Source organism: Eurosta solidaginis, chromosome 3 (assembly GCF_040869045.1).
Source record: "Eurosta solidaginis isolate ZX-2024a chromosome 3, ASM4086904v1, whole genome shotgun sequence".
In the NCBI taxonomy this organism is placed as follows: Eukaryota; Metazoa; Arthropoda; class Insecta; order Diptera; family Tephritidae; genus Eurosta; species Eurosta solidaginis.
In genome coordinates, this window is record NC_090321.1 from 87,806,410 (window position 1) to 87,924,772 (window position 118,363).

The 118,363-nt window shown below is 38.7% G+C and overlaps 4 protein-coding genes across 16 annotated transcripts; 3 read left to right on the forward strand and 1 right to left on the reverse strand.

The window, feature by feature from the left end:
* The first annotated feature begins 1,015 nt into the window (after positions 1 to 1,015).
* On the forward strand, positions 1,016 to 14,700 carry LOC137244106 (fructose-bisphosphate aldolase). Of its 4 annotated transcripts, XM_067772660.1 has the most exons (6): positions 1,016 to 1,695; positions 2,050 to 2,296; positions 13,612 to 13,794; positions 13,862 to 14,009; positions 14,072 to 14,383; positions 14,443 to 14,700. In XM_067772660.1, the coding sequence occupies exons 1-6, from the start codon at positions 1,612 to 1,614 to the stop codon at positions 14,564 to 14,566; spliced, it is 1,098 nt and encodes a 365-aa protein (XP_067628761.1). In that variant the 5' UTR covers positions 1,016 to 1,611; the 3' UTR covers positions 14,567 to 14,700. The 4 variants fall into 4 exon arrangements, with proteins under 4 accessions (XP_067628761.1, XP_067628759.1, XP_067628758.1 ...); XM_067772658.1 differs by lacking the exons at positions 13,612 to 13,794; positions 13,862 to 14,009; positions 14,072 to 14,383; positions 14,443 to 14,700 and adding exons at positions 8,413 to 9,285; positions 9,346 to 10,019 and having other exon boundaries at positions 2,033 to 2,296; XM_067772657.1 differs by lacking the exons at positions 13,612 to 13,794; positions 13,862 to 14,009; positions 14,072 to 14,383; positions 14,443 to 14,700 and adding exons at positions 8,413 to 9,285; positions 9,346 to 10,016.
* A 6,552-nt stretch (positions 14,701 to 21,252) lies between these two features.
* On the forward strand, positions 21,253 to 50,558 carry LOC137244111 (alpha-amylase 4N-like). 7 transcript variants are annotated; one of them, XM_067772669.1, is made up of 5 exons: positions 21,287 to 21,412; positions 42,572 to 42,836; positions 46,329 to 46,683; positions 49,146 to 49,616; positions 49,672 to 50,558. In XM_067772669.1, exons 3-5 carry the CDS (start codon positions 46,489 to 46,491, stop codon positions 50,509 to 50,511), a joined length of 1,506 nt encoding a protein of 501 aa, XP_067628770.1. In that variant the 5' UTR covers positions 21,287 to 21,412; positions 42,572 to 42,836; positions 46,329 to 46,488; the 3' UTR covers positions 50,512 to 50,558. The 7 variants fall into 7 exon arrangements, with proteins under 7 accessions (XP_067628772.1, XP_067628768.1, XP_067628775.1 ...); XM_067772670.1 differs by having other exon boundaries at positions 21,287 to 21,359; XM_067772673.1 differs by lacking the exon at positions 42,572 to 42,836 and adding an exon at positions 46,111 to 46,261 and having other exon boundaries at positions 21,297 to 21,412.
* Positions 21,297 to 92,535, forward strand: Efhc1.2 (EF-hand domain containing 1.2). Of its 4 annotated transcripts, none has more exons than XM_067772662.1 (7): positions 21,297 to 21,412; positions 76,665 to 76,782; positions 76,843 to 77,390; positions 77,450 to 77,720; positions 81,230 to 81,463; positions 81,534 to 82,049; positions 90,613 to 92,535. In XM_067772662.1, exons 2-7 carry the CDS (start codon positions 76,732 to 76,734, stop codon positions 91,267 to 91,269), a joined length of 2,277 nt encoding a protein of 758 aa, XP_067628763.1. In that variant the 5' UTR covers positions 21,297 to 21,412; positions 76,665 to 76,731; the 3' UTR covers positions 91,270 to 92,535. The 4 variants fall into 4 exon arrangements, with proteins under 4 accessions (XP_067628763.1, XP_067628765.1, XP_067628764.1 ...); XM_067772664.1 differs by having other exon boundaries at positions 21,299 to 21,412; positions 76,726 to 76,782; XM_067772663.1 differs by having other exon boundaries at positions 21,338 to 21,355.
* On the reverse strand, positions 91,325 to 118,060 carry Hacl (2-hydroxyacyl-CoA lyase). Its single transcript, XM_067772665.1, has 5 exons — positions 117,889 to 118,060; positions 94,222 to 94,417; positions 93,522 to 94,153; positions 92,851 to 93,458; positions 91,325 to 92,766 (listed from the first exon to the last, which is right to left on the reverse strand). Exons 1-5 carry the CDS (start codon positions 117,937 to 117,939, stop codon positions 92,547 to 92,549), a joined length of 1,707 nt encoding a protein of 568 aa, XP_067628766.1. The 5' UTR covers positions 117,940 to 118,060; the 3' UTR covers positions 91,325 to 92,546.
* Between the last annotated feature and the right edge of the window lie 303 nt (positions 118,061 to 118,363).

The window sequence follows — 118,363 nt, forward strand, 5'->3', positions numbered from 1 at the left end:
AAGCGAATTTTTCACTTATTTCATAAGCATTTTATTTTTTTTTTTTTGCATAAAAAAAATGAAAAAGCCAAGCAACAATTTTTTTCGTTTACTTTGGTTTGGCATTTCCACAAAGTTTAAGAGAGTGATTTCAAAATTTTTAAAAATCAAAAAACCATTATGGCCGCCAAGAAGAGTAAATGGTCTTACCTGGTAATATTTATACCATGCCTGAAACTATTTAAACCAATCTCAAAAACTGTTCGAAAAAATCCGAAAATAACTCACAGAAATTCAAAAACGTTTCAGGTAAAAAATTTTTAAAACAAAATTGAGCTACAAAACTGCATAGCCAAAAAAAATTCAGAGAAATCCTAATAAAAAGTGCGAAATTTTCGTAAAACTTCCTCGAATTTCCATTTTTTTCGCAAACGTTTTTGATATTGATTTGCAAAGTTTCAGTTACAAAATTCATAGTTTTTTCTTAAAATATCGAAAATGAAAAAGAAGAATTTAATTGAGGAAATTTGATAAAAATTGCAATTCTACAATTTTTCTGTTCGCTGCTCCATGTCCAGGTGTATATGTATGTACACGAGGGAAACCACTATGCCTACGTAAATAATTTGAAAATTTAAAAATTGGCAATGGACCTTTCATGACATTTTCTTTTTTTTTTTTTTTGTCGTTTTTGTATTGCCAATTCTTTTTCCAAAAAAGTGCCTTTGTTTATTGTTGGTCGTTTAACAGAACTTTTAGATTTCCAATATACTCAGTAAATTTTCAAAATAATCAGAAATTTTCTCAGTGGGTGTACTTATAAAAAATTTACAAATGTTTGCCAAATTATATTTTCGGACATACTTAAAAACAAAAAAAAAAAAAAAAACACTTTTAATGCAAAAAAATGACGTATGAATGAAAAATAAAAACATAATTTACAAAAATACGGTGTTTTTGCAAAAACAAATCTCAAAGAGTATTTTTTCTGGGTTCATTGGTAGAAATTTCAAAATCTTTGGCATTTTAGTTTTCGTTTGTTGTTCATGACCGATTAACTTATTTCACGCATAAATAAATCATTTCTTCGTTTAATTAGTGCCACCGCTACTAATACAGATCGCTCTTCAAGTGCCCGCATAGCGTTTTGAATTTAATTGCATGCGGTGTCATACATTTTCTGTTTTTTGTTTTAATTTTTCGTATAATCATTGGCCAACACGAAAAATTGACTGTGATATAATTAAGAAAATTATATTTATAGTGAAGCTTTAATTATTATAAATAAGATTTAAATATACTGTGTAACTTGCCACTACGGAGTTTTATAAATATTTTTAGTGTAACAAAAGTTTTAAATTAAAAATAAAATAAAAAATACAAAAAATAAAAGCACAAAAGACAGCCAATTATTGAGTAACCAGTGACACTCTTTGTAGTTGTGATCTCGGATTCAAAGCAACATAAAGTTTCTTAACAAACGTGTTCATTCAGTCCAAGTGGTCGTCTACGGCTTAGCTATTATTAGATAAATTTTTCCGTTAATCGTTAGCGCCTCGTAGCGCCATTAAAACTACGAAAATTGCTGAACAAAAAACGTGCTTACCCTTTCCGATACCCCGCTACGGCACAATGAATAAAACGACACTGCATTGGAGTTACCTTAATTTCAAGGATGTACCCATGGACTTATATCTTTACGAAGATCTCGAAGAGGTAAATATAATAATGCTGTGAAATTTTTGGGTCAGCTGAGTGAGGGATCACCGTTTGTCGTTTGCAGATTCAAGAACTCCCCATTTCAGTATTTGTTTAAAGAACACACTATCTAGAATATTCTTCGAAAACAACCTATTTTAAAATCTATTAAAGACCGCCTTATCACAGGGCGTCAACATAAAAAGCTTGTTTCTTCAACCAAAAACGTAATTGAATTTATATTGATATATGTAGGTCGTTTTTCCAACTGATCCTGAGATAAGGCATTCTTTAAACGAATTCTGAGATAAAGTCGTTTGAATAATTCTAAAATTAATCAGTATTTTAATTCTAGAATAATTCCATTCATAGGTTTACCTGAAGGAGAATTTCATCACAACCATTCCCAAATGGTTGCTAAACGTTACAACCTTAAAGTTCATACACTTGGCTGGAAATAATCTTAATGCGATTCCTGAAGAAATGTATTTGTTAGAGAATCTGGAATTTCTCGATGTGTCTAATAATCAATTACGTGAACTTCCGAAGACTATTGGCTATATGGACCGTTTACAACGTCTCAATGTGAGTGGAAACGAACTGACAGAGCTGCCAGCTGGTGAGTACCTATAATAATAAGGCATACAACATTAGATGTAACTTGACTCAAATACCAGCGTCTCTTTCTTCTTTCTCTTGTAACGATAAGGAGACTCTCCGAACAAATTAAGGAAAAACTAAAGCAATCAAAAATTCGTAGTTAATGAATATCAAAACTTGCTTCAAAACATTCTGCCAAGTAAACTGAGCTCAACTACAATTGCAGTTGAAAATTTACGCATGCCCGTCGGTTATTGAGTGGACTTGAATGGAAGGAACGTGGTTAAAATGATTTTTTCGCTCACGGTAGATGAATGGAACTGCCTTGGATTACCTCTTTGTATTTCCAACAAGCTCCTATTTTAAACGAGATGGAGAAGAAAAAAAAGAACTAGAGATAAAAAAACGAAAGAGAAAGAGACTGAGAAAGAGATAGAGTTAGACGAAGATGGAGATATAGGGATCAATGGAGCGGGGAAGGGAGAAGGAGAGAAAGCTGGAGGGAAAAAATGGGATGGAAAAAGCGGTGAGGTTGAAAGAGACGAAGAAAGGAGTGAATAATGGGATAAAAAAGGGGAAAAGAGAGGGAAAAAGAGTTAGAGGTAAAAACGTATTAAAAGTTGTGCAGCTAGACAAAAGCAGAACAACTTAGTATTATGAAAAAGAACATTGTTTCACGAAGACCTACTAGCGCGGGGTTGTAGATCATTCCCGAGAGGGTCGGGCTTGTATTTTAACGGTGCTTCTTACCGGAACGTACCGGATTTATATCTGGCAAAGGGCCATCAACATCGATAACACTCCCCAAATTCTTCGGGGAGTGTCTTTATCGCTACAACAACAAGGAGTTATAGATTTTTTCACCGGATTTGTAGATATCGTGAATGCATGGCGATGTTGATTTGAAAACAATTCAGCGAATTTAAGATAGTTTAGCCGTTTAATGGTCATGATTTTCAAGCCATCAAAGCTAGAGGTTACGATATGTAAAAGACAAAATCACGTTGAGACTTTCTTGCCTTGAAGCTAAAGTGAAGCGTATGAAGTCTTTGAGCAATGCGCTATGTTGGATATTTTTAAAGCTTAAAAGCAAGGACTTGGTCTGCTTTGTGATATCTAACTGGTGTCGTTTATTTCAAAGAAAGTATGCCTGTAATTTTTTTAGTCTAGGTTCTTTTTGAAAGCAAACGACGAACTGTTGGCTGTCAATTAAGAATAAAGTGATGGCGTCCCATCAGCTGAATGCTTGCTCTTGCGATCTTCCTGACAAAAATTTGGGACAGCAGCTTAGGTTAAGTTGAACTGGCCGGTCCATGAGGAACTCACATAACCTGAGTGAGTCCGTTGCTGCTTCTAGATCTGACAGCTGAATCACTCCTAATAGCTGGAGTCTTAGCCTGGCAAGCGCAGGGCACGGGCACAGAATTTGCTCGACCGTTTCCTCCTCCAACTCGCACTTCCTACATCTGCTATCACCTACCAATCCTAAATTAAAGGCATGTGACGCCAGAGGGCAGTTTCCAGTCATAATACCGGTCATGAGTCTACAGCGCTCTCTTTTTAATGGTAGAAGAAACTTTTTTAGTCTAAGGTTGTAATACCTACACATAATCTTCGACACTTTATAGCCCCGCGCTTGAACTCACGCCTTTCCCGCTTGGTCGATCATGTGCTCCTCTCGCCTTCGCTTAATCTCGCCCAGTCTAATTGAGACGTCTACGGAGCAAGCTTCAAGGGATGCGCCCTTTTAGCTAGTTCATCTGCTTTTTCATTCCCATCTATTCCCATACGCCCAGGAACCCAATATAGATGCATGCCTCTCCATGTCCTGATTCTCTCCAGAGGCTGCTTACACTCTAACACGCATTTAGACGTTGTGCTATGCGAGATTAATGCCTTAATTGCTGCTTGACTGTCAATATAAAAGTTAACTCGGTTGCAGATTAAGCTATTCTCTTCCAGTGTTTCTACTGCTTTGGTTACGGCTAATATTTCCGCTTGGAAAACGCCACAGTAATCCGGAAGCCTGTAGGATCTGCTTATTTCCGGATCAGCACAGTATACCGCAGACCCTACTCCTTCCACTACTTTGGAACCATCTGTGTGCACATGTATCGCCTCGTTCGCCATTTGAGCACCCTTACGGCAACCGTACACCTCTATTGCGGCCTTAATATCTCCCTCGAAGCGCAGATAGGGAATCAGGTATTCTGTTGTGATGACGCTATATTACTATGGCCGTATGGTCGGCGCTCAAGCTGCCCCGAGGCACCGGGCCTGGTTGCAGTTGTTAACGCTATGTTCTTTGCTACCAGGTCTACAGGTGGAATGTGCAGAATGGCATACAGTGCAGCCATCGAGGTTGCTGCGGCGTGCCCTGTCCACTGATTTGGTGGCCTTATAAAATCCCCATTGTGATGTAATCTTCCTGCAATTTAACATGCAGCCGGTCCATCTGGGTAAGGCTGGATGTAATTTAATGTAATTAAGACCATCCATAATCGCCCATTTAGAAACGTTGTTGAAAGCCCCGTGAATGCCTAAGAAGACTCCTAGAGCATATTCCTTATATTCCAGGGCTTTCTCTATGTTTATTACCACCCTATGCAATGCGGTGTTTTACGACTTGCCTTTGATGTACGCATGTTGTTTTGTGGAGAGCAGCTTTTCATCCACGTTGGACTTTATGTACACATCTATCAGCCTCTCAATGGTTTTGAGCAGAAATGATGTTAGGCTAATGTGTCTATAGTCTTTGGAATACACGTGACCGATCATCGCCGCCTTTGGTAAGAAAGTTACACGAAAAGTTCTCCAAGAGTGCGGTACATGATTCAGTCGTATGCACCCATCGAATATTATTTTAAGCCATTCCACGAGCGCCCTACTTGAAAATTGTAGCACGGCCGAGAATATACAATCTGGGCCCGGCGATTTAAACTTAGAAAACGTCTTGATGGCCCATTCGATCTTGGTATCGGTCACCAAGCCCCGCACTACCCGCTCCGTGATCGAAGTGTGAGTGCTATCTGCTGGCTCTTCTAAACCATCTCCCGATGGGAAATGTGTATCGAAAAGCACCTCAAGGAATTTCTCACTATTACGTGACCATTTCCCGTTCTCTTTCTTAATTAATCCCTGGACTATGTTTCCCCTTGCTAGTACTTTTTTCAACCGCGCTGTTTCGCTGGAGCACTCTATGTCCGTACAGAAACTTTTCCATGAGATTCTCTTCACCCTGGAAATTTCACGCTTGTAGATCCTCAGCAGATCCCTGTACTCGTCCCGACACGCTTCGCTTTCAGCGGTCTTTGCTAGCTTAGACATTTCTTTTATCTGTCTTCTTAGAAGAATCAGCTCATTGCTCCACCATGGCGGCTTTGCTTTTCCTATTAATCTTCTTAGAGGGCAAGCTTTGTTATACGCAGGTTTCTAAAGGTTCCTCCCTTCTCTACCCTCTTTAGGGGGGCGCTGAAGCTGATATACGTATGGTCGGAGAAGGATGGTCTGTCAAGAACCATACAATCACACCTTAATATATAACGTTCGGAGCTCAATGTATTATCAAGAAGATGATGTTGGACAATGTGCATATGTAGGGACACTGGCTATCCACAAATTGGTTTGCAGGATATACAAAATAGAGATTCGCCTCTCTCATTCGTATCTCCTCCTCCCCACGTATTGTGGTGCGCATTTGTATCTGCGCTTCTGACCAACCGCCCTTTGCGCCCTTCGTCGTGTCCCAACCTCTTGCACTGCATCGGTGGAAACTCCGCAGCATGGGCCATATAGCAGGATGCCAGGATAAATGCCTGCTTATTCTTTTGCTGAACGGCCACCACTACGAGGTCCTCAGTAGTGTAATTAGGCAGCATATATGAATGCAGCTGTTTCCTTATCATGAATACAGCTGACACCCGTTCTTTCTTTTGCGCGTAGTAAACGTCAAATCCGAGAGCGCTGAGTCCCGAAGCCTTTCCTCTGATCAGAGCCACGGCTTCCGGATCAGCGCCACGTCAAACGAACCATCCTCAAGGGTTAGGAGGAGTTCGCTCGACGCCACTTCACTGTGTTGGAGGTTTATCTGTAAGACTCGCAGCACCATTGCGCTGTTTTATCCCCCTCCAGCACCATCGTCGTGACGTCGTCGTCCTCCTCTTTCCCTTTTGGTTTAGAGTATTCGAGGCTCCCTTCAGCCTCTCGTAGATGCTGTGCAGGGTGTTCCTCTGTGCTACTCGCAGCACCACTTGACTGTTGGTCCTGTTCTAATACCTTCGTGGTGACGTCGGCTACCTCCATCTGTCCTTTTTCTCTTAGGCTTTTGTGGTCTTTTCGACTTCGCCCACTTCTAGCGTGTTAGGATTTTTATCCTCGTTACTTCTTTTCCTGAGTTGCATGTAAGTTTTGCCTGTACCAAAGGACATTTTTCCAAGTTGCGTGTACAATATATCCCCCGTCTGCTTGTTTATTTGGAAGTTGTAGAACTTACCTTCCTCCGTAGGCCACGATACAGTAAGTACCTTCCAATCCTGTGTCGATATGTTCGGATACTGATTCTGCAGAAGTTGCAGTGTATCCCCCGACTTCATCACGTATGGTATCCATACCTAAACTTTGGGTACCGTTGGGATTTGCGCTTTATCCACCACCTCGAACCGCGCGTTCGTGCCGTGCCTTTGGAGGTTTGGAATCACTTCCTCCAGCCATAGGAAGCTTGCGATGTTGTCGCACGCTATCATCTTCACACTATTGTACCCCCCCCCCCCCCCCCCCCCCCCCCCCAGAATCAAAGGTTGGAAGGGGCTTACTTGGTTGTTCCCGCATCATGTGAAGCACTAAGCTAATAAGCTTCCTTTCTACAGATCCCCAACTTTCAGTAGTCATCTGTCCGAAAGGACTGCTACGATCAACCAGCACCACAGTCAGTGACTGCTTTGCCACATCACTCATCTTTTCGGGAAAAACCGGAGTCTTAGTGTTATCTCCTTTTGGCATCTCCGAGAAAGGCGGAGTCTTAACGTTAACTCCTTTTAGCACCTCCGCGAAAGCCGGAGTCTTAGCGTTATCTCCCTTTGAGTTATCTCCTACTTCCGTAGTTGGAACTTCCCTCTGGCTCGCAGCTTTCGTCGTAGTTGCTACGTCGCTATTGGGGCCATCTGTCTTACAGCTTTGCACCTACTTGTCTTGTTTATGCGACTGCCCTGCGTCGCGGCTCTGGGACTGGGTCCTTTCTGTCTCTTGAAAGCAGGCTTGTCGCCTTCCGCTAAACGTTGCCTCTTTATTCTGCCATTCTGCGCTTCTTCCTTCTCTTACCGGTTGCAGAAGTGAGGGTTTCTCGCTGCAAACCTTTTGAACTGCAGCAGAATTTTAGTAAATCAATATCAACGTTAATTTTTATTTTTATTTCACATCAAGGCGAATTTATACAAGTTCATGGCAAAGCGAATTCAACGAATTCGCCTTGCAGAAGAATGTCAATTCAAAAGAAAATTTGCATTGAATTCAATTAACTGACATATTGTTGTAAAAGGTGTTGTATGGAAAATAATCCAGAAGAGGCAATCAGCCAAGAATTCAGTACCAGGTGTTGTTATCCCAAGAGCTGATTGCTTCTTCTTGATTATGTTCCATACATCGCCTTGTACAACAATATGTCCGTTAATCTAAATCAATGCAAGTTTTCTTTTAACTTTACATTCTTCTGCACGGTGAATTTGTTGAATTCGCTTTGCTACCACCTGGTTCGAATTCGGCTTGCTCTTGGTCGTCACCTTGTATAGATTCGCCTTGCAACAAGGCGAATCCATACCAGGTGGTGGCAAAGCGAATTCAACCAATTCGCCGTACAGAAGAATCTCAAGTCAAAAGAAAATTTTCATTAATTTCTATTAATTGACATGTTGCAGTACAAGGCGTTGTATGGAAAATTATCAATAAGAAGCAATCAGCTGTTGGGATAACACCACCTGGTACTGATTTCGCCTTGCCTTGCAATCAACTGCAACACCAAATTCACCTTGCTGTTAACGCTTTCTAGAGTGAGAGAATACACTTATTATTAGTAAAAGAAATACTAAATTTGAAATAACAATCTGTCAATAAAAAATTAAAATTGTTTACTTTCGGTACAAGTTTTTCAAAATTTTGCGCTGAGATTTTTATTGCAAATTGGCAAGCAGTTCAGGGCCAGCTGCCTCAAATTCAATATGGCCACATATTATACTTATCCTTCGCGCAGCCTAGTAGACGAAATGCACCAAATTGCAAAAGAACTAACAGCACCTGCTCATGGGATTCTCATAACAGACGACGCCCCAAGTCAGTTGGATAAACAAATGGAAATGTTTGGCTTGGAATGCTGTGAAGGGATGCGTATTGCATACCGTAGCATGTTATTCTCCACTAAAGATACACTTAAGGAATATGTTTCTGGTGTAGCAGTGCATCCAGAAGTTTTAGATCAGACAACACCTAACGGTTGTGCGCTGCACTGTCAATTACGTAGAAAAGATATACTGGTAGGCGTAACAGTCGATAAGGGTCTAGTTCCCCTGCTGTGTACCTACGGAGAGTACACCACTCAAGGACTGGATGAATTGGCTGGACGTTGCGAAATGTATAAAGATTGTGGTTGTGATTACACCATGTGGAGAGCGCAGTATAATGTTAGCGAGTTTACGCCATCCTATTTAGCCATACTTGAAAATGCAAACACATTAGCTAAATTTGCGGCCATCTCACAATCTAAACGCATGCTGCCCGTTATAGAGGTAGATATAATACCGGAAGAGGATAGCGATTTGGAACGTTTAGAGAAAGTGACTGAAACAGTCTTAGTGTCGGTTTATAAAGCACTTTTCGATCATCATGTTAGTTTGGAAGCGACGATGTTAAAAGTACCCGCGCTACGTCCGGGACCAAAGTGCGAGAAACGCAATTCGCCTGGGCAGATTTCTAGAACCACCTTACGCTTATTAAGGCATGCTGTGCCTCTTTCTGTTGCTGGTGAGTTAATATTAATTTTACCACTTCTAATTCTCATTTATTTTGTTTGCTCTCTTTAAGGCATAATTTTGCATGTGGATGGCAAAACCCAAGATAAAAGTTTATGTCAATTAAATGCTTTAGCTAATGATCCATCACCAAAGCCGTGGCCCTTAACATTTTGTATCGATAGCTTAATGCAAGCTTCGTTAATTATGACATGGGCGGGGCAGGATAAAAATGTGGAAAAAACCCAAGAAGATCTTTTGAAGTTATTTCATGCTTTCTCACAAGCTTCTCAAGGGTCATATATCCCAGGCTCAATGAAATCACTAGTCGATCAATGTTACTGCAAAAAGGCTTTGAAAAATTTAAAATTAACACCGCCACCTCTACCAAATGATTGCATGAAATACTATGAAATTTGTCGCCTGCCTACTGCATTGGCTATGGCGTCGAAAACTGATAAAAACATTGAGTCATCGACACCCGCATCTGCGGTTGATGAGTTATCAGAACCCACCGCTGAGGTAAAGGTCGAAGATCCATCAACATCCATAGCTGAGGCAGAAGTTAAAGAAGAAGAACAATCTTCCACGCCAGTAGAAGACTCTGGTGCAAATGAAGCCTCACCAAATGACTCAGCTCAAAAGTCGGAATCGTAGTTCAAATATTACAGCACTTTAAATAAAAGAATAATAAATAATAATAAATAAAATAAACTAATGAAAATGTAACTCCATTAGCAAATTAAAATAAAATGTTCATATAATTATTTCTCAACGAGATAAGTCTTTAGAAATTACTGTTTTGTTGCCAGTACGAGACCAAGGTCATAAGTAAAGAGTCCTAAGTTCAGATGAAATCGCGCATTCCAACTAATGACAATCATTTCAGCGTAACTCTGTTCATTCTTCCAACGTCGCAGTCGAAATAGTCTTGTTCGAATTTATATCTCTTAATGTGCAGGAGTTTAGTCGGTCTGATAGTGTGAGTCAGGCCTATGCGGCTCAGTATGTCTTCAAAGGAACTCTAGGCAAAAATTTGGGGCTGAGGCCAAAACTTACAGGATGAAGTAGGTCTAGCTAAATATCTGGGGCCTGATAATATATATACCGCAAAACTAAAAGTAGCTAATGGAGTCCGCTGTTCCATATCAACTTCCAAAAAGATGGACCGATGCAAAGATGGAATTCATATTCAGGACAACCTTTGCACAAAACTCCCATCGACTTCAAGTCATTCGACCTAAAAACTCTGGAAAGACTGGTGTATAAGCACGTTAGGAATGGTCCATACAAAACTTTCTATTTCTCCCAAGCTTACTCCTTAGGCAGGGATTGAGAAAGTGATTGTCTTAAAAAATGTTGGATGACATTGATGGACGTTTATCAAGTTCTCTCTGCAAGCCGTAATCGAGTCCTTACCTACTGGAATAAGATCAGCCACTTGAGAAATTCGTGAGGCAACACGTTATACATCCAGAGGCACTCCCCACTTATACGCTCTTCCATGGAACCTAACAGTGGGCACAATACCTATGAAACTAAAAATGACTGGTTTCCAAGCCATCACATAAGCTGATGACATAGTTTTAACGACAACCGGAAAACATCCTTAACTTCTAGGCGAGCAGCTACAGGCCGCATTAATTCTCGTAGGGGACTTGGCCCGTGTAAGCGGCTTCAAAGTGAACCCTGCGAAGATCCAAATGGTTATATTTTCCATACGGAACACAATACCATTTTTTAAAAAACCGCAATTAGAGATAATAGTAATCGAATTTCGAACCGGTTGTTAAATATCTCGTAGTTATTAAGACTGCAAATTAAATGGAAACAAACATGTCGAGGGTAGATCCAAAAAGACTCCAGCTGCACTATACGTCTCTCTAGCAGTCGTTGGTGCACGCCCCTGTTTTTTTATTGGGTTAACAGTTAGGGGCACACTCATCCATGACCACAACAGCGCGGAAGGTTATGCTCAACCTTCTTCGGATAGACCAGTATGATATGACCTGCATGTATTGCAGTTAGACTGAAATCAGTCCTTCCCTGAAGCAGCATCACATTAGGCCATACAAATTTTCTGGGGACCATTCCCGAAAACTTACGTGAACAAAATTATGCCACTCCAACGCTCTCCCCATCAGAATCCCAGATCAACACGAATGAAATGATTTTTAAACTTTAGATGTCTTCACGGATTGTTCTAAGCCTAATGGATATGGTATTTACTTTGAAAAGGTATTCAAGGGTAGTCTGCTTTGAAGTACTACAGGCCTGCCAAAATGCTGACTCAGAACTACCACGGGATGTCTTCTTATGACCCCTAATCATCATATTCAAAGTGGAGCAAGAGACCTCAAGTATTTTGAAAGGCTGAACAAAAACTGTTTGCTAAATTTGTACAAACCAGGTCATCCCAGCAAACAACTGTTTGATCTAGTACCGCCTTCAAGAGAGATAAGAAAACATTTTGTAAACACATCGTAAGCACTATGAGATACTGCCCATGCCCACGCAGCTTTTTGATCCAGCATAAGGAGGCCCTAAGCCTAATCCACACAGAATCGCACCCGGTGGATCGCGTTATAAATATACACTATCCCATCTTTGCAGAAGAAGAGAGCATACTACCAAGCGAGAGACGAGTTACTGAGACCCTTCGTTCTGGCTAAAGTAACTTCTTACTTGAACAGAATCAACCCCGTTATACGTAACTGGCAGACCCTGCAGACGTTGTTCTGCCGTAAATTTGGTTTATCTGCATACATTTTAATAAGCTTTTTCCGTCCCCTCTTCACTTTTTCCTAATCCTTTTATTCACTCCTTCCTCCGTCTTTTTCGCTTCATCTATCTCCATCTTTGTCTCATTCTATCTCTTTCCCAGTCTCCTTCTCTCTTTTCTTTTCTCTCAAGTTCTCATTCTTCTTCATCCCTTATTGCCTGTCCCATAGGGTGGTATGTATTTTGTTCCAGTCCCACTCCGAGTCTCAGTCCTAGTCCTAGTCTTAATCCCAGTCCCAGTCCGCCTCTGGTCTACTTCCCGGAAAAAAGGATCGTAAATATTAATATAGGCAAATTTATATACCAACAATAATACCGTGATGTGATGGTAGCGTGCTCCGCCTACCACACCCGATGCCCTGGGTTCAAACCACGGACAAAGCAACATCAAAAATTTTAGAAATAAGGTTTTTTAATTAGAAGAAAATTTCCTAAGCGGGGTCGCCCCTCGGCAGTGTTTTTCTGCCATGAAAAGATCTCAGTGAAAACTCATCTGCCTTGCAGATGCCGTTCGGAGTCGGCATAAAATCATGTAGGTCCCGTCCGGCCAATTTGTAGGGAAAATCAAGAGGAGCACGACGCAAATTGGAAGAGAAGCTAGGCCTTAAATCTCTTCGGAGGTTATCGCGCCTTACATTTTTTTTTTTTATTTATATACCAAATTTCAGTCAAATCGAATAGGACGTATGTATGTAAATAGGTATGTGGGTATTATTTATTCATGTCTTTATTTCGGCTTTGCATGCATATTTAGCAGTTTTTGATGCGACTAAATCGAAGTTCACAACGAAAATTACTTTAAAGCTCTCAGCATTAGCTTTCATTTGATATCCATAACACATACACATTCTAGAGGTATCCGGGTCCACGTTTTCGCCTATATCTCGAGACCCTAGTCACCCAGCGGTATAAAACTAAACGGTACTAAAGCACACATCACCAGCTTCAATTTGATCCCCATAATGTAAAAACACATGCTAGTGTTACCCTGATCCACGTTTTGATCTACATCTCGGGACCCTAGTCACCAATAGGTATGAAAACTACCCTGTACTAAAGCACTCATCAACAGCTTTCATTTGATATCCATATTATATAACCACATTCTAGGGGTACCCGGGGCCGAGTTTTGACCTATATCACGAGACCCTATGCATCGATCGCAACCAAACCTATGTAATAACCACCGCGCAATTGACCGACGCATCTCTTCAAACACCGGCGACCAACACACATTTTAGCTTTACTTTTTATATATATAGATGCATATACATATGTCCTCACTAACACAACAGCTTAATTGAAATTAACAATACCGTTAGCTGAAAACTTTCACACCTCGAACTCAACTGAAGCTTCGCCGTGATAGTTTTTTTAGTTTGGCTTCAATACTCTAGTATAGCACAGTTTTTAAAAACTCGTTTACAGTCCATTATCAGATTCACGGTTTATGAGGAATCGTCTAGAGACAAGCTGGGTAGAATCAAGAAATACAATATCGTTTAATTTCACTGGTTCTTTATTATATTTTTTTTACAATTTTTCATTTCCATTGCAGAAATAGGTGCTTTAAAACAATTAGAAGAACTTAATATTTCCAAAAATCATCTGCAGCGCCTACCCATACAGCTTAGTGAGTGCCAACGTCTCCGAGAACTCAATCTCAGTGACAATGCTAATATCTGGCATATACCGGAACGCATCGCAAACTTGCAATCGCTACAATCGCTATCGGCAGATCGTAAGTTAACCTTAGACTCAAAAATATGTAACTTTTACACTTTCTTACTCTATCATTTCATCTATAGGTTGCGCTTTAATTTATCTGCCAGTGGCCCTTTCAAAGTTCACAGATCACGTTCGCATATTTCACAACACATCTATGACACATGTACCAATGATTTATGAAAAGTTCTTCCAAACCTTCTATGATAATCGCTCGAAGGCAACACCAATGTAAATATACCCAAAATAAACTGCAGACTAGAGTGTGTATTTAAACCGTCTTTCATTCCCAGGTCAGTATCCAATGAGAGTTTCTTTTGGGTGTTGGAAAAGGAGACCAATTCTAAGCTGTTATTACCCATCGGAACGCGCCGTATCTTCAGCGTACCTTCACTGGACAATCAGGTTCCACTCTACGATGACTGTTTACGTGCGGTGCAATATTTGAACCGTTATATGCCTTTATGGGAAAATGTGGCATTAAAGCAGATGCTGCCAGAAAAATTCATTTATGATCACATCGTCAATGGTCCAATTGCGCGTTGTACGCTCTTCAATTGTTCCAATCCATTATATACTTGCTATTACTTTATGGCTGTTAAAAGGTGAGTTCTTCGCAGTCGAATATTGATAATAGCAAATTTTACTGTTATTTACTGTTTAGACGAGGCAGTAAATCAAAACAAATTTTCACCTGCTTCTTCTGTTCAAATCACTGCGCGAATTTGTGGCTAATAGAGGGCAATAAAAAGTATTATCAGTTGGAGTGGGAGGTTTGTGAAGATTGAACTGCTAATTTTTAATATATATATATATATATATAGTAAAATGAAAATATGGATACATATAAACTTTAGCTTATTATATAACGTGTAGGAAATATAAATTTAAGTAAAATAAATTTTTACATTATATAAACCAAGAGTATCTTTTTATAAAGCATGGTTTTGTTTTTGCATAAACATGTACATATGAACATTTCGTAGGAATCAATTTTCTTTGGCCCAAACTATCTGCCTTATTTTAAAAACTCTTTAACATTTCGAAAAATAGCGGAATGGTATGGTTATGACTATGACGTTATTGTTCGGCATCATTGGCCAATTACATCGATTTACATAAGGTTGGCTGGATTAGTCGTTTTGTGTGGACAAAAATTCTCCAATTAGTTAAAAATTCAACCACCACATACAAGATTAACGTAAGAGTTTTGACCCCTTCTACATATTCCACGGCTCTGGTTTCGGCTTTAGATTCCTTAGTCAGATCTACAGATTTTTTGTTTTTAGTCACTCTTTCGAATTTTCACATATCCTCTTTTTCGCTTTTTATTTTTTTGTTTGTCCCTTTGCATTCGTCTCTTCTTTATTCCATTGCTTTCCCTTCATTTCCTTTTCCTTACTTAGCTTTCCTTTTCTTTCTCTTCTTTTGTTGGTAAATAGATTGTTCTTATTTTCTTTCCTTTTATTTTCCTAATTTTTATTATATTATATATACAGTACTTTATGCTGTTTTATCTTATTTTGTTTTATTGTATTTTATTTGTTTTAGTTTAGTTTATCATATTGTGACGAATATTAGTGACACTAAGTGATACTCACATCACTAGTTTAATGCTAAGAAAATGTAGCCACAACAACAATAAACTAAGCAGTGACTCGTATGCACATCAACAAATCACAATCAAACACATGCATATATCTGAGATACTCCCAAAAGTATGCAATCAATTGTGCAAGTATCACTCACATATACACGCGCATGGGCTATGGGAGAAGCTATAAAATCGTGCATCTGTAGTTATAGCTGAGAAATTTATAGCTGATGACTAACTAGTAAATTCTAGAAATAGAAGCGCCTAGAAATATGTCAACGTGGAAACCAGACAGTATAAAAGGCGGCAACAGTTGAGGCACGACAATCAGTTTGATTTAAGTAAGCTATCAGTTGCGAAGTATAAGTGTTATTGTGAAGCACTTTAATAAAGGCCATTTTGCATTATTGAATAGTGGAGTTATTTATTCAACAGTTTAGTGATTCGAACGTTAGTAGAAGGTTGCAAATCAGAGGAATTGCACTAAATTCGTTACAATTGGTGTCAGAAGTGGGATTTTTGAATAAATTCCGCAGATTTTGAATACAACAAGGGTAACATCCAAGATGGAAGCACAGGAGGCACGCATTTCAGAAATGTCGTTGCAAATGTCATCTCAACTGGAAGAACAGAAGACATATATGGCATCTCAACTGGAAGAACCGAAGACATATATGACATCTCAGTTGGCTGAGCAGTTGAAAGCACAGGAAGCCCTCATATCGTCGCAGCTGGAGGCGCAGCAGATAAGGGTATCATCGAAGCTGGAGGCCCAGGATACGAAAATTTTACAGTTTGAGGACAAAATCGAGGCCCAGGTGGGTGCTTTGAGAGAACATATCGAGTAGTTACAACTAAATCGTCCAGCAGTTTCAGCGAGTAATCCAAAGGTAAAAACACCATCCTTTGACGGCTCTATTCCTTTCCAGGTCTTTAAGTTGCAGTTTGAGAAGACCGCAGCAGTGAACAACTGGAATGCTGAAGATAAAGTTGCTGCACTGTTCATGGCATTGAAAGGGCCTGCAGCTGAGATTTTACTAACCATTCCAGAGGGCGAACGGAACTGTTATGAAGCATTGATGGGCGCTCTAGATAGACGATACGGAACTGAGCATAGGAGACAGATATAACAAATTGAGTTACTGAACCGCTTCCAGAGGCCTGGTGAAACATTGCAAGAGTTTGCGTCGGATGTTGAAAGGCTGGCACATTTAGCGGACGCACCCGTGGAATACACTGTAAGGGTAAAGATACAGAGCTTTATAAATGGCATACGGGACGTCGACACAAAGCGAGCTACATACGCAAACCCAAAACCAAAATTCGCAGAAACAGTATCACATGTTCTGATTCAGGAAACAGCGTCGTTTCTGTGTAAGTCAGTTTTCAAAGCACGCGGTGCGGAAGTAGAAAGGCCAGAGTGGGAAGACGCAATTTTAGAAGCTTTAAAAGGAACGCAACAGAAGAAGAATGGTGCAATCAAATGTTTCAAGTGCGGTAACCCAGGTCACATTGCTCGTCATTGCAGCACCGGTCCTGGTAGTTCCAACTTGGGTGGCCGTAAACGCAAAGCTGGAGGAGATAAGCAAAAGCGAGTCAAATGTAAAGATCGAAACCTTGCCCCAGCTATTGAATGTCCTGTGATATCTGTGTCGCAAATTGGAAGGAAATCAAGCAGTCTTACCGTCAGAGTCAATGTCGATGGCAAAGAACGTGTACTGACTGTAGATACGGGCGCATCTCATTCCTTGATTCGAACTGATTTGGTCAACAGGAGAGTAAAGCCATTACCTGGAGCAAGGTTGCGTACGGCCACTGGCGAGTATAACCAAGTCCGGGGAAAAGTGATCTGTGAAGTCTTAATTGGGAAGGTCATGGTTCTACACAAATCCGTTGTGGCGGAGATTGTTGATGAAGTCATATTGGGAGTGGATTTCTTGGTTGACCATGACATCAAGGTCGATATTCAGAGAAGGGTGATGCGTTATAAGAACCAGGATGTGTCATTTAACTTCAGTTTGGAGAAAGGGTTCAGCAGTAAGCGAGTGCTGGTGGAGGAGATTCGACAGAGACCACAAAAGCCAAGGAAAATAGATCGGGCAAAGGTTGATGGAACGATTGGCCAAACAAATCAAAACCGAAGGTACCTGCGAGAGAAACACTGGCATTGAAAATCCTAATGGACGCACAAAAACGAACGAAAGAATTTCTCAGAAAGAATGCAAGGGTGGTTTCAAGCCTACTGTTGTGAAACGTCAAGACGATACTGATGATGCAAAGTCAATCCGTCAAGTTCAAGCTCTGCGAAATATTTCTTCATTGGGCAAAGAACAGAGTGCGAGGAAACGGCCCAGGGTAATGAGTAGTAAGATGAAACACAGGTACGACAAGAACAATAATTCGGAAGGTTACTTGGAGGGAGATTTGGTACTGTTATACAACCCTCACCGGCGGATAGGTATTCCATCCAAATTTCGGTGCAGTTGGGAAGGCCCGCACAAAGTTGTGAAGAAGATCAGTCATACCATCTACCGCATACAAACCATTGGGAAACCACGAAATAGAAGAGTGGTACATTTGGAGATACTAGCGGCGGTTAGATCAGGAGATTTGTCTGATCGGGACGATCAGTGTGACAAATATTGGTGACACTAAGTGATACTCACATCTTTAGTTTGATGCTAAGCAAATGAACAACAATAATCTAAGCAGTGACTCATCTTTTTTAATTCTATTTGATTTGACTTCATTTTATTTCATTGTTTTGCTTTATTTTGTTAAGCCTTTATGAAATTTAAATTATTTAAATTTAGATAATTTCGTTTAATTAAATTTGTTTTGTTTTGTTTAATTTATTTTATTTTATTTTGTTTTGTTTTATTTTATTTATTTTCTTTTATTTTATTTTATTTTATTTTATTTTATTTTATTTTATTTTATTTTATCTTGTTTTATGTCATCATATTTTATTTTATTTAAATTTATTTTTTTTTTCTATTTTCTTTTATTTTATTTTTTTATTTTATTTTAAATTATTTTATTTTATTTTATTTTACTTTATTTTATTTTATTTTATACATACTTAGTTTTTTATGTTAGTTTACTTTTTTTCCTTTCCTTCTTTTCTTTTATTTATTTTTTTTTTTTAATTTCCTTTTGTTCCATTTCATTATGTTGACGTACTTTGTACACACTCTTCATCGCATTTGATCTGAGTGATAAGGTGGCGTTGTACCATCCGCTCATGAGATCAAGTGTAAGTGCTCATTTTGTTTACATTAACTGTTCTCAGCACAACAAAGCAAAGCAAACGCATTTGGATTTGCGTGTCAAGAGAGTCTCATAGTAGTGATGTCATACTTAATTTGATACCTTAGCGCTATACATAACTTTTCTGAATTTTTTATAAAACCTATCTATACAATGTATAGTATACATACTCTTATAATTGTTTATTCCTAAGGCTTAGGGGGCTCAAAAGCTTTCAACTTCGCTACTTATATGTATACTAGCCTTTACCCGCTGCCCCGTCCGCAAGGAGAAAATCAAATATATGGGCTATTCACGTTAGCCTGCTTATCAAGTTATCTCTTTAAAAATTATTTCTGTATAATGTATTTTTTTTTTTTTTTTTTTGTAATAGAGTAAATGTAAAGTAGATAAAGTTATGATCCCGAAATTATCCAGAAAACGCCACGAAATATTCCGGACGGATGCCGAAAACCATCCAGAAATGCTCCTGGATATCTCACTTCGTAAGCCATCGACTTATTTCACCTCTTGAGTTTGTAATATTGGTGAAGGTCAGTATAGTTAAAGTTATGACGTGTAAAAACCTAATTGTTCGAAGGGGTCGGGACCTCCCCCTTTCCATTTTAGAAAAATTTTCAACGAGTACACTATTTTCTTTAAATTTCATCAAATTCTCTAGAGCCGTTCTGGCGTGATTCAGTCACAAAGAGCAAAAAATGTTTTGACTGATAAATTGCTACTTCTATTCCCCTTTACCAACTACCAACTATATCTAATCAGCGTTGCGCCATCTGTTGCAAATAACTGATAATATTGGATTTTTGCTTATTGTAAATTACTTTTATCGACATCCATGTGGTTTTGGTTTATTAACAATTGTTTTTATTTTTATCGGCCTATATAATAAAGGATTCAAGGTGCGATTGTTTTTTTTTTTTTTTTCATTTAAAAAATATTTTTTTTTATTTGTGGAATAGTAGGTAGAAAATTTTTCAGACAACCTGTCATAGCTGTGCAGATAGGTCAATTTCCATTCTATAGTGCTGGACGTCTATGCATGTGAAACGCGAAGGCAATATCTGAAGGGCGATTCACTGTATTGTAGAAGTGATTTGTTTAAGTATGACCTTCTGCAACTTTCGTGCCGTGAAGTGCTGCATAAGGACCTGCTTGGATCGAAGGCACCCTGTGTGATACCCTGCAAGGCACTAAATTGGTACAGGTTTGCAGTAGATAAACAACTTTTCCTTGAATTCATTTAAGGTATAGGATTTGAGATCGGGAGGAAGCTCGTTATAACATTTTAAACCTTTATAATATACCTAAATTACAGTTATCTTCTCTTGTTTTGTACGCAGGCAGCGTGAAGTCATTTTCGTATCGAGTGTTTACGGAATGCAAATTTCTTACATATTTAATGTTTTTTTTTCAATTAATTTGGTAAATTGGTTTAAATTACATTTTTAATAAACTTCATAGTATAAAAGAAGAGCTGTTGTTGTACACTCAGCCCATTTAGAGAAGCGACCATATCTCTAACAGCTATGTCATAACGTTTTTTTTTATAATAAATCTCATAGCCCTTTTCTGCTGCTTTATAAAAAAGATTTATAAATGTAAGGCGCGATAACCTCCAAAGAGATTTTAGGCCGAGCTTCTCCTCCAATTTGCCTCATGCTCCTTTATAGTTTTCATACAAATTGGCGGGACGTGACCTACTTGTTTTATGCCGACTCCGAACGGCATCTGCAAGCCAGATGAGTTTTCACAACTCATCAAATGTGCTATGTTTAAATCAAATTGAACCATCAAGTAGCTTCTTGTCTTTTATAGAATTTTAAAACATTGGTTCTAGAAACTTTCAATTTCACCCCTCTTCATCTTCATTCAAATTAACTAAAAAACTTCCGGATGAATAAGAAAATTATTATAACCCGAAGTTCGAATATATACAAGTGCCAAATTACAAGATGCTCTTTCAAAATTTGCTTCAAGATAGTTCTGAAATTAATATGTACAGTATCCGGATCGATAAATTTATTTATTTTATGAATTTTAATTAGCGAGCCAAGGTCATATAACTTCATAGAATTATTTATCTCTGATATCAAAAACAAAAACATTTGTATAAAACAATATGGCCTGTCGCTAATTAATGTACGTATAAATAATATTGATATAATAGTGAGCAGCAGTGGCAATGCATGGCAGAAATACATTCGGAGTGCTTGCCAAACACTGCTGAGGGTCGACCCCGCTTAGACAAATTTTCTTCTAATTGAAAAACCTTATTTCTAAAATTTTGATGTTGCTTTGTCCGGGGTGTGAACCCAGGGCATTCGGTGTGGTAGGCGGAGCACGCTGCCATCACACCACGGTGGCCGCCATTTTTATTTTACATACCATATATTCTGTAAAATTATGAAGTAGTTACAACTCATAAATGAAAGAGAAATTCTTAAAAAAATATCGAAATTGAAAAATTTACCAAGTTAACGTTTATTAAATGTGAAATCGAATATTAATACAGAATATTCGCAACATCCCTAATTTGTGTGTATGTATGTCTACATAATTTTTTTACATTTTCTTCTGTTGTTTGTGTGTACAAATTCATGTCAATAATGAGTACAAACGCCAATTTAAAATCAGTTGTGCCCTATTGATGGCTACACACATATCATTTATTGTTTTTAGTGGCAAAATAAGTTCGCATAAAGCGTATGATAAAGTAGGTAATTAAACATAAAAATAAACCGCAATAATTTTTAATTTTCTTGGTCATCAGGTAAGTATTCATATTTGTGTGTCCTATATGTAATATTAGTGGTACCGTTATTTGTTTTTCGTATTTTCATTTTGCAAACCCCTTAGATTTATTCCAAGTTAGAAAAAAAAAATATATAAAAAATTTTAGATCGGTTTCATAATTATTGGGCGTGCCTTGATCCCACAAAGTTAGCTAAAAATACTCTCTTTCTCACTATGGCTCGCTTTAATTGTTCTTAATTTCAATAATATTTATTTTATAGAAAAACTTTATTCACAAATATTCTAGGGACATATCTGATGAACAATGTTGCTCTGTATTTTTTCTTTAGCATTAATATTTAATCCAGAAAAAACCAAATTAAAAAATAACAACGAAATTTTCAGATATCTTCGCATTCTTTGTCTGATGAATATTTTTTTTATTAAATTGTGTAATTATAAAAAGTTGTGTAATAAAATCTCCTTCGTGCTCATAGGAAATTGTGTTTGATAGTTTTTGTCTACTTGCAATATACATATATTGTTTTTTGTTCCTCATCTTTTGTGAGCATTGGAGTGTATGTAGTCTTGCATCAATTTCACCGCTCGTTCAGCTGTATCGCTTGCCACGTGAATGTCATTAACAATTTGAAGAGCAGTTTTAAAATTACTATCGGCAGGCCATCAACTTCGATAATTTTTCAAAAATGCTGTATTGATTTTAAAGCGAAGAAAAAAATTGTTTGTCTCAGAAGAAATTAACTGATCCATTCCGCCTCCAATAGCTTGCATTACATTTAAATTTTAAATTGAGACGCGTTTTACGTCCTCATCTAAAATCTCACGACTCAATGCCTTCACCATCTCTTTTTTGACTCAACAGAAACACTTTTATCAAAAAATTCTAAAGCTACACATTCAGGACTCAAGTACCATAAGTGGTTTTTAAATTTGTGTAATGCAACTTGAGATATATCAGCATCAATTTTTTTAAAAGAATCCAGTTTTTTTCAAAAGCTGGAAATCTTTGTATGGTGGTTGTGCAGCAGAAGGGGCAGCGAACCAGATCTCAACATATCTTGAAAAAATAAAAGTACATATATTACGTAAAGCTTTCCTATCTTTTACTGCCAAATCAAATTCACGTCGAAATAAAAATATTTTTAAGCAGTATATAGCTTTTGCCATCCATCTCGCGTGGTGGACAGTCCCAGGGGCGCGAAAAACTGCATCGCGAATACGTGGAATCTCGCCAAGAGATATTAGTGTTAGCTCAAGAAACTCCCTGTAATCATCTCCTGGCTGTTTAGTATTCATCGCATCGTTCACAAATTCAATTATTTTATCTTTATCTACTGTTAAATATTTTTTGACATCATTATCTTCCATTCCAGACTGATAATTATTTTGGTGAATATTTCCCCATGTATTTTTAAATTGCTCAAATATTTTTACATTTGTGCTTTCGGTTTTGCTCATCTTAATTTCAAAGGCACTTTTTAATACGACTTCCAAAATGTGGTGACGGCAAGGTAGCCAAAGAAGCTGCTTTTGAACACTGTGTTCAATAGTCGTACAGGTTCCATTAAAACGGCTGTATTTACGGCAGTTCTGTCTAACACTAAGGCTTTTATATGATCTTGAAGTCCCCATTCAAATATAGCTCTACAAACAGCACTTCAGCGGGCACTTCAAGTAGTTGCTCCGTACGCCCGCATGAAGTTATGATTGGCAGTCTGTCAACTTTTTGATTCAAAGTAGGTAGGTAGGTCCGTGAGGACCTCACATAGACTGATTGAGTCCGTAGTGTTACCAGAAGTTTGTTTTAACGACAAAACTGAAAAACCCTATAAAAAACAAGGACATAAGTTATAAAATAACTCCGTCCTCTTGGCAAATACTAGAAGCTTCCTAGGACTTAAGCCACTTGCTGCTTCTAGATCTGACAGCTGTATCACTCCTAATAGCTGGATTCTTAGCCTGGCAAGTGCAGGGCACGAGCACAGAACGTGCTCGATCGTTTCCTCCTCCAACCCGCACTTCCTACATCTGCTATCACTGACCAAGCCTAGTTTAAAGGCATGTGACGCCAGCAGGTGTCCAGTCAGAATACCCGTCATGAGTCTACAGTCGTCTCTTTTTAATGATAGGAGCAACTGTGTTAGTCTAAGGTTGTAAGAGCTACACATAATCTTCGACACTTTACAGCCCCGCGCTTGAACCCACGCCTTTCCCGCTTGGTCGATCATGTGCACCTCTCGACTTCGCTTAATCTCGCCCAATCTAATTGGGACATCTACGGAGCAAGCTTCAAGGGATGCGCCCTTTTTAGCTAGTTCTTCCGCTTTTTCATTCCCATCTATTCCCATATGCCCTGGGACCCAATATAGATGTATGCTTCTTCCTGTCCCGATTCTCTCCAGACTGCTTACACTCTAACACGCATTTAGATGCTGTGCTATGCGAGATTATTGCCTTAATTGCTGCTTGACTGTCAATATAAAAGTTAACACGGTTGCAGCTTAAGCTATTCTCTTCCAGGGTTTCTACTGCTTTGGTTACGGCTAATATTTCCGCTTGGAAAACGCTACAGTAATCCGGCAGCCTGTAGGATCTGCTTATTTCCGGATCAGCGCAGTATACCGCAGACCCTACTCCTTCCACTACTTTGGAACCATCGGTGTACACATGTATCGCCTCGTCCGCCATTTGCGCACCCTTGCGCCAACCGTCCACCTCTATTGTGGCCTTAAGATCTCCCTCGAAGCGCAGATAGGGAATCATGTAGTCTGTTCGTCTTGTGATTGATGACGCTATACTACTATGGCCATATGGTCGGCGCTCAAGCTGCCCTGAAGCACCAAGCCCGGTTGCGGTCGTTAACGCTTTGTTCTTTGCTACCAGGTCTACAGGTGGGATGTGCAAAATGGCATACAGTGCAGCCGTCGGGGTTGTTTTCAGGGCTCCCGTAATGCTAAGCATCGATAGTCTGCATACCCCCTCTAATTTTTTGAGGTATGTTGTTTTTTGTGTGGCTTTCCACCAAACAAGAACTCCATAGTATAGAATAGGGCTTACAATCGCTGTAAAAACCCAATGAGAAAGAGAGGGCGATAGGCCCCACGTACACCCCAGCATTCTTTTACTTGCATAGAGTGCCGTGGAGGCCTTCTTGACCCTCTCCTCCACGTTGAGCTTCCATGACAGCTTACTGTCTAGGATGATTCCTAAATATTTTGTGCAAGGTTTCTCCTGTAAGGTCACCCCTCCTAACTTAGGCCTGGTCCAATTTGGGACCTTGTACCTCTTTGTAAACAAGACCATATCCGTCTTCTCCGCATTGACTTTCAATCCGACATTAGATGCCCAGGTATGAATATCGCGAAGCGCCCGATCCATCAAAGAACTAATCGTTGGAAGGCACTTTCCACTTATGACAATTGCAACGTCATTTGCGTAAGCCGTAAGTTTTACGGGTCCCCGGCAATGTCCAAGAAGACTCCTAGAGCATACTCCTTATATTCCAGGGATTTCTCTATGGTTATTACCACCCTATGCAATGCGGTGTCTACCGACTTGCCTTTGGTGTACGCGTGCTGTGTTGTGGAGAGCAGCTTTTCATCCAAGTTGGACTTTATGTACACATCTATCAGCCTCTCAAAGGTTTTGAGCAGAAATTATGTTAAGCTAATGGGTCTATAGTCTTTGGGATACACGTGACCGATCTTCTCCGCCTTTGGTAGAAAAGCTACACGAGCTGTTCTCCAAGAGTGCGGTACATGATTCAGTCGTATGCACCCATCGAATATTATTTTAAGCCATTCCACGACCGCCCTACTTGAGACTTGTAGCATGGCCGGGAATATACCATCTGGGCCCGGCGATTTAAACTTAGAAAACGTCTTCAGATCGAGTGGGCAATCTTGGTATCGATCACCAAGCCCGGCACTACTAGCTCCGTGATCGAAGTGTGAGTGATGTCTGCTGGCTCCTCTAAACCGTCTCCCGATGGGAAATGTGTGTCGAGAAGCACCTCAAGGGATTCCTCACTATTACGTGACCATTCCCCGTTCTCTTTCTTTATTAGTCCCTGGACTATGTTTCCCTTTGCTAGGACTTTTTTCAACCGTGCTGTTTCGCTGGAGCACTCTATGTCCGTACAGAAACTTTTCCATGAGTTTCTCTTCGCCCTGGTAATTTCACGCTTGTAGATCCTCAGTAGATCCCTGTACTCGTCCCGACACGCTTCGCTTTCCGCGGTCTTTGCGAGCTTAAACATTTCTTTTTTCTTGGAAGACTCAGCTCATTGCTCCACCATGGCGGCTTTGCTTTTCCTCTGAATCTTCTTAGAGGGCAAGCTTTGTTATACGCAGTCATAAGCGTCCTTGTTAGGAATTCATTCGACTACTCCAGTTCCTCTACATTAGCAACCTCTTTGGGTTGTCCCAGTTTTGTTTGCAACAAAATACAAAAATAAAAGAAAATTTCAAAATGGGCGTGGCTCCACCCTTTTTCATTTAATTCGTCTAGAATACTTTTAATGCCATAGGTTAGGTTAGGTTGGGTGGTAGCTTCCCTGATAGAGGAAGCTCACTTGGACAACATGACGGTCCGTTGTGATACCACATATAATAAACTAAACTAACGGTGACGTAGATATAACTACTTAGAGAATCGTTGGGTAGCAACGATAAAGTTCCGAATGATCCCGATCTCAACCTTGGATAGCTCCTCGGGAGATCCAAGTGAGTCACGACCGAAATACTTTCGCCTAGTTCTGGCAAAAGCTGGGCAGTCAAGCATAAAGTGATTTGGTGATTCCACCTCATCATCCTCCATACAGCTGCAGCAGGATGGAGTTTCCAATATATTGAGACGTACCGCATGGATACCCATGGGACAGTGCCCTGTCAAAACCCCAATGACCATTGATAGGTGAGCCTTAGTGAACCCAATTATTTCAGCAGACCTCCTGCCATCCACTTTCGGCCAGAAAGATCTTGATATCCTACAAGACGTAGTGTCCGCCCAACGTTTGCTGAGCTGACTCGAGGCCCAGCTATGGAAGAGCAATCCACAGGTGGCTAGCGGAAACCCGAAATCCCTACATCCATCTTCATCCGGTTCAGTTGTACCGATTCGGGCTAAGAGATCCGCTTGAAAGTTACCCGGAATATCACTATGGCCCGGGACCCAGATAATCTTAATTGTAAAATAATTCGATGCAATCGCAAGTGAGGTCAGGCACTCCCAGACCACCCTCGATCGCACTGTAGTTGAGCTCAAGGCCTTTATAGCCGCTTGGCTATCAGAGTAGATGTTAAATTCCCTAACCGTAGTAGCGCTGGATAGCATTTCATCCACCGCATCCTTAATCGCAGCAACTTCCGCTTGGAATACACTGCAGTGATCAGCCAACTTAAACTTGCGGCTTACATTTAGCTCTTGACAAAAGACCCCCCGCCAACCTTTCCGACCAACTTCGACCCATCCGTGAACAAGTTAACCGGTCCCATGCCCCAGATAATTCCTCTTCTCCACTCCTCCCTCGGGGGAATGACTGGGGTGAAGGTTGTATAGGGAGCGGCCACCGGCATGCAATAGTCCGTCCTGTCCGGGATAAAGTCGAAACTAGTAAGAAGGCTAGAGTGTCCGAAATCAGAAAGCATATAACCCATATCACGAAGACTGACCAACGACCGGGCCGCGGCTGCCTTTCCCGCAATATCTACTGGATGTATATTCAGCATGACATTCAGTGCCAAGGTAGGTGTTGTTCTCATAGCGCCATAAGTCGAACAAAAATTTACCAATCCTTGTGAAATTTGGTTGGGGCATAGATTCTATGACGATAACTGTTTTCTGTGAAAATGGGCGAAATAGGTTGAAGCCACACCCAGTTTTTATTCACAGTCGACCGCCTGTCCTTCCGCTTGGCCGTTAACATGATAACTTGAGCAAAAATCGATATATCTTTACTAAACTTAGTTCACGTATTTATCTGAACTCACTTTATCTTGGTATAAAAAATGGCCGAAATCGGACTATAACTACGTCCCCTTTTTCGATATCGAAAATTACGAAAAATGAAAAATTGTCATAATTCTATATCAAATATGAAACATAGTAATTGGTTTAAAATGTAAGACGCGATAACCTCCGAAGAGATCTAAGACCGAGCTTCTCTTCCAATTTGCGTCGTGCTTCTATTGATTTTCCCTACAAATTGGCCGGACGGGACCTACATGTTTTATACCGACTCCGAACGGCATCTCCAAGGCAGATGAGTTTTCACTGAGAGCTTTTCATGGCAGAAATACACCCGGAGCGCTTGCCAAACACTGCCGAGGGGCGACCCCGCTTAGAAAAATTTTCTTCTAATTTAAAAACCTTATTTCTAAAATTTTGATGTTGCTTTGTCCGGGGTGCGAACCCAGGGCATACGGTGTGGTAGGCGGAGCACGCTACCATCACACCACGGTGGTTGGTTTATTGAAGCAAAATATTACTTTAGAAAAAACTTTGTAAAATGGGTGTGACACCTACCATATTAAGTAGAAGATCATGAAAAAGTTATGCAGGGTGAAATCAAAAGCCCTTGGAAATTTGGCAGGAACAGTATCGTGGTATTACATATATAAGTAATTAGCGGTACCCGACAGATGATGCTCTGGGTCACCCTGGTCCACATTTTGGTCGATATCTCGAAAACGCTTTCACATATACAACTCGGGGCCACTCCCTTTTAGAAACCTCATTTATACCTTTAATTTGATACTGTGAACTCTTGTGTTACCCCAAGCCGGCAAATTGATGGCAGCCAGATATCGACGTGGAGGGCGCCGCCTCCATATATGTGCCTTCTTCTTCACAATTCCCGTAATGGTTGTTTTACAGGTTTCTAATCGCTTATCGACCCGAATTAAAGGGAATTAAAAACACTTTAGTTATTTTGAATAAAAAGTACAATTTTCTTTTGTTAAAATCGGTGGTTGCACTCCAAAAGATGTCTACGCTCGTTGCTGCCGAAAATTATCTTCTTTTCATGATGGCCGCCTTTTCTTCTTTTTTCGACCTCCCCGTTTCCGACTTGTTTCAACACCTGTTGTCTATTCACAATAGACAACAGGGTTGCACCAAGTGGGAAACAGGGTGAGATCATAAGGCTGCTGTTACACCATCCCCCTTTTCGAAAAAAAGGTTGAAGTCGACAAGTTGATCAAGTTTGTCGGCTTCAACTTTTTTTGGTGGTATGGGTTTCAAATACCCTCCGAATAGCAAATTTAACAAATTGAGAAAAAAAATTGGACTTTTGTGGCAGATATAGTTAAGTTACTCTAGTTAATCTAATTAATTACATTTATTTGTACTTATATGTGTTATGCCTAGTTTTTCATTTATTGTAAGCCTACATATTTACATATATGAATATTAATAGTTTATTTATTATTCTCTTTTTTCTGTAATTGCTTATTTTATTTAATTAATTACATTTATCTGTGCTTTAAGCCTACATATTTACATATATGAATATTAATAGTTTTTATACATTTTTGTTTGTTTTCTTTGTACTTCAAAATTTCATTTACATCGGTTTTGTATAGTAACTTATACATACATTTTCTATTTGTTTATTTTACTTACAATACGTATTGTTTTCATCGTTTGACATATTTTTATTTAAATTTGCTTTTACTTAAATTAAGTGTGGTTTTAAAGTGTGATAAATTTTGATTTAAATTTGCTTTATTAGCGAAATGAAATAAAAAAAAAATTTTTGACTATCTCAAAATGAAATTGGGTACATCCGATTTTATTTATCTAGGTACTCCTCTTATGTGGTTTTTATGTACCGTTTTGTATTTTTTGTTTTCATTATCAAAAATGGTTACATTTACACCGTCTATATTTGTTGCTAAATATGGACCCTGATATATGTTTTTATGTTTTTCCCGTGGTTCTTTTTGAACTTAAACCATATCGTTTATGTTTACTACTATTGTTTGTGCATTTTTGTCATATGCATCTTTATTTCTTACTTTGTGTTTTTCTACTAACTCTTTAGCCAAGGCGTGGATTTTTGCATTCGGTACTTTACTTCTTTTAAATAATTTTCGATACTATAAATTGGTTCAATTCTTTCGTCCTTCAGCTCAGATGGCACAATGGCCTTTTTACCAGAAATTAGTTAGAAAGGAGTAAGTTTATTATCGAATACCGTATTTGGCGTTGTGTTATGCCAAAACGTAAAATATCTCAAATATGTATCCCAATCATCAAAGGAATCATCTAAGTACGCACGTAGGTACTCGTTAAAAACTCTATGGTTTCTTTCGACAGTTCCTACGGTTTCATGATGATATGGTGTAGAAAAGTTGTGATGAATATTTAATAGACTGGTTAAATTTGCAAAAATTTCATTTTTGAATTCAGTGTCTAAATCTGATTTAATGGATTTCATAGCCCCGTATATTAAAATAAAGCCTTCGAATAGTGCTGACGCGATGGTTTTTGCACTTTTATCAGTTATTGATATTGTAACTAAGTATTTTGTCAGATCGCAGATTATGGTAAGCGAACTTATTACCATATCTCGATTCTGGCAATGGGCCTATGGTATCAATTACGACAATGTCAAAATGTTTATTAGGAGTAGGAGTTAGAACGAGTTCTTCTTTATTTCCTATTTTGACTTTATTCAGAAGACATTTTTCGCATTTCCTAACATAACTAGCTATGTCTTTTGTCATGTTTTTCCAGTAAAATTTGTTTCGTAATTTGGCGTATAATTTTTTCGTTCCACAGTGACCTCCAGTGATGGGATCATTGTGATATATTACTAATAATTTGGATCCATTAAAATAATTTTTAAAAGTTGTAAAAGCTTATTTCCTCTTTCTTTAAAATTTGTAATTGTAATGTATTTGAAAATTAAATCGTTTTTTGGCCATTTTATTTCCTTAATATTAAGTTTTCCGGCTTATTTTTCTAGCCTCGAAAGTAAAGTATCGAAATTCTTTATTTCGTTAGAAAATTCAAAATCAAGTAAAATTGTTCTTTTATGCTTTATATGCGCGCATATTCTTAAAAATTGTTTATTGTTTTTATCATGAAATATTTCTGATCTAATACGAGGAATTTTTTTTGAAAAGTTATGAGTGAATTTATCATAAACGTTTAATGTTTGTATATTTTCACATAAGTCTATATTTTCGATAGAACTACATTTATCCTTTTCCTTACTCATAGCCCTAGTCTGAACTGTTAGTATATTTTTGGTTGACTGTTTTATTTCGCCAATGGTTATACGAGAAAGTGCATCAGCTCCTACATTTGATTTTCGCTATATGTACTCTATTGTGAAATTGTATTCTGCCAACTCAAGTCTAATTCTAGAAAGTTTTGAAGATGGGTCTTTCATAGTGAATAAATAGACTAAAGGCCTGTGATCTGATTTTACAATAAAGTGATTTCCATAAACGTAGGGTCTGAATTGTTGGCAAAATAAATGGCTAATAGTTCTAACTCAATGATGGCTTTTTTTGTTCTGCCTCATTAAAATATTTTGACGCATAACATATGGGTAAATCGCTGCCTTGATGTTCTTGGCTGAGTATTGCTCCACATCCCGTCTTAGAAGCGTCTACTGTAATGGTAAACTGTTTGGAAAAATCCGGGTATTGTAATATCTTTGGTGACATTAGGGATGCTCTTAGTGCATCAAAGGCTTTATCGCATGATTCGTCCCAGTTAAATTCTACTCTTTTTCTATTCAGTCTATTCAGAGGTGCTGCCAGAGATGCAAAGTTTGGAATAAAGCGTCTGTAGTAGTTGGCAAAAGCTACAAACCGTCTTACAGCGTCCTTGTCTGTTGGCTTAGTATAGTTACGAATTGCGTCTATTTTAGATTCGTCTGTTGACAGACCTTCAGCTGAGCATTTGTGTCCTAGGAATGTTACTTCTGGTCTTAGAAAATTACATTTACTTGGATTGAGTTTAAGGTTGAATGATCTACAAGTATTGAATACTTTAGACAAATTTTTAATGTGATGGGATTCGCTACAGCCGATGACTATAATGTCATCTACATAAAGAAAAGATACATTAGGTGGTATTCCTGAAAATGCGATGGTCATCATCCTAGAAAACGAATTTGGTGCAATGTTCAACCCAAATGGGAATACCTTCCATCGATACGCTCCGCGATCAGTAGAAAATGAGGTTACATCGCGTGAATCTACGTGTAATGGTATTTGGTGAAATCCAGAAAAAAGGTCTAAGGTTGAGAAAAATTTGGCTCTGCCAAGATTATCTAAAATATCATCGATTCGTGCTAATGGAAATTTATCTGCTATTAGCTTCTTGTTAACTGCGCGAAAGTCAACACATATTCGGTATGCTTTTTTGCCATTTATTTTCTTTTTAAGAGATAGGATAAGAGGACTGTTGTAGTTAGAATAGCTTTCTTCTATTAAATCATTTTCTAATAATTTTGTAACTTGTCTGGTAATTTCTTCCCGCTTCGAATAGGGTAGACGATAATTCTTCATATATACTGGTTCGTTGTCAGTTAACCGCAACTTCTGCTCATAAAAATTATTTAACGTCATCTTATCGTTGTCAAGCGCGAATATGTCAGCATATTGTATGCATAGATCTAAAAGTTCAGATGGTGCATCTTTTGGAATTTGATCTTTTAAGATCGAAGTTATTTCGTTAATTCGCTTCTCATCTGACTTAGTTTTGTCGATTACGTAGACGTGATAATTAGATAAGTTTTCTGCTTTAATAGAATTTTTGTGTACGAATTGTACCTCAGTTGTGGTATTGATTAATCTTATGATTGGATTATTGGAATTTGTAGTACATCTTGCGGTAAATACGCCTTTTTGTATTTCTTGAGATTCAACGAAAAGTGGAGTTGTTGAGTGACCTAAGTCGAAAATTCGAAAAACTTCGCATCTTGGTGGTATAATACACATATCTCTTTCTGTTCCGTGTAGGATTGGCATAATGACTTTTTCTTTATTTGCCCAGAATGCGATGCTACTATTTATATAATTTATTACACATATGTTATGATGAAGAAAGTCTTTACCCAGTATACCATCTGATGGGATATTGAAGTCATCGTTTACCACGTGTAAGCTATGTTCGACTAGATTATTAGAAAAATTTAGGTCTATGTTCATTTTACCTATGGTAGGAACAGAATTTGGTGTAACGCCTGTGATATTAACTATATCGTCAGAATTAATTGGAATTTGCTTATTTAAGCTTGAAATCAGAGAAATATCAGCTTGTGTATCTAGTAAAAATGTACACAATTTTTTAGATCCGGTTATATAAATTTCGATATAATCTGAGTAATTTAGGTTTAGACAAAAAATATTTTTAATATTTATTCGTTTATCTCCTCGTCCCTCAGTGTTCGCTGCTGAGGGGCGTCCAAGTTTAAAGAGCGAATGTTTGCATTATTTCGCGTATTTGAACTTCCGGCGTTAGTATTGGTTCTGTTTTCTAGCCTATTTTGACTGTTGCTAGTGTTACGCGAGTTACTATTGTTTGGATTGTCGTTGTTTTGCCTATAGTTGTTGTTTTGCCTATTTTGATTGTTATTATTGTATCTACCGTTATTATTGTTGTTGTACCTATTGAAATTATTATTGTTATTGAACCTGTTGAAATTACTATTGTTGTTGTATCTATTATTGTTGTTGTAGTAGTTATTGCCTCTATTGTTATTGCGAAAGTTGGTTTGATTGTTAAACCTTGATCGAAAAGCTAATACCTGTCTTTCTGTAGCCTGATTGTTTTGTTCGACTTTAATTTTTGCTACGACGTCTTTTGCGTCACTAAAGGAGGTTGATGCGAGAATTGATTTGACTAAGTCTGAGCGCGTATTTAGCCTACAAACATTTACTGACTGTTCGACTGCCATCTCGTGCGCTTTGGCTTTTGATATTCCCTCGATAATTAGAGACCTCTCTAAAGCATCAGATAATTCCTCTACTCGTTTAGCAAACTCGGTTAAATTATTGTTCGTAACTTTTGGTGAAGCTATTTTCCCTGCAACGACTTTTGGATTGTCTGGTTTTATTCGACTTTTAAGCGCATCTTTAATTACTTGAATAGATGTTATATTTATCGGAATAGCTTCCCTTGCTTTCCCTTCGAGCTTCGATTTAACGAGTGAAATGAAATTTGGCATAAGATCTGGATCTATACAGCCTTCTACTAGTTCAATTTTATCTATGAAGGAGTCTAGCGCTAAGGGGTCACCGTTATAGTTTTCCCTAAATAAGGGCGACCACGACCCAATAAATTGTCTCTTTTGCCCTGGTGTAGCCGTTTTTGTTGGTTCTAGAAAATTAGCACGAGATTGGTTGGAATTTGAGAAAGTTGTTAAAAGCCCTAAAGAATTGTTTGATGTAACGACTGGGTTATCGAAACCACAGAAGTTTTCTTGCAATGAAATATTTTCGGTATGAAATAAAGAACATCTTTGTTCACCGATACGCCTGTCGAGTGTTTCCGACTTTGCTGAGTCAGAGAATTCTTCCTAAAAATCGATTTTGTATGCGTCGAAGGATTCTTTTTCTTTCCGATCAGTATTTGATATAAAAATGTTATCTTGGACTAAGTCGCTGTAGTTCGTTGGTACTTTAACTGTGCAATTGAGTTTTGTAAAACATTTAATTAATTCTTCCCTACAACGTGATAAACTTTTATTCACAGCAACTGGCCTAGGTCGGTTTTCAAAATGACCATTTACTTCTAGTAAAATGTTATTATATGCCTCAATTAAAGAATTTTTATATTCATCTAACTTCTCTTGCCTTGTCGGTAAAGAACAACGACCTGTATGTAAAACGCGTTTTTTAATTTTAAAGAAATTTTCTCAATTCTTTGAATTTTGTTTCGAAATTTGGCATTAGCAGAAGAGAGACTCTTACACTTGCAGCTTTGTATGCTTGGATATTAAGATTTTTGAATGAAAAAGAAGGTTGAAATGATTTTATAATCTAAATCGAATTGTGAAAAAGTTGCAAGTTTGAGGTTTGAATATGAACGAATTTGAATGAAAAAAAAGTTTTAGAACTTTAAATTGTTTGAGTTGTGACTAAGAAAAAATTTGAATGGAAGAGAGATTTGAAATGGTTTTGTAACCTAAATTGTATTAACCTAAATTGAATTGTTGCTGCAGATTTGAGACATGAATGTGAACAAATTTGAATTGAAAGGGAATATGAAATGGTTTTATCACCTAAGTTGAATTAATAAAAGTGGCAAGTTTGTGTTATGAATGTCAATTTTAATTGAAAAGAAATTTAAAATGATTTTATAATCTAATTTGAAACCGCTTTACTTGAACTGTGTATTGAATTTTAGCATACATTTGTTAGGGTTATTTGGAGATAGAATTGCTTGAAAGTGGATTGAATTGTATTCCAGATGAACCGTCAATTAAGTTTTGGCTTTGAGAAATTTTGTTTTGTATCGGGTGTGCTACCATATATGGCCTACAATGGAAGACCGATCTATTTTTTCAATTTTCGCAAGACGATACTATTTTTAAACGGGATATGTTTATTGCAATTTAGTATTTATTACAATATTATTTAACGTGACGGCCACACCGTTGCACAAAAAAAATCATTAAATTTTACGTGACGGCCGCACCGTTGCAATAAAAAGCATTAATTATTTCAGAATTTTTACGAACGGACCGTTTTCATCAAAAATATATTCATTGTTTAACGTGACGGCCGCACCGTTTCACAGCAAAATGTTCAGTAAATGAAAAAATGTATTGCATTTTCATTATTTAATGTGTCGGCCGCACCGTTTCACAGCAAAATGTTTCTTTTTATTGTATTAAAAAAAATTTTTTGTATTAAATTTTATTTTGTTATATCTTTTTTTGTTTTTTTTTTTTTTTTTGTATTTCCAACGTATAGGATATATTACGAATTTAATAGTTTTTACTGTAGTAAATTTTTAAGGTGTTTTAAAAGTATTGAATGTGTTGGAAAGTAATTAAATTTTCACAAAGCGTGTCAATGTATATGCATACGTCATTTTAAAATGCACTAAGTATATTCTCTTTTAGCCACGATTTATATGCAGATACATACACACCTTATAAAAATTTCTACCAAATATAGATTTGCATTACTTGTGTATCGCCAATTTCAATTTTTGTGTCAAAAAATTTTTTGTGTTTGTAAATTTTATTATTAGTTGTTTGATGCAATTTTTTTTTTTTTTTTTTTTTTGATTCAAATTTATATAATGTTTAAAGTTTTGCGGACGCACCGCGTTTAATCAAAAAAATTTTAAAGTGTAAGTAGTGAATACATAAATATATACTAATGTGTTTGCCGCTTCATCTGCTACCTGCGTCGCTGCTGGTTTTGGCCAAAAAACTTTTTAATATAAAGATATTGCATGCGCGAACTTCGGTGGAAAGCAGCGGAGCGTAACAAAATTCTAGTAGGTCACTTTCACCACACCAAAAACTTTAACACAATTTTTAACATAATTTAAGCACAGAAATACACTGATTGGAGTTTTAGTGAGTAAAAGTTAAAATTCTGAACACATTAGCTGAATAAAAAGTGTACAAATAATTATTAAATAACAAATACAGACAGTGGTAGTTTAACAAATTCTCCTGTGGTAAGTGGTGAATGTGACCTACTAGAATTTTGTGAAGCTTTCCTCACACGATTTTTCGTCTATGCAGTGTCTCTATATTATATCGTTTCTGTTTTGGCGCTGCTGCTGCTGCTGGTGTTCGCTGGTGGTGGTGCTGCTGACGTTCGCTGGTGGTGGTGGTGTATTAAAAATGACGAATACTCTGCCGTTATATAGTGGCGTGGGTTTTTATGCCGTTATGCAATTCCGTAAAGTCTCTATTTTTCGACCTTAGATTATCTCTGATTTCCCTTATATTTTTCTATTATTTCATAGATTTTGTGTTATCTCTGTTTAAATTAATCGTCGTATTAGTTTCTTTTATTAAACAATTTTCTTTTCTCCAAGTATTTAGGTTAGGGTTATTTCCGATATATTTAGTTGTAGTTTTTAGATATTTCTATTATTTAAGCGATTATTGTATTATCTCTGCTGTAATTACATTTTTTAGTTTAATTTTATTAGAATTTTCCCTTTTCACGCACTGCCACTTTTCATATCTTCGAGAAAAAATGTTCCCACACCACCACCTACCTTGATCACGGTCGCCATGTGAACTCCTGTGTTACCCCAAACCGGCAAATTGATGGCAGCCAGATATCGACGTGCAGGGCGCCGCCTCATATATGTGCCTTCTTCTTCACAATTCCCGTAATGGTTGTTTTACAGGTTTCTAATCGCTTACCGACCCGAATTAAAGGGAATTAAAAACACTTTAGTTATTTTGAATAAAAAGTACAATTTTCTTTTATTAAAATCGGTGGTTGCACTCCAAAAGATGTCTACGCTCGTTGCTGCCGAAAATTATCTTCTTTTCATGATGGCCGCCTTTTCTTCTTTTTTCGATCTCCCCGTTTCCAACTTGTTTCAACACCTGTTGTCTATTCACAATAGACAACATGGTTGCACCAAGTGGGAAACAGGGTGAGATCATAAGGCTGCTCTTACAATACCCATAACGTACAAACACATTCTAGAGTCACCCCTGGTCCACCTTTATGGCGATATCCCGAAATGGCGTCCACCTATAGAACTATGGCCCACTCCCTTTTAAAATGCTCCTTTAAAACCTTCCATTTGATACCCATGTCATACAAACACATTCCAGGGTTATCCTAGGCTCATTTTCCTAAATGGTGATTTTCCCTTATTTTGTCTCCAAAGCTCTCAGCTGAGTATGTAATGTTCGGTTACACTCGATCTTAGCCTTCCTTACTTGTGTTTTCTGGAGAAATATTAATGTCAAAGAAAACTAATACAGAGCAACATTGTTCGTCAGATATGTCCCTAGAATATTTGTGAATAAAGTTTTTAAATATTACTGAAGTTAAGAACAATTAAAGCGAGCCATAGTGAGAAAAATAGCATTTTTATCAAACTTTGCGGGCTCAAGGCACGCCCAATAATTATGCAAATGATCTAATATTTTTTATATATAATTTTTTTCTAATTTAGAATAAATCTAAAGGGTTTGCCAATTGAAAAAACGAAAAAAAATTGTCCATATAACTTGCGGTCACACTAATGTAATTATGGCCCAAATCAAGGACTGTTACGTTACATATTCATACGTGCCTGTTGATATAAAAGGTCTCATAATGCCTAGAGTATGATATATCGATTAATTTGAATGAAGTATTTCAAAAGTGAATACCTTAATTGACATATTTCACTTTCGAAGTTACTTAGATTTGAACAATAACTGTTACGTTACATGAATTTGGAAGTAGGTTTTGTAGTTGCCTCACGTCTGTAAAAACTCTGCTCTATGAGCAAGTTATCGACAGAGTCAAATATATTTTCTGCAAATTTTAGGAAGTAAGAAATTCATAAAATATCAAACACAATGAAACAAATTTTTTTTTTCTTCAGTAGCATAAACATATAATAAGATAAAATGCATAAATAACACTCAGTAGTACATATTTATATGTCGCTCGATACTATGGAATATGTTGGACCACAAAATGAGCAAGAACACACGAAATTCGATTTTTTTTTAATATGACTGCAAACAAAAAAATATGACAACAAAATGTATGTTGCGTTGCACATTGTTTATTACATAAAACTAAGGTTACTTATAATGAAAACAGGTATTCTCGAAAATGTGACCAAAAATACTAAAAAAAAAAAAGGTATTTTCCGTAAATTTAGTTAAAATTCTTTTCGAATTTTTGACTGTTACTTTAAAAGTTAAAAATCTGTCGATTTGTTTTTTGTTTAAAATGCTACTAAGCTTTTTTTTCTCAAAAATTTCGTACACCCCCTTTACACAAGCCTCATTTTATCGAAATTCACTAAATAAAAAAAGTAAGAAAATGCAAGGTGTGATAACCTCCGAAGAAATTTTAGGCTTCTCTTCCAATTTGCGTCTTGCTCCCCTGAACCTACACGTTTTATGCCGACTCCGAACGGCATCTGCAAGGGAGATGAATTTTCATTGATAAGCTTTTCACTAAATAGCTGCAATTAAATAGCAATATTTCAATAACTTGAGGCATTTATCCATGTTGGTGTTTAAAAAAGTAACAGTAAAACAGACCTCAGCTCTTGAGGGATGGATTATGTATAAAAAAATAATAAAAAAAAATATATTCATTTATTAATCATTTTTTTGTTCTACCTATAGTAAAATAATGAGAATATAAAAATATTTGTTTAGAACGCATTATGTTCCGTCAAACTAATAATACGAAACGTATTGAAATGTACGGGTTGAAGCTTGAGATGTTTTCAAAAAAAGAGGTTTTTGCAACCATTGGACGCATTTTATACTAAAAGGCCTTCTCAGGTATCTTTATGGCCCATAAATTGTCTTTCGAGAAGCACCAGCAGACAAGGTTGTAAGGATGTAAAAACCTGGAGCATCGGAACGCTTTTAGAAAATTGTGTCTTATTTATTTCTACCTAACTTTATCTGGAACAGAGTTTCTCATATCTGAGTAGTGAAGTTGAAAAATTTATTTTGCAAAATTTAATGCGCTTTTCGGCATAATTTTACACATTTACAATAAAATATGAACATGTCATTTGTTATTTGCATTTCAAATATAGGGATTACTACGAAAAAAAGAGCAACAACAAACATCGCTGTAGCGATAAAAGTTATTCGGTTATAATCAGTGTTGGCATTTAAGGTTTTTTCAAGCCAGATTTAGCTTTTTTTTCTCCGTTTAGCTTGAAAAATCGAAATTTAGACTAAAGCTTTTTTTTAATTTTGCAAAATTTTTGAAAATCTAGATAAACAGTTTGGTGTAGATTCAATTGTAAGAACACTGAATTCATTTCAGCTGGATGGTAAAAATTTGAGGGGCCTAAAAAAAAATAACGCTAGCGTTATGGTAGGCAGAAATCGAGGCGTAGTAACTTTATTAAAGAAACATCAGCCTAAAATTATTTTCGCTCCGGGTGTATGCCATTCGATTCGATTGGGCTTCGGCCTATTTCCGAGCAAAATTGAATGTGAGAAATATAAATACATGTTCCATAGTTGAATTTTGGATACAGTTTTCGATTTCTCAAAACACGTTTGGGAAATTCATTTGCCAGTCTATCCAGGTTTGTTTTCGCAGATTTAGTTTTGACAGTATAGGAGCAAATTTTAAGTACTGTGAATAACTTAATACAAAGTAGCGAAATAAAATTCATTTAAAAATGTTAAATTCAATTTTGTATGTATCTAAGGTACAGCTAAAGAAGAAAATAAATCACGACTTTTTAATAACAAACGATCCCATTGAGCTAATGAACAATTCAAATATTTATTCTCATTCAGTGTGATGTCGAAATATTTTAAGACTTATTTATGTATATCCCAGAGAAGGCAGAATTCACAACGCGTTATATATTATCAATATTACAAGCATACACCAGTAATTGTAAACTCGGAGTTAGTGGAGTTGCTCAACGTCATTTGAAACTTTGCATGGAACTTAAATTCAGACAAGGCAGCCTAGAAGTAGCATTTTTTAGCGCTGTTAAATGCTGATTTGAAGTTAACGAAAACCGGGTGAGTGTCGGTTTTCTTATCCTGAGTATTCTCGAGGATCTGGCGTATCGTGAAGATTTGGTCGATAGTAGATTTACTCACCTGAAATCGCACTGATAAGGTCCAATCAGTTTGTTGACTATAGGCTTCAGTCTTTCGCCAAGTACGCTAGATAGAACCTTATACGCGATATTAAGCAGGCTGATTCCGCGGATTGGATTGGGCAGAGTACACTTAAGTTCTACTTGGAGAATGTTTGGGCATAAAATTCGAGCGCTAGACGTTTACTGCTTGAAGTAAAAGCTAAAAAAAAACGAAATCGGACGATAACCATACCTACTTTTTCGATATCGAAAATTTCGAAAAACCGAAAAAGTGAGATAATTCATTACGAAAGACGGATAAAGCGATGAAACATGGTAGGTGGGTTGTCCTTATGACGCAGAATAGAAAATTAATGAAATTTTGGGAAATGGGCGTGGCATCGCCTACTTTTAAAAGAAGGTAATTTAAAAGTTTTGCAAGCTGTAATTTGGCAGTCTTTGAAGATATCATGATGAAATTTGACAAGAATGTTACTCCTATTACTATATGTATGCTTAATAAATTAGCAAAATCGGATGCAGAGCACGCCCACTTTTTAAAAATATAAGTAAATTATGTCAACATTCAACTCCAGTAATGATATGGTGCAACAAAATACAAAAATAAAAGAAAAATTCAAAATGGGCGTGGCACCGCCCTTTTTCATTTAATTCGTCTAGAATACTTTTCATGCCATAAGTCGAACAAAAATTTACCAATCCTTGTGAAGTTTGGTACAGGCATAGATTCTATGACGATAACTGAAAATGGACCAAATCGGTTGAAGCCACGCCCAGTTTTTATACACCGTTTACCGTCCGTCTTTCCGCTAGGCTGTTAAAACGATAACTGGAGCAAAAATCGATATATCTTTACTAAACTTAGTTCACGTACTTATCTGAGCTCACTTTATCTTGGTATTAAAAATGGGCGAAATCCGACTATGACACGCCCACTTTTTCGATATCGAATATTTCGAAAAATGAAAAAAATGCCATAGTTCTATGCCAAATACGAAAAAAGGTATGAAACATGGTGATTGGATTGGGTTTTTGACGCCAAATATAACTTTGGAAAAAACTTTGTAAAATGGGTGTCACACCTGCCATATTAAGTAGAAGAAAATGAAAAAGTTCTGCAGGGCGAAATTGAAAGACCTTGGAATCATGGCAGGAATACTGTTTGTGGTATTACATATAAATAAATTAGTGGTACCCGACAGATGATGTTCTGGGTCACCCTGCCCCACATTTTGGTCGATATCTCGAAAACGCCTTCACATATACGACTATATAAGGCCACTCCCTTTTAAACCTCTCATTAATACCTTTAATTTGATACCCATATCGTACAAACACATTCTAGGGTCACCCCTGGTCCACCTTTAAAGCGATATCTCGAAAAGGCGTCCACCTATAGAACTATGGCCCACTCCCTTCTAAAATACTCTTTAATACCTTCCATTTGATACCCATGTTACAAACACATTCCAGGGTTAGCCTAGGTTCATTTTCTCACATGGTTATTTTCCCTTATTTTGTCTCCAAAGCTCTCAGCTGAGTATGTAATGTTCGGTTACACCCGAACTTAGCCTTCCTTACTTGTTTTTTTTTTTTAATGTTTTGCAAAGCGAATCTAAACAAGGTGATGGCAAAGCGAGTTCAACCCGACTCGCCTAGTAGAAGAATGTCAAGTCAAAAGGAAAATATCACTGATTTCGATTAATTGACATATTGTTGTACCAAGGTGTTGTATGGAATATAAAGAAGAAGAAGCGATCCGCTCACGGGATAACAACATCGGATACTGTATTCGCCTTGGTTGTTAAAAAAATACGATAAAGCAATAAATTCTATGGGTCAATTCACAAGAGTATCGTATTAATGTAAAATTTTAAAAATTAAGTTGTTTCCATGGTCTACAACATAAAATTTGATTAAAGCATAGGACGGCGAATAAAAGACCTTGCGAATTGCAAATTTTTATTGGCTGCTCAAGTTATTCAAATGCTCGAGCAAATATTTGAGCGATTGAGCAACGAGATAATTGGCAATCATGCGACCAACGTTGGGAGTCACTAAGATATTGACGACAGTTTCCTACGAGTAGATGTGTATACTAAACCGGAGGGCGTACTTCAACAACAATGCCAACAAAACAAATGTCTCCAGATGGATAGCAGATGTGTATACTTGATGTGATATTATTTTACGACTACATGATTCCCTCTTATGTTATAAACCTTCGGTACATACCACACTTTCAACAACTGTAACGCATCCTTAGACCTACTTTACATGTAACGAGATTATCTTCTTAACTTCTAATCGTTAATTAAATAACTTGATTTCCCATACAAATTGTCCCTTCGATTTTCGTTTATAATAAACAAATTGTAGAAATGCCGATATTTTTTTATAGACAAAGAACCATCTGTAGGATCTCATCTATAAGTCGAAGCACGAAATAAAAGAGACACAGGAAAATTGGATATGTGTAAACGCGCAGATTAACTATTATTGAATTGTTTTAGACTAGTGCATGTGTAAACGTGGTCTTAAACTGATTTCGTTTTTTCCACCACGCTGAAAGAAGATTGTTAATGAGCTCATATGATAGATGTAATCAGTAATCGAACTGACTGAGCTAGAGACTAGTAATTTTGTTGCATCTGATGTTTTTGCAGGTAAGTAAACATTGGCTTATTTTTATTTAACACACAAGTAAAGTAAACTTATTATTCCACAAGTCACATTTTGTAGAAATCTACAACAATGTTGAGTATAATGCACAAAACATCTGTAATATCGGGAAGAACCAGTGAGTACATACCCAAGTGTTACATTTTGTTTTAGGCAGCTTCACGAAAAGCGCATTTTTTACATTACGCCGATTTGGGCCTGACTTCGCCTTGCTAACAACTTTAATGATTCGCGTTGCTTAAAATTATGAACATATTCGGAAAACCAAGGCCACTATGGTATGGTGGCGACGTTCATCGCTTACCACTCCGAAGATCCTGGGTTCAAGTCCCGGGCAAAACACCATCAAAAATTTAGAAACAAGTTGCTTCAGTTAAGACTTGGTTTCCTCGAAAGCGGTGCCGCTATATAGCGGTAGGGTATGTTGCCAAAAATGCGCACTGTAAAAGAAATGATGTGGAAACTAAGAAAACGGTGAAGTTCACCGTAACGTAATATAGCGGCAGGGCATAAAATATTAAGGCCTTCAGGTGGGGAAAATTCCCATCGGGTTTCGGGTTAGAATATACCCGCGGTAGGTATGCCTGTCGTGAGAGTCGACTAAAATACCAGATTGAAGTGGTTGTGTAGCGCAGCCTTTTCAGGTTGCCAGCGCAATATATAACTTCTCCAAACCCAATTGTCAACCTCACCCATCCGTGGCGATTCCTGTTTCATTAGCAGCCGAAGCTATGGTGAGCCCGAACTCCTCATGGATCTAGGGAGTGGGAGGACAGTATGGCCCAGAAGGTCGCACGTGGTCATAACAAATCGTTCCCGAGATGGTCAGGCTTGGTACCGGAACGTACCGGATCTACATCCGGCAAAGAACCATCAACATCGATAACACTCCACAAGGCCTTCGGGGAGTGTCCTTATCGCTACAACAACAACAACAGCCGTCATGACGGTAGAAACTCGTTCACCACCGTTTTTTGCCACCGCTATTGTCAAAGCGGTGAACATTTTATCAAATAATTGAAATTATTCATAAAAAAACGAGCCTTTTTGAATTAAAATTTTTGCTTGTACGTTTATTTAAATTAAATAATAAAAATAACTAAAAAAACATGCAAAAATGCAAAATAAAATTTTGCGAATCGTCTGCCGTACTGTTTGTAGTTTCCAACAAAACGGTGCCGCTGAAAACGGTGAGTATACCGGCCGCTCTTTAGCGGTCGTAACATAGCGCCCCCGCTTTTGGAGGAAACCAAGCCTTTAGAAAAACATTTTTCTGAGCGGTGTCGTCCCTTTGGCAAACACTCCCAGTGTAATTCTGCCATGAAAAGCTTCTAAGTGGAAACTCATCTGTCTTGCAGATGCCGTTCAGAGTTGGCATAAAGGTGGGACCCGTCCCACCAATTTGTGGGAAAAATTAAAAAGCATTGCATTGCTAATATTGGAAGAGAAGCTCGGCCAGAAAATCTCTTTGAAGGTTACCGCGCCTTGTATTTATTTTATTTATTTATTTATAATCGCTTGTTTTTTGTGTGTTTGTCTGTTTTTTTTTGTCAACTTTCCGTGAGTTTCCGATAAAAATCTGGAAGTAATCGATTTCGGCTCAGTTCGCACCAAAATTTAAACTGTATTACCATCTTATAAGATGGTTTGTTCTCAGTAGGAATAGGAGAGTGAACTAAACAAGTTTGAAAAGTTTTGCCTAATCCCCAAAATCTGCCCTATATACTGTGGCGAATATTAGCACTATGCTGCTACTAAATAAATGCACAACACAATGAAGCAAGCAGCCACACAGGTGTACATATAAACACCAATCCATGCAACATATCCATGCAAACAGCGAAGCTAACAGCAAAGAAAATATTTCACATACATACATGTAGGCAGCGGCTACCCTGCAAAAATCGCGAGTACTCCATGCATGCATGTATGGAGTACTCGCTATGGACCAACCGAGTACTCAAAAATTAACCACAATTCATACAAAAAATATGGTCCAATTAACATTGCGATGTCCTAGGACTGGACCATATACTCCAGCTTCGCATTACATCAGAGTAATCCATGGAGTACCCACAGTCCAATAAACATCATGTAGTGATTACAATCGTTAAAAACGAGCAATGATCGGCTTACAATGTGTTCGTGTAGAAACATGAGTTGGTCCATTGCTGCATTACAGTGGAGTATAATGGTAAGTACTCCGGTGGACCACATGATCCAACGATTTTTGCAGGGTAAGAGCAGAATTTGTTACTCACACACACGCATATAACTAGAAGACAAAACGTTGTTCGTGAAGAGTATAGACCTTTGGAGAGGTATGGAACGAGACAAGAGGGAGTATAAAAGCAGCGTAAGCTGAGGAATAATCAATCAGTTTGATTTTAACACGCTATTAGTGAAGTACGCGAGTGTTGTAATTGTAAGTACTACTACAGTAAAGTTGTAAGTAAAGGAGAATATTGCTATACTGAATATTTGAGTTCTTTATTCTGCGGCCACCGTGGTGTGATGGTAGCGTGCTCCGCCTACCACACCGGATGCCCTGGGTTCAAACCCCGGGCAAAGCAACATCAAAAATTTTAGAAATAAGGTTTTTCAATTAGAAGAAAATTTTTCTAAGCGGGGTCGCCCCTCGTTAGTGTTTGGCAAGCGCTCCGGGTGTATTTCTGCCATGAAAAGCTCTCAGTGAAAACTCATCTGCCTTGCAGATGCCGTTCGGAGTCGGCATAAAATCATGTAGGTCCCGTCCGGCCAATTTGTATGGAAAATCAAGAGGAGCACGACGCAAATTGGAAGAGAAGCTCGGCCTTAGATCTCTTCGGAGGTTATCGCGCCTTATATTTATTTTTTTATTTTTTATTCTACAGTTCAGCGATTCGAACGATAGCAGAAGGAGAAAAATATTCAGAATTTACCAAAATTCGTTACAATACAAGCACGCATTATTCACAGTATAATTAAGCCGCTACTGTATTAACTGTTGTTTATCAACTTGTTTCCTCATTAACAGTTTGCACATTTAGGGTACTGTTAGTCCCTTTTAATATTAAACATTTTACCACATTACCAATTCAAGATTGTGCGCGCTTCTTTATATGTATTTAAACAGTTTTCTATTGACAATTTGCCATTATTTACATATTTTCCAGCTTTCTTTTTAGTTTTTGAGCTCATTTTTAATACGATTATTACTCAACAATTCATTGTGTGTTTTTGCGTTAATGTGAGTTTTTTTAATTTTTTCACATTTAGCAATGGAATTAATATAATCCGAAGATTTACAAATTCGTTTTGAAGAAGTATTTATGATTTTCAAGTAAAATAAAAACAAAGAATTGACACTAAGATAAATTGTCAAACTGTTGCCAATTGGTAAAATGATCAGGCAAAATGAGAAGGGACTGTGAGCAGCCTAATTGATTATACCGTGACTATAACTAATCGACGTATTCATTCATTTCTCATTGCAGCTGTTATCTTTGACGTAATATAGCTCAATTGCAATTATAATTTCACTGACACTGTTTACAAAACAAATATCTAATGTGTCTATAAAAGTTGTTCGTACGGCGGACCTTAAAACATTTATCTAAAATCTCTCAAATAGTGACAAAGTAAAAATATCTAACAATGTTCCTGATCAACCTCGGTCTCTACATCGTATTGGCTCTGTTGGCCGTTTCGACCCAAAATGCAAAAGGCCAATTTAGTCCGCATTATGAGCCTGGCAGAACTACAATGGTTCATCTTTTTGAATGGAAATGGGATGACATATCTGCAGAATGTGAAAATTTCCTAGGACCAAAAGGATACGGGGGTGTTCAGGTAAATATGTCTATTTAATCGTATAGTAATAGAGATAGACAAAGCGACCGCCGTGGTGTGATGGTAGCGTGCTCCGCCATCCACATCAAAAATCCTGGGTTCACGCCCTTGGAAAAGCACCATCAAAATTGTAGAAACAAGTTTTTTCAATTAGAAGAAAATTGTTCTAAGCGGGGTCGCCCCTCGGCAGTGTTTGGTAAGCACTCCGAGTGTATTTCTGTCATGAAAAGCTTTCAGTGAAAATTCACCTGTCTTGCAGATGCCATTCGGAGTCGGCATAAAGACAAGTAGGTCCTGACCCTCCAATTTGTAGGAAAAATTAAAACGAGCACGACGCAAATTGGAAGAGACGTTCGGCCTTACATCTTTCGGAGGTTATCGCACCTTACAATTATTTATTTAATAGAGATAAAGATAGGGATAGGGATAAGGACAGGGATAGGGGTAGCTGTAAATCAAAAATGAATCAATATATTGCACTATTTTTTATTTGCAATAAACCTTTGAAATTTACTGTGGGTTCCACAGAAATTCGACGTAGAACTCTCCGGTTGAGTTCAACGCCAGCTACGCGATGTACTACATTGCAGAACAACCTAGTGCATAGATGGGTCTGTGTGTACAACAAAACTATGAAAACTACATCGAACGCAAGAACTATTTTTGAAAATAGGTGTGGATATTGTCTGACTTTGACCATTTTCAATACCAATATATCGTCGACGATGCTGTTAAAGCTGCTAACTCCATCCAACAAAATTTCACAGTAGAACAAAAAAGCTCTATTGCATTACAAGTTAAAATGTATTGAAATTTTATGGAGTTAGCAGCTTTTCATAATTTTGTTGGAGTTAGTGCTTCTGGGCAATAAACACATACTTTTATTTTACCATCATATGCAGAAATCGCCTAATCTATTCCACCATTTTCAAGAAGTCGGTTTAAGTTATATGCGGAGCTTTTACCACAACGTCCACGAAAATCAATTTATGATCAAATTGTGGTGGTAATGACCTCAACTTTGTTGATCTTAAACTTGTAAATCACCGGCACTTGGTAAAGTATCCATACTTTACTCAGTACCTGGAAACAAGTATAGAGTACGAAATAATAGAGCATTTTTTGGAAAAGTATCGATACTACTCACTCAGTACTGGTATCGTTCTATCTGTGCTTTTACCTAAATAGCTTATTCGCTTGTAATACTTAAAAAGGAAAGCACAATCAGTGACCGAAAAATCAACTGAATGAATCAATGAAGTATACAAAATCTGCTATGGAGTGCTATTCGTAGTATGCATGGCGCAACGATACAAGGTGGCAGCATGGAACAGCTGATTACAAACTTTTTTTATTTGATTTGATACATCAACTTCCGGCGCAGTACGATTTTGACATTTGTACATCGAATTTACAAAAACAAAGTACATGGAATTTTTATTTATGTTTGTAGGTATGTCACCATGCTGCCACCTGTATCATTCCGCTATGGTAGTATGTCATAAGTTTGGAAACCATGACGACAATTTACGACTTTCTGGTTTTTCCATTAACTACTTGAATGATTAGAAAGGACTATTATGTATTTCTGTTTACCCGTTTAACGCCCTTTGGGTGCAATTACTAAATTGTTTTAAGATATCTGCAAAAAATGAAAGTATACAAAATAATAACCTTGAGGAAAAAGTATTTAGTACTGAATGGTAAAAAAGCGTAAATTCATTTCAATTTTACATTCGATATTGTTTGGGAGCAGGGACGGAAAATACCTGGTCAAAAAATTGTCCTAGGTGAAAATGTTTGAGTTCCCAGGTATCACTATAGCAATATTATGTCGAAGCATGCATCCTTTTTATTTTTCGTACTTTTTCCATAAAAGTCCACATATAAAAGTAAAATCTGTATTTTTATTTTTGAGTACCATAGAACTAGTTCAACTCGGACTTTTATTATAAAAAAAATTCGAAAATAATTTTTATCTTGATCCAAATATATTAAAAGTCCAAAATTAATAGTTTTCCAGGAATTATATTATAAAAGGAATAACGTTTCCGCCCCTGACTGGGAGTGCTTCTCTCCTTCACATTCTATATTGAATTACATTTTCCCTCTCAATAACACACCCACTATGGTTTCTTTTTACAGCTCTGAGCTCCAGTCAACTTAAACTGTATTTTAATTTAAACTCGCGCTGAAAAGCCGGGCATAAGAATTAATAAATTGCATACATATATTTAGCAAAAGGGTCATCCCCACTTAACAATAACAAACGTAAAGTTTCCTATTTCCGCTTTTGGGTAATAGACCCTATATTTTCGGACGTGTTTGTAAAAGTTGGGTCCACATAAACATTTTTACCCAACCGAATTCGCAAATTAAAAAAGTATCGATCTCCTACAACATTTTTGAAGGATTTTATTTAAGAAATTAATTTAAAATTATGTTTTCGATAAAATTTACAGGTCTCTCCAGCCAATGAAAATGTTGTTATTGGTGCTCGCCCATGGTGGGAACGCTATCAACCCATATCTTATCTTCTCACCACACGTTCGGGCAATGAGAAACAATTCGTTAACATGGTTAATCGATGTAACAAAGCCGGTGTACGAATCTTTGTTGATGTCGTATTCAATCACATGGCCGCCGATAATACTAATGCTCGGGGAACTGGTGGTTCAACGGCTGATCCTAGCAAAAAGAGCTTCCCAGCAGTTCCCTACTCCAACACCGACTTCCACAAAAGTTGCGGCATTTACAACTACAATGACGTAAGTCAAGTACGTAACTGTGAATTATCCGGTTTGAAAGATTTGGATCAAAGTAAATCGTGGGTGCAGGATCGCGTTGTTGACTTTCTCAATAAACTTGTCAGTTTGAGTGTTGCTGGATTCCGAGTTGACGCAGCTAAACACATGTGGCCCGCAGATTTAGAGGTAACTTAGGAAATCAGAAATCTTGCAATCTAAACTGATCGCTTTTCTTTCGTAGAAAATTTTCAAGCGTGTTAACAACTTAAGCACTGCTCATGGCTTTCCAGCGAATACGCGTCCTTTCATATTCCAAGAAGTTATTGATTTAGGTGGTGAAGCAGTCTCCAAAAATGAGTACACACACATGGGTGTTGTTACCGAATTCGCTCATTCAAATTCAATTGGTAAAGTGTTCCGCGGCAAAGATCAGTTGCGTTGGCTGAGAAATTGGGGTCCAGAATGGGGATTCTTGAATTCTGGTCGGGCACTAGTTTTTGTAGACAACCATGACAATCAGCGTGGGCATGGCGCTGGCGGTTCAGATATTCTCAATCACAAGACAGCGAAGCAATATAAAATGGCAAACGCTTTCATGTTAGCTTATCCATTCGGTATACCTCGTATTATGTCCTCATTTGCGTTTGATAACACCGACCAAGGTCCACCCACAACTGATGGCAACATCATTGCTAGTCCCATTTTCAATGCTGATAACTCGTGCAGTGCCAGTTGGGTATGTGAGCATCGATGGCGTCAGATTTATAACATGGTTGGCTTCAAGAATCTTGTAGAGGGTACGTCCGTTCAAAATTGGTGGGACAATGGTGGCAACCAAATCGCTTTCTGTCGTGGCAACAAAGGCTTTGTTGCATTCAATGGTGATTCTTCTGAATTGAATACTATGATTCAGACATGTTTGGCTCCTGGTACTTATTGTGACATTATCTCTGGTGAAAAATATGGCTCGAAATGCACTGGCAAGAAAGTCATTGTAGGCCCTGATGGACGCGCTAACATTTCTGTTGGTAAAAATGAATTTGATGGCGTTTTGGCCATACATTTTGAGTCGAAATTGTAATTACTTTGCAAATAAAGCACATAAAGGATATGCAAATTTAATATTTTTAGTATACAACAGCAATGAACATATGTATGTATGTACTCATGTACATATTTTAGTTTGGTTTCATCGCGAGCCATGTGTCATATATGCATTTACATGGTTTGGTTTATTTTTGTGACAAGTTTTTGAGAAACATTTTAAAATCTCGGCTAGAGAATAATAAGGCGGCGAGTAGAGACTGAGCACCTCTACGTCTCAATCGAAACCAAACGAAGCTTAATACAAGACGACTCCTTTTCGTTCGATTCCCTTAACATAATGTTGGAGGAAGATAATTTCAGCCGCAGAGCTAAATCGCGATGGTACAGTCTATTATAGGAGCGTACTGACCCCATCCATCAGGTGCGATCACTCACAAATTGTCATCGATATCATGTAACGGAAGTCCAAAGAAACTTGCAGTTTCAATAGGGTTATACCAAAGAGACATGGGTGTTAGAGGTGTTGGCTTCATATTGCAATTAAAAAAAAAACGGTTGGTGTAATGTGAGGACATATGTTGCGTAAGTAGAGATAAGTAAAATTTTAACCTATTTTCGAATCCAGGTCTAAGTTGTGCCAGGGTTGCGTGTTTCTCCCTAGGAAGTCTGCTTTCCTCTACTTCGACCTTCAGGCACTAGAGCCTGAGAACCGGTTTCTCCGGCATTATTCGGGATAAGCCGTTGTCGGCTCTTTGTAGATGAGGGCCAATTTAAGCTCATTCGATTCAAATGCCTGAACTCTTATATGCCGGATCTCTTCGTAGTGCTTTGTTGCAATAAGTATTTAACAGAAACTGTTTGTTCTGCCTCTCGTTTCTCCTCTAAGAGGAGTATTACCGCCTCGCTGGGAAGATGATATTCTGGCAACAAAAGAAGAACTTCCGTAACACTATGAGCGCGGTGTTTTAACAGTCCTACAGCTTCCTTCAATGTATTTCTTTAAGCTTGGTAACTATTTTGGAGGCGCGTAGTATACAAGCATGGCCAGCCGCTTTATAAGTAGCTTTGCGCGTTTTTTTTGTCTTTGCCTTGTGACGATTAACTGGCGTGGAAAAGTATGCTACGTTTTCAGCTGCGTGCGTGATGTAATAGATTTTTGTACGATTTGCGTGAAGCTGAATTCTTCGCAACTCGTCTACCGATGGTTTTTAGCTAATTGCAACCTTGAAGAAAGACTTCCTTCTGGCCCTCTTGAATTTTGATGATTACGATAACGAGGTGGAAAAAAGTTAATCTTCCCCCAAACTAAACTACATTGGATTTATGCTACTATATAAGTTGTTAGACAATGAGAATTTGACAGAACTTTTTCGGCGAAATGTCGAGAAGATAAGATTTTGTTGATGGAAAATGCGTGCTTCAGTTATAGCCGGCTAGGGGCAAAAACGATTGTGACCTTCTCCTGAAACTTCTGGAAGCAGTTGGGCTTGGTAACATCGATTCGTTTATCGGAGGTATCAATCAGTCGCTGTGGGAATTGTGCAGTATGATACAAATCAACTCCCTGCAGAACAATTGGAGCAATGAGTAAAATACATTTTGAGGTAGCACGTTTGCGTATAATTATTATGAATTCCATATCAGGCAAACACTAAGTTTGTGAAGATCAGATATTAAGTTTAAGCTTCTACATGCTCCTCTTGTTATATAAATAGATATCTAAAAATTGTGAATCAAATATTTCCTTAACGAGATAAAGAAATACACAAAAAAAGTGAAACGCGATAACCTCCGAAGAGATTTGAGGCCGAGCTGCTCTTCCAATTTGCGTCGTGTACCTATTAGTTTTTCCACTTCCGAGGAGCGACCTCCATTACAAAAACCTTGCCCCTGAGTTGGACCTAGGGCCCTCGGTGTGGTAGGCGGAGCACGCTTCCACCACATCACGGAGCCGTCAGCTGGTAAGCTTAAATCCAGATAATGTAAAAGATATGCATTGAACAAAAAGATAAATTTGCCTTTTTACTTCCTTTACATCAATTTGATTTGGGTAATCTTGTAATCCATTTTAGAATAACTTTCCGTAGAGCTAGAATCTTGAAGCTTAGAACATACTCCAGAACCCGGTGACAATGCAACATGAGGGAGAGAAAATTTCACTGGGTGACGTAGGTATCGTAATATATAAAAAAAATTGGCCAAATTTGGAAATTTTGACTTCTATCTTTGTTATGTATGAAACGAAGTGGTAACGCCACACACTGAATTAATTTACTATCATTTTGGCAACTCTGTTTTTGCTTATTCTTTTTTGTTCTTTTTTATTCTTTAGTATTAACTCAACACATTTTATATCAAAATGTTCATATTCACTCATATTAAATAAACTTAGTAAATATACATACACAAAAGTGGTGTCAAAAGTGGGATTAAAAAGAGGAGCCTCACACCGGAAGATTTGAAGAGGGTGATGGATGCATTGGCAGGGGGAATTCGCGAGGCTGTAGAGGGGGCGTCCCACAGTGCTGGGGCAAATGCAAATCAGCGGGCAGCAACCAAACCGCCACCGTTTAGTATTGCAGAATACAAGTCAGAAGACAAATCCTCAGTGCAAGATTTTTTCACACGCGTAGATTGGGCTTTACAGCTGAGCAAAGTTCCAGAAGAGGAACAACACAAATTCGTACTCGTGCATATGGGGGCAGAGCTGAACGCCGCACTAAAAATACTTGTTAGCCCAAAGACGCCTGACTCGCTGAAATACAATGAAATAAAAACCGTGTTAATTCGCCATTTTGATGGCTCACGGAACAAGTATGCTGAAAGTATCAAATTTAGGCAAAGTAAGCAAGAAAAAGGCGAATCGATTGCCGAGTACGCACTTCGTTTAAAAAAGGGCGCTGCATATTGTGAATATGGCGACTTTTTGGATAGGATGTTAACAGAGCAGTTACTGTATGGCGTGGAGTCACGCTATATTTGCAATGAGGTTATAAGTAAAAAACCAAACAATTTTACTGAGGCATACGAAATTGCGCACACAATTGAACTAACACAAAGTGCAACAACAGATCTGAAGTGTACAGAGTGGGAACAACCAAGTGAACCAACGTTTAAACTGGGATACGAACCAGTCAAAACAAAAAGAAATGCAAATGCTGAAAAGTTGACCAAGAAGCCAAAAGAAAAATCCGCAAATTGTTACGGATGTGGGGGCCAACACAGCAGAAAAGACTGTAAATTCAGTAGCTCCAAATGTTTTTCGTGTGGAAAATTGGGCCACATTGCAAAAGTGTGCAAGGCAAAACTAGATCAGATTTCAGAGGATGCGCTCGAACCAGTTCAGCAGCTGAACAACATTAATGTATGTAAAGCAGTCGACAGAAAAATGCTTCACGTAAATATCGATGGAAAGCAAATACAGATGGAGCTTGATACGGGTGCCCCATGCGCCATTATTAATTATAAAACTCTTCGCACTATAAAACCGAATTTTAGATTATTAAAAACAGACAGACGATTTACAAGCTACACGGGGCATAGAGTGAACTGCATGGGTAGGGTTGTAGTAACCGCATCAACGGGGAGGACTAAACGGCGTCTGAATCTGTATGTTGTCCAAGAAGATTTCGATACACTTTGCGGCAGAGAATGGATCTCACAATTCGCACGTGAAATCAACTTTTCGGAGCTATTTTCGTCAGCCAGACTCTATAAGTTCAACCGCCCCAAAACTTTCAGAAAACCAACGAGAACGGCTGCAACATCTCCTTGCAAGTTACGAAGAAGTCTATAACACGACAGCGGGTAAGTTGAGAGGGCCGCCTGCAAAAGTGAAGCTGAAGGCGGGAGCCACACCAGTGTTCGCACGAGCACGCGAAATGCCAATTGCATTGAGAGAGGCGTATGCCAAGGAAATAGATTGCAAAATCCAGTCTGGCTTTTACGTGAGAGTAGAGCATTCGGAATGGGCTTCAGCAACACATGTAGTCGCGAAAAAAATGGAGATATTCGCATCACTGGCAATTACAAGCCAACGGTTAATCCAAGAATGATTATTGACGAACATCCGATTCCTAAAGCGGAAGACTTGTTCAATAAAATGAAAAAAGCGGCGATATTTTGTCACTTGGATATAACCGACGCATATACACACCTTACGATCGACGATGATTTCGCACATGTTTTGACATTAAACACAGCTACACACGGACTAGTACGACCGACTCTTGCGGTATATGGGGCAGCAAATATTCCAGCTATTTGGCAAAGAAAAATGGAGACGCTCCTGCAAAGAGTGCCAAACGTTTTAAATTTCTTTGATGACATCTTGGTCTTCGCGGAAAATTTTGAAGAGCTGCTGAGGGTTTTGGCGACAACGCTAAATCGCATCAAATGCAATGGTCTACGCTTAAATAAGTCAAAGTGTGTTTTTGCTACACCATCAGTGGAGTTTTTAGGCCATCGCATCGACGCACAGGGGTGCATAAATCTGACAAACACATTGAAGCTGTACTGAATAGCCCCAAACCAACGAATGTGGAGGAGCTACAGCTGTTTTTAGGAAAAGCTACTTACTATAGTGCATTTATCCCAGACCTGGCGACGAGAGCGCGACCATTGCGCGATATGCTGAAAGGCGAAAAATTTCACTGGTCCAAAGAGGCAAATTCAGCCTTTGAGTATCTAAAACAGGCGCTGGTTTCTCCACAAGTCTTGATACCCTACAACCCGGCACTACCGGTTCTACTAGCGACGGACGTGAGTCAAACAGGGTTGGGAGCGGTGCTATCACATCGCTTAGAGAACGGAACTGAACGACCCATTGCATACGCAAGTCGAACACTGAATACTGCAGAACAGCGATACCCACAGATGGACAAAGAGGCACTGGCAATAGTATGGGCAGCTCAGTAATTTTTCAAATATTTGTACGCGCGTCATTTCACGCTAATCACAGATCATAAACCGTTGTCACAAATTTTACAACCAGACAAGTCTCTACCAATACTTTGCATTAGCAGAATGGCTAATTACGCAGACTTTCTGAGTAGATTTGATTTCGAAGTGGTGTATAACAAGTAAGGAAGGCTAAGTTCGGGTGTAACCGAACATTACATACTCAGTTGAGAGCTGTGGAGACAAAGTAAGGGAAATCACCATGTTGTAAAAGGAACCTAGGGTAACCCTGGAATGTGTTTGTATGACATGTGTATCAAATGGAAGGTATTAAAGAGTATTTTAAGAGGAAGTGGGCCATAGATCTATAGATGGACGCCATTTAGGGATATCGCTATAAAGGTGGACCAGGCCTGACTCGAGAATTTGTTTGTACGATATGGGTATCAAATGAAATGTGTTAATGATAATTTTAAAAGGGAGTGGGCCTAAGTTCTATAGGTGGACGTCTTTTCGAGATATCGCCATAAAGGTGGACCAGGGGTGACTCTAGAATTTATTTTGTACGATATGGGTATCAAATGAAAGGTGCTAATGTGTATTTTAAAAGGGCGTGGGCCTTAGTTCTATAGGTAGACGCCTTTTCGAGATATCGCCATAAAGGTGGACCAGGGGTCACACTAGAATTTGTGTGTACGATATGGGTATCAAATGAAAGGTGTTAATGAGTATTTTAAAAGGGTGTGGGCCTTAGTTCTATAGGTGGACGCCCTTTCGAGATTCGCCATAAAGGTGGACCAGGGGTGACTCTAGAATTTGTTTGTACGATATGGGTATCAAATGAAAGGTGTTAATGAGTATTTTAAAAGGGCGTGGGCCTTAGTTCTATAGGTGGACGCCTTTTCGAGATATCGACATAAAGGTGGACCAGAGGTGACGCTTTTTCGAGATATCGCCATAAACGTGGACCAGGGGTGACTATAGAATGTGTTTGTACGATATGGGTATCAAATTAAAGGTATTAATGAGGGCTTTAAAAGGCAGTGGCCCTTAGTTGTATATGTGTAGCCGTTTTCGAGATATCTACCAAAATGTGGACCAGGGTGATCCAGAACATCATCTGTCGGGTACCGCTAATTTATTTATATATGTAATACCACGTACAGTATTCCTTCCAAGATTCCAAGGGCTTTTGATTTCGCCCTGCAAAACTTTTTCATTTTCTTCTACTTAATATGGTAGGTGTCATACCCATTTTACCAAGTTTTTTTCTAAAGTTATATTTTGCGTCAATAGACCAATACAATTACCATGTTTCATCCCTTTTTTCGTATTTGGTATATAATTATGGCATTTTTTCATTTTTCGTAATTTTCGATATCGAAAAAGTGGGCGTGGTCATAGTCGGATTTCGGCCATTTTTTACACAAATACAAAGTGAGTTCAGATAAGTACGTGAACTGAGTTTAGTAAAGATATATCGATTTTTGCTCAAGTTATCGTGTTAACGGCCGAGCGGAAGGACAGACGGTCGACTCTGTATAAAAACTGGGCGTGGCTTCAACCGATTTCGCCCTTTTTCACAGAAAACAGTTATCGTCCTAGGAGCTAAGCCTCTACCAAATTTCACAAGGATTGGTTAATTTTTGTTCGACTTATGACATTAAAAGCATTCTAGACAAATTAAATGAAAAAGGGCGGAGCCACGCCCATTTAGAAATTTTCTTTTATTTTTGTATTTTGTTGCACCATATCCTTACTGGAGTTGAATTTTGGCATAATTTACTTATATACTGTAAAGATGTTAACTTTTCTTTTAAAATTTGTATTTAAAAAAAAAATTTTTTAAAAGTGGGCGTGGTCGTTCTCCGATTTTGCAAAGTTTTATTAAGCAGACTTAAAGTAATAAGAGTAACGTTCCTGCCAAATTTCATCATGATATATTCAACGACTGCCAAATTACAGCTTGCAAAACTTCTAAATTACCTTCATTTAAAAGTGGGCGGTGTCACGCGCGTTGTCCAAAATTTTACTAGTTTTCTATTCTGCGTCATAAGCTCAACTCACCTACCAAGCTCCATCGCTTAATGCTTATTTGGTAATGAATTATCGCACTTTTTCGATTTTTCGAAATTTTCGATATCGAAAAAGTGGGCGTGGTTATTGTCCGATATCGTCCATTTTAAATAGCGATCTGAGATGAGTGCCCAGGAACCTACATACCAAATTTCATCAAGATACCTCAAAATTTACTCAAGTTATCGTGTTAACGGACAGACGGGCGGACGGACGGACATGGCTCAATCGAATTTTTTGTCGATACTGATGATTTTGATATATGGAAGTCTATATCTATCTCGATTCCTTTATACCTGTACAACCAGCCGTTATGCAATCAAAGTTAATATACTCTGTGAGCTCTGCTCAACTGAGTATAAAAATTCAAAGGCAAACGCTAACGCCGACTATCTTTCACGGGCCCACCCTCTACGACAGCAACCAGTACAGGTGGGACATGTGCGGCAGGCATATACGGATAATCCAGACGAATACGACGAGTTCGACAACTTTGTGATTCGCCAAATCAACCAATTACCATTAAGATTGACGAAATTGCAAACGAATCCAGAAAAGACGAGCGACTGGGTAAAATAATTAAACTGCTGGAAACAGGTCAATGCTTGAAGAGAACAGGATACAAGTCCCCAGAAGTGAGTTACAAGCTATCGTCAGGATGTTTGATGTTCGAGCATCGCGTCGTCATTCCACCAAAGTACAGAGCCAAACTGCTTGACAATTTACACACATCACACCTAGGGATTGTCAAGATGAAAGGAATCGCCCGCTCATTCATATACTGGCCGGGCAATGACAATGATATCGAGAACATGGCTAACAAATGCGAATCATGTGCAAAACAGGCAAACAAACCCGGGAAAAGTGGCGATCATCATTGGGAGTATCCGAAGGGACCGTGGGAACGCATTCATATTTACTATGCGGGGCCGTTCGAAGGAGCAATGCTACTGATAATCTCGGATGCGTATAGCAAGTGGTTAGAGGTGAAAATCACTAAATCAATTACGGCGGCCGCGACAATTACTTTGCTGGACGACGTATTTGCGGCTTATGGCGTTCCTCAAACGGTTGTATCTGATAATGGAACAAATTTCACGTCCGCGGAATTTAACAACTTCCTGACTACAGTCGGTGTTAAATATCACAAATACTCAGCACCGTATCACCCGGCAACTACCGGACAAGCAGAGCGAAGCGTACAGACGGTCAAGAACGCATTGAAAGCAATGGGTACCACGAATAGTTCTTTGCAGGAAAACATAAACGAATTCTGGAGACAGTACAAAAATGCACCACATTCGACAACAGGCACCTCGCCAGCACTATTGTTTATGGGGCGGCAGCTACGAACACGATTGGACTTGATTCGACCAGAGGAAAGTAGAGGAAAAACAATACATGCATCTCAAGAAAAAGGGAAGAGAGTTCAAGGTAAATCAAAACGTATACTACCTGTCGGGTAACCCGCGAATTTCTAAGTGGCTCAAAGGAACAATACACGCCCGTCTAGGGGATCTTCACTATCAAATACAATTCAATGGGAAAATGATAAAAAGACATGTAGACCAAATACGGAAGTCACACGCGGGGCCCGATAAAGCAACACCGGAAGTGAATCGTCATGAAACGGGGGTTGCAGCTAACGAGAACGGCACAGCTGCATCGGGTATAGTAGAAAACCACGAAGAAGTCGAAACACCCATAGAATCACCACAAAATATATCATTGGGATCAGAAGAAGATTTGGAAGGGTTCTCTACTCCCAACACTACAATAATACAGGACGATACACCGCCATCGCATTCAACACCAGCACGGCAGGCGACACCGGAAAGAGATCCGGAACTAAGCGAGACGTCGGCAGCCCCTCGGCGGTCGACCAGACAAAGGAAACCGAGAGTTCCATTCTCACCTTAACTCCTGCAGAGGAAGGAAAAATGTTATGTATGAAACGAAGTGGTAACGCCACACACTGAATTAATTTACTATCATTTTGGCAACTCTGTTTTTGCTTATTCTTTTTTGTTCTTTTTTATTCTTTAGTATTAACTCAACACATTTTATATCAAAATGTTCATATTCACCCATATTAAATAAACTTAGTAAATATACATACACAAAAATCTTTAAGTAACCTGATAACGTAAAGACTTGCAGCTTTGAGCATATTTTAGGGCCGTGATAAGTTGTAGCGTTTAGTATAAATAATTTTTCTAGGAGGGGCAAGGATTGAGATTTTAAAAAATCGTTCGGACTTGCACATTTTACTTTAAAATTTTAGGGAACTAGCCGAATAACCTATATTAACATTGTGGATTCGTTCAGTCTATATGAGGTCCTCACGGACCAGCCAGTTCAACCTAACTTGTAATATTTAAGAGTTATTTAGCAAACTCAGAGCATGTGGAATCTAGCGGAATTTGAAACATACTTCAGTACCCGAAGACTATGCAACACAAGAGAAACAAATTTCGCTAAGCGGCCCAAGTTTTGTGATCTTTAGGAAAACCGGCCGAAGTCGGAAATCTCGTTTTCGAGTTTTAAGTAACTCCCCGCTTACCATTAGTCTTGAAACTTTGATCTTATCTTAGGGCCCTTCTTAGTTGTAATACTTAGGGTAAAAAAATATCTAGATGGGACAGGATCGAGATATTCAGAGAATTTATTTAGACCATGTCCAATCTTGAGAATACTTTTGAGTAACTTCCCTTTGAGCTAGAGTCTTGAACCTTGGATCATACTTTAGAACCCGATGACAATGAAACATGAGAGTAATAAATTTTTCCTAGGTGGGGGGGGAATTGTATATTAAAAAAAAATCCGCCGAATTTGGCTAGTTTGTTTTCGATTTTTAAGTATCTTTCCGATAACCAAGAGATCTTCATCATTGAACATATCTCATGACCCTATTAAGTTGTAATATTATTTTTTTGATGGGGCAGGATCGGCGTATTTATAAAATATATTTAGAGCATGTTGAATCATGCGATCGACTTTTGGGTAACTTCCCATGAAGATAGAGTCTTGAAACTTGAAACATACTTTAAAACCCAATGATAATGCAACTTGAGAGAAAGAAATTTCGCCAAGTAGCGCAGGTTACATGATATATAAAATAAAATAATTTAAAAATTTTTTTTAATTAAACGGTTTTTAAAAAAGGAATCCTCAGGACAATACGCTAAAATCAGGGGAGGTGGAAAAGGGCCTCGAGAACCTGAAAGTAGCGGCAAATGACGAGGGTAAAGGCGCAGTGGCAGAAGTGCACAATGAAATCAATAATGCTAAGCACCTTAAAAAAAAACAATATGTTAAAGCAGGAGAGGTAGGGAAGGACCTCGAGGACCTGGAAGTAGCAGAAAAATACAGCGTATAGGCGTAGGTACGGAGATGTTTGAAGTGGACAAGCGGCTCAATGATGCTGCGAGTCTAACAAAGACGCTTCGAGCAGGGGAGGGAGAAACAGACCTCAAGACTTTGAAAACAGTGGAAAAATGCATTGCGTGAGCGCAGTGGCGAAAAATTTGGAGAGAGACAAACAGCTCAATGGCGCTGCCGGTCTTTCAGATAAACCTCCAATACAATAAAGTGACATCGCGAGCTGATCCTGACTCTTGAGGAGGGTTCGTTTGGTCAGATACAGGCGTCTCATCTGTAGGAAAGGTTTATGGACTCAGCGCATGCGTATTCGGCGTTTATTGCGCAACGATGGAATGCAGAGTTAGAGCTGCAGGAAGGAAATACATATACACGGGAATGCTATCTAATTTCAGCACCGAAGATCTAGCGGTGGCCGCAATAAAGGAAAAGAAAGAACCGTGCCTTATCCTGGCATCCTGATACATGGCCCATAACGTGGACGCCCCACCAGAGGAGTTCACAAGACTTGATCAAGAAGTGTGCAGAGGACGGCTTGTCAAAGCGCGGATAGGAATGCGCATCACAGCGTATCGGGATAGCACGATATTAATGATGGAGGTGAGCCCCTTTTCTGTTTTATACTACAGTGAAGTAGTAGACATATGTTGGTCCTACGTCAACCAATGTGCTTGATATCACATTGAGTTCTGAGCAGGATATATCGGGGTATGAATGGAGGGCCATTGACAGGCCATCCTTCTCAGACCATGCATATATCAGCTTCTGAATCCCTATAAAGAGGGTAGAGAAGGGGAAAACCTTTGGAAACCCTAAGACAAAGAACTGGTATAAATTTCAGAAATGTGTATCAGGAAGACTGGGGCAGCCTAAAGAGGTTACTACCGTAAATGAGTTGGAGTGCAACCACTTCTTATCAAATGCGCGGATAACTGCGAACAACACAGCATGTCCTCTGAGAATATTCAAGGGGAAAGCAAAGCCACCATGGTGGAATAAGGAGCTGAGTCTTCTTAGAGAGCAGCTTAAAGACATTTAAAACTGGCAAAAGTTGAGGAAAGCGAGGAACAGAGATCTGTTGAGGATCTATAAACGTGAAATCAACAGGTCAAAGCGGGTTTCGTTGAAGAAATTCTGTGAAGATATAGAATGCTCCACCGCAACGGCGAGACAAAGGCCTATCTAAGGGAGATGCAGTCCAAGGGCTAATAACAAAGGACGACGGGGAATGGTCGCATAGTGAAGAGTTCCTTGAGGCACTAATCAACACAAACTTCCCATCAGGAGATGATGTGGAAGAGTTATGTAACCACGTCTACCATTCTAATACGAATCTATAGGTACCAGGATTGGTGACAAATACCAAAACTGAATGGGAAATAAAAACTTTTGCCAAGTTCAAATCGTAGGATCCAGATGGCATATTCCCTGATATGCTGCAGATGGCTGGTGGAACGATTATAGAATGGCTAAAAATAATCTTTGAGGGTTACATAAAACTGAACCACGTCCATATCGAAAGCGGAACAAGCCAATCATCTGCACGCGAAAAACTAAAGGCCTATTAGTTTGACATCTTTTCTGCTCAAAACTCCATAGCCATTAATAGATGTGCATATTAAATTAAATATGTACGAGAAATTATTCTCTTCAGCACAACACGCTTACACAAAGGCAAATCAGTCCATATTGCATTGCATAGGGTGGTCATGAATATAGGGAATGCCCTGGAACACTAGGAGTATGACGTAGGTGTTTTTCTGAACATAGGCGGAGCTTTCAACAATGTCTCGAAAAAAGAAATCATGGACAGTCTCAGCTCGAAGTTCATCAAGCTTTAACAAACTGGATTGGCTCCATGTTAAGCTGCAGAATGATCACACCGTAATGGGGTCTATTCGAGGCAACAAAATCTGTAAACAGAGGAACGCCGCAGAGTGGGGGTTTATCCCCAATGCTGTGGACGCTTGTTATAACCTCGGAGAGATATCTCTTTAAGAAAAATATAGCACAAAGTATCTAGGAGTTATACTTGATATTAAGTTTTCGTGGAAACTCCATGTGGAAGAGAGAGCGAAAAAAGTCTCCGCGGCACTGTTTGAATGCAAGAGTATGCTGGGATGCTAGTGGGGCCTATCACCCAACTCTCCCATTGGGTATTTACGGCAATTGTCAAACCCATACTTTACTATGGATTTCTTGTTTGGTGGACAGCCACACAAAACTACGTATACCAAAAAACTTGAGGGAGTATGCCGAGTATCAATGATTAGCATAACGGGAGCCTTAAAAATTACCCCTACAGCAGCATTGCAGGCCATTCTACACATCCCGCTGCAGACCTAATGGTCATAAGCATCGCGTTATCAATTGCAACAAGGCCTATGGCCTCGGGGCAGCTTGGGTGCAAGCCATATGGTCATAACTGTATATCGTCATCTAATATCGGGAAACTGAATATATGGTCCCGTGTCTGACCTTCGAAAGAGATTTTGGGGCCACAATTAAGCGAGAGTGTTGGTGCAGAGTTGGCAGAAAATACTACACATGTGTATAAGGATGGTTCCAAATTAATGGACGGGGTCGGGTCTGCTGTTTACTGCGTCAATCCAGAAATAAGTAGATCAGGATTCCAGAGAGCTGCAGCGTCCCACAGTGGCGCCTCTGCCGTTAAAGCATGGCAAAAATCAAAAAAATCATGAAAGCGTTCGCTAAATCTAATACATGTTTCTAATAGAGAATTTTCCAGGGATCAAGAATATACAACTGTTTTTTCACAGAAAATTAGAGCCGCTCAAAGTTGACCAATTTTCAACATTTGGAAAAATTTTAAATTTTTCTTCTTTTTCGTTGTATTTAAAATGGTTTTGTGAGTAAATAAGGCGGCCGGTTGTCGTTTTCTTGTATAGGAATTAAAGATAATTTAATTTAGGATTGAAACAAAAAAAAATTGTTTTTTTGTTAAAAGTTGGCGGATATGCCTGTTTTTCGAAATGCCTATTTTTAGGCCCTTTTTAAAACTTTGAAGGAAAAAAAATGTTAAAATATGTGCTCCTTCAAATTAACAGTAGTTATTTGTGATATATTCAGTTACCTTAATTCATAAAGTCTACCTGCGTCCAGCTGCAACTTCACTTTTTACATCAAATAAAGTTAGACAACCATGGACATAAATACGCGCCTGAGCAGGTATATATAATTCAGAACGGCCTTAAGGTCGGTTTTGTTATTGGAACTTGTTAACAACATATATTTTTTTACTTAAGAATTGTATACCTGAAATTCATTTTAACAATTTTAGTAGGTATATAAAGCTATCCATCATACAATACACATTATCATTCGTCTTTTGGAGATTAAGGAACTAAGTATTCTGTTTACTTAAATAAAGTGAATAGTATTTTTAAATATAGTTCACAGTTTAATATTTAATCAGATACACTCGAAGCCATTTCCAATATGTATTTAGAAAACTCGAAACTAATTGCGGTGTTTAAATCTACAAAGTCAAGGCGGGACTTCGTTGAGGCTATTATGAGAGAATTAGTGAGTGAAACAAGCATTAAAGAAAAGGAAGGCCTGGAAGAAAAAATTGGTTTACAACACTGTAACGAATTTACTTGCAAATCCTTACTTACTTGCAAACTCGTCCACATCAATTTCTTGCGACTCCATTACCTCTCGTAGCCGTGCTTGAAGTTCGATCTTATTGCCGGTTGTATTTAATCCACGGTTCTCCAACTCCTTTTTCAGTTGCTGGATCTTCAATTCACTGAACTTTGCCATGTCCAAGTTGTATTCCCAATCTTCGGAATTTATTCAACAATCCCACTTCTGACACCAATTGTAACGAATTTACTTGCAAATCCTCTTATTTGCCCTTTTGCTAAGTTCGTATCACTAAACTGTTGAATAAATAACTCCAATATTGAATAATGGAAAAATGGCCTTTATTGAAGTACTTCACAATACACTTATACTTTACAACGATTAGCTTGCTTAATAACCAAACTGATTGATAGCTCAAATGAAACTCTTTCAAAATAATAGTGCTATTGCTCGCTAGATATCGTCTTAATCGAAACTGATTGACAACTCAAATCAAACTGAATTCCAGCGCTTCTACATCTGCGGCCTTTTATGCTCTCTGGTTTCCTCGTTCGCATCTTTTAGAATCTACTAGCATTGTCCATGAGCTCTCAAACTTCTCAGCTATAACTAAAATTACACAATTTTATAGTTTTTCTCATTGCATACTTATAGGAGTATCTCAGATATATGCATGTATTTGTGCATTGACTCTCCTCTGCTCGTATACGTACATGGTACATATATGTAGACGCAGTTATTGTTTCGTTTATGTAGATACATGATGATTGAATTATTGATGTGCATTCACGTCACTGCTTAGCATCGGCTTAGAGCTGGCAGTACTCTTTAGTTTTGCTAATATTCGTAACAATACATTATGATAGAAAGAAAATGGAAGGACGTCTATCGCAACAATTCAAAATTTCTAAGTAAGCATGAAAAGTGGGTAGCTGACAAAACTTTTCTGGTGAGACCAACAAAACCCATAGAAGAGTGTTCTACCTACACAAGGAAAAGGAAGCTGTCTGATACCACAAAAGCTATGGCCATGACTCGTCTTTCAGAAGCACTGGCTATTAAATATAAAAAGACGAAGAAAACGTAAAGTCGCATATAACAGAAGCAGTTGCGGTAGCAAGTCCAGTGCGACTAATGAAGATCAAAAGCCGCATTCCCACACCACCAAATGCGCTACCTAGGAAATACACTCCCGAAGAAGCTTTGGCGCTGTTTATAGATCTCGGTTTAACGAAGAAAAAATATATTATATTACGTAAGTCATTATTGCAACGTAATGCCGATATTTTACCTGGATACAAAAAAATTACTCAAGCCAAGAAAGAAGCAGTTCCTCTAAGTCCCAAAATAACCGAAGTGTCAGCTGAAATTGAGCTACAAAACCTAATGCATACGTCTACACGACTCCTTCAAAGTTTTACTGAAGAAAAGTTGAAATTACTGCCAAAGGAGCTAGCATTGATAACTAAGTGGGGATGTGATGGATCATCAAGACAAAGCACATATAAACAAAGAATAAATGTAGACGATGAAACAATTACAGCTAGTAATATGTTTATGGCTTCTATTGTTCCATTACGACTAAAAGATGAAGCTTCAGAATATTGGAAAAATTCACGTCCGTCATCAACTATATTGTGCCGCCCGATATTATTTAAATACGAGAAGGAGTCTTCGGAACTCATAAAAGCTACAGTGAGTGATATAAGAAATCAAATTGCCAAATTAGAACCAACAATAATTGAAATTGAAGAGGGGAATGTCATTACAATAAAGCATGATTTTCTTCCAACAATGGTCGATGGAAAAGTTTTGAACTTAGTAACAAATACGGCATCTACAATGAAATGTCCAATTTGTAAGAAGAGCAAAAAGGACTTTGAAAATCTTGATGATTCAATAACTGACGAACTAAATTATGAGTATGGAATGTCTCCTTTGCATGCTACGATAAGATGTATGGAATTTGTTTTGAAGCTGGCTTATACAAAATAATAATTTTATTAAAAAAATTTTATGGAGATCTCTTGTTGTTCAGTAACAATTTTATTCTCTCAGGAAATTTCAAAAATTTTCATTTTACATTTTCAAACTCATCAAAAATCTCAAAGAAAACTCTTTCACACCAAAGCCATACAGTAGAATACCTTAACTACTCCCCCTTTTTAATATGAAACGTCCTCGTTTTAGTTAATAGGATTAATTCTACTATATGACTACAGCGTTTGAAATATCATAAGATATAATAACTTAAAATTCACAATTTAACAGCAAACATCCATTAAACAACATAATTAAATACATGTAAATATTCAAAATTGATATTACAATCAAAAATAATATGAAAATTTAATAAAAAAAAAAAAAAAAAAAAAATTTAATATGTTTTTTCTCATCTTAGATTGCTTTTATGAATCTTTTTTCCTTCGATTAAAACTGATGTACCAAGGTCCCTTTCAATTACTTTTTCCACAAATATTTTATCAAATTTATTTCCTAGTCGCCTATTTCTCCTTACGAAAACTTTTTCCCCAGGTTCATATGATTTCATTGTTTTATCTTTATTGCATCTTTCTAAAGTCTCTTCCTGAGCCTTAAATAATCTCTCCCGAACTTTACTTAATTCACTAGCCGAACTATTTTGAAAAATTTCAATTGGTTTAGAGTTTATTGTTGAATGAATGCTATTATTATATTTATTTGTTGCCAACAAAACAAGGTCCACTGTCTCATTTAACTGCTGTTGCTCTTTAATACAGCGAGATATTTCCATTAATGTTGAGTGAAACCTCTCCACCTGACCATTGGTTTCACTGTGTAGTGTGGGAATGAAAAATTGCTCTATTGAAAAATTATCCCTTAACAAAGTTTTTATAACATTTGACTGAAAAGCCCTTTCATTGTCTGAAACAATTATTTTCGTGTTTTTGAAAACTAATAAAATTTCAAGTAAAGCATCTTTTATATCCAAAGTAGATCGAGACGCAATTGGTTTAACAACAGCAAATTTTGAAAATTTATCTACGCAAGTTAAGAAAAACTGTTTATCTGTTATGAAAATATCAAGATGTAGGATTTCGCCAGGGTAATTTGGTATTGGAGTCCTCCCAATAACTAGGTTAGAGGGCTTTCGCTGATATTTATTCTCCAAACATATTTTACAGTTTGTAATAATTGATTTTAAAGTTTTTTTAATATCAGGAAAATAATACTCACTAATAATTTGCTTAAAATTCTCAAGTAAACAACGATGGGCTCGATTATGTTCAGCAGTTATAACTTCAAGCTGATCATTTTTATTTGTCAAATCTATTACAAGCAATTCAGTATGTCTAAATTTTATACCTGGAAATGAAGAAACTATACGATTTTGAACTTCCGCCAAAGTCTGTAGATCGCAGTGAATAGCATTAGTCCTACTAGGATTAACGACTTCTTTTAAACACAATAACAAATTTTCAATAGAATCAAAAACAATAGTATGGCGTATAAATTTGTTAAAAACAACCTTAGAAGTTTTAATAAAAGATGGTCCTTTTGTTAAGACAATTTGATTTCTAAATTGGTTAACAGGGCACTTAACAGTTTCAATTACATCTGGTGAAGATTCTTCACTATGCACTGTTTCCAAAGTAATAGTATGGTTATTAATATACTGTCTTGAAAGAGCATCAGCTACTTTGTTCTCTTTTCCAGGCTTATAATGAAATGTTGGAGAAAATTCTTCGATAAATGCACGCCATCTTTTCATTTTTGTATTTGGATTTTTTTCCGAAATAGAGAATATAAGTGGCTGATGGTCAGTAAATATCCTTACATTTTTTGTACCATACAAATAATGTCTCAACGCTTTCAATGCCCAAACAATAGCTAACATCTCACGTTCGTTTGTTGCATAGTTTTGCTCAGTGGAAGAAAGCGTTCGAGAAATCATTGTGATTGGTTTACTATTTTGAGATAACACCGCTCCTAATGCATTTGACGAAGCATCAGTTGTTAGCTCAAATGGACAATTAAAATCTGGATACTGTAAAAGTACATCTTCCGAAGCAAGTATGTTCTTAATTTTTGTAAATGCCAACTCTGCTTCACGATCAAAATTAATTTTCACATGTTTCGATTTATTTGCGTCAATATGGCCATTCTCACCACGCAAAAATTTTGTTAATGGTTTCACTATTGAAGCATAATTTTTAACAAACCTGCGATAATAGCCAGCTAGCCCAAGAAAAGATCGCAACCCCCGTAATGTCTCCGGCATTTTATAGTTAATTATATCCCGAACTTTATCAGGACAGGTTCGAATACCATTTTGTGAAACCATGAATCCTAAAAACTCAACATATGTCTTAAAAAATTTCGACTTATCTAACGATACCCTCATTCCTGATTGTTCCAACATTTTTAAAATTTTATCTACATCTCTTATGTGTGTATCTTCGTCGCGTGAAAAAATAATAATGTCATCGATGTAAACGTGACATGTCTTACCTATTTCGTTGCGTAGAACATCATCAATTGCACGCTGAAAAATGCTTGGGGCATTTTTCAATCCAAACGGCAAACGACAAAACTCGTATTTTCCATTATTAATGCTGAAAGCAGTTTTTTGCCTGTCCTTTTCGTATAAATTTATCTGGTGGAAACCAGATTTCAAATCAAGAGTAGTGAAAAACCGTGATTTTCCTAAATTTGACAAAATTACAGAAATATCGGGTATTGGATATTTATCTGATATAGTTTTTTCATTGATTTTTCGGAAATCAATTACCATTCGCAACTTTTGCTTTCCATTTTCATCCAACCCCTTTTTTGTTACAACGTGTATTGGAGAATTATATGGAGAACACGATTTTCTAATTATGCCATCTTTCAGAAGACTAAGTATTTCATTATTAATGAAATCTGCAGCAGACATAGGATAAGGATAACCTCTACTATAAATAGGATCATCTGTTACTGTACGTATTTTAGCTACTACATTTGTATTAAAAGGCAAGGCTCGGTTTGGATTCGCGAACGCATTAATATTATTATTTATCATTTCTCTGAAATGATCACGTACATGTTCCGGAACTGAATCTTCTGTTATCGTAATCAGGTTAACTTGATTACAATTAAGCTGTTCAATTGCAACTCTACCATTTCGATAACACAAATATCCACTTTCTGTATAAATTTTCGCATCAATTTCTCTTAAAAAGTCATATCCTATAATACCGTCAAACGTGTTTAATGTTTCAAGCAAGTAAAACGTTGAAGTATGATCAAGTAAATTAACTAGACACTTTTGATTTATTAAATTGACTCCATTTATTGATTTTAATCTAAACGGATGTTTTATTAATTTAACTCCACGAAGAAATGAAACATTTTTAATATAGTTTTTCGATGTACCAGTATCAATTAAGAAACGAAGCTCCTGTCCATTCACCATTTTTTTAGTAATGTATGGCAGGAGCGAATTTAGTTTAAAAAAATGTATCTCATCACTAAAATCTGAAACTTGAATTTGGGACTCATTATCATCTAATTCAATCCCACCAATATTATTTTCATTATAATTAAGTTCATCACAAAACTGATCAGTTTTGTCAGGCATATAATTTATACGTTGAGTTTTTTCCAAAGGCCTCTCAAAAGAGCCAGATAGTTCCCTAGGGCGTTTAAATGGTACTAATCGATTCGGCAATTGCTCAGGATGAGCGGTATTTGACGGGTGAGCAGAATTAACATTCCGACTTGGAGTTAGAAAACCATTTCCTGGTGTCCTTTGTTTATAAAATGATGATCCTGGGTCCACTTCCATTTGCTGCGGTTGATTTTTAAAATTTGAGCCTGATAACGGACTACGTTTACTCAGAGTTACAGATGGACGGAAATTGTTAGGTTTTATCATATTACCTATAGCAAAAGTGTTTGCAAAGTCGTACCGTTTATGATTCGATTCTAATTCCTTAGCAATGGCTAATGCAGTAGGGAGGTCCTTTGGCCTTGATGAAAAAAGGATATCACATAAAGGACGGCGGAGCCCAGAGATGAAAACACGTAGAGCATTTTCTCTGGCTTTCTCATTTAGCGCATCTATTACTTCATAACTGTTACTGTAAGTCATTATATGCTTGTTAATTATCAAAATTAAATGCTCCTCAACCTTACCATAATACTCTGCAATAGATAGACTACCCTGCCTAAGGATACTCAGCTCATTTTCAAGAACATATATGGGTCTTTTATCTGCGTACGTCTGATCCAGCCTTTCAATGATCGCTTCAAAATTTAAAACAGTATTGAAAGATGACAACGTCATGTTGGCGGAACCGGTAATTTTATTTCTAAGTATACCTAGAGCTACGTAATATTTTTCTGATCCCTTAGGGTAATATTTGATTCCGAAATTCGCAGAAGAACGCCATGCTGGATAACATGAAGCATCACCAGCAAACTCCGGTAAAGATTTAACTAAATCTAAACTACAGTTCCCTGAATCAATTGTAGAAATTATTTCCACTGGCTTGTAAGCCTCTACATTTGGTACCTCTAATCGCCCAAGAGCCAAAGTAAGCGAATCTAGTTTAGCCGCTAATTCTCGCCTAGCATTTTCACTTGCCTCTATTTTATTATCTAACTCCTGTCTAGTATTATCACTTGCTACCTTAATTATTTCCAATACCTGTTCCCGTGTTATACTCATTTTATTAACCCAAACTATCCTAAATTATTACACAAAAAATTTAAATTACAAATTGTATGTAATTTAAGTATTCTATTTTTTTTATAAGTAAAGTCGAAAAGGATACTTTGTAAAAAAAAATTTATAAAAACAATCTTAATATTTGCGCAGTACCCTAGAATGGTTTTCACAAAAAAAAAAACATTCAAAATCGCATATAAATCAAATGATAATATTTTCTTTTAACAATAGGACTTTTATGCCCTCATAATAAATTTAAATATTTAAACCAAATAGCCACATCAATTTTGATATCTACTTACAGTTTATATTTTATTTTTAGATATAGGTACTTGATCGATTAAAAGATTATTTGATTGAAGAATATAAATTGATTAAATGATGTTAGTTGATTGTATTATTTTCTTATCCTTTCGTTAAAAACTAACCCGTCTGGAATATATTTTCCTTTGCCTATAAGAATCGGCAATTGTGTTTCAGCATATGCTTACTTTTGCCTATAGGAATCGGCAATTGTTTTTCAGGATTCGAGCGCTGCCTTACTTTTTTTCTCCGTTAAAAATTGCTTGTTCTTTAGGGATTATGAATGATGCGGCGTATAGGATTTTATGAACCTTTTTTTGCACGTTCAAAATTTATGGAGTTACTTTATTTCACTTTTTGAAAAAAGTTTCAATAGAAATATTTAGGATTTTATGATCCTTTTAATAGTCACTATTTTATTTTTCACAAACGAATTCAACGGAGCTTCATATTTAGGATTTTATAATCCTTTGAAAAGAAAACTTTAAGACAGCCCCACGTTGGGCGCCAAATAATAATTTTATTAAAAAAATTTTATGGAGATCTCTTGTTGTTCAGTAACAATTTTATTCTCTCAGGAAATTTCAAAAATTTTCATTTTACATTTTCAAACTCATCAAAAATCTCAAAGAAAACTCTTTCACACCAAAGCCATACAGTAGAATACCTTAACTTACACTACCACAACAAGGAGAAGTTTCAACGAAAGTACAACATGTAAGGAGAAACCAAACAGGAGAAAAAAATAATTCAGGATGCATTCTATAAAGAAATTGGCCTTGAGTTGACTGTCCAAAGTATAGATACGGAAATACAAATGATGGTAACTCCCCAAGAAGATTTTTTGAAAACGATGAAGTGACTGCTCGCATAACAGGAGTTGATAGAGATATTGTGAAAAGATTGGGAGTCATTTTAAATATTTTAAACTGCCATGAACCAGTTAATGGACCCAAATTTGGAGAATATGCATCTAAAACTACAGAGTTGCTGCTTCAAAAGTATCCTGAGAAGAAACTTACAACAACGGTACATAAAATTTTAGCACATGGGAAAGATTTAATAGAGTACCAATGCTTACCATTAGGAGAATTGTCTGAAAAAGCTCAGGAATCTAAGAACAAGGGCTACAAAAGATATAGATGTATGAACACCTGCAAAGTATCACGAGTTAGACAAAACGAAGACCTTTTCAACATGTTAGCTATCTCTTCTGATCCAGTCATATCATCTATGGGGTACGTAAGAACACAATAAGATCTTACATATGCGTATAGCTCAGAAATGGTTGCTTTGTTAGATATATGTTCCAGTGACGATGACTATGTTAAGATAAAAAAGTTTCTCACCTCTTATCACAACAATGAAAAAGAGATTTACTAATCAATTTTGTTACTTTATTGAAAAATAAGACATCTATGTACAAGTTAATTTTTTATTTCAAATAAAAGAATTAATTAATTTAGTAATTTATAAATATATACTTTTCGTTATTGCATTTCTCTAAAGTTTATCAAATTTATTTTAAAGCTTAGGCATTTCGCCTTCAAACGAGTATTAAATTTTTATAGAAATCAATACGTCTATCGAGTTTGGTACAAATTGGTAAAGCGGTTACTAAGATCAAACTTTTTAGCATAAATGGGCAGTGCCACTCCCCTTTTCCAAAATTCGTTGGCTGTTTAATCTTTAGCTCAAATAAAATTTCATTGAACCACTTTCAATAACTTTTAGTTATTAATAAAATACATATTTGGCTTGTAAATTAAAAAAAAAACATGTAAAATTTTACGATGGATTTTGAAGCACCTTGTTATTGTGGCACCAAAACAGACATTTGAGTTTTATAAGAGTATTGCCATTTAAAATAAACAGTACGTCTATCGATTTTGGTAGTTATTGATTACGTGACTACTTAGATAAAACTTTTTATCATAAGTGGGCAGTGCCACGCTATCTTATCAAAATCATTAGTTTATCTTACAACTCGCAGAAACTACAATATACGTCCCAATCCGTTTGGGAGAAATTAAAAGAAGACAGGAGCTGCATATGATCCATCAAGCAGGAAAGGTGTGGACAAAAGCTCGTGGCTGCAAAATTTCTAAGATAATGTGCAAAGCCTACGATATTAGACTCACAAGATGGTTCATATCTCTGAAGAAAGAAGGCTTAAAGCTCACGATAGGCATACTAACTGGACACTGCCATCTGGCGTCACATGCTCGAAAGTTAGGTATCGTCAGTAACAGCAGGTGTAGGAAGTCCGAGCTGCAAGAAGAAGCAGTTCAGCACTTTCTATGTTCGTGTCCTGCGCTCGCCAGGTGACTCCAGTTATTAGGGGTCGCAGAGTTGCCAGATCTCGGGCAGTAATTAAGCTAGGTTCTAGAAAACTTCTAGTATTTGCCAAGAGGACGGAGGTATTCTATAACATAACCTTGGACCTGATTGGGGTTCTTCCCTTAACACTATGGACACATTCAGTCTGTTTGACGTCTTTATTGAACGGCCAGTTCAACCTAACCTAACCTCCTGCTGAGTTAGAGTCTTGAAACTTAAAGCATATTTCAGAACCCGCTGCAATGCAACATTAACCTGTTTCGCTAATCAAATACATATGTGACCTGGAATCATGAAACGACCCTATTGTGCGAAAATACCGTTTTTCACTTTTTGAGTGATTTTTATAGGAAATTTTACGCTCTTTCTTTACGACAAATCGCATTTAAAGCCAAATCGGACCCCAAATACGATTTTTTGAAATATTTCGATCCATGCGCCACCTGTCGGAGATTTTTTTCTTATTATTGCATTGTCATCGGGTTCTAAACTATATTCTAAGATTCCAGCTAGTAGCTTATCGGGAAGTTACTTAAGTTTCAATTACAAAATTCGTTCACAACGACCGGCCGTTTGATACAATGGTGAACAGCGGAAGAGTTGTCACTGAACAAGTTCTCTTGAACGAGCACAAAAATATTCCACACAATTTGGGATTAAAAAACATAGTATATATGTACCAACAAAAGCAACAAAAAGGCGTTACCTAGAGACAAATTACAAAGCATGCAGCAGGGCATTGAAATAGATGAGTGGATAGAGGTTTCTGCGATAACACCAGTAAGAATGCAGGTGAACTCGCTTGTCGAAAACAAACAGGTGGAAGTCGGAAATAAGTTAATTGGTACTTTTTAATATGATTTGACACTTCAACTTCTTACTTACTTACTTAATTGGCGCTTAACCGTCTAAACGGTTATGGCCGTCCAACAAGGCGCGCCAGTCGCTCCTTCGCTCCGCCCACCGGAAGCCAATTGGTCACACCAAGGGAGTTTAAATCGTTTTCCACCTGGTCCTTCCAACGGAGTGGGGGCCGCCCTCTACTTCTGCTTCCATAGGCGGGTTCCGATAGAAAAACTTTCTTGGCCGGAGCATCATCTTTCATTCGCATAACATGGCCTAGCCAGCGCAGCCGCTGCGTTTTAATTCGCTGGACTATGTTGATGTCACACTTCAACTTCAGGCGCAGTTATTCAATTTGCTTTGACGTGAGTACCTGTCAATGGAAGACTTGACCTCACGATGTCAAACACGGATCTAATTGCATGATCAATGGCCCACCTATCGGCTCCATGTTGCAAACCTCGACAGTTCGTAGTGGAATGATTGGTATCCAATTAGTTTGTAATCGGGTGTTTCAATCACAAGGACTTCTCTTGGTTTGATATGGAGTCTACTCAAGCTAATACCATTTTAAAGTAATGGCGTCCGGTTGTTATTCTATTCCAAGCAAAAATATATCTATGTAACGTGTTCTAATGCTAGGGCTCATCAGATATACAATACAATTCTACAATTTTAATACAAGTATTAAGGGATGTGAACATCCTGTTCTGAGCACCAGAATTTAGGGACTGTAATTACAACCTTGCCAACACATCATAATTTAATTGTTCGTTCACTGTAAATAACTACTTCGAATAATTTGTTCAAATTCACGGCCCAGCATACCCTAACGAAATTTCAAAAAACATTTCAAAAAGAAGAGTGAGCACAAACCCACTCTTACAATTATCAATTGTTATCCACATCCGATCTGCTTTATCTTCAATTTTCTTGGAAAAACCAAGAAATCCCAAATTCGGTATGAAACCACAATCCCCGCGACTCACCCAAATCCCAAGGTAGGTATCTGCGGTACATTGTATCAGGTCACGACTGGCTTGTCCTGCTCCCCGCGGTCCAGTTATTATCGACCGTGATAAGTTCGCGAAGGTGATACACCACGTCCACTATGCTCCCTTTCGAGTAAACACCACTCCAAGATTGGTTAGCCTTATTTATAAGCGTCACTTATACAATGGCGTCAATTTGCTACGTTTTAAGCGTCACTAATAATAAGATAAGGGACATTTGCTGCATGGTATTATAATCTAGTTTTACGATCGGTATACCTACCGCGGGTAAATTCTACAGCCCCTACCCCGCAGAGGAAAAATTCCGGCGCAGTACAATTTTGACTCTAGTCCATCGAGTTACAAAAACAAAGAACATGGAATTTTTATTTATGTTTGGGTGTATATCGCCCTGCCGCCACCTTGTATGGTTCCGTCATGTGAATTCAAGTTCTAAACGCAGCACCCGAAAAGCTAGCTGATGAGGAAACGAAATTCAGAAACATTTCCTAGTAGCCATCGCCGTGTAAAAGTTTTGTAATTTTTCTCTAATATCTATAACAAAAAAAAATTGTTTAAGCAATATAAGCCTGTCTTGCTTCTCAAATGAGGAAAACAAATTTTCGCAGAACCCTAATTTTTTTTATGCATACATATATACGATTTTTAAATCGCTGCAGCGCGCTGGTTCTTTTGCAACGAACACCACTGTACACCATTGACTCCAACATACATTTTCATGGCAACCAGTTTTTATCTACCTTGCATTGCTATAGTGTCATTATTTTTGTTTAGTCTATATTCCATATTCTACTTTTTCGTTGATTGAGTGTTTTACTGAAGAAAAGAACTCAAAACAATTCGGTTTAAAATATAGCAATCATCGATAGATAGCCTCAAAAATATTATAAAATCAAAATTTTTTTTGAAAAATCCCAATCAAAAACGACTTATCTATCTATTTTTATTAACGTTTTTTAAGAATTACAATACACTAAATTTGCGAAGAAAAGAAATTAAAACGCCATTTTATATTTTTATATACATAAGTGAAACATAAAAAAATTGAATTATTGATTTCGCGATTATTGAAAGTTAAGATTTAAAACAGATCAAGATGTTGCGTATACCAGGAATGCCCTTTCTGCCGGGCACCACCTTCCGGGATGTGAGTATTACATTTTTATAATTATACAGAAATATCTAGACCTATTTGTGTGTGTTGCAGATGTCGCGTACGAACTTCCCGAAGCCTCAAAGTTTAATGAATTGCCAAGGTATTAGCATGTTGAATGATCGCCAGCCCCCAGCCATGGTGGATACTGGTGGCATGTGTGTCGATATCAACTGTCCTCCAACAGCCACACCATCTTTGTATCCACCAAAGACCGGACCACGTTTACCTCCATGGATTGCTTACGATAAGAAGGTGCTCGGTTTCGATGCGTTTTTTAAAGAAACCCTACACGAAGTTTACAATGCCCCATATCAAGTGCGCAAAGTAAAAATCATGTATTATCTTGAAGATGGCACAATGCAGATTATGGAGCCTAAAGTGGATAACTCTGGCATACCGCAAGGTTGTTTGGTTCATCGCCAACGAATACCGAAACCGCCGCCGTGCCAAAATGAATTCATTTCGATATTGGATTTGAATGTCGACACGAGCATAGAAATATTTGATCGTATTTATCACATTACGAATTGTGATCTTTTTACACGTAATTTCCTAAATCGTTCAGGTATCGCCGTACCTGATCCGGTCGATATGCCAGTGTACGTGAATTTATTTAATCTAATTTCCTCCAGAGCTAAGAATTTATTTTCTATTTTAGTGATCCCACAACTGAAATGCGCAAACGGTCGGCTAAAAAAGCACACAGTCAACCACCAAAGAAACACCCATTCGCACAGTTCTTAGCGTTCGATCGCAAAGTTTTAAAATTTAAAGGCTATTGGGACGATCGTTCCGAGTTCGGCGACGTACGCAGATTGGAAATTTGTTATTATTTAGCCGATGACACCATTGACATTAAGGAAAATTTCCCACGAAACTCAGGTCGAGAAGGTCCAGCGCTTTTCCTTAAAAGAGGCAAACTTCCTAGGGTAAGTATTAGGCATTTGCGACCGCCGTGGTGTAGTGGTAGTCTGGTTAACCTACCACACCAAAGGTCCTGGATTCAAGTCCCGGGCAAGGCAACATCGGAAATTTAGAAACAAATTTTAAAATAGAAAAAAAAAATTTCAAAGCGGGGTCTCACCTTCTGCTATGAAAAGCTTCTCAGTAACAGTTCATCTGCCTTGCAGATCCCGTTCGGAATCGGCATAAAACATGTAGGTCCCATCACGCCAATTTGTAGGAAAACTTAAAAAGAGTATAACAAATTGGAATAGAAGCTTGGCCTAAATCTCTTCGGAGGTAGATAGCCCCAATATTAATTATTTTTTTAAGTATTTAGTACAGTGAGATGATATGCGAAGCAATTTTAATGGGCATTTTAAGTTAGACCACGAAATGAGAACGTAATTATTTCAAAATCTAAAAAAAAAATCCACTGGAGCACTGTAAAATATATAATTTTTCTATACAGGTTGGGCCGCCTTGGACCAAAGCGCGGCAGTTTTACATTCATTGCCTTAAATGGTGCCAGTTTAAACAGTAATTATCAACTCACTGGCGGACCCACTGTACCCGATCATCTTTATCTATTCGCATATCATCACCCACCCTGGGAAACCTTGGAACTTTTTCATGCGCCGTGGTTAGATCCCAATTATGCTCGTATAATCTTATCTTATATATAACTATATAAAAACGAATGCAAATAATTCAAGATCGGTTAAATCAATTTTAGTAGTTAGTGAGTGAGGAATGAAAATGGGAGTAGAAAATTGAGTAAAGGAAAAAATCTAGAGATGAAGAAAAAGAGAGCGAGGTTGATGGAGATGAAAGAAAGTAGGAGTAGAAGAGAGAGTAGATACATCGCAGGGAGGACTATTCTCGGGCAAACGAACATTTCAATTATTTATCAGTATCTTATATAAAAAAAAATTAATGCGATTTCAAAAATTATACCTGTTTGAGTTTCATAGGTATCCCATACTTAGTATTAAGATTCCATGTATGAGGATATTGAGGTGAGAGAGGAAGAGGGAGTAGGTCTAGGAGTGGAAACGGGACTGGGAATGAGAGTGGGAGTGGTATCCGCACTCGGAGTGGAAGGGTATGGTAGTGGTGAGGAGATAATTTTGATAAGAAATGGACAAGAATAAGAAGACAAATGGAAGATGAAGTATAAGAGATTGGGATAGGGAAAAAGTGTAAGCGGGGCTCACTTTTTAAATATGTGCAAACAAATTTTCGAGCAGAACATAGTCTAGTTACTTACTTACTTACTTAATTGGCGCTTAACCGTCTAAACGGTTATGGCCGTCCAACAAGGCGCGCCAGTCGCTCCTTCGCTCCGCCAACCGGCGCCAATTGGTCACACCAAGGGAGTTTAAATCGTTTTCCACCTGGTCCTTCCAACGGAGTGGGGGCCGCCCTCTACCTCTGCTTCCATAGGCGGGTTCCGATAGAAACACTTTCTTGGCCGGAGCATCATCTTTCATTCGCATAACATGGCCTAGCCAGCGCAGCCGCTGCGTTTTAATTCGCTGGACTATGTTGATGTCTGCGTATAGCTCGTACAGCTCATCATTAAATCTTCTTCGGTACTCGCCATCGCCAACGCGTAGAGGTCCATAAATCTTTCGAAGAACTTTTCTCTTGAACACTCCCAAAGCCGCTTCATCTGCTGTTGTCATGGTCCATGCTTCTGCCCCATATAGCAGGACGGGTACGATAAGTGACTTGTAGAGTATGATTTTCGTTCGCCGAGAGAGGACTTTACTTTTCAATTGCCTACCTAGTCCAAAGTAGCATTTATTGGCAAGATTGATTCTTCGCTGGATTTCAGTGCTGATGTTGTTGCTAATGTTGATGCTGGTTCCCAAATAAACGAAGTCTTTTACTATTGCGAAATTATGGCTGCCAACAGTAGCGTGGTTGCCAAGGCGCATATGCGCTGACTCTTTGCTCGATGACAGCAGGTACTTCGTTTTGTCCTCATTCACCATCAAACCCATCTTTACCGCTTCTTTTTCCAGCTTGGAGTAAGCAGAACTAACAGCGCGGGTGTTTAGGCCGATGATATCAATGTCATCAGCATATGCCAGTAATTGCACGCTTTTATAGTATATTTTTCCAGTGCGGTTAAGTTCTGCAGCTAGTATAATTTTCTCCAGCATCAAATTAAAGAAATCGCCCGATAGGGGGTCACCCCGTCTGAAACCTCGTTTAGTTTCGAACGGCTCGGAGAGGTCCTTCCCAATTCTGACTGAGCTGATGGTGTTGCTCAACGTCATTTTGCACAGCCGTATAAGTTTTGCGGGGAAACCAAATTCAGACATAGCGGCATATAGGCCGCTCCTTTTCGTGCTGTCGAAGGCGGCTTTAAAGTCGACGAAGAGGTGATGTGTGTCGATTCTCTTTTCACGGGTTTTTTCCAAGACTTGGCGCATTGTGAAAATCTGGTCGATGGTAGATTTACCAGGTCTGAAGCCGCACTGATAAGGTCCAATCAGCCGGTTCACGGTGGGCTTCAATCTTTCGCACAATACACTTGAAAGGACCTTATATGCGATATTAAGAAGGCTGATTCCACGATAGTTGGTGCATTTTGCAGTATCCCCCTTCTTGTGGACTGGGCAAAGAACACTTAGATTCCAACCGTCGGGCATGCTTTCGTCCGCCCATATTTTGCTAAGAAGCTGCTGCATGCGCCTTACCAACTCCTCGCCGCCGAACTTGAATAGCTCCGCAGGCAATCCATCAGCGCCCACGGCCTTGTTGTTTTTCAATCTGGTTATTGCTATTCTAACTTCGTCATAATCGGGCGGGGGGACATATATTCCATCATCATCGATTGCGGGATCGGGTTCTTCATCTCTGCGCGGTGAATTGCTGCCTCCACATACATACAGCATAGTCTAGTATTAACATAAAAACTTGGCATTATATTCATCCGAGGGGGATTTAGATCGAACTACTATTCGGATTTCCGAGGTGCTACTTTTAATATTTCGTGCAAACGGGCGAGACGGGACTTACATATTTTATGTCGACTTCGCAAAAAGCCATAGGCTGAAAAAGGAAAATACGAGATAGGAGTGGGAAATGGAGACGAGAGAACAAAGGTGAGAGGAAGAAAAATAGAGAGGGCGAGGGAGAGCTAAGAAATTGGGAGTAGGAAATGGAGATAAAAATGTTGAAAGTGCGAGTGGATGATAGAAATAATAGGAGTGGGAATGGGTTCGGGAGTGGGAGGAAGATAAATGGAATAAAGGAGAAAAAATTAATGATAAAGTAGAAGAGAATGATATAGAGAGTGAAGAGGGGAAGCGAGGCTCACTTTTCAAATGTAGGAAAACCGGGCAAAACAAAGTCTGTCAGTAACTCTAGTAGCTTTATAAATTGCTCAGGCAGTGATTGTTATGGGGCTTTGGGCGGCGAAAAATGTGTTTTAAATATTTTTCACTGTTAAAATCCAGAAATGCCTAAACTTTATTTGTAGGAATTCACAGGACTTGCATTGCCTGGTCAACAAACTCCTCAAACATTATTGAATGTCCTTGGTACAAATATGCGAAATGTTCGTTACACCATCGATCCGCTTAATATTGGCGAAAAGGAAGTGCTCTACTACTCGGATCGTGATCTACAAATTGGAGCTGTTCTTAATGTCTATGGACGTGCTGTTGTGCTCACCGCTTGTGATGAATATACGCAAGAGTATTATAGAAAACGCGTAAGTAACATTTATCCATCATTTGTTTATATAATTTATATTAATGAATCTATTTTTATTAATTTCTAAGTACGGAATTGAGGACTTTACTCCAGCACCGCTTCCATCGCGCGGGGACGATTGTGCTCCATTGAATCAAAAGGAACGAATCCTACCACCTTACAATGGTTGGGGCTCATACGAAGACTCTGAGGGCAATTGTATATCCGTCGAGCCTAAGCCGCCACAAACCGACTTTAAGAAGTTCATCAAACTCGATCGCTATGTTTTGAGATTTGGTGCAAAACTTTTGTCCACAATACGCGAGAACTGTGAACGTATTTTCATAATATCTTATTATCTGTCTGATGATACAATACAAATATTTGAGATTGCTGAGCGAAATTCCGGTTTCCTTGGTGGCGAGTTTATGAAGCGTACGAGGATACCACTGCCGGGACAGGAAAAATTCACATCAAAACGTCCACAATATTATCAGCCGTATAACTTTTATATTGGTGCTACAATGAGCCTAAAGGACCACATATTCCATATTGTATCAGCCGATGAATACACGCTTATCTACATGGAGCACCATCCTTATGAGGTAAGTTGACCTTATATTTATAATCCGCTGTGCACTGGTTTCGTCGGGTATTCGGCTGCGAACGAAATGGTACCAGTTTAGATTAATAAAGACCTTATGTAGGCTGAATGAGTCTATAGTGCTACCGGAATTTGTTTGACGAACAAACGGGGAAACCCAAATTAAGTACCAGGACTTATGTGGGGCCGTGTGTAGAAGTCCACGATAGTGGGGAAAGCTTCTGACCACCATTCACCTGGGAATGGCCAGAGCGATTCTTTTGCATGCGGTTCAAGCAGCTCACTACTGCCGGCCGCTTGCGGCCAAGTATCCTCTGGGTAGCCACTAAACGGATGTGAGAAGGCGACAACCTGGCTAGGCCACTCTGACATAATCGGTTTAAGGGCTAGCCGGGGCAGATCTCATCGGCAGCGTCTGTACACCTCTAGGTGCGGCTGCAAGCGGGCGTCTGTCTTGGAGCAAGCGGCTCGCAATATAGACGTGCCAAGTAATAGTTTCACCCCCGCTGAGCGGGTTGTGCGCTGGGCTTGGGACCCGCCACGTAAAACCATACTCCGGCTGTCCTCGTCAAAGCAAAATCTGACATCACCGCCATCCAAGAAATGCGTTGGACGAAGCAAGGAAGAAAGAAGATCAAAAATTGTGACATATATTGTGACGTACTTTGTCGCCAAGTGCTGGCGTTCACGCCTGTGGACGAGCGTCTCGCCGCTATCCGAATAAAAGCAAAGTTTTTTAATATATCATTCATCTGCGCCCATGCGCCGACAGAGGAGAAAGACGATGAGGTGAAAGACACTTTTTATCAACAATTAGAACGCACATACGAGCGCTGCCCCCGTTATGATATAAAAGTCGTGCTTGGCGACTTTAACGCCAGGGTGGGCAAAGAAGGTGTTTTTGGCACTACAGTCGGAAAGTTTAGCCTACACAATGAAACTTCTCCTAACGGACTGAGGCTGATTGACTTTGCCGGTGCTCGAAACATGGTCATATCCAGCACGAAGTTCATGCATAAAAAGATACATCAAGGTACATGGCTGTCTCCTAATCGAAATACAATCAGATCGGTCACGTTATGATAGACTGGAGGCAGTTTTAGATGTGCGCACGATCCGAGGACCTAACATCGACTCGGACCATTATCTCGTTGCAGCCAAAATACGCACCCGCCTCAACGCGGCTAAAACCAAGGAACAAAAAACACAAGGAAAGCTAGACGTCGAAAAGCTTCTATCACAACAGACTGCCCTCTGCTCTCTGAGAGCACAACTCATCCTGAAGGAATACAGGAGCAGTGGGAGCATATCTCCAAAGCACTTCGTACTGCCGCCGAGGAAAAAATTGGTTGCCGGCGGCCACGAAAAAACAACTGGTACGATGAAGAATGCGGCGTTGCAATCGAAAGAGAACACGCTGCCTACAGGGCTACGTTAAAAGCGAGCGCGACAAGAGGAGTGGGTGCACGCTATCGTGAGTTGAAAAGGGAAGCGAGACGCCTTTTCAGGAAGAAAAAAGCAAAAGCAGAAAGGCGTGAGTGTGAGGAGCTTGAGCTGCTAGCCACCAGGAATAACGCCCGAAAATTCTACCAAAAAATACGGCGACCTTGTAACTGATGTCCAGAGAGAGCTTAGATTATGGAGGGAATACTTCTCTGCTCTCCTAAATGGAGGCAGCAATTCACCGCGCAGAGATGAAGAACCCGATCCCGCAATCGATGATGATGGAATATATGTCCCTCCGCCCGATTATGACGAAGTTAGAATAGCAATAAACAAATTGAAAAACAACAAGGCCGTGGGCGCTGATGGATTGCCTGCGGAGCTATTCAAGTTCGGCGGCGAGGAGTTGGTAAGGCGCATGCAGCAGCTTCTTAGCAAAATATGGGCGGACGAAAGCATGCCCGACGGTTGGAATCTAAGTGTTCTTTGCCCAGTCCACAAGAAGGGGGATACTGCAAAATGCACCAACTATCGTAGAATCAGCCTTCTTAATATCGCATATAAGGTCCTTTCAAGTGTATTGTGCGAAAGATTGAAGCCCACCGTGAACCGGCTGATTGGACCTTATCAGTGCGGCTTCAGACCTGGTAAATCTACCATCGACCAGATTTTCTCAATTCGCTAAATCTTGAAACAAACCCGTGAAAAGAGAATCGACACACATCACCTCTTCGTCGACTTTAAAGCCGCCTTCGACAGCACGAAAAGGAGCTGCCTATATGCCGCTATGTCTGAATTTGGTTTCCCCGCAAAACTTATACGGCTGTGCAAAATGACGTTGAGCAACACCATCAGCTCAGTCAGAATTGGGAAGGACCTCTCCGAGCCGTTCGAAACTAAACGAGGTTTCAGACAGGGTGACCCCCTATCGTGCGATTTCTTTAATTTGATGCTGGGGAAAATTATACTAGCTGCAGAACTTAACCGCACTGGAACAATATACTATAAAAGCGTGCAATTACTGGCATATGCTGATGACATTGATATCATCGGCCTAAACACCCGCGCTGTTAGTTCTGCTTACTCCAAACTGGAAAAAGAAGCGGTAAAGATGGGTTTGATGGTGAATGAGGACAAAACGAAGTACCTGCTGTCATCGAGCAAAGAGTCAGCGCATATGCGCCTTGGCAACCACGCTACTGTTGGCAGCCACAATTTCGAAATAGTAAAAGACTTCGTTTATTTGGGAACCAGCGTCAACACTAGCAACAACATCAGCACTGAAAGCCAGCGAAGAATCAATCTTGCCAATAAATGCTACTTTGGACTAGGTAGGCAATTGAAAAGTAAAGTCCTCTCTCGGCGAACGAAAATCATACTCTACAAGTCACTTATCGTACCCGTCCTGCTATATGGGGCAGAAGCATGGACCATGACAACAGCAGATGAAGCGGCTTTGGGAGTGTTCGAGAGAAAAGTTCTTCGAAAGATTTATGGACCTCTACGCGTTGGCGATGGCGAGTACCGAAGAAGATTTAATGATGAGCTGTACGAGCTATACGCAGACATCAACATAGTCCAGCGAATTAAAACGCAGCGGCTGCGCTGGCTAGGCCATGTTATGCGAATGAAAGATGATGCTCCGGCCAAGAAAGTGTTTCTATCGGAACCCGCCTATGGAAGCAGAGGTAGAGGGCGGCCCCCACTCCGTTGGCCCCCACTCCGTTGGAAAGACTAGGTGGAAAACGATTTAAACTCCCTTGGTGTGACCAATTGGCGCCGGTTGGCGGAGCCAAGGAGCGACTGGCGCGCCTTGTTGGACGGCCATAACCGTTTAGACGGTTAAGCGCCAATTAAGTAAGTAAGTAAGTAAGTACTTATGTTATAAAATGATTCCGTCCTCTTTGCAAGTACTAGGAGTTTTCGATTTGGACTCTAATGAAAAATTAAGGAAGGAGTAGACGTCACCGATAAGATTTTTGTTCGTTACCTTTCGAGCTCATTTGAAGGCAAACAATATCCAGAAGAAATGTTTTCGCTCTTACGACATGTGGATAAAAGCCCCGTCACATAAGCAGTTTTTCATATAGATGCGTTTAACACAAACTTAGGGGACCTAATGGCAGCCGACCAAGAGCTGTCATTTCAGTGTAACTCCATTTAATATGTTGCGTTTCCTCCCTCCCTAATATGTTGCGACTGCTCCATACCCTCCTGCTCCGAGAAGGTATTAAACCCAACCCTGGTCCTAGGATGTGCTTTGCTGCATATGTTGGAAAAGGATCTACCTCAGACCGTCATACTCTTGTTAGTGTGTCACGTGCAAAATATGCTTGCATCACTAGAGTTCTGGGTTAGAACCCAACGTTCTTTGTCTGCGAAATTTCTACAAAACTGTCGTGGCTCCCTGCCGTGGCAAAAGCCCATTTATTCTTGGCGATTTCAACGCACACCACAACCTCTGGCATTCTAGCTTACCAGTCGACACTAGAGGCAGGCGATGCCCCTACTCGAATAGCAGGTAACTGTCAGAACTCGTCAGACATTTCTATCGTTAGCGGACTATACAGCCTTCACAAATCTATATTTTGCTGCTCTCCCCCTTCCGACTGATGTCCGGCAAGGCGAGCGTGAGCTCCGCATCGCTTCAGCTTTGGTAGAATACCAAAATAATACCCCATTTCCCGGGTGATGCAGCAAACTTAGCAAAGAACGTGACCTAGAGGGACAACTCGCCCCTGGAGAGGACCATATTACGCATCTCAGCTTGGTTATTGTGCGACAAATGAACACAAGCGTGCTAAATGGAACGAGCACATTAAGAGCTTCAGGTTGCCAGCGCAATATATAGCTTCTTCAAACCCAATTGTCAACCTCACCTATCCGTGGCGAATCATGTTTCATTAACAGCCGAGGCTCTGACGACCCCGAACTCCTCATGGATCTAGGGAGTGGGAGGGCGGGATGGCCAAGAAGGTCGCATGTGGTTGTTGTTGTTGTTGTAGCAATGTTTCGTCCTACCTAATTGCTGCGACCGATCACAAATTGTCATCAATATCCTCTAACGGGAGTCCAAGGAAACTTGCTGTTTCGACAGGGGTGGACCATAATGAAAGGGGTGTTAGAGGCGTTGGTTCCACATTACAATTAAAGAGATGGTTGGTGTCATGTGGGGACACATTGCAAGCGGGGCATACATTTTGTATGTCGCGGTTGATTCTGGATATGTAAGAGTTTAACCTGTTACAGTATCCAGAACGAAGTTGAGCCAGAGTGACTCGCGTTTCCCTGGGGAGTATGCGTTCCTCTTCCGCAAGTTTGGGTACTGTTCCCCGAGTACTGGATTCTCCGGTCAATTCACGGCATAAAGGTCCGACGCCTGTTTGTGGAGTTCACCAAGGACCTGCTTGTGTTTTTTTGCTTCATACGGCTGAGTTCTCATGTGCCGTATTTCCTCAAAATGCTTACGGAGATGACTCCTTAAGTCCCTAGGCGGTGCTGGCTCATCAATCAGATGTCTGTTGGGATGCCCAGGTTTCTGGGTATTCAACAGGAACTGTTTGGTTAACATCTCATTTCTCTCCCTGATGGGGAGTATTCTTGCCCCATTATGTAGATGGTGTTCTGGGGACATAAGAAGACAGCCCGTGACGGTTCTGAGCCCAGTATTTTGGTCGACATTTGGGACGTCCAAGTTGTAAATAGGGTCGCGGATGATTTAGTCGGTGATAATGCCAGGTTTCGCGAGGTGAAAAAACTGGAGAGATCAGGGAGGTAGCCGTTTATTCTGTTGCAAAGCTCATCGATGTTTTGGCCCGGGCCCGGGCCTGTGGCCATTATTGTGCAGTCATCGGCGTAAGAAACGATAGTAACTCCTTCTGGTTTCGAAGGTAGTTTTGATATGTAAAAATTAAACAAAAGTGGGGATAGGACACCATCCTGAGGCACCCCTTGTTTAATTCTTCTTGGCTTTGATATTTCGTTTCTGAATTGCCCCGATGCTTGCCAACCACCCAGATAATTTGCGGTCCACCTTTTAGGACATAGGGGAAGGGTAGACCCTTCCAAGTCTTGCAGTAACGTGCCATAGCTGACCGTATCAAAAGCTTTTGATAGGTCTAGCGCTACGAGTACTGTTCTATGGTGGTGGTTTTGATTTAAACCACAATTTATCTGGGTGATAATGGCATTTAACGCGGTGGAGATGCTATGGAGTTTTCTAAAGCCATGCTGATGACACGCTACCTGTAAATTTGCTTTGAAGGGGGGGATGGCAAAATGGCTTCGATATCGGGCGATATGACTCTCCTATGTTAGCTGGTTTCCCAGGCTTTAGTAGCGGGACCACCTTGGCCATTTTCCATTTTTCGGGTATGACAAAGGTGGAAAGAGACAGGTTGAAGACATGTGCTAAATATTTGAAACCCTCTTTCCCTAGGCTTTTAAGCATCGACATGGCTATGCCGTCTGGGTCCACTGCTTTGGATGGTTTAGCATGACCGATGGCATCCTCAACCTCTTTGGCGGTGATGGTAATTGGTGACGCGCTGAACTTATGTTTACGTGCGTGTCTGTTGTTGTTGTTGTTGTTGTAGCTATTAGGTTACTCCCCGAAGGCTTTGGGGTGTTATCGATGTGATGGTCCTTTGTCGGATACAGATCCGATACGCTCCGGTAACACAGCACCATTAAGGTGCTGGCCCGACCATCTCGGGAACGATTTATATGGCCACATTGAACCTTCAGGCCATCCCTCCCTCCCCACCCCCAAGTTCCATGAGGAGCTTGGGGTCGCCAGAGCCTCGTCTGTTAGTGAAACGGGATTCGCCGCTCGAAGGTGAGGTTGACAATTGGGTTGGAGAAGCTATATATTGCGCTACACAACCCCTTGAATCCCTACGTGCGTGTCTGTTGGCCCTCTGTCTATTTTTGTCGACCGTAGAATGCATTATGTATTGTCGGCAGAAAGCGCTCGCGCAAAGACGGATTCGATAAGGACTTTACAGTGGACCAAAGTTTACCTACACCGGCAGAGAGGTTACAACCGCTTAGGTGCTCCTCCCATTTCGCCCGATTGTGTTCATCCACAAGCAATCTGATGCGTTGGTTTATTTCCCTTATTTGGGGGTCGCCAGGATCGAGCTGTCTTATAAGGTCATGTTCTCTCGCTAAACTTGCGGCCTCTGCCGGGAAGTGGGGCCGAATTTCGGGAATTCTACCGGCGAGAATGAAACGAGCCGAGGCGGATTCAATGACCTTGCGGAAAGCACGCTCCCCTTGGCGGGCATCAGTTGGGATAGGGAGGGCAGCAAAGCGGTTGTCTGTAAAGGATTTGTATTCAACCCACTTTCCTTTTTTAAAGTTAATGAAGTGCGTTTTTTTGCGACGATGAAGTCGGCGGGACGCTCGGATGCAGGTGGTCGGATGCCAATGTTACCATCGGCTGCCAGTTGACGCAGTTTACGAGTTCTGCGCTCACGATTGAAATATCCGGCGCACTGTGACAGCTTCCTACTATACGTGTGGTGGCGTCTCCGTTTATAGTGCAGAACGTCGTTTCATCTCTTTGATCCGCTAACATCTCACCCCTACTGTCCACCCGCAAGTTTGAATGCCATAGATCGTGATAGGCATTGAAATCGCCTAAGATAATGCGATTGTTTCCAGTAAGTACGCCGCTGATATCAGGGCGGTATCCACTGGGGCAACAAGTGGCAGGAGGGATGTAGATGTTGATGATTTCTAGATGTGCATCGCCCGACCGGACAGATAATCCTTGACGTTCTAAGACACTGTCCCTGTGGTCGATGTCGGGATCAAATATATGATATTGCACAGTGTGGTGTATGATAAACGCGAGGTCGCCTCCATTTCCGCTCTCGCGATCTTTTCTGTGGACATTATACCCAGAACAGGTCTGCAATGCAGATCTTGCTGTGAGTTTAGTCTCTTGAATCGCAGCAATGCGGATGTTTTGCCGCTTCATGAAGTCGACTATCTCCTTGATCTTCCCAGTTAATCCATTACAGTTAAACTGTAATGTGGTCATAACAAATCGTTCCCGAGATGGTCGGGCTTGGTACCGGAACGTACCGGATCTGCATCCGGCAAAGGACCATCAACATCGATAACACTCCCCAGGGCCTTCGGGGAATGTCCTTATCGCTACAACAACAACAACAGGCCCATGCCACCGAAATTGTATCTAAAGTACAAAGTCGCAACAAAATCCTCAAGTCGCTTGGGGAAAAGATAAAGAAACGTTGCTAACCACGTACAAAGCAATTGGCCTGCCGCTCATGTGCTACGCGTCACCAGTTTGGTCGCCTGGTTTAAAAAAAAACACATACTGGAAAAAGATGCAGGCCACTCAGAACTGCCACTCCTTTTGATCCCTGAACATCACCTAAACAGCGAGGCCAAAGAGCTCAACATTAAAGAGCACAACGAAATGCTGAACAAAGTTTTTGCTAAATTGTCAAAAACCAGGACACCCTAGCAAACAACTGCTTGATCTAGCCACACATCCAAGATGGTTAAGGAAATAACTTCATAAGCACTATGATGAGAGCCGCCAACTGCTAACACGGCCATTTCATCCAGATGAGCATGAGAAGGCCCTAAGCCAAGTCCACACAGAATCGGTAGCCGCTTTTGCCAGGGTTAACCTCGTTATCAATATGCATTACCATACCCTTGCAGAAGAAGAAAGCACACTCCCAAATGAGGCAGGAATCTGGTCCAAGTTCTTTCTGAAAACTGTAACAGGTTTAGCTTTTACTTGCACAGAATTAACCCCAACATTCGTAGTGTATGTCCTGCATGCGATGTGTCCCCACATGACACCAACCATCTTTTCAATTGTAATGTATATGGTCCAGCCCTGTTGAAACCGCAAGTTGCCTTGGACTCCCGTTAGACGACTTTGTTGACAATTTATGAGTGGTTGCACCCATTGAATGGGGCGAAGCACTGTTAACCCAACAACAGTCTAACTTTTATTTACTTTGGGACACGATTTTTTACGATCCAATGTTAGGAATAGTGGGTTCGAAAATCCTAATGAGAACCCCTAATATACTCGATTCATTTTCATTTCTATGATTTATTTTTCTTTGCAGTTTCCAATGGCTGATATCAAGGGAATTATGTCGAAAATACGTGAGGCAGCAAAGGCCAACTACAAGAACTTTCTTTGTCAGTGTTTGCCGGATGGGGCAGAGTCCACCAAAGATGTCCATTTCGTTGGTTTCGACACACTCAAACGAGCACTTATTAATCTCTTGGGTGACGATATTACAAATCATGAAATCATCACAGTCTGCCGCAATTTCTCAGCTGAGAAAGCACCGCCACAATCATGCGATCGCGAAACTGTACGCGCTGCTGTACATCTTGAATTGAAACGTTCTTTGTGGAATGCAATGGATGAGTTGAAAGAACATTTGCATCACATTAATCCACTGAACAAACCATTCTTGTCTGAAGCTAAATTACGTTCTACAATGAAAGGTTGCCGCTTACCATTCGTGCCAGAATTAATTGATGATTTGCTTGGTGTATTGAACCACAACGATTGTGGTGAGGTTGAGGTGTGTGATTTCTTAAACTTTATCGATATGGGTTGTGGTAAAGTACCCGATATAGCGCCAATGAATATCAATTTCGAATTATGTCCAAAGGTGCCATTTTTAAATAAAGGACTTTTAGTCAATATTAGCTGCTTCCTCCAGTATTTGGGCTTAGATGAGGATGCAAAGCCGAAGGAAGAGGTTTAGTAAAGTGTCAGAAAAGTTGAGAACCAGAAAAACTAATTAACATATAAGATCTGAATTTTTTTTCAATAAATTTTGTTTACTTCAACTGTCACATTTACACACATGAAAAAGGACTTTTTGGTACATAAAATAAAATTCTTGTTTACAAAGGATTACCATAAAAAACTAAAACCCTGTTTGAACAACGTATCACACTTAATACTGTGTTCACTTAAAAGCCAAACGCGATAAAAATGTTGGTAACATAATTTACATCGTGCTGTTTTTAATTCTATAAACACACTTATATAAAAATTAAGCATACAGCTAAATATGCGCAAAATATCCTCTGGAAGTGCCACAAAAAATTAGTGTCTACCAAGAAATTGAAAACTGGAATGTACGAAATATAATGGTGCTTTCTTCTATGGAAATAATGTTGCCCTCATATTGCACTCTTAAATCCTAACTTTCGAACTGCCTCACCTGGCGTTTTACAAAGTGGCTCATTTTGTAGGTAATGAGACCCCTTTTTTTTATTCAGTGGAAAATATTTTGTGAAAGTAATACACAAACTCACAAGAGAGCTGGGAAGAAACAAAAGGGCGGCATTATTTTCAGAAAAGAAAATTCTATAAGACTGAACTTTAATACAGACATAAAAATATTACAAGTATTCCGTATTCCAAACTGGCAGCCAAATCCCGTTATGAATTATAGCATAACTGTCTAAAAGATTTAGGTGCGCCTAAAAGTATATACATTTGACTACTCATCGTACACTTGGCTGATGATTACGAAGTTGATAGCTTCAAGAATGAACAGAACCTACTGAACATAGGAAAGACGCTACCAAAATCGGATTCAGTTGCTGAAAAGCATTTTAATAGGCATTATCTAGTTCTTTAATTTTTAAGCATTACTCCACGGGCAATTTCTCACTGTTAAAAACTACCAACTACAGTTGAGATAAGTTGCTTCGATGGTACTACGGAGTATTGACTTTTTAGCATTTTTTAGCCAGAAGTTTGGTTTTAAAATAGCTTGACTCTATATAGTCTGTCCAAATTATCTGTTGACATGAAAATAAATTTAGAATATTATAATGCACACTTATTTTTGTGAGATTTCCGCTATTAACTTTTAGCGAAAGCAGCAGCGGGAATATACCCATCAATTTTTCAGAAAATGTTTATATTTGAAGACTTTGTTGTACATCTTTGAAAGCAAAAATTATTGATGCAGTCACAGCGCGTGTTGTTTTAAAATTAAAAAAAAAAAAAATAAGTTCCATTTATTTACAATTTTGATTCGGTCAGCCAATTAAATGTTTGTGGCTTGCGATCGGATGAAGGATTGATAGCTATATTGATGATAGTTGGCTTATCAGTAAGTTGTTGTGCATCCCTAAGCGCTGCCTGTAATTCAGTTATTTCCTTGCAGAAATACCCATTTAACCCAAACATTTTCATCATTTCTTCATAGTGCACCTGCACTCCCAATGCAGATGGAGGTGTACTAGAAAACATGGAAAAGAAACAAGTTAAAATAAAAAATTTAACATCTCAAACTGCATAATATATACATATTTATACTACTTACACCAACGACAAGTCTCCAGCATTTTGTATTGAATCGAAAGTTTCTTGATCGAAGCCACCGTAGATGCCATTATTATTAACAATTACAATAGTGATTGGTAACTTATAACGCACCATTGTCTCCAATTCCATACCCGAGAAGCCGAAAGCACTGTCGCCTTCCACGCATATTACACGTTTACCCGGAAAACGATCACGACAAAAAAGTGCTGCTGCGATAGCAAAACCAGGCCCAACACCCATGGTACCAAATGTCCCAGCATCTAAGCGATGGCGTGGCAAAATATTGAAAAGCATTGAACGTCCAATATCCATAGTATTAGCTCCTTCACTAACAATTATAGCATCGCGTGGTATCAGCTCACGCAAATGATGAAAGACGGTATAATAATTGAGCGGTGAAGCAGTTTGCATTGACATGTTGCGTACTTGCTCGCGATTGTTTTTGCATTTGTTTGCGAGCTCTTCCCACCAGGGGTTTTCATTGGGGAATTCAAAATTAACAGCATTCATTTGTTCGAAAATTTGCTCTGCAAATGGCTTAATGTCCGATTGTATAGCAATTGAAGATTGCACCGAGTTATGTAACTCTTCAGGACAAATATCGACCTGTAATACAAAGTGCAAAAGTTCAGTCAACTCATTAAAATGAAATGAAGCTTTAGATCTTACTTGTATAAACTTAACATCCTCACTGTAACGCGGAGGTTTGCCAAAATGCAAAATCCAGTTGAGACGTGCTCCCAGCAATAACACCACATCCGCCTTCTGTAATGCCAATGAACGTGCCGATGACACACATTGTGGCGCTGTATCGGATACAACACCTTTGCCCATTGGTGTTGGCAGGAAAGGCAAATTGGTATTTTCAATAAAATGGCGTAATATGTTCTCTGCGTGCGCATAGGCTGCCCCCTTTCCTATTATAACCAGAGGCCGTTTTGCAGTACGTATTAAATTGGCAGCGCGTATAACATCGTCATGTGCAGGATATACCAACGGTGCAGGAGGATGTGGTAGCACCTTATAGATTTTTTCTTTTTGTGCACGCGACTGCAATATATTGCCTGGGAAGTCCAAATAGGACACACCTGGTCGTCCATAGGTGGCATAACGTACAGCCTTTTCTATATGCAAGGGAATTAGCGCAGCAGTAGGCGGGCGGGCAGCATATTTGCAATAGGGACGAGACATCTCAACTTGAGAATATTCTTGAAAACCACCAATACCTTCGTGATCCTGATTGGTAGAACCAGCGATTACCAGCAAGGGCCAACAATTTACTTGAGCATTTGCCATGCCCCCTGACAGGGAAGAAGCAATAACAATAACCATTTTTAGAATTGCATTTAACTATGGCGTCACTACTTACCTGTAACATGTAACAATCCTGGTCCAGAAACCACAAGAACCACAGCAGGTTTACCAGTCAAATAACCAATTGCCTGAGCAGCATAGCAAGCCGATTGTTCATTACGCATACCAATGTATTTGAGACCAGCCGCTTGAAATGCCATTGACAGCTCAATAACAGGTATGCCTATTATACCAAAGACATATTCTACACCCTGTAACAATTTTAAGCATTGTAAATTTTACCAAGTAGCGCAACTAACAGCTGATTGGTGAAAATTCGCACATTCACACGCACAGTTCTCGACTCAGTTTCAAAAAAAATTTAGATCATTTAATTCTAATTTTAAAGTGAGATAATCCTTACAAATTTATGTATACAGAATATATATGGCGTTTTTGTTGTTATCAAATCAATAGTTTTATTTATTATTAAAGCTTTTATAATTTTTTTTTTAACTTTGAAAAAACTCCGAACACCATTCCTTCATTATATGACATTGGACTGCCTAGTCCATTGTACAGGTTTACAAGTATGATATGTATGAGAGGGAAACAATTTCTTTCTCTTTTTAACACACTGCCGTTTGACACTTCGGTCAGTGTCAAACTAGCGTAGAACCCAGTGGAACCTGCGTGGAACATGAGTTTTGACACTGAACGAAGTGTCAAAATTACCGGGGTTGCTTCGTCGAAAGCGACACAGGGAAGCAAAAAAGGGATCGGAATATCAGATATGGGTTGCTGTGATGGTAAATTTCTTTTAACGAATTTAGTAGGAAATTTTAAGTGCACCCATGTGGGTCCTTCAGAAAATTATAAAAAAGTCTTCAATTGGGGTATCTGAGGACGCGTAGTTATTTCAGTATTAAGAATACAAACACGGGAGTTAAGTTTTTCTACCCGTTCAAAAGTTCTCCGCGAAAAACAGTTTGAAACCGAGGTCGACTGCAATAACCCGTCCAAAAAAGCGGAAAGAAAAATGAATAGACGCGTTTTGTCCTGTTGTCAATAGTCCGAAGAGAAAAAGTATTCGAATTATTGGAAGCGAGGCAAAAACGCGTCTATTAATACCTCCCCCGACGGTTTTGGTCGTGTTTTAGCAATCGTCCCCATATAAAAGTATCACAATTTGTTAATTAAAATTGTCCAAAATATATGGTTATTAAAGAGAGATGTAATTAAGTGCTCGTTTGAAAGTAAATAAGTATATTTCTTTGTAATATAAGAAAAAAAAATTTTAAGCAGTTTTCGATAGCAGCGACTAAACTTTGTTTGGTCCTAAGAAGTACAACAGTGCCAAATAGCATCCACAAAAAAAATGAACAAGAACAAGCATTTTATCAGGTGAGCGTGGCTGTGTATGTGCGTGCTGCTACATATCCTACTTGTAGACCTGTACAATGTGCCTAGTCCACTGCCTTCCACTCTATTCGCAACATAACCTCTACTTAAGCTGCCAAACTATATAGTAAACAATGATTTTAAGGTTAAAACTTTACTACAAGAATAATATACAAGACAGATCTGTTGCTCTCTTTACACATATGCTATGACCTGTGGAGCCAATATGGAAATGCTCGCTTTTCTAGCTTGTAAGAACACTAAATTGACAAAAAAATGTATCGGCCTATTGATTTGTAAGATCGTTGATTCGAATCAAGCTCAAGGTACTAACAATAAGTTTTTGTAATATTATTATTACTATATATTTTTTGTTAGTTGAAACATTTTTTTTTTTTTAATTCGAATAGGAGAAAGAAAAATTGGTTGATATATACGAGCTACGGCAGTTGTAATTTTTTTTCTTTTTTCTAATTTAAACACTTTTTCATTTAAGAAAAAATACATATATAATAATATAATCACAAAAAAATATTGTTAAGACCTTGAGCAAGATTCGAACCGACGATCTGAGAATATTTACCTTAACCACCTTGTCTGGACAAGGGGTTTCACAAGGCCATAGATACTGAAGGACTGATCCTATTGATTTTGAAACATATGGGCGTTATAAAAGCAGAAAGTATCGTTGGGAGTATACGGTATAAATTGTTGTCTGGAAAATCGCCAAGATCGGTAGTGTATATCAACTGTGAGTGGAACATAATGGTATGCCGAAATCAATGGAGTTTGGAGGCAAAGTTGCTTCCTCAACTCAGGAAGCGTGTGAGCTCTTTGTCGGGTCGGTATTTAACATGTTCCGAACAGTTAGTACGTCACGTGATACATCTGCCATAGTGGAGTCTGTAAATATTAGTCAGTTCACGGTTACAGAGGAAGAGGTCCTGTAGTCCCTTATGAACCTTGATGTATCTAAGGGAGTTGGATACAATCTTCTGCCACCCGTGTTCTTAAAGAACTGTGCGGTTTCACTTTATTCGCCTCTTACTAAAATCTTTAACAAGTCCCTTGAATGTGGTAATTTCCTTGACGAATAGAAAGTGGCATTCGTATCGCCAATTTATAAATCTGGCCCTCGAAACAAGGTAGACAACTATCGACCCATTGCTAAGCTATCCATCATCCCAAAGCTGCTGGACAAAATTGTAAATGACCAGCTATTTGCAGTTTTTAGAAACTATATTGTTCCTCATCAGCATGGTTTTTATCCAGGGAGATCCACCAACACAAATCTCACCATATTTGTAAATTTTGTGGTTAATGATTGAGGACGGCGAACAAGTGGACACTCTGTACACTGATTTCGTAAAAGCTTTCGACAGTCTCAATCATATTATTTTACTTAATAAACTCGAGAAACTCGGAATCCACTCCAAAGCTCTAAGCTGGCTTGAATCGTATCTCCAAAACAGGAAATTAATAGTAAATATTGGCAGCAATCTCTCCAACAAAGTCATTTCGTTTCGTTTATTAACGTTAATTATCGTAACGAAATGATATCGGTTGGAGAGATTGCTGCCAATATTTACTATTAATTTCCTGTTTTGGAGATACGATTCAAGCCAACTTAGAGCGTTGGAGTGGATTCCGAGTTTCTCGAGTTTATTAAGCAAAATAATATGATTGAGAAACAAAATCATTTCGTTAATTTGACGTTCTTAACGTTAATAAACGAAACGAAATGACTTTGTTTCGTTTATTAACGTTAAGAACGTCAAATTAACGAAATGATTTTGTTTCGTTTTCTGCCATATCAAAACGAAATCAATCCGTTTATGTAGATTATTAATTTCAAACTATGCTGGCAACGCTATATTAGCCGTGTTTTTTAACACGCGCGTATACGTTTCGTTTGCGCGTGTTAAAAAACGCCTATCTTCGCTTAGATAATGCTTAGGAGACCCATCTAGCGGCTGTGGTAAAACAACTAGCTACAGCAACAGGGTGTACCGAAAAGCGGAGACGCAACGCTCTGATGGCCATAGGGTATAACATATAGCTGAATCAGTTGCGATGAATTGTGGACACACATATAATACATAGAATTAGTGTACAGGGTGAAACAAAGACACATATTTCAGTTACATCTGAGTATAATGCGTATTGAAATTTAGTAGGACAAAATTTATGCGCAGCAATTTCAGAGGTGTATTTATAGCTTGTCTCTTAGCAGTCAATATAAAGTTTAAGCGTAAACGGATATACGCGTGTTAAAAAACACGGCTATTATCCATTTTGATGGCAGAGTCATTAAAGGTGAAAGCATTAGCCAAGCTGATTGCAACTTTTCTCATGAATTTTGACAGTACGAACATTTCTCAGAGTATTTTTGACATTACCACCAACGAATTACACAAACAAATTACATGGAGTTTGTGTGTGTATGTCCGCTCGCTGTTACCACCTTCCGGCTTCACGATGGCTATAGCATTGCCAGCACAATTCAAACACAAAGTATCGCGTTTTTGTTAACGTTTTTAACGTTAACGAAAGCTTTTCGTTCCGGTTAAAAACGAGAAACAATTTATCTTGATAATTTCTTTATCGATAATATTTCGAAGTGTTTCAACGGAAACGGTGGAAAGTTTTTGATAAACGATTAGCTTAACGTTAGGGTGCATCTCTGCATCAGGGGTACCACCAGAGAATTTAAACACAATGAGAAGGCGTTTTTGGCATCCACTGCTTAGGATCCATTAACAGGGTGCAAGACGTAACAGAAAATTCTCTTAACGATTTTCTCTGTTCGTCTGTTACCAAAAAATTCTCTGATCAGTGCAAATATATTGGAAATTTTAATTCTCTGATTTTTTGTAAATAAATTATGATGATTCATTGTAAATTGACTTGCCCCATTAAGTAAGGTCTTAGGAGGCTATTATCAGAGAATTTAAACACAATGATAAGGCGTTTTTTTGGCATCCACTGCTTAGGATCCATTTGCATGTGACACGTCTTGCACTTCACCACTATTCCCCAAATTCATGTTAACTTAACAGGGTGCAAGACGTAACAGAAAATTCTCTTAACGATTTTCTCTGTTCGTCTGTTACCAAAAAATTCTCTGATCAGTGCAAATATATTGGAAATTTTAATTCTCTGATTTTTTGTAAATAAATTATGATGATTCATTGTAAATTGACTTGCCCCATTAAGTAGTCTTAGGAGGCTATTATCAGAGAATTTAAATACAATGAGAAGGCGTTTTTTTGGCATCCACTGCTTAGTTTCAAAATTTAGCAAGTTATTATAGTGCCTTTGTGGTTGGCGATAATTGTTATAAAAGTTATTTACATTTTGCTTTCCTTTTTCGTACGTACAAACCAATGGATCTTAATAGTGCCAAATTTAAAATGTACTTATATAGTATAGGAGCAAACATTCCCACATGTTACCAATCATATTTTCAATTGTAATGTGGAAACAGCCTATGTCTTATTAAAATTGCAGATTGCGCTTCCGTAAGAGGATATCGATGATAATTTTTGAGAAATCGCAATTATTATGTGAGGGTAGGTTAGGTTGAACTGGCCGGTCCGTGAGACGTCACATAGACTGAATGAGTCCATAGTGTTACCAGAAGTTTTTTAACGACCAAACTGAAAACCCCTGTGAATAGCCAGGACCTATGTTACAGAATAATTCCCGTCATCTTTACAAATACTAGACGCTTTCTAGGACTTTTGGCATTTGCTGCTTCTAGGTCTGACAGCTATATCACTCCCAATAGCTGCAGTTTCAGCCTGGACAATCAATTGAGGGTTATATTTATTTCTTTTATTCATTTATTTATCTACCGGACATAGTCCTCACAGATATGTAACAACTTAGATAACAATTAATGAAATAGAAAAATATATGGTAACAATTTATAATTACAATGACATAATAACACATACAATAACATTTATATATTAACCGGAACATATTAATTGAAAAGAAAGTACTCAATAACATCAGCTTTAAATTGTTCTTTACATGAGTTAAAATCGACATGATTGCAAACAGAGTTACATAAGGAAATCATTCTGTGAATAGGTTCATTATTTGCAAATTTCGTTCTACGCGTTTGAACGTAGAAAATGTATTTGTCCCTTAGACACCTTTCAGGTGCATAGAAAGGGAGAAGAAAAAGTAGTTCCGGAGAATCGATTTTGTTGTCGTAAATGTCTTTGATAAAGAAAATACCACACATTTTCCTTCGAATATTAAGGCACTGATAATTTAAAATTCTACATCTTAGTTCATTAGATGGCATCGATTCAAAAGTGAACATTCGTCGAAGGGCGAATTTAATGGAATTACGTTTGAGAAAGCCGAGTTTGCAATTAGCAGCACTGATTATGTATTCCCTATGAAAGTCGAACCTAAGCTTCTTGCCTAAATATACTCCTAAATCCTTAACAGTAGTTGTTAGTTATGCATGCGTTTCTCCGAGTGAATGTGAAAATATTACACTTGGAGAAGTTCAAAAAAAGACCGTTACTATTACACCATTTTATCAGAGAATTTAAACACAATGAGAAGGCGTTTTTTTGGCATCCACTGCTTAGGATCCATTTGCATGTGACACGTCTTGCACTTCACCACTATTCCCCAAATTCATGTTAACTTAACAGGGTGCAAGACGTAACAGAAAATTCTCTTAACGATTTTCTCTGTTCGTCTGTTACCAAAAAATTCTCTGATCAGTGCAAATATATTGGAAATTTTAATTCTCTGATTTTTTGTAAATAAATTATGATGATTCATTGTAAATTGACTTGCCCCATTAAGTAAGGTCTTAGGAGGATATTATTTAATAGGGTGTTTTGGTGCAGGTGTAAAGCACATGTATCAATTTCAATCAAAAATCAATAAAAGTTTCTTTTTATAAAGTACAGAAGAAGGCAGAAAATTTGAAAAAGAGCCCAATTCACCAGGCCACCATTAAAATGTGTAGGGTTACTGGATAATATAAATTTCATTTGACATCTCTAATGAATGCTGCTAAGTAAAAAGTACTAGGGCTATCTCCTTTGTACAACATATAAATATGTTTCCAAGTCAGAAATTAACGTTAGTTATATATATCTTCCACGCATTCACTCACCATCACTTGATTGAAACTCATGCATTTCGCATCTCTAATGAATGCTGCGAAGTAAAAAGTACTATACGAATCATAGAGGATAATCGGGCTATCTCCTTTGTACAACATATAAATATGTTTCCAAGTTAGAAATTATATATATGTTCCACGCATTAAATCACCACTCACCACTCACTAGATTGAAACTCATGCTTATAACTGCCTGTTAGGCTATTAAACTTCACAAGCTATTGTGGCACAGCTGTGTAGGCAACTACATTGTTGTACGATTTCGTGGGTTCGAAGACCGCTCCAGTTAAAATCCTTCTTTATTTTTTTTTTTTAGCTGAAATTATAAAAATTCTGATATTGCGCCAAAATAGCAAAAATTTGCCTATAAGCGCGTTTTCTTACAATGCAATATCAAAGCAAAATTTTTTGCAAGAATATATAAAAATGTGCTTAAACCATTAAAAAACCATTAGCAAATGTCGCTAAAAATATGCAAACATTTTTCCTAACTTCCATACCCGCCTTCGCTTCATCCTCAAGCACAAAAGTCAAACCAGAGACAAAATCTTAAATTTTGATTTTGTGTCGATTCTTATTACCAACACATTTAAAAACATTGCGTCCGGCCACGTTCCTGAATTGCAGCGATATCTGCCGATCAGAGGGATAATTTGCGGTCCGCCTTGCAGTAACGTACCTTGGTTGTCTGTATCAAAAGCTCTTGATAGGTCTACCTCTACTGATATTATTTTACGTACCATTTATATTGGAAGTTTTGTTAATATTAAAACTGTAAGCCCCATTTTGAAAGTAGGCGTGGATATAATCTGATTTGACCATTTTGAATTCCAATATATCGTAGACGATGCTATAAAAGCTGCTAACTACATCCACCAAAATTTTACAGTACAACGAAAAAGCTATATTGCATGACAAGTTAAAATGTATTGAAATTTGATGGCGTGATTCTGTACAATAAAGACATACTTATCTTTTACCACCATATGCAGAAATCGTCTCCCATTCCACCATTATTAAAAAGTCGGTTTAAGTTAAAGGCGGAGCTTTTACCGCATCGTCGACGATCTCAATTTATGCTCAAGTTATGATGTTGTGTTAATGGACTGAACTTTGTTGATCTTAAACTTGTATACCATCGGCACTTGGTAAAGTATCGATACTTTACTCAGTACTTGGAAAAATGCATCGAATACGAAATACTGGAGTATTTTTGGAAAAGTATCGATACTACTCACTCAGTTCTCGTATCGTTCTATCACTACACGTGGAACACTGGCAAGAGTGTGACCATCTGAGGTAGATCCTTTTGCAACATATGCAGCAGAACCACAGCCTGGGACCGGGTTAGGTTCAATACCTTCCCTGAGCAGGAGGGTATGCAGCAGTCCAGCTGCAACGAGCTGCTCTGAGGATGCAAATTTGTGTGAGGGGTTACACTGAAACGACAGTCCTTGATCGGGAAATAAAATCCCGAGTCGCTCCGGTCCATATAACCGGCTGTCGTGGGAAGTCGACTCTAAGTCCCTATCACCCTGTGCACTGTTTGCCTTTACAGAATATATACAAACATTTACCACACCCACCCAATGCTGTTCCCCCGAAAGGGGTTTTTGTCGCAAAATGCTGCCAAGCCGCACACCCAACGGATACACCGGCGCCTGAACAGCACATGCGACAAAGCCTTATTCAACCTTAGCTTAATCATCCGTATCTTACTTCTAAGGTTGAGACATCTAGCCCGTTGCACTTCAGAGAGATCCCAGACATCTGATTGATGAGGCTACATCTCCCAGGGCTTAAGGGATAATCTCCGTAAGCATTATGAGGAAATGCGACATCTGAGAACACAGCCGTATGAGGCAAAAAAGAACAAGCAGGTCTTCAGTGATATCCACAAACAGGCATCGAAACTCTATGTCAGGAATTGCCGGCGAATCCAGTTCTTAAAGAAAAATACCCAGAACTCGCAGAAGAGGAACGCACTCTCTCTACGGAAAGGTGAGTCACTCTAGCTCAACTTCGATCTGGGTACTGTAATAGTTCAAACTCTCACCTCTCCAGAATCAACCCCGACATACGAAATGTATATCCTGCTTGCAATGTGTCCCCATATGACACCAACCATCTCTTCAATTGTAATGTGGAACCAACGCCTCTAACACCCCTCTCACTATGGTCCACCCCTGTAGAAACAGCAAGTTTCCTTGGACTCCCATTAGAGAACACTCTTGACAATTTATGATGGGTCGCACCTATTGGATGGGGCGAAGCACTTCTACAACAACAACAGCAAGAGGTAACGAGGACGCCCCACACGAACCTTAGGAAAATGTCATAGCTCGCCAGGCACTTCCATCATAAGCACAGGACTTGTAAACTGCGTTTGCTGACAGCCAATAATTCCATTGGTTGTGTAGCATAATATACTTGGCTTGGATATAATACATGGTTCCAGACTCACTGTTATCAGTCTTAGACCGGCCATAGTGACGAACTCTCACGCGTGATTAGTTATCACGTTGTGCACGAGGGGCACCTGCTTCTGCTGATAATGCGGATCTAGAGAGAACAATTCAATAAAACCCGCACCCCTGCGTCACTGTGCTCGAGCAAGGATGTAAATAAATGTGGGTGGTCTCAGCGTACGTGCCACATGGGGACGTAGCGGGACCATCACCTGAGATAGTAGGCGAAATCACCGCTGAAGCAGGTGTGATCGTAGGTACCGATGCTATTGCCCACCATAGCATTTGGGGAAGCTCGGATACCAACACTAGAGGTGAGTCTTTATTTACTTTTATTGTAGATGAAGGACTTTGTATATGTAATAGGGGGAATGACCCGACTTTTGTTAATGCCATAAGGGAGGAGGTCCTGGAACTCAACCTGGTTAGTAGAGAACTCGATTATCTGATGTCGGGTTGCAGGGTTCTTAACGAGCACTCCTTCTCTGATCACCGATATATTCAGTTCCCGTGAACGAAAAACGTTCTGGTAAAATATCTTTTAGGAACCCTAAAAGTACTAACTGGGACTGGTATTGTAGGAAGCTGCGAGAGCTATTGCCCGCGGCGCCAGGATGACAATTTGTAGAAGCGATGCAACAAATTACACCACTGAAACGATAGCTCAGTACATAGAGTCGGCTGCTGTGGAATGCGCTTAACCTCGCCTAGCTTTGACCTTCGTGGCATTGTCTTAACGACTGCAATTCGATTGCGTTTAACCACGAGCAAAGGGTTCAAAGCTTCAGCCTTTGCTTGAGCTAGATATTGTGGGCTTAGGCCATCAACCCCTTGACAGATGTGTTCGTTGCGCCACCCTGCCGAGTTATACCTCAAATATCCCGGGTACTCCAGGACCAACCTTTGTTGCTTGCAGTACCAGGGCTGCAACAGCTGAACAACTGAATGTAAGTCGCGGAAATCCGACCTTTGTTATCAATTACATTTTGGTTTTAATTACACTTTTGTTCTTTGTACTTTCATGAGCAATTGGAGAATTTGCAAACGTCCCAGTAACCACTGTATACCACTGATTGGAGGTCATGCACATCTGCATTTACCTAAAGCTCATGCGATATATGTATGTACTAGCCTTTACCTGCGGCCCCGTCCGCAAGGAGAAAATAAAATATATGTGCAATTCACGTTAGCCTGCTTATCAAGTTATCTGTTAAAAAATTATTTATGTATAATGTATTTTATTTTTGTAATTTAGTAAAAAAAAGAGAACTAAATGAGAAAATAAGCTGAAAGGTACGCTTTCATGAATAATACAATACAGTTTTCTTGAATTAAAAAAAAAAATACATTTTGTTTTTAAATTAAATTATCTGATATGAGAGGGGTGAAAGAATTACTACTCATAGAACAAAGGAGTGAAACTACAATTAGCTAAAAGGCCAAAACTAACACAACCTTAGATTTTGGCGAGGAAATCTTACATTGCCGCCTACGTCTCAACAACAAAATCACAAACATAAGAGGAAGAACAAAAAATCGAAGTCAGACAAAATTTTTATTTCTACTTGATTCCGCTTACTAACACATTCAAAGTTTCTGTCTGGCCTCGTACATATAGCCCAAAACTACTACACCTAAGAGAAAAACTACCTTTCCCGCCTACTACACATTGTCCAAAAGCAAACTTATAGAATTAATTTTTTCAAAGACATTGTAAAAATCCATCTTGCCTTGTCTTCAAAGTGTAAGAAGAAGAATCATTGGGCAAGAAACATTTTTATATTACCAGGCGCTCATAAAAATTAGCGCGTGTGTGAAATGTATGAAAATAGTTTTTTGGCTTTCGTACGCACATATGCTATTCCTTTTACGCATGAGGCTATACCATACAAAACTTCATATTTCCATTTCTGTTCTGATATTTCAAAGTTTCGAATGAGAAGAAAAAAATCTTCTTTTTCCTCGCCGCCTTCACCTGACCTACAAACAAAATAGCAAAAGCGAAATATTTTTGAGAGTTGGGTCGTTTCGTTCTGAACTTGTTCAATTGACCGGGTCTCTCAACTGAACAAGTGAACTAGATCTTAATAATTAACGGGATTTTCCATCAATAAAAAAAAATAGAAAACAAGCTTTATTGAGGTTCGAACCTGAAACACCTGTAGCCTTAAACGAGTGCCTAACAGGTGCGCCAAACTTAATATGACTTTCGTGTTGTCTTATCTGCTACTTTGATCGTATATACGAATTTGCACGCCACAAGGCCATTTTCAACCCTCCATTTACCATTGAAATTAAGCTTATTTTACCTTTTTTTAAAATTTCTAAATTATATTAATTAAATTCAAATTCATATTAAATTATAAAACAAGCAAATCTATTGCTACAAGTAATAAAATTTAAATTTAATGAATCTTACAAATACCTATATTCCCACAAAGAAATCATATTAAGAGAAAATCCAGAGAATTTATACACCAGCTGAAACTGTTGACAGAGAATTTTCTGCTGTTAACTCGTTAACATTGAAATTGGATTGTGTGTGGTGAAGTGCAAGACGTGTTCACATGCAAAAAAGTTGGAATCTAGCAAAAACGCCTTCTCATTGTGTTTAAATTTTCTGGTACCACAAAGTAGTCATCTGGGCACTTTACTTTTTTCTTTATTCATAAATGACATCAGCCAATGTTTTCAATTTTGTAGTTGCTTGATGTACGCCGATGATCTGAAACCTTATTACAGAGTTAAACACATTAGCGACTGCATAGAGCTACAGTAAGACATCTTGGAATTGATAAAATGGTGTAATAGTAACGGTCTTTTTTTGAACTTCTCCAAGTGTAATATTTTCACATTCACTCGGAGAAACGCATGCAACTACTGTTAAGGATTTAGGAGTATATTTAGGCAAGAAGCTTAGGTTCGACTTTCATAGGGAATACATAATCAGTGCTGCTAATTGCAAACTCGGCTTTCTCAAACGTAATTCCATTAAATTCGCCCTTCGACGATTGTTCACTTTTGAATCGATGCCATCTAATGAACTAAGATGTAGAATTTTAAATTATCAGTGCCTTAATATTCGAAGGAAAATGTGTGGTATTTTCTTTATCAAAGACATTTACGACAACAAAATCGATTCTCCGGAACTACTTTTTCTTCTCCCTTTCTATGCACCTGAAAGGTGTCTAAGGGACAAATACATTTTCTACGTTCAAACGCGTAGAACGAATTTTGCAAATAATGAACCTATTCACAGAATGATTTCCTTATGTAACTCTGTTTGCAATCATGCCGATTTTAACTCATGTAAAGAACAATTTAAAGCTGATGTTATTGAGTACTTTCTTTTCAATTAATATGTTCCGGTTAATATATAAATGTTATTGTATGCGTTATTATGTCATTGTAATTATAAATTGTTACCATATATTTTTCTATTTCGTTAATTGTTATCTAAGTTGTTACATATCTGTGAGGACTATGTCCGGTAGATAAATAAATGAATAAAATAAATAAATATAACCCTCCATTGATTGTCCAGGCTGAAACTGCAGCTATTGGGAGTGATATAGCTGTCAGACCTAGAAGCAGCAAATGCCAAAAGTCCTAGAAAGCGTCTAGTATTTGTAAAGATGACGGGAATTATTCTGTAACATAGGTCCTGGCTATTCACAGGGGTTTTCAGTTTGGTCGTTAAAAAACTTCTGGTAACACTATGGACTCATTCAGTCTATGTGACGTCTCACGGACCGGCCAGTTCAACCTAACCTACCCTCACATAATAATTGCGATTTCTCAAAAATTATCATCGATATCCTCTTACGGAAGCGCAATCTGCAATTTTAATAAGACATAGGCTGTTTCCACATTACAATTGAAAATATGATTGGTAACAATTATCGCCAACCACAAAGGCACTATAATAACTTGCTAAATTTTGAAACTATGTGCGAATACGATAGCGAGCAGACGTGAAAACCTTTTGCATATTTTTTGAGCAGGAAAATTGTGGTAAAACATTTTAAAAAATTAATAAAAAGTTGTGCAAAATAAAGTGTTTTGTTCGCGCTTCACAAAATGTAACAAATAATGTAATAATACGGTATTGAATTCCTAATATAATAGGAGTTAACTTTGAGAAAAAAGACTCAAATAAATTTATTTAATAAACAAATTTAAACACATACATATACTAATAAACGGTGAAGTAAATCGAAATAAGGCAAAAGCAAAATGGGTATGTGCGCGAAATGCAATCACTCTATAAGAGGAGAGACAGATATACGATGCGAGGGTGTGTGTAATAAAGTGTACCATTTAAGCCTTGCATGTGCAGGTGTTGATAAATATTGTGTTAAAATGTTTGAGGAAAAACCTATGGCACGATTTATGTGTGATGAATGTGTTACATATATTCAGAATGTAGACTTGGTGCTACAAGAAATGCAAATGATTGTGAAGAAAAACAACACAATATTAAATGAGTATAAATATGAGTTTGAAGAGGTGATGAAGAAAAGCCAAAATGAAATAAAGGCTTTATTGGAAGCTGTAGAGGGTCGATATACTCAAAGAGTAGCAACTATGGAAAGATCACAAAAGCTGTTTGAGAAAAAAATTGGTGAGATAAAAAGCTTATATGAAATGATAGAAGTGAAAAATAAAACTGAAATAATCGGTAAAGACAATGAAAAGGTATGTAACGAAATAAAGAAAATTAGTAGTAATAATAAGGAAAAAGGGCTGTCATATGCAGAAGTAATGAAAAATAATAATAAAAAAGATGAAAACAAAAGCAAAGTTACTACAGTGCCTGAATTAAAGAAACGTACTTCTATTATTGTTAAACCGAAAGTAAAACAATCGTGTGAAAAAACCAAGAAATATTTAAACAATAAAATTAATCCTAAGGAACTAAAGATAACAGATATTAAAGCTGGTAATAATGGTATTATGGTGATCGATAGTGTTGATGGAAATGAAAGAGAAAAAATAAAAGAAATAATGGGCAAAGAAATTAGCAATGAATATGAGATAAAGATACCTCGTGAATATAAACCAAGACTATTTATAACAGGTATGCTATTTGAAAATAATGGTGATGAATTAACTGAATGTCTACGAAAACAAAATAAATGCTTTGAACAGGGTGAAGTAAAAATTATTAAGCAATATAATGTTAAAGTTAGTCACAAAAATTATTATAATGCAATAGTTGAGGTGGATGTGGAAATATTCACTGAAGCGTTAAAATTAGATAAACTGAATATAGGATGGGAAAGGTGCAAAGTATACGATGGTGTTGATATAACAATGTGTTTTAAATGTAAAGGATACAACCATAAAGCTAGTGAATGCAAAAATGAAGATGTTTGTAGCAAATGCTTGGGTAAACATAAACCCATGGAGTGCAAGGAACAACCAAAAAACATGTGCATAAATTGTATTAGAGCTAATGAGAAATTAAATCTAGGGCTTGATACCAATCACCCTTGCAATAGCAGACATTGCCCTGTCTACTTAAAACACTTAAATGTAAAAAAAACAAAGGCTAGGATACTAGCAACTAACAATCAGGCCACTGGGGGATTCAAGGGGTTGTGTAGCGCAATATATAGCTTCTCCAACCCAATTGTCAACCTCACCTTCGAGCGGCGAATCCCGTTTCACTAACAGACGAGGCTCTGGCGACCCCAAGCTCCTCATGGAACTTGGGGGTGGGGAGGGAGGGATGGCCTGAAGGTTCAATGTGGCCATATAAATCGTTCCCGAGATGGTCGGGCCAGCACCTTAATGGTGCTGTGTTACCGGAGCGTATCGGATCTGTATCCGACAAAGGACCATCACATCGATAATACTCCCCAAAGCCTTCGGGGAGTAACCTAATCGCTACAACAACAACAACAATCAGGCCACTGGCTCACCTGGACCATGCTAATGTTATGCAACATAGAGTATCAAAGTACCAAAAACGATCCACAAAGGACATCAACAATGACTTTAAATGCATCTATTTAAACATAAATAGCCTAGTAGCTAACAAATCAGAGTTGGAAGTGTTGGCGGAAGTTCATAGACCAGGCATCATACTGTGCTCTGAAATTTGTACAACCAAAGATATTCTAGACAATGAATTAAAAATAGCAATCTATAAAATGATAAGATGTGATTCCCATAGCAGGCACACAGGAGGTGTGTTAGTTTATGTACATAGTACAATTGATGTTAAAGTAATCTATAATGATAACATAAATGAAAACGTTTGGTGCATTGTAATAAAACTGAAGAAGGTTGATAAAAAGTGGCAGATTGGAGTTCTGTACCACTCGCCGAGCACTAGTGATGCAGCTTTTGTTGAATACCTAAATGAAATTCTAATTGATAAATATGAAAAAAGTAACCATAATATAGTAGTCGGTGATTTTAATATTAACATGAACTGCATTTCAACATATAGTACTAAATTAAATGAGATATTTGCTGTGATGGGGATGAGCCAAAAAATAGAATTTAATACGCGAATCACAGATACAAGTGAATCGAAAATTTATCTATTATTTTCAAACTCGGATGAAATTCTCTGTAATAATTTGCAGGAATACAAAATATCTGATCATGAAACTATAAAATTTAATATTAAAACGTCCAAAGTATACAAGATGAGACTGACCAAGAAAATCGTAGCATGGGACAAATATAATAGTGATATTTTAATAAGCGTCCTTAGATCATTTAACTTCAACTTTACTATAAACTTATCAATCGAAGTCGAATTAATTAATAATATAATGATTCGGGCTATGGACAGTTTAACCTACGAGAAAGAAGTGCATATCAAGTTAATGAATAAATGGTATGATAGAGAATTGGCACAAATGAATAAATATAAATACAATATGTACACGCGTGCGTTACAAACTGGAGAGTGGGATGAATATAAAAATATAAATAGGTCTTACAAAAAATTAGTCAAATTAAAAAAAATAAAGTATATGGAGAATAAAATCATTTTGAATGAATATAATGCTAAAGAAATGTGGAAATATCTCAAACAAACGGTCAACCAAACTAAAGATAACGAAGGGATAAAAAAGGTGATACTGGATGGCATACTGGTTGAAAACGAAACCGATCTGGCCAATGGTCTAAATAGATTTTTTGTAAACAGTGTGATTGAAATTAATAATAACATCGAAACCTGTCAAGTAGCACTAGAGGATACAGAAGTCCATTCAAAATTAAAGTTTGCTGAAATTACCACCGATGATGTTATTAATATCTTAACAGACTTTAAATATAAAATAGATGGAAGAAAACTGCTATCCGAAGGTGTACTAAAAAATTGTATATCGTATACCGGATATTTCTATGCTCAAATAATTAATAACAGCTTAGAAGATGGTGTAGTACCTGAAATGTGGAAAACGTCAACAATAATACCTGTGGAAAAAGTTAAAAAGACAATGCAACCTGAAGAACTTAGACCCATAAATACCCTACCAAGTGATGCTAAAATTCTCGAAGTCGTTGTTAAGAATCAGTTGGTGAATCATCTTGAAGTAAATAATATACTAGTCTACCAACAGTCAGGATTTAGGAAAAAACACTCCTGTGAGACAGCGCTGAACTTGGTGACATCTGATTGGAAAGAAGAGCTAAACAACAAAAAAGTAGTGGTTTCAGTTTTCCTTGACCTCAAAAGAGCTTTTGAAACGGTGGATAGAGAGATATTAATAAAAAAAATGCAGCGGATTGGCATAACTGATATTGAACTTAAATGGTTCCGCAACTATTTGAAGCAGAGAAAGCAGAAAACAGTTATAAATGCTGTGACGTCGGATGAATTAGAGGTACCCATAGGGTTACCTCAAGGCTCAGTATTGGCACCTATATTATTTCTTATATACATAAATGACATAGTCAATGCTATCGAAGGTTGTGAAATTAGACTTTTTGCGGATGATGCATTAATTATGATAAGTGAAAATAATACTAATACTGCACTCGCCAAAATGCAACATGAAATAAATAACTTGTATAAATGGTTGTGTGGTAATAGACTGAAACTAAACATAAATAAAACTAAATATATGATAATAACAAGGAGGAATATCAATGAGGAGGATATAGCCGAGCTAAAAATAAATGATGAAATCATACAAAGAGTTAACAGTATAAAATACTTAGGAATAATAATTGATAATAAACTAAAATTTGAAGATCATATAAATTATACAATTAAAAAAGTTGCTAATAAAATAGGAGTGATGCAGAGAACAACGAAATTCATTCAGAAAAAGTACAAAATAATCTTATATAAATCAGTTGTAGAACCGCACTTCGTGTACTGCCCGTCCATTCTATTCATAATATCGGATAAAGAAGTAGACAAGCTCCAAAAGCTTCAAAATAGATGCATGAGATTTATTCTTCAGAAACCTAGAGATACACGAACGGCTGACATGTTGAAGACTTTAGACTGGTTAAGTGTGAAACAAAAGATTTTTTTCTACTCCATGAAATTCATATTTAATATCAAACATGGAAATGTACCTGAGTATTTAAATAAAAATATAGCATTAGTTGAGCAAACACACAACATAAATACGAGGAGCAAACATAATTTCAAATTGCCGTTTTTTAGAACTGAAATTGATCAACAGAACATTTTCTACAAGAGTCTGAAAAGTTACAATGATCTGCCTATGGATATAAAAAGTTGCAACCAAATAACAGTATTTAAAACAAAATTATATGAATATTGTAAAACCTTAGCTATAAGATAAAAAACTGTAATATTTTCAAATTTACGAATAAGGCATCTGGCCGCAATAAATAAATAATCTAATCTAATCTAAGGCATTACATGCAGGACATATGTTTCGTATGTCGGGGATGATTCTGGATAAGTAATAGTTCAAGAGTAACTTACGTTGTTGTTGTTGTTGTAGCCATAAGGTTGCTCCTCGAAGGCTTTGGGGAGTGTTATCGATGTGATGGTCCTTTGCCGGGGTCGCCAGAGCCTCGTCTGTTAGTGAAACAGGATTCGCCGCGGATAGGTGAGGTTGACAATTGGGTTTGGAGAAGCTATATATTGCCCTGACAACTTGAAGGGTTGCGCTACACAGCCCCTTGAATCTGGTATTTTAGTCGCCTCTTACGACAGGCATACCTACCGCGGGTATATTCTGACCCCCTAACCCGCTGGGGGTTACGTCTTCTTGAAAGTCACCTTGAACTCACACTAGCAGACGTTTCTAGTTTGGAAATTTGAAACAACATGCAGGAGCAGGGCGCAACTCGATTCCCTGTCATTATGGTCCACCCCTGTTGAAACAGCATGTTTCCTTGGACTCCCGTTAGAGGACATTGATGACAATTTGTGATTTGTCGCACATATTGGATGGGGCGAAGCACTGCTACAACAACAGCAACATTTCCCGAAGGTCGGGAACGATTTAATATGACTACATTGAACCTTCTAGGCCATGTCGCCAACTCCCAATATATTTATGTATATTATTTTCATTATTTATTTTATTTTTATCGAAGGGATGGCCAAGTGGTCAATTGGGGAGTGTTATCGATGTTGATGGTCCTTTGCCGGATGCAGATTCGGTACGTTCCGGTACCAAGCACCATAAAGGTATTAGCCCGACCATCTCGGGGAAGATTTGGTATGACCACATGAAACCTTCTAGGCCATACCGCCCTCCCACTCCCTAGATCCATCGCCACGTGTAGGTGAAGTAGACAATTGAGTTGGAGAAGCTATATATTGCGCTGGCAACCCCTTGAGAGGGTTGCGTTACACAGCCTCTTGTTTCAATTTGGTATTTTAGTCGCCTCTTGCGACAGGCATTTCTACCGCGGGTATATTCTAAGCCCCCTAACCCGCTGGGGTCGCAAGGGACCATCTTCATCGACAACACTCTCCAAAACCTTCGGGGAGTGTCTTAATCGCTACAGGAAGAAGTCCTTGATTGGTTAAAGCCTGAGTCATTCCGGTACATAGACACAACTTTCGAGAGCCAGGGAATAGACCTTTATTATCAACAGGTAAGTTATGTTAGAACAACTATCATGACAAAATGTATCTTTACATAAAATAATAAAAAAAAACATGTAAGTTAACGGTTTTATTGAAAACAATACTTACATGAAGTAATAATAATACTAAAAGCTAGAAAATAATTAGGTAGGTTGTTGCTGTTGTTGGGGAGTGTTATCGATGTGATGGTCCTTTGCCGGATACAGGATCCGGCAAGCTCCGGTAACACAACGCCATTAAAGTTGTAGCCCGACCATCTCGGGAACTATTTATATGGCCACATTAAACCTTCAGGCCATACCTCCCTCCCCACCCCCAAGTTCCATGACGAGCTTGTGATCGCCAGAGCTTCGTCTGTTAGTGAAACAGGATTCGCCGCGGATAGGTTAGGTTGACAATTGAGTTTGGAGAAGCTATATATTGCGCTGGCAGCCTGAAGGGTTGCGCTACACATCCCCTTGAATCTGGTGATTTAGTCGCCTCTTACGACAGGCATACCAACCGCGGATATATTCTAACGCCCTAACCCGCTGGGGTAGGTCTTAGGTACTAGTCATCACATTCTTCATCAATCTAGGGCGTTGATCAGACAATTAAATAAAGGCGTTGGGCGCGTGAAATTCTTATCATCGGATTCTGAACTATTTTCCAAGTTTGAAGCTAGTAGCTTATCGGGAAGTTATATAAATGTCAATTACAAAATTCGTGCCGGCCAGCAGCTAGCCAGTCAGCCAGCCTGTCAAGTCAAGCTAAATAAAACCGTTTAAAAACGAAACTAAGGGCATTTTATTCAAATAGCAATGAACAGGCTTTTTGAATGATTTGTGATAGAAAAAGCAATAATTTAGTTATATAATGACACGCGGTAGTAATAAATATTTAATGTTATTAGTATCACAACATCCAAGTTTTAGATTTATTGATACTGTCCAGTTATATGATTTAAGGCAATCATATGATACTAAAGATTATTGCAATTTTAACCTACATTCCCGTGAAGGGTTAAACTACAGCATATGTGGTGCCGATAGAGTCCATTGCCATTAAGTCTGATAAATAAAGATTTTCGGCACCGGAAAAACCGGTGATTTACATATATAGTTTAAGATGCTTCCCATATGTGGGCGTAATTAAGTACAACATATAGTACTGCCTATAATTGCCAGTGGGATGGTATATAAAGTGTTATATATATTTAAAACTCATTCCAATGGAAAATATAAAATAAATACAAGTCGCGGTAACCTCCGAAGAGATTTTAGGCCGAGCTTCTCTTCCGATCGGCCGCCGTGGTGTCGTATTAGCGTGCTCCACCTACTACACCGATGATCCTGTATATGTTTTACGCCGACTTAGAGGCTGAGAAGCTTTTTAGGCAGAAGCACACTCGGCGTGCCTGCAAATCACTGCCGAGGGGCGACACCGCATAGACACTTTTTTCAAATTAAAAAAAATTTTTTCTAAATTTTAAATGTTGCTTGGGCCTTGAACTTAGCATCTTCGGCGTGGTAGGCGAAGCACGCTACCACCACACCGCGGCAGCCAATGGGCAATATATGTATGTATTCCAATAAACTTATCTAGCAGGTCTAATCTGCATCTTAAATATACACTTTCAGATAAAGCATGCCCTGTGCACAGGTTAAATAAACTTTTTCAGATTATTACGTTTATTGGTGTGTACTTAATCCACTCAACAAAATCGAAATATATTAAGACATCCGATATTTCACTTCCCAAGGCAGTCGGTTCTATGTACCGGAGCGACTCGGGATTTTTCCCGACCAAGGACTGTCATTTCAGTGTGACCCCATCTAATTTGTTTCGTCCCTCCCACATATTGTCATCCTCCCAGCAGCTCCTTGCAGCAGGACTGCTCCATATTCTCTTACTCCGGGAAGGCATCGAATCCAATCCGGGTCCGTCTGCTGACCCCGGTCCTGAGAAATGGTTTTGCTGCATCTGCCGGAAAAGAATCTTTTTAGGACTTTCATACTCTGTTCAGTGTGTCTCGTGCAAGGGATGGTTGCATCGGACAGGTTGTTCTGGGCTTGATCCCAAAACCCGACGTCCACGTAACTTTTATAAATCTTTTGTGGCTCCTTGCTGTTCACCTTCCAGCAGCCCCGCTGCTCAGCAAGCCACAACAAGTACCCGCTGCTGCTCACGCCCCACGGCGCCAACAACTCAAACAGCTGATACCACTCATAACTACTACCTTCGTAGTAGAGTTGGTAGCAATGCTGAGCATCAGCCCCTGCCCCCGTCTTCTCCCCCCCTCTTTTCCGACAGCAATCGTGCAGGTCAGGGAAACAGACTCTTAGTCCCTACCTCCGTTTGCACCGTCTGCCAGCACAGAATATATAGGTTTGCGACATCCGCCCAATGCAGCTCCTGCCTTGGGTGGTGCCACTTTCCCAGATGTTCTGGTCTCCCCGACGGCAACCCCCCGACGGGTTTCATCGCGCCATGTTGCCAGGTGGCAAACCCAAATCATCCGGGTACCCCAATGCTTGCCCAAGGACGCCCAGTCCCAGGGCCACAACAGCAATTGCGTCCTGGCCTTCCACAACCCAGGCGTAGTCACCCGTCACTTACCCCCAGAGTGGCGACGTCTCCCCTTATGCACTTCAGAATCCTGCAGTTAAACTGTAATGGACTAACTGGGAAATTACGGAGATAGTCGATTTCATGAAGCGGCACAACATCCGCATTTCTGCGATTCAAGAGACTAAACTCACAGCAAGATCTGCATTGCAGACCTGCTCTGGGTATAACGTCCACATGAAAGACCGCGAGAGCGGAAATGGAGGCGGTCTCGCGTTTATCATACACCACTCTGTGCAATATTATATATTTGATCCTGGCATCGACCGCAGGGACAATGTCTTAGAACGTCAAGGCCTATCTGTCCTGTCAGGCGATGCAAACCTAGAAATCATCAACATCTACATCCCTCCTGCCACCTGTTGCCCCAGTGGATACCGCCCAAATATCAGGGCCTTACTCACTGGCAACAATCGCATTATCTTAGGTGATTTCAATGCCCATCATGATCTATGGCATTCAAACTTGCGGCCGGACAGTAGGGGTGAGATGTTGGCGGATCAAATAGAAGAAACGACGTTCTGCACAATAAACGGAGACGCCCCCACACGTATGGTAGGAAGCTGTCACAGCTCGCCAGATATCTCAATCGTGAGCGCAGAACTCGTAAACTGCGTCAACTGGCAGCCGATGGTAACATTGGCATCCGACCACCTGCCCATACTTATTTCGCTTGAGCGTACCGCCGACTTCATCGTCACTGAAAAACGCACTTTCATAAACTTCAAAAAAGGAAAGTGGGAAGACAGCCGCTTTGCTGCCCTCCCTATCCCGACTGATGCCCGCCAAGTGGAGCGCGCCTTCCGTAAGGTCATTAAATCCGCCTCGGCACATTTCATTCCCGCCGGGAGAATTCCCGAAATCCGGCCCACTTCCCGGCGGAGGCCGCAAACTTAGCGAGAGAATGTGACCTTATAAGACAGCTTGATCCAGGCGACCCCCAAATAAGGGATATAAACCAACGCATCAGATTGCTTGTTGTTAAGAACTTGTAACCTCTCTACCGGTGTGGGTAAACTTTGGTCCACCGCAAAGTCCCTGTCGAATCCGACTAAGCACAAAGACAAAGTTTCCATGGGATTCAAGGGGTTGTGTAGCGCAATATATAGCTTCTCCAACCCAATTGTCAACCTCACCTTCGAGCGGCGAATCCCGTTTCACTAACAGACGAGGCTCTGGCGACCCCAAGCTCCTCATGGAACTTGGGGGTGGGGAGGGAGGGATGGCCTGAAGGTTTAATGTGGCCATATAAATCGTTCCCGAGATGGTCGGGCCAGCACCTTAATGGTGCTGTGTTACCGGAGCGTATCGGATCTGTATCCGACAAAGGACCATCACATCGATAACACTCCCCAAAGCCTTCGGGGAGTAACCTAATCGCTACAACAACAACAACAACAACAAAGTTTCCATCGCCTTTGGCGACAAAGTGCTGTCGGACGCGAAAAAATGCGCGAGCGCTTTCTGCCGGCAATATATAATGCATCCTACGGTCGACAAAGATAGACGGAGAGCCAATAGACACGCACATAAACACAAATTCAGCGCGTCACCAATCACCATCAGCGCTAAAGAGGTTGAGGACGCCATTGGTCGTGCTAAACCATCCAAAGCAGTGGGCCCAGACGGCATAGCCATGCCGATGCTTAAAAGCCTAGGGAAAGACGGTTTCAAATATTTAGCGCATGTCTTCAATCTGTCTCTTTCCACCTTTGTCAGGCCGAAGGCCGCCAACATAGAAACGTGTTCTGCGCAAAAATATTATGAAACCGACCGCCGGCTTCGGAGGGACACCGGGCCGTTTTCGTTAATATCTCTAAGATATATTTTTTCCGCCTTCGGATTATTAATACTGATGTCAACCTCTCTCAATATTTTTGGTAGCGTATTACCAGTGGACCGCTGTTCTAGACTATTACCCGAATTTATTTCTTGTGTCAGCAAACAAATATTGTTTATAAAATTAATACCATTGTAGTATCCTTGTTTCCATCATTGGCCACTTCAAAAGCAGAAAAACCCTTCAGCTGCCACAATCCAACCACTACTTACTTGCTCCTTTAGGGACTCTGCAATAATTTGAACAGCTTCAACTTCCGACATGTCCGCTGAATAATTTATACTTTTCACTTAAATGTAGAAAATTTGGAATAGTTAACAATTACTTTCCGTAAAAAAATTTACACGTTCAATTTGCTCAGCTGTTTGCGATAGACAAAAAATTAAAAGCAGGAACAAGAAAATCATTGTAAATTTTACCAAGTAGCGCAACTAACAGCTGATCGGTGAAAATTCGCACATTCATACGAACAGTTCTCGACTCAGTTTCAAAACAAAACTTTAGATTATTTAACTCAAATTTTAAAGTGAGATAATCTTTACGAATTTATGTACATAGAATATATAAGGCGTTTTTGTTGTTATTAAAACAGTAGTTTTATTTTTATTAAAGCTTTTATCAATTTTTTTTTAATTTTGAAAAAGCTCCGAACACCATTCCTTCATTTTATGACATTCGACTGCCTAG

Coding starts and splice junctions, on each gene's coding strand:
- LOC137244106 (XM_067772657.1), top strand. CDS start 1,612: ATGAATAAAACGACACTGCATTGGAGTTACCTTAATTTCAAGGATGTA. Junction 1,696..2,049: donor TTTACGAAGATCTCGAAGAG/GTAAATATAATA, acceptor TTCCATTCATAG/GTTTACCTGAAGGAGAATTT. Junction 2,297..8,412: donor ACTGACAGAGCTGCCAGCTG/GTGAGTACCTAT, acceptor TTTCGGTACAAG/TTTTTCAAAATTTTGCGCTG.
- LOC137244111 (XM_067772671.1), top strand. CDS start 46,489: ATGTTCCTGATCAACCTCGGTCTCTACATCGTATTGGCTCTGTTGGCC. Junction 46,684..49,145: donor AAGGATACGGGGGTGTTCAG/GTAAATATGTCT, acceptor TAAAATTTACAG/GTCTCTCCAGCCAATGAAAA. Junction 49,617..49,671: donor TGTGGCCCGCAGATTTAGAG/GTAACTTAGGAA, acceptor TTTCTTTCGTAG/AAAATTTTCAAGCGTGTTAA.
- Efhc1.2 (XM_067772661.1), top strand. CDS start 73,492: ATGATCCATCAAGCAGGAAAG. Junction 73,513..76,725: donor TGATCCATCAAGCAGGAAAG/GTGTGGACAAAA, acceptor GATTTAAAACAG/ATCAAGATGTTGCGTATACC. Junction 82,050..90,612: donor TGGAGCACCATCCTTATGAG/GTAAGTTGACCT, acceptor TTTTCTTTGCAG/TTTCCAATGGCTGATATCAA.
- Hacl (XM_067772665.1), bottom strand. CDS start 117,939: ATGTCGGAAGTTGAAGCTGTTCAAATTATTGCAGAGTCCCTAAAGGAG. Junction 94,418..117,888: donor CAGAGTCCCTAAAGGAGCAA/GTAAGTAGTGGT, acceptor AAATTGTTACAG/GGTGTAGAATATGTCTTTGG. Junction 92,767..92,850: donor GCTGGAGACTTGTCGTTGGT/GTAAGTAGTATA, acceptor CATGTTTTCTAG/TACACCTCCATCTGCATTGG.